This window comes from Lissotriton vulgaris, chromosome 3_1, assembly GCF_964263255.1.
Source record: "Lissotriton vulgaris chromosome 3_1, aLisVul1.2, whole genome shotgun sequence".
In the NCBI taxonomy this organism is placed as follows: Eukaryota; Metazoa; Chordata; class Amphibia; order Caudata; family Salamandridae; genus Lissotriton; species Lissotriton vulgaris.
Window position 1 is genome coordinate 1,496,281,834 of NC_141689.1, and position 144,179 is coordinate 1,496,426,012.

The following is a 144,179-nucleotide window of genomic DNA, read 5'->3' on the forward strand; positions in this document are numbered from 1 at the left end:
ACATTTTAAGGCTGGGTTATAACTCCAAATAGTATTATAACTTCTTAGTGCTAGGCATTAGATTTCTGTTGGTATTCGTCCTGTTGTGAGTGTTCTCTTATAGTGTTTGTTTAACCCAGTCTCAGAGAGATTTCAAAGCACTGGGGGCATATTACCAAGCTTAAGCGAAAAATATCGCTAAGCTTGGTTAGCGGCCAGAATTATATCGCCGAGCTTCGCCTATTTTTATCGTTTAGGAGCCTTGATATTATCAAGGTTTATCTCCTAAGCGATAAAAATCGGCCGAAATGTATAAATATCACTGAAAAGTCAGCGATATTCATGCATTACCGAGCAAATGCTCTTAGCCATGTTATCCACCTACCATTGGATAACATGGCTAAGAACTGCTCTGAGCAGGCATTAGCTTTTGGAGATAATCGAGCTTAGCGCGATTATTTCCAAAAGTTGGCAGTAGGGGATAGTGATGTTGGGGGGGCGTGGCTACGAGCCGAGCATGGCGGACATGATCTGAGCCAGCTCCGACTCATGCCCTAAAAACTAGCTAATTATCCTGTACCCCCGTTCCTGAGGGGCGCCCACCCAGCTGCTAAAAGTGATCGAAAGCGGCGGACTTGCTTTTTTGCGGTGCCGATTGTTCCCTGAAGCGGGTGAGTCTGCCGTGGGCAGGACGCCAGACGCCGCAGACTGTAGTGATCAGAGGAGCCGGGCTGAGAGGGGCTTGCGAGAGGAGCCATCGGCCGAGGCCCGGAGGTGTGCGGCCGGAGCTCACAGGAATACGCAACAACCAGCTGCTCATCTGCCCACACAACACGAGCTGCGGAAGCCAAAATTAACTGCGTGGTGGAGCGGGTGGGACTACGGTGCCGTTTGCGACCCTGACGCCAGTGCGGAGACCCGATAATAGGAACCCCATGGAGACGCGGTGAGAGTACGCGGAGTGGTGCGGAGCGTCTGGGTGGAGAGTCGGTGCGGTGAAGGGTACGAGACTGGCAGCTGTCCCCTGTTCTCCTGCAGTGAGGGGAGACGCCTGATGGACTCCAATGCATGGAAGGGCGACCGCCATTTTATGACCCATGGTGACGACCTGCTGCCCACATGTACCCCGACTGAAGTCCTCACAGGGAGCTGTGCGGAGACTTTCCTGGACTGCCACGGGCAGTGAGGCCCCGCTGATGTAATAACGAGGGGGGGAGGCTGCAGACATAGAGCGCACACCGCAATAGTGACTACCCTGCCCTCCACCAGGCACGGGATCACTGCAAAGCCGGGCCGAACCTAAAAGTCGACGGAGGGTCCCACCTTTATCACCAGTCTGAGTGACAGGGGAAGTGGTGTTGTAAAGCCCTCTGTATCCCTTTATCATCAGATGGGCGGCAGAACTTAGCCGCCACCATGCCATGAAGGAGAGAACACAGAGAGTTGTCTACTACAAGTTTGCAGGCTGTAGAGGGGACGTCCTGCCCCAACCCTGGTACGAGAGATACAGGCTCAATTCAATTCTATGGTGTGAATGCCACTGAGAGCTGTGGCAGTGCAGGAGCACCCACTGAGGCCGCCCCAGGCGCTTTGAACCCTCACACTGCAGCTGGTCAGCTGGCCTCCCCGCCATCACGTGAAAGTGAGTGAATAACGCTACCACCTACGCTCTTCACTATACAGGCCGAGTACATACGCTGAAGCACGGACCGCGATGCCTCTACACCCCACGGCCATGGGGCCGAACAGAATCACGAAACAGCAGGACGCAGGGGCGAACGCAGACCTCCAATCTACTGGTTCTGAAGACCCGCTGGCCTCTTCCAACAACGACATCATACCGCCAACGGGCAGGAACTCGCAGGAGGCTAAATTAGACTTAATTTTAACAGAAATAAGGGCCTCCAGAGAAGTGTTGGAGACGCGGATGGATGCGATGTCGACGGGGCTATCCCTGCTCAAGGCTGACCACAATAAACTGGTTGAGAAGGTCACATAGCACAAACTAGCGCTTGACGACCTGATCCCGCAACAAACAGAACACTCCACGAGATTGGAGGTCATGGAAAGACAGCTTAAGACCTTGAGGGATAGGGTGGATGATGCGGAAGGATGCTCACGCCGCAATAATGTCCGCATACTGGGAGTTCCGGAGCGCAGCGAGGGGAGGAACCCCACACAGTTCGTGGAAGACTGGCTAAAGTCAGTAGTGGGACCTACGGATCTCACTCCATTGTACAGCGTGGAGCGAGCACATAGAATGCCTCCGAAACTGTCCAGGCCGGGAGCCCCGCCGTGTCCTCTAATAGCACGCTTGCTACACTATAAGGATAGAGACACAGTGCTGAGGGTGGCCAAAGAAAAAGCCCCCTTGAAGTACAGAAACAAGACGATATCTATTTACCCGGATTTTACTCCAGCGGTACAGAAAGCTAGATCGACTTTCCTGGGGGTGAAACGCAAGTTACGTGACCGCAATTTGAAGTACGCACTCCTCTTCCCAGCCTGCCTTAAAGTGATGCACGAAAACATATCCTACTTTTTCGAATCACCTGAGGAGGCAGCGGAGTGGATGGAGGTGGCACTGACGCCGCTCAACACACATGAACATGAGGAGGGCACATCACGACAGGGAGAACGGCGGCCAGGAACGAGAGACGAGCTGCGGAGAAGACTGGCACGAAAGGAGGGAAGACGCCGGGCAGCCCGCGCTCGAACCCAGAAGTGATTTTCCTTACGGCAGATGCGTTGGCTGAACATGATGCCAGGGATAAGTCGGACATGGGCAGTAATTCGGACACACGCACTGAAATGTCAGGCTCTGTCACTAGTTTGCAATTGTTCCCAAAAATTTCTGCGCAGATGGTGAACAAATTCTGACAGAAGCTGTTGAAGGCACCGATTGGTAACGTAGGAAGATAATTGTGTGAGGGTGAGGATGGGCTAACAGCGAACGGGGTACATAATGGTAAAGGGTATGGTGCCGTAATCTCCGGCAGATACCTAGTGTGTGCACGTGGGAACCACCCCCCCAGGGCGCAGGCACACTTCAATTCAGTTGTTGCCCACGTTGGGCTCTGATGTTTGGACCTCAGGTTTGCTCAGATGGGGACCTTAAGGTTCTGGGGTTTACTAAAGTTTAGGCACTTATGACACCACACTACATATACTGCTCACGAAGAGTTCTGGGTTTGCCATGTATAATAGAAGTACACAGCCATGGAGACACGTAACACGTATAAGATATGCACCTGGAACGTGCGGGCATGGGTTCAGTACACAAGCGACATAGAATTCTAGCACAGTTGAATCGGCGGCAGGTGGACATAGCATACCTCAAAGAGACCCACCTTAATAGCGCAGAAAGTGTGAAACTACACAGGAAATGGAGGGGCCAGCTATTTGCCACTACCTACTCTGCTTTTTCAAGGGGGGTGGCTATATGGCTCAAAAACTCTGTCCCCTTTAAACTAATTGAGCAAAGGGTGGCCCCGGAGGAGAGATATGTATTTATATGTGGCACGCTGGATGGCTCCCCATAGTGCTTGGCAGTATATACGCGCCACACACGGGTCAGGTGGCGTTCCTTGCAAAGATCAACAGGGCGCTGGCTGAATGTTCGGAGTATGACTGGATAGTGGGAGGGGACTATAATGCAGTCATGGACATTTCCCTTGACAGGTCCCATCCGCCGCTGCAGGCGACAGAGAGTAGGAAACAGGCAGAGGCTTTGACACAATGGGCGGATGGTTGGCATTTGTCTGATATGTGGAGGAGCACACACTTGCTGCACAGGGAATATACATTCTACTCCCCACCTCACAAGCTACACACCAGGATAGATCGCATTTTCTGCTCTAGAACCATACTGGGAACTATGATTATGGCTGAACATATGGGGAAGACTTTTTCCGATCACAACCCTGTGGAGGTCACGGTACGCTGGGGTAGGATCCCGACCCCCATACCGACGTGGCGCCTATCGCCGGAGCTGCTTGAGGACAGTGTCTTCAGATCCGCGATGGCTGATGCTATCCCACATTATTTTGCCGTGAACACGGGCACTGCTAGCTCGAGACAGATCGAATGGGATGCATTTAAAGTGTCCATAAGGGGTGTAGCAATGGGCACGAGAGTGGGTATGAGGTCCACGACTCTAGACAAACTCAAGGAGGTGGAAGGGCGACTGGCAATATTGGAGAATGAGGCAGCGGGAACCAACGCAGGACTTACACAGTTGCAGGAGGCGCACATACAACCCGCCGAATTACTGGAAGAGTTGAGGTTGCTGGACTATAAGGAATATACGCGCAGGCAACACGCACAAGCGGAGAGGTCTGGTCCCTTGTTCGCTCAACTATTACGTAACACACCCATATCCACCCCAATAATGAAAGTAAACGACCAAAGGGGGTCTCCAGTCATGACACAACTGGAACTAAACACTACATTCCAGAAATAATATGGGGCACTATATGGCCGGCATCCGCCCTTATCGGAGGAGTCATATGAAGCTTTTATGACTAACCTCGACATACCACAGCTCGCGGACAACCAGAGGGAGCAGTTAGCACGCCCTATCACGATCGCAGAAATACGACAGGCGATACGTGCACTCCCGCGGAATAAATCCCCCGGGACAGACGGCCTACCGGCTGAGTTTTATGGGGCATATATAGATCTAATTGCCCCGCAATTGCACGTATTGTTTCAGGAGGCGCTGAAATCCGACAGACTCCCATCAACGACCCTGCAGGCGCTGATAGTCTCGCTGCTGAAACCCGGTAGGGATGGGCTCCAGCTCGCGAATTACAAGCCGCTCTCATTACTAAATACAGATTACAAGATCCTGAGCAAGATCTTGGCGACGCAACTGACTCAATATATCCCCCAACTGGTGCACCCTGACCAATACGGTTTTGTGCCCGGTCGGAGTACAGCGATGAACCTGCGGAGGCTTAGCCAGATCATGCTACACGAGGACGCGACAAGAGGTGCGGAAGGATGTCTATCATTAGACCTCAGGCAGGCATTTGATTCCATACGGTGGGATTATATGTTCGCCACTTTCAGCAAATTTAGAGTACCGCCTGAGTTCATCGCATGGGTGACACTGCTATACACGAATCCCACGGCCCGGGTACGCACTAACAAATGTATTTCTGAACCTCTAACAATAGCGAAGGGTACCAGACAGGGATGCCCGCTGTCACCCCTGTTGTTTATCCTAGCCCTGGAACCCCTCTTGCATAAACTTAGGAACTCTGCCCAGCATAGAGGAATACAAAGGACCGCAGTGACACATGTGGTGTCGGCTCATGCGGACGACCTAATACTATATCTGAGGGACATGAGGGGCGGTCTCGGCCCTATACCGGGTATATTCGAGGACTTCAGGGAGATCTTGGGTCTTACCATCAATGACACTAAATCCTATGGGTATTACTTTGCCGCCTCTGGGGAGGATACCCAATTGCGATTCCCCCCTACCGCTTTCAGATAGCGACAACGACATTCCGGTATCTAGGAATCCAAGTATACAGGGAGAAACAGGACATGCTAGATGGGCACCTGGGGAGAGCGATAATATCACTAAAGGCGCAGGTGCAGTTTTGGAACACACTCCCACTGTCGGTGGCTGGTCAAGTGGCCATCTCTAAAATGGGGGTGCTGCCCCGTCTCCTCTATTTCTTTACGAACATGCCGATTTTGACCCCCACTAGCATATTCAAAACGCTCAACACTGTAATTACCAAACTGGTATGGGGGACGGGTAGGCGGCGCATTAGTTTAGCTAAACTGCAGCTACCGACTGATCAGGGTGGTATGGGGGTCCCAGATATGACGGCGTATGGATACGCATGCTAGCTGCAATGGCTAGCCTACTGGCTGGCAGGGCGTAACCTCCACGAACTAAACATGACTGAGACCGATAGAGCCATTGGCACCATACACAAACTGTTACTGCCGAAGGTTAAGGTACCCAGTTCGACACCGGTCCTGCTTAGACTGGCCATTAGCTGCTGGAAGAAAGCGGTGAAGTACACAAATGCTACGTCCTACTATGCACCCACAATACCACTCCTAGGGATTCCCCTCGGTACTGGTACACTGACTGGCCGAGAACTTGCTCTGTGGCATCACGCAGGGGTCCTGCAGGTAGGGGACCTATTTGATGGTGGCAGTGTTATGGTATATGAGGACTTTTGCAGGGCACATCAAACTCCTGGGGGGTTATTCCTTTTACACGCTAGGATCAAACACTACATTACATCGACCTGGGCACCGAACGGCATGGAACCACCCACGAACCCGCTACTCACTATGCAGTATTTAATGGGGTCGGGCAGCCACCTAACGAAATGGATAACGAACGGCATTAGAGTGGGCAAGGCACTCTCCCTCCAGCCCATCCGAGACCGATGGGAGGGTGATTTCGGAAGGGCTTCTAGAGATAAGGAATGGGAAAGAATCTTGAAATTCCCCAAAAAGGTCTCGAAGAATCCAAAATTTAAATGTATTCAATTGATGGTAGTACATAGGGCTTACCTCACGCCGCACAGACTAAGCTCCATGTTCCCCGATGCCGCAGACACATGCCCCCGCTGCGGAGCTGGCGACGCCAAACTGCTACACATGATATGGGAAAGCCCCAAATTAGGGTACTACTGGACGACAATACACGACACACTGGATAGGATAGTACCAGCCAGACCCTACACAGAAGTGACCTATAGTGTGCTGGGCCTAGGCCCTACCGAGAAGAAGAGGAGCGTAGGGACTCGCTTTGCCGACTTGGCCCTTTTTCTGGCAAAGAGAACGATCACGATGAGGTGGAAGTCAGCTAGACCGCCAGACCCCGGGGTTTGGCACGGGGAGATGGTGCGATGCGCTAGAGCAGAGGGTATGGAATTGCAGAGGGAGGAACGTAGAGGTCTACGGAAAACACCTATCCTAATGGAGTGGAATGCAATGTTATTGGACTTGGAAGCTGGTGCTGATACTAATGTGAATCTATCAACTGTGGAGGATTCTGAGGGGAGATACACTCCTAGAGAGCCGGGGGGGGGTCCCCTTTCCCCCCCCCTTCTTCTTTTTCTTTGGTCCTTGCCCTCCCACCCCCCTCTCCCCACCCCTCCCCACCCCCCCCCCGCCTTGGTAGCGGATAACCCCCATCGGCCACTACAAATGCACGCACTGGTGCGGGAAGCAATGTTTTTCTGAGATATGGCAATGCGGGTGTCTCCGGATGGCGGGTTGTAAAGGAAAGTTAACAGTCTGAGCAATGCAAACACAGTACAAATGTGGGGTAAACGATGTTATGTAAGTGCCGGGGGGGGTAGCGGGTGGGGGGAGTTGTCATAAGTAGGAAATAAAACGTAAAAGAAAATTGTTAACAGGCATACTACACTATGGACATGTATGGACCTACATTGACGGAATGGTGTTTGTCGCCAAACTGTATACTGTATTACATGTCCATGCTTCTTCTTGGAAATAAAAATATTTTCAAAAAAATAGGGGATAGCGATGTTAGCGACTGTTTCCAACATCTTGGCACACCTACTTTGCATGTCATTAGCGATAGTTATCGCTGACATGCAAAGTGGCCCCTAAATGCCCGCTATCACCTATTAGCTGTCGCTAACTGGTGTTAGCAACAGCTAGGTAATAGGGCGATTAAATTATCGCCGCTTTAGCGGGAAAAATTCCCGCTAAAGCGGCGATAAGGCCCTTGGTAATATGCCCCTCAGTTTCCTACTTCTTAGCAAGAGCAAAAGTGAATCAAAATTTGGCCAATTGATACCGATGTGTGACACTGGACTCAGCACATGTCCGCAGATACTTCTGAGATATTACAGTTTGAAATAAAAGGAATAATTTCGAAAAATAGAAGAAGGAAAGAATAGAAGATGTCACCCAAAACATGAGGAGCCTAAAGATCCATTACCTAAACAGCTAAGAACCCATCTATCTTGTGCTCCTACTGACCCCTGTGATATTCTGGTGACCAGTGAGCTGACACCAGTGTCTGTTTAGCAACACAGTTCACGATGAACTAGAGTGAGGGACGTTTTAAATATGCAGTTGGTCTCTATGATTTTCAGGCAAATGTTGAAAACTTTTCTTCAGCTGTCTCTGCCTAAAGTATAGATTTCCTCTCGAGCCCTGTTTTTTGAGAGGTACCAATGATTGTCATGATTTTCTGGTGGAGGGGGGTACCCATGTGACTGAGAACACCCACAAAAGTTACTGGTGGCACCAGTCCCACGCAGGAACGGGTCCATTTTAAGGTTACATGACTCTGACTTTGATCAGCAAATATTTTCAGACCACTAAGGGATAGAAAGATGGTTTGGTGCCCTCACCGCCAGCTGGTAAAACCAGGTCTACACTGGGGACATAAATTCAAACTTCCTTCGATTTTCTTTAGGGGTGAAGAATGGACAATGCAGATACTCTTCAATGCACATGATAAATGGAGGAATTTGAAGGCTCAACCTGATATTGTTGACAACAATGCAACAACTCCATGACCTTGAAGCTCTTCTTCCTCCTAGCCATGTTGGGTGACCTTCTGGCTATTGCACAGGCTCTGTTCACCAAACAGTCCTTACAAAGGTCTTCCTCTCAGCTGGGTATTCTTCAAGTTTTCTGAGGGATTAGGTCACTTCTAGAAAACACAGCCCAATTCCTTAGTGGCAAGCATATCTTCCATCTCTCTCCCGACAGTCGCGGCTGCTCCTGTGAAGCAGTAGTGGAGCAGGTAGAGGAAAAAAGGGGGAGAAGGGGGAGAAAAAATAAATTAAAAAAAAGATCCCTTACCTGCTGACTGGCTGTCCGGCTACTGGCCACTGCCTCTGCTTGTTGTCCTGCTGGCTGCAGCTCCCCGACTCTGCGGAAGGAGAGCTGGACTCTGCCTTCCCTCCAAGTGATATCCAAGGACTTTATGGCTTGTCTCGTGTTTCCTAAATTCTCAGGGCACACAAGACTCCTACAATTCATCTGGTGCTGCTGGACTCCGTCTTCTGTGAGTGCTACCCTTGGTTGAGGTGTCCTCTCCACGCTCTGAGCCTCAGAAGTGGGTTCTGTAGCTGTTTTCCTACAAAACCGACGCATTGTCACCTTTGCGCCAATCGGAACCGATGCATCGCCCTTCGACGCCAGCGCAGAGGCTGTTCGATAATAGCGGTTCTATTACCTGAGTGGCCTAAGGCGGCCACTCTGCGCAGCTTGATGATGACGCATTGCCTTTACATCAGCGAAGCTCAATGATAACACAGTGGCCCGACTGCGTGGAAAAGATCAACACGACTTGCCCTCAGCGTTGATGCTTTGCTCCATCCAAGGTACTTTCACAGCATGCCCTGCATGGGTCCAGTATCCGGACTGCCCTCCATCATATTCGGCCTGAACTTTGGATTTACCCTTGCCTAGTGCAACCTCAAGTGACCTTTTAGCTCTATTGACTTCTAAACACTGTTTTTGCATTTAATCTTTAAAAATTCATATCTCAACTTCCACTGATTGTGTTTTTTTTTATCATATTAGTCTTGTTTTGTCATCAACTGTAAGGTTAGGGCTTGTGTTTATGTAATACCAGTAATTAATTGTTCACTACAACTGTGCACAAAGACCATTATGGGTTGTAAATGCTCATGTTATTAACTACTTGGGGCTCTTTGTGTTGTTGCACTTGTGATACCTTGCAAGGGTGTCCATGGATCTCAACTGCCTAGCAAATTACAGTGGGAGGGAGTTCTGCAAGAAGAGCTGGCTGAATGTGGGCAGGAAAGCCTTCAGAGCCAATGAGGTAGTCAGGCAGCTGCAAGCAACAACAGAGGATGAGAACCCTGAGCTGAGAGGAGGGTGCAGGGTATATACAAGGTGCCTGACACATATGGTGTTGGACATCAACAACAATGAGCGCTACAGTAAGGCTGAGTTGTAGAGGTTGTGCAGAGAGAGGGGATGCAGACTCCCAAATGGTGAACCCAAGTTGGAGTACCAGTTCACCCTTGGATCCTGGGAGGACAGCCACAGGATGCAATCTGCACCACCAGAGAGTCTGAAGAGGACTACTTAATCACTTGTGAGAATGTTGTACCTGACCCAAGAGGGCAGTGACCCTGAGAAGGAGTGAGAGGAGCAGAATGATGCTCCACAGAAAAGGAGTCCCGTACTGGATCCTATGCTGGAATCAGTATCTCCTCTCATACCCTGTTGCCTTTGGAGCTCAGGGACAGACAGGCTGAGAGGGGCCTAAAGCAGCAGCTGGCCCAGCTCACTGCAGAGGAGAGAAAAGCAGAGGCTGAGAGAGCCTTGGAAGAGAAACGAGTCTTGTGGGCTCATGAACGGAGTCTCGAGGAGCTAGAAATCAGAGCCCTGGAGATAGGGTCCAACAGCAACAATATTGGTGGAAGCAAAACTACTGTGTCCACTGTTAAAGATACAGTACATATACCCAGACACTTGCTGACCCCAGGAAACTTCCAAAGGAGGCAGACCTCTGGATGAGTACCAGAGTGTCTGAAAAAGCATTTGGGAGTCATACTAAGGGGATCGGCTCAGGATCCCCCCAACTGAGGGCAGGAGAGGATCCCATTAACCCAAACAGGTCCCAAGAATAGTGGGCAGACAAAAGGTCCCATGTCCATTGGACAGGTGGTGGTGGGTGAAGGCCTGGAATGACCTATTTCCAGCCCCAGAGCTTGGAATGTTCCCATGGCGAACACAAGCAGGGGGATGGCCCAGGGGTAGTAGGTGGAAACAGTCCACTGTGGGAGGACCAATGGTCAGGAGCTGCCTGCTATGAGATCAGAGCACCCCAAGACTGACCTTGGTGAGGCCACTTCAGCCCTGGGGGGGGGGGGGGTCTCTATGCGGTGGCACAGGGCCTGAGGGCTGAAGACCTGCACCAGGCAGACTCTTGCACAACACATATAAAATATGTTCCTCTTGGGGGAGTGGTTGTACTCCACTGGAAGTCCTGGCTTGTCAGGCACATGTTCAGCCTAAAGGTACAGATTCTGGGTTGAAGGATTAGGTTCAGGAGATCACCCCAGACCTGGTGGGAGGGAGAGTGGACAATGATGGTCTGAGACCTGGCTTTTGACACTGACAGCTGTCAGTGGCCTCTGTTGGTTGCTGTTTCTGTGGACGGAGTTTTCCTTGGGTTGGGGACAGAAGTCAGACCCAAGAATGTAGAATGGGCCACACCACTTTGTTGGTCTTAGTGGTACTGTCTGCCTACTAAGATGCATCTGTGCACAATTTACGGTTATGTGTTGCACAGATGGGGTCCACAGGTGAGGAGAAGGGTTTCCTATGAATCATCTCAGTGGTCCCTGAGAGAATTGCTAGAGGGATCTAACTGTGTTCAGAGAGGCTTAAAACTAGCAAGTACCCTTGCAGTAGAGGGCCATTGTCCAGGTTCTATTGCCCTAAGCAGGGAAGTCCATCAAGGTATTGATTAGTCCACCCTGACTTTTTGCTGGAGGGGGGGGGGGGTCATGATGGAAATGGTCCTATTTTCCTCCTCCTCTTTTTATGAACTCTTTTTCGTGGCTTTTGGACTCTGAGCACTTTACCACTGCTGACCAGTGCTAAAGTGCATGGGCTCTCTCCTCTAATAATAGTATAATCCTTTACACCTGATTGGCATATTTTATGTATTTATAAGTCCCTTGTAAAGTGGTACACCATTTACCCAGGGCCTGTAATCTAAATGGTACTAGTGGGCATTCAGCACTGGTGGTGCCACTCACGCAATTAGCCTTCCAAAGCTGTCCCAGGCCTGCCATTGCAGGGCCTGTGTTTGCAGTTTATTTCCACTTCTACTTGGCATTAAAAACCACTTGCCAAGCCCTAAACTCCTCTTTTATTACACCAAAGCCATCCCCAAGGTAAGCCCTGGGTAGCCCTCAGGGCAGGTTGCTGTGTCAATAAAAGGTAGGATAGGAATAGGTATATTTTGCATGTCCTGGTGGTGACAAACAGCCTATTTTGTTTTTCACAACTGTGACGCCTACTCCTCTCATAGGCTAACTTTGGGAATTCCTTAATACACTTTTAAGCTGTAATTCCTGATCAGAGAGCAGTAGCTTTTCATGTTTCCTATGCTTGGAATGGTAATTGCAAATCCTCCTTACTGGTGAAGTGGGATTTAACATTACCGTTTTAGAAATGTCACTTTTATAAAGTGGATATTTCTCTGTGCTTATTCCTCTGGGTTGGGTGGCAAGTATACTTTGTGCATTCCTTCTCTCAGCCAGAAGCACAGAAAGGAGAGGCTCATCGGCTTTCTGAGCACTTATTTCCATTCATCTGCATTCTGATGGCTCTTCCTGGGCAGGGCAGATGGGAGTGGCTGACACTTACACTTCAATGAATAGTGTACTGACCAGGCGCAGTGCGTCCATAGGGGCGTGGGGGCGTAGGCCCCCACCCGCAGCCGCCCGCAGCCGCCCGCAGGAGACACCGAGGGAGAACTGACAATGCATGCCAGTCAGCATAACATCGGGAGGCGTCATGCTGATTGACATGATTGTCACCAGGCAGGCAGCAACACGAGTGCGCATGCGTGGGGACGGAGGGTGAATTTTGTACCCGTGCCCACGAATGCGCACTTGTGTTCGTGCTTTTTTGCGCATGCCCATTAGGAGCCCTTCGGTCTCCTAATGGGCGTGCTGTGGGCGTTGAGTAACCTGTGCCCCTGTAGCGCCAGGATTGGCTGCAAGGGGCTGCCAGTGAAATTCGACGACGTGAAGGTGCCAAGGGGTTGAGGAGAAGAGGAGGTGCGGACCCGGACTTGTTGTCATCGTTCTGTGTTACACTGGTACTAATAATGTTGAAACCTACACCTGACTGTGTTAACAAGTGTTAAAATGACAACATAATGCATTAATACTATCACAAAATGACATCCATTATGGCACATAATTTGCCATTTCTTGCTACATAATTTAGTCCTCCCTTGCCGCGTATTTAAAGTCACCCTGGCAATAGTTGTTCCTGTACATAGTCACAAATTTAAAAGTATCTAGAACAATACACAAATGACTGTGACACTCTAGAATATAAGGTCTGAGCTGTACTAATGTGTATTAGGGATTGGAGGACTCAGGTTCGAATTCCAGCTAGATAGATCAGGGAGTAATGTACCTACAGCAGTGATCTTTCTGTAACCTGCAGGTCACATAACTGATGGATGAATGATGTATGGATGCAGGATGGGTGGGTGGGTGGATGAATGGGTGGATGCATGAATGATGTATGGATGGATGCATGGATGCATGCATGATGGGTGGATGCATGATGGATGGATGGGTGGATGCATGAATGAATGATGTATGGAAGCAGGATGGGTGGGTGGGTGGATGGATGGGTGGATGCATGAATGATGTATGGATGGATGCATGCATGATGGGTGGATGCATGATGGATGGATGGGTGGATGCATGAATTAATGATGGATGGATGCAGGATGGGTGAGTGGGTGGATGGATGGGTGGATGCATGAATGATGTATGGATGGATGCAAGGTGGTTCGGGCTCGCTGCATGAATGATGTATGGATGGATGCATGGATGCATGCATGATGGGTGGATGCATGATGGATGGATGGGTGGATGCATGAATGAATGATGTATGGATGCAGGATGTGTGGGTGGGTGGATGCATGAATGATGTATGGATGGATGCATGGATGCATGCATGATGGGTGGATGCATGATGGATGGATGGGTGGATGCATGAATGAAAGATGTATGGATGCAGGATGGGTGGGTGGGTGGATGGATGGGTGGCTGCATGAATGATGTATGGATGGATGCAAGGTGGTTCTGGCTCACTCGCTGCGGTGCAATATGCAAATTAGTTTACGGCTCACCACTTTCAAATGTCACCAGCCGCCCCTGGTCCTGACCACACTAAGCCTTGGCGGAGAGTGATAGATAAATGGCGTTTCCTGTGATTTTCAGCACCTCGTGCTTCTCCGCACCAGGTAATAATTGTTAACAGCACCATGCACAGCGCAAGCGGGCAACGATTACTTTGTGCTGCTCAAGTATATTTCTTACTGGAGCAGCAGCTTTCTCAACACAAATGGACGGTTTCTCAGCACGATCAGTTGCAAGCATAAGCCACCACTCGCAATGAGAAATCCGACCACCTGTGTTGATAAATCTCACCAGGAGCCTGATTTTCCATGCTAGCACTCCCCAACTTGGCATTGACAATCACGAATGACGGAAAAATCTAGCCGGGAGGTGGATTTATCTCGCTCGTGGTTGCCAACTTGGAGTTGACAAACGCGAGTGAGGAAAAAAAACTCCACTCTGCTTTGCATAGCAGAGTTTCCCGAAATCTGCGAGCTCCAAATAATGCGGAGTGGGGAAAATTCCACAAACTCTGCGAGTGGAGCAGAGTTCACTGCCAAGATTTAGTCCAAGCACTGATTTACCCCATACAGATAGCCTGGCAGACAGGACTTGGCTAAAAGGGATCCTTGTGCACTTCAGAGAGCTCTTTTGAAGTCGTGCTCTACATCAAATACACTTTTGGGTATAGGTACTGGGTCTCTGATCCCATCAAATCAGACACTTATGTATCTTGAACTCTGTCAGAAGGACTGTGTGCTGCTTAAAAGACTGGACTGCTTTTCTGGAAGGACTGTTTTTCTGGCTGTTGCCCAGCTGCTCCCTGACTTTGCTGAAAGAGAGCTGGACTCTGCCCTTTCCCTCCAAGTGATCTCCAAGGGCGTGCTGGCTTGCCTCCGGTTTTCTAATATCTCAGGGATACAAAAGACTTCCTACAATTCTACTGGAGATTCTGGACTCTGCCTTCTGTGAGTCCTACCTGTGCTTGAGGTGCCCTTTCCAATGTTCTGGGCTTCAGAAGTGGGTTCTGCAGCTGTTTTGCTGCAAAACGAATACATCGTCACCTTTGCGCTGATTGGAACTGACGCATCGCCCTTCGATGGTGACACAGAGGCTGGTAATTGACAGCTGTTCTACAGCCTGCATGGCCAAATACCGATGTTCTGCATTGATCGACGATGACGCATTGCCTTGACTTCAGTGAAGCTCGATGACGACACAGTGACCCAACTGCATGGAAAAGATCAACGCATAGTGTCCTGAGCATTGACACTTTGCTCCATCGAAGGATTTGTTTGGGTCCTGTAGCCTGCCTGACCTCCCTTGTGGTCTGCCTGAACTTTGGATACATGCCGGTCTAGCAGAACCTCAGGTAACCTTATTGCACTTCTGGCTTGTAAGCACTGTTTTTACATTTAAAGAAATCATACCTCTACTGTAGTTTAAAATTCTCATTAATGATTAAATCTGATTTTAAGTAAAAATTGAAAAACGCCTCTTTTGGAAAGTTGCTGTTTTTGTGCACTAACCCTTTTGTGCCTGCAGCTTATTCCTCAGTCACATGACTAGGTGTAAGTGGCAGTTGGCCTTGTGTATTCCTCCCAGACAGCATCACAATAGAGGGTCTGGATGTTGGCAGGAATGTCCATCTGTAACTTTATATGGGGCGGAGCTGTCACCTACCACACTTGTACTTCACAGGCACCGGCCCAGTTCGGATGTATGTCGTTACAATGCATGCTTTTTCCACACATGCCTTTACAACGCAGGTTTTACAACGCAAGTCGTTACAACGACTTGTGTTGGGGAGCGCTGGATAGTGAATAGTTTAACTTACTATTCCTACTCCAGTCCCCGTAGATAGTAGGGAAGGTTTTGGATAGTCAATTAAACTATTCCCTATCCTATAGCGCCCTCCAGCGCAAGTCGTTGTAGCGACTTGCGTTGTAATTCCTGCGTTGTACAGGTACTGCATGGAAAAAGTTTCGTTGTAAAGGATGTTTCCCCTCAGCTCACAAACAAAGGACTTCACATTAACCTATTGTGCCTCCAGACAAACTGAGACCAGGGCGGATAACCAGGATATTCCAGACACCTCTGTAGGGGGGAAACTCCAGAACCTTGTCCCACTTCAAAGTGGGCACCATGTTTAAGTATTGGGCCTTCAGCCCCACTCTTTAGATGGACCTGCGGAAGTCTCAGATGAAGGACTGCTCTGCCTCTCTACTGCATGAAGGACTGCTCTAGTGCCCTGTGGCCCTGCTGCCCAAGTAAGGAGGACTACACCTTGAGCCCTTGAAGATCACATGAGTGAGTCCAAGGGCAAGTTGTCTGGCCTCCTGCTCGAATACTCAGGGACAGAAAAAGCTCCAACTATCATGAACTCTGCACCTGTAGTTTGCCTGCTGTGAATCCTAACCCCCCAAGTGGAGCCTCTCCAGTCTTGGACTCTTGGATGTGACACGACCAGATACAGCCATTGCAGCCCCTCATCAAAACCGAAGCAGCATGATGCAACTCAATGCAGACCTTGCATTGCAGACCTTTCATCGCAGCCCTCACAGCTCCTCATCAAAGCCAATGCAGCATGATGCAACTTAGTGCAGACCTCACATCACAGCCTCTGCTGCCCCTCATTGGTACTGACAGCATGATACAGCTCAAAGCAAGACCCTGCAGTGCCAATTGAAACTGCTGATGCGAAGCTCAACACTCCTCATCAAGAGCATAACTTACAATTCTCTGGCATCCTAACCAAGTCCCTGTCTCTGGCCCATGCTCCATCGTGGTCAGCCTGAACGTATGATTTTGCACCGGTCTGACACAACCAGATAACCACTTTTATGCACTATTTTGACCTAAATCTTCAAAACTGCATATCTCTTGTTCTACTGAATTTTTTGTATTTTTGGTGTCAAATACTGTATTCAAATGTACTCTATTTTTCTAAATTGGCTTTGGATTTCTCTGGTGTTGTGTTCTTATGTTATTACTGTTTGAGTGTTTCATAAATACTTTACACATCACCTCTAAGTTAAGCCTGATTGCTTTTTTGCCAAGCTCCAAGAGTGTTAAGCACTGGTTAATTAGTGACTTTTGTGTTTCACCCTGACGGGGATTGTGGCTTTTGCTTGATAAGGACTCAGTCACTCCCCTCAATCAACAACACAATTTCTCCCCCCCTCCAAAGTAAATACAATGCCAGCACCTGCTTCACATTTCTTTCCTCAGGACCGGCTGGATTGTCAAGGTCAAAGTAAGTTTGGTCAGTTAGAGATTCACTTGGCATCCTTACCACAAAACTTACAGTTTTGCACCAGAAGGCTATGTTTTGGACTAGTGTGTTAACTGCAGACTCTCAAGTAGTGTTACTGCACTACAAGCATGACCATGTGGCACAGCATTCAAAACTCATCTGGTCCTGTGCAGGTTACCAGTTGTTTAGTTACTGTAACCTTTTCTGTTTATTCTTACTATTTATAGACTTGCATGCTTATTATGTTTAGTAAAGATTCTGTCTGTACCAACGTCAAGGGAATCCACCAAGTAGCACTTCAGAAGTCCTACGTGCTCAGTTTTCATTGCAGGGCATTAGCAGGTATATAATTAGACAGGAAATCCGAAGAGGATTGTGTAAATGTAAGCTGATTCTGATTGAAGTAGTATTTGCTGTATAATCTGTTGACTTTCCAACCATAGCAACCTTATACCCAATACATCATGGGGCCAGAAGTATGAACTTTTTTACAGTCGCAAACAGTAAATCAGCCCATTTGAAACTTCAAAATAGGTTTGCCCGATGTACAAACCCTATTTTTGGGAAAGTAGGTGGTAAGCCACTGGCAAAGGGGAATGGGTCCACAGGGATTGTGACTGGTAGCGTAAAAAAGTTTTAAGACCAATTAGTGGTCCCAAGGACCACTGCCTACTCTTAAAAAATAAAACAGATATGATTATTTTTTCTTTTTTAAATGCATCCAGTTTTCATTTAAGGAAAACGGGCTGCATTTAAAAAGAAATGCTTTATTTAAAAAGCAGTCAAAGACATGGTGGTCTGCTGACCCCAGTAGGCCACCATCTCTGGGAGAGCTAGCCATTCCCAATGGGGTCACAAATTGCACTTGCCTCATGAATATCAATGAGGTAGGAAATTTGAGAACCCATTAGGAATCGCAAATAGTTTTCAAGAAATTGTTTTACATTCCGTTTTCTGAGCTGCAAATTGCGAGTTGCAAAACAACTCAATTTGCATGTCACAAATTGGAAAGGTCATACATCTGGCCCCATATTCAGTACAAAGATTGTGACAAGACTGTGTATACATCTCAACTTGATGGGTGGGGCCAAGCAGGACAAGCGTGCTATTCTTTGTATGTCTTTCTACTTACATATGTAGCTCATCCCATTTGTTGAAACCCTGTGGTGGTAGTTGTAAGGGAGCGAGAGAGGGCGTGGTGGATCCACATGTTGCTCTTGCTGGATCTACAACAACATCCCAAAAAACAAAGGATACATGGACATTATAGTTAGGCTCATATTTCACTCAAACAAAACTATTGAAATTCAGCAGTTATAGTTACCTGCGCTAACTATAACTTACACCCGCAATGCACTGCTTATTACCTCACATATTACATCATTCATGACATGGTCAGTGACATCACTCAATCTCAAATGATGTCCATGATGATCTCACTGATGATATCATCCACTGAGTGTAAGTGTTTCGTAGTGTTTCTAAGACTTAAAGATGCATACTAAGCTACAGCATAAGTTAAATATCCATTCTATCTGTAAAACTAATTAGTCATACTATTTCTAACATATCTCATCTGAATGGCTGTGTGACTGTCTGTATCAATGTGTGAGTGGATGACTGAGTGACTATACGAGTATGCAAGTGTGTCATTGGATGTATGGGTGAGGGAGTGGGTGTGTGAGTGGCTATATAGGTGTATGATTAGGTATGTGTGGCTGTATGGGTGACTGAGTGGCTATGTCAGTTACGGTATGGGTGAGGAGGTAGGTGTGCGAATGGCTGCATGGGTGAATGAGTTGCTGTTTGAGTGTCTGTATAAGTAAGTCAGTGGGTGTGAGTGGGTATATTTGGAAAGTACATGTCTGTGTGAGTGGCTGTAAGGGTTGGTGGGTTGGTGTATGAGTGGTTGTATGGATGCGTGAATGAGTATGTATTTGGTTCTGTGGGTATATGAGTTGGTAAGTGAGTGGTTGTATGGGTGAGTGAGTGGCTATGTCAGTGGCTGCATGGGTAAGTGAACGGGTTTGTGAGTAGCTATATTGGTGGAAGAGTAGCAATGTGAATAACTGTAAGGGTGTTTGTGTGTGAGTACATGTATGGGTGAGTAAGGGGTTGTGTGAGCTTCTGTATGGGTGATTGAGTGGGTGTGTGTGGCTATAAGAGTGTATGAGTGGGCCTGTAAGTGTCTTTTGTCTGTATGACTGGATGTGTGAGTGGCTGTATGAATGAGTAGATGTGTGAGTGGTTCTGTGGATGAATGTTTGGTTCTGTGAGTGCTGGTATGGGTTTGTGAATGGGTATGTAAGGGTTGTGTGGCAGTGGAGTGGGTATATTAGAGGTTGTATGAGGGTGTCAGTGGGTGTCTGAGTGGTTCTGTGGATGATGTCATCAGTGATATCATTTGAGATGTCATGAGTGATGTCACTGATCATGTCACAAGTGATTTAACATGTGAGATCATAAGCAGTTAATTGCGGGGGAATAACTTATAGTTGGTTCAGGTAACTACAACTGCTGAATGTTTATGGTTTTGTATGACTGAAATCTGAGCCTAACTATAATGTCCCTGAAACCTTTGTTTCAAAGGTTTTTTTTTTTTATTCTATTTTCTAACTATCATGTCCCTGTATCCTATGAATTTTTTAGTGAATTTCTGAGGTTTTTTAAACTCTATTTCCTAACTATAAAGTCCCAGTAACCTTTGTTATTTTAATAGGCCGGGGCAGATAGCTTTGGTTGCAGTGTTTGCAGAATTCCACAACTCATGGTTCTGCAGAGAAACCGTAGTTACCAGAAGACTCCGCAATGGAGCTGAATTTATTTGTGCCATAGGCAAGCATGAGCAACCACAGCTGCAACCTGTAGTGCACCAGGAGGCCCCTTTACAGAGTAGTTGAGAAAGGGGGCGGGCCTCTGACAATGTCTCAGCAGTCCAGATGTGAGGAACTTACCTGTCATAACAATAGGGTTCTTGGCCCCCAACCAGATGTATGAAAGGGCCACCCCAAGGGCATTTCTATCGTGCTTGGTGATTTATGAATGCAGGAGGCCACACAGACACCACTTACTCCAGGGACCATCACTTCCCCGGTCTTTTAATGTAAAATTGTTTTTAGGAGGTTGCGCAGCCCCCCTCCCAATCAATATATGGCCCAGTCACCCAATACCTGGGGCCAGACCTTAATTCAATGGGTGAGGTGGGCTGCACAGCACCTCTCCATTGTAAAACTTTGCCCCAGGGAGGTGGTGGTCCCTTGGGACAGAAGACAGTTATTGACCCCCTACATTAATGTATTTCAGCCCCGGGGAGGTGGCACTCCCTGGGGCTCCTGGAAGGGCAGTGCGCCCCCCCTTACATTCAATCAATTGTCCTGGGGTGCTGGTGTCCCCAGGGCTGTAGGGGGACCTTCTGGGCCCCCCATATTAATTGTATATGTTTTGCCCCAAGGAGGTGGCAAACCCTGGGGTACACCCACTGGGCCCTCTGCATATATACCATTTTAAGTGCTCTAATACTGCTAGGGAGCCACGTGGGGCCGCAGCATTAATTTAACTTGATTTGTCCCATGGAGGTGGGGGTGCCCAGGGTGTAGGCAGGCCCAGCAGGCCTGCCCACATAAAAATTTTGAATTGCCCCAGGGAGGTGGCGATCCCTGGGGCTTTCATAAGCCTTAGGAGGGCTGCCCTGTGTGCCCCCCTCCTTTAATAATTGCTCATTCCCCCAGATGCTTCTTTTTCTCTTTTTATTTTTCAGCGGGAGTCATGGCTCATGCATATTTCCCTCCAGAAACCTTTTTTTTGCCTTACAGGGTCCTCAAGAGGCCTAAGGGTCAGGGTATTGCTACACTGCCCCTTCTTTTTTTTATTTTTGGGGTAGAAATTGGCTGAATCTGAGTCCCAAGATAAATGCCAACACCTCCTGGTTGAAGTGTTGGCAGCCAATCGCATTTCAGCACCGGTACTGTCAGATCCTCGGAGGATCTGAGTTGCCTTATATACAAATTTGTATTTCTAAAACTACTAAACGGATTTTTACCAATTTAAATAAAGATCACCTGCTGGACTAAAAGCCACCTTTCTGCAAAATTTGGTGAAATTCCGATCAGAGGTTCGGGCTGTAGATTTGTCTAAAATATCTATGGAATTTAACATGGAGAAAATGCATTTTGGGAACCCCATTTTTCTCAGTCCTTGCTTGCGTGTGTATATATATATATATATATATATATTCAATGAAAAAAACATAGGTTAGTTCGACATTTCTCTCATACAAAACCAGAGAAATTAGGCCATTATAGTTAGTAGAGCTAACTATAACTCGTGCCCCTGCAATGCAAGGCTGATGACTTCACATTTTACATCACTCATGACATGGTCAGTGACATCACTGGTGACATCAATGATGACATCTCAAATGACATCACTGATATCATCCATGTGATGTGATAATCTGATGCACCTCCTCACACCCTAATAAAACCTTTTATACACCCACTCTAAAATACAGACTACCAATATGGAAACCATAGACAGACCAAGAGCAGTTAATAGATACCCGCTCAGTGATTCCTAGGTCTACACATACACATCCACTCATTCACCCATACAGTAACTCATACATACAGTCTGTCATCAATACAGCACTATCATATGCACTCATACACCTATGCATACACTCACACACCGTCACTCATCCATAGACTTACTCACACATCTACTCAGTCATGCAAAGAATCAATCACACCCATTTACTCACCTATACAGTTATACACAGACCACCTCACTTATTTATACAAATACTAACACATACTTATTCTCTTATACAATCACTGTAACACACACACACTCATCCATACAGCCACTCTCACAACCACTCACTCTCACATATAGTCATTTATATACTCCAACACTCACATATACTGCCCTTCACCTATGTAGTTACTCACACATATACCACTGAGACATCTATTCACTCACTAACACACCCATACACACACACTTACCCACCCATACAGCCCTTCACAGATGCACTCTTGAACCCATACACCCAATTAATCACCCACTCACACCTCTATGCACTGAGTCACTCAAACAGACACTCAAGCACCCATACAGATACTCGGACAACCAATCAATAACCCATATAGACAGTCATGTAGCTACTCAACAACCCATGCAGCCACTTATACACCAACTGACAGACGGATACAGACATTTACACAGTTTACTCACTAACTCATGCATTCAGTAAGATACGCTTAATCAGTCAGTTATACAATCAGTCACGCACCTACTAAATCATCCATTCAGACACTTATACACCCTTTCATTCTTCAATCCACCTTGGCATGCATATATGAAACATATTTAAACTTTAAAGGAACACACATTCACTGGGTGATGTCATCAGTGATGTCATTTGTGATGTCATTAGTGATGTCATCAGTGATGTCACTGATCATGTCATGAGTGATGTAATTTGTGACGCCATCAGCAGTACTTTGCAGGGGCGCGAGTTATAAACGGCTCTACTAACGGCCACATTTCTCCGGTTCTGTACAAGTGAAATGTCCAACTAACTGTAACGTCCCTAAAAACCTGTGTTTTTTTCAGTGAATTTCTAAGGTTTTTTAAATGCTAATTTCTAACTATAACGTCGCTGAAACTTATGGTCATTTCAGTTAATTTCTAAGGTTTCTAAATACTAATTTCTAACTATAACGTTCCTAAAACCTTTGGTTTTTTTCAGTGAATTTCTAAGGTTTTTTTAATGCTAAATTCTAGTTATAATGTCCCTAAATCCTCTGGCTTCTTCATAACATCTTCTAAATAACACCCCTATTAAGTCCACTTGAATCCCGAGCGTCCCTAGGGGCCAATTAGCCCACCAGGCACCTCCAGTAAGTGCCACAGAGCTGCATTGCAGAGAGGTGTTCCAAGGCTACACCTCCCTTCCCTTGGCCACTATTGGCCTTGGGACCCCATCTCCCAGGGCCTGGCCTGAGTTATTTATTTATTTTTGTATTTGATGGGAGGGGTCCATGTGGCCCCCCTCCCGGGCCATTTCTGGCCCCAGTGCCACATCCCCTGGGACCCGGCATGACCATTCGGGACCGTGGGGGGAGCCCTAATGCCCCCATGGTCCCACCAGCTCTCTGCCTCCTGCGGGAGCCAGAATTGCTTTTGCACAAGGGGAGCTGCTGACATGCAGCTCCCCTTATGCAAATGCAATCCTGCTTTTGTTTTTGGAAGCGAGAGCAGGTTTCCTGTTCACTCTTCCAAAAGCCAAAGCAGAGTTTTCTATGACAGGGTGGGAGCCGTTCTCCCGCCCTGTCATAGCAAACAGCAATGTCCCGGGGGTGGGCACCCTGGAAAATTGCAGGATCCGGCCCTGGGGGATGGCTGTCCCCAGGGCCATCAAGGGCTCCTGGAGGGGACCACGTGCCCCCCTTACTCAATGTGCATTGCCCTGGGGAAGTAGTGGTCCCTGGGGCTTGGGGGGGCCTATGAGCTATGAGGCCCCCACATCTCTATCTAATCAAAGCCCCGGGGAAGTGGTGGTCCCCAGGGCCTATTAATGAAAGCCCCATGGAGGTGGTGGTCCCCGGGGCTTGGGGGGCGCAGGAGGCCTCCCGTACTCAATTTGGCATGCCCCAAGGAGGTGGAGGTCCCCGGGGCAGCGTGGGGGGCAGGAGCACCCCACACTTTTTTTTAAAACAAAGCCCTGTGGAGGGGGCTGCAGGGGCCCCCACAGGCCCTCGCTTATTAAATAGGCATTGCCCCCTTGACCAGGCCCACATGGGGGTTTAAGAATAACAAAGTGAGTGAGCCCGCATCTTTTTATTTTTTATGTTCTCTGCTGGATTCGCGACCCCAGCGTGAATTCAGCAGATCTTTTACAGAAAAATGTTTTTTTAGGCCTGAGAGTCCTTGTGGGACCCCTGAGCAGGTCTAGGGGGTAAGGGTGTTTGTACTGTGCCCCCTTTCCTTGTTTTTCATCTTTTTATTTACTCTTTTTTTGTGACTCAGTTCTACCGAGTCACAAGATGGCTGCCAACACTTCTGGTTTGGAGGGTTGGCAGTCAATCTTCAGAGTGAAGCTCATGCCCGGGAGAAGTTGCAACTCCTCCTCGGTGCTCAGATATCGAAAGTTTTCTTTTTTTAATTACTCAGGAACTACTGAACAGATTAATACCATTTAAAAAAATGGTGCTTTCTGAACCAAGAGCTTCTTTTTGCCAAGTTTGGAGTAATTCTATTCAGCAGTTCGGGCTGTAGCCTGTTCCAAAAATTCAAATGGAAATTAACGTGGGGTAAATGCTCTTTGGGACCCCCCTTTTTTCTTGGCACCGCTTGACAAATCTCCCTGAAACTTTCTGGACAGGAGCTGACCGGAGCGGGCCAACAGTTTTGAAAGTTTTGTAAAAATTCATCATACGGCACCAAAAGAATTAGCAAAACACTTTTCCTATGGATAATAGGTCCTAACTATAACTACCTTCTGTCGACTGCCAGTAGGATATATATATATATATATATATATATATATAGAACATAAACATTTGATTTATTGTATATACCCACTATTTGTATGGATTTGCCCATCTATGGGCTAAATTGCACAATCTGCCATCATCTCGAGGTTGTACATGTAACACTCTAAGATGGCTCCTAAAGTGACCTAGGTGGGGTTGTCCTCTGTCTATTTTCATGTCAATAGAAAGAGAAAATGTCTTATTTAATCCACTGAAAAAATATGAATTGTTGTTACCCACACTGACGAAGGCAGCACGCCGAAACGCGTCTGTGTAGACCGCCTGCGAAATTAAAATCTGCATGGTAGAAAGTACCCCTCGAGTGCTGTTGTCTTCTTCGGATATGAGGAGGAGTTGGAGCGTTATATATATATATATATATATCTCGTGGTGCTTAAACAACAACTATTTTTCATTTGAAAAGAATGTGTACAGGCAGAAACAGGGGGTGGCCATGGGGGCCTGCTTTTCCCCGAGCTACGCTGGGTTACACGTGGGGTACTGGGAAAGGCAGGTCCTCATGACTAAGCACAGAGCTATATTTGAACATAATGTTATTTCTTGGCTTCGTTATATACACAATGTTTTTGTTATTTGGAAGGGCGACATGCAGAGTGCACAGGATTTTGTTAACTTGTTAAATATCAATGAGTTTAACTTACATTTTACCTCACACATGAGTGCCACCATGTTAGAATTTCTGGATGTACAAGTACAAGTAATTGATGAGAAATTGACAACCACAGCATACAGAAAACCAACTGCTGGAAACGCGATATTACACGCTTCAAGTGCGCACCCGCGTCACTTGATAGCAAGCATACCCTACGGGGAATTGTTACGACTTAAGCGCATTTGTAGCACTTCGGAACAATTCGATGCCTGTAGCCAGTCATGTTTGGACCGTATGCGACATAGGGGGTACAGTGAAGACATCCTTAATAAAGCCATAGCGAAAACTAATGAAAGACCAAGATCTGCCTTGTTACCCAACACCACTGAGCTAGATGTCCACGCAACAGAGGAAAATAGTTTACCTAGATTGATCACCACGTACAGCAAACAGGAACGCAAGATACGCAATATCCTGAACAAAAATTGGCCCATAGTTCTAACTGACCCTATTCTGAAAACCACGTTACCAGAACATCCCAGTGTAACATTTAGAAAGTCTAAAAACATGGCTAATCTCTTATCTAAAGAGATCCCCACTGGGACTACTAATATCCAAACGTGGCTTCCTACAAGTAATGGTTTTCGCAAATGCGCGACTTGTCGGGCATGCAACTTTGGAGCCAATACTACCACATACAGGACCCCTTTTAAAACCAAAGAACAGCCTATTAGGGGTAAATACGACTGCCGCACTGAGTATGGCGTATATATTCTTACCTGTACATGTGGCTTACGTTATGTAGGCAGTACGAGAAATCCTGTACACATGCGTATCCTGCAGCACATCCGTGCCATCATTAATTGCGACCCGGCTTATCCGGTAGCCAGACACTTTAAAATAAGCCACAACAAAGACGTTAACTGTCTTACTTATTTTGTGATTGATCAGGCACCGGTACTTAAGCGAGGTGGAGACAGAGACAAGGCTCTAAGGCAATTAGAGAAAAGATACATTCTTAATCTCAACAGCAAGCATCCTAATGGCCTTAACGATAGAGAGGACATGCACACCTTTCTGTAAACAAACTCACCTTGTCTTGTCCCTACAACCATCTCTCTAAATAGGGTCATAATGACAATATGCACTCCCTGCCAGCAATTGTTGGTAGCCATGTCTGTAAATTCGCGACATCATGAGAAGTGTTTATTGGCATCTTCTCTCACACCTTGAATTTTATCTCTTCCCATAATCACTTTTTTAAACTTCCCTTTTTGTTGCACTATCATCACTCAGCACTTTAAAACTTGGATTACGAACTTGCAACACATGGTTACCTGATCTACCAATGGTGCTCTCCCGGGATCGGGACAGTCAAACTATCCAGGTTAACCATTCCAGCACTAGCACTTTAACTGTTCATAATTGTAACTGCTTATACAGCATGTAACGCCAGGTTTAAGCATAATATTTTAGCGAGGCAGCTTGAGTATGCATTTACATCTATTACATCATGGCAATGTTGATTTCCATTGCGGCAACACATAAGGTTATTTGCACATCTATTTTTAGCATAACATGAATGTGTATATGCAACACTACCATTATTAAATGGCTATTTTTATAAGGGTCTTTTAAATAATCAATTTTAACATATTTATATGGTATTTATTTTGTGCATATAAATCATGATGTAAATATTATTTATTGAATGTATTTATCATATGATGTCATGCTGCTAGCTTATTTTGCACAACCTAACGCATTTATGCGGTTATAAATGTTCCATTGTTACTCTGACTAATGTCAGCATTATGAGTGCTTAATCAGACGCTGTTGAGGATATAAAACGCTGTTTTGCAATGTTACCACTCCAGTGCACATGTAAATACTCCACACTTGGAGTCTATCTTCAGTGTTTATCACTAGAGCACGAGGTGTCATTATGAAAAAAACGAGTGTGTGCCCTATTTAAAGGGACCATTACTGCATGTCCGCCATGTGATCAAGGGCAGTTCCTGCCCGAAACGCGTCATGCCTACCTTAACTGCCAATGGATAATAAACCTTTGATGTGAACACTCTGAAAGCCGTGTGGTGGTCCGTACTTTTCTGCGGTTACAGCCTGGGAAGCAGAAATCAACCCATATATATATATATATATATATATATCTCCAAAGATTCCATCCTTCCACAGCTTTGCACGCTTAGAGACGGAGATGGACCACTTGAATTGTGCCAAAAGAATATATTTATTTGCCTGCTCGGTCCTGACACGTTTCGGCTCGAGGTGAGCCTTGATCACATGCAATTTTTATATATATATATATATATATATATATATATATATATATATATATATATATATATATATATATATATATATTCACTGAAAAAACCTTTACACATCACCTCTAAGTTAAGCCTGATTGCTTTTTTGCCAAGCTCCAAGAGTGTTAAGCACTGGTTAATTAGTGACTTTTGTGTTTCACCCTGACGGGGATTGTGGCTTTTGCTTGATAAGGACTCAGTCACTCCCCTCAATCAACAACACAATTTCTCCCCCCCTCCAAAGTAAATACAATGCCAGCACCTGCTTCACATTTCTTTCCTCAGGACCGGCTGGATTGTCAAGGTCAAAGTAAGTTTGGTCAGTTAGAGATTCACTTGGCATCCTTACCACAAAACTTACAGTTTTGCACCAGAAGGCTATGTTTTGGACTAGTGTGTTAACTGCAGACTCTCAAGTAGTGTTACTGCACTACAAGCATGACCATGTGGCACAGCATTCAAAACTCATCTGGTCCTGTGCAGGTTACCAGTTGTTTAGTTACTGTAACCTTTTCTGTTTATTCTTACTATTTATAGACTTGCATGCTTATTATGTTTAGTAAAGATTCTGTCTGTACCAACGTCAAGGGAATCCACCAAGTAGCACTTCAGAAGTCCTACGTGCTCAGTTTTCATTGCAGGGCATTAGCAGGTATATAATTAGACAGGAAATCCGAAGAGGATTGTGTAAATGTAAGCTGATTCTGGTTGAAGTAGTATTTGCTGTATAATCTGTTGACTTTCCAACCATAGCAACCTTATACCCAATACATCATGGGGCCAGAAGTATGAACTTTTTTACAGTCGCAAACAGTAAATCAGCCCATTTGAAACTTCAAAATAGGTTTGCCCGATGTACAAACCCTATTTTTGGGAAGTAGGTGGTAAGCCACTGGCAAAGGGGAATGGGTCCACAGGGATTGTGACTGGTAGCGTAAAAAAGTTTTAAGACCAATTAGTGGTCCCAAGGACCACTGCCTACTCTTAAAAAATAAAACAGATATGATTATTTTTTCTTTTTTAAATGCATCCAGTTTTCATTTAAGGAAAACGGGCTGCATTTAAAAAGAAATGCTTTATTTAAAAAGCAGTCAAAGACATGGTGGTCTGCTGACCCCAGTAGGCCACCATCTCTGTGAGAGCTAGCCATTCCCAATGGGGTCACAAATTGCACTTGCCTCATGAATATCAATGAGGTAGGAAATTTGAGAACCCATTAGGAATCGCAAATAGTTTTCAAGAAATTGTTTTACATTCCGTTTTCTGAGCTGCAAATTGCGAGTTGCAAAACAACTCAATTTGCATGTCACAAATTGGAAAGGTCATACATCTGGCCCCATATTCAGTACAAAGATTGTGACAAGACTGTGTATACATCTCAACTTGATGGGTGGGGCCAAGCAGGACAAGCGTGCTATTCTTTGTATGTCTTTCTACTTACATATGTAGCTCATCCCATTTGTTGAAACCCTGTGGTGGTAGTTGTAAGGGAGCGAGAGAGGGCGTGGTGGATCCACATGTTGCTCTTGCTGGATCTACAACAACATCCCAAAAAACAAAGGATACATGGACATTATAGTTAGGCTCATATTTCACTCAAACAAAACTATTGAAATTCAGCAGTTATAGTTACCTGCGCTAACTATAACTTACACCCGCAATGCACTGCTTATTACCTCACATATTACATCATTCATGACATGGTCAGTGACATCACTCAATCTCAAATGATGTCCATGATGATCTCACTGATGATATCATCCACTGAGTGTAAGTGTTTCGTAGTGTTTCTAAGACTTAAAGATGCATACTAAGCTACAGCATAAGTTAAATATCCATTCTATCTGTAAAACTAATTAGTCATACTATTTCTAACATATCTCATCTGAATGGCTGTGTGACTGTCTGTATCAATGTGTGAGTGGATGACTGAGTGACTATACGAGTATGCAAGTGTGTCATTGGATGTATGGGTGAGGGAGTGGGTGTGTGAGTGGCTATATAGGTGTATGATTAGGTATGTGTGGCTGTATGGGTGACTGAGTGGCTATGTCAGTTACGGTATGGGTGAGGAGGTAGGTGTGCGAATGGCTGCATGGGTGAATGAGTTGCTGTTTGAGTGTCTGTATAAGTAAGTCAGTGGGTGTGAGTGGGTATATTTGGAAAGTACATGTCTGTGTGAGTGGCTGTAAGGGTTGGTGGGTTGGTGTATGAGTGGTTGTATGGATGCGTGAATGAGTATGTATTTGGTTCTGTGGGTATATGAGTTGGTAAGTGAGTGGTTGTATGGGTGAGTGAGTGGCTATGTCAGTGGCTGCATGGGTAAGTGAACGGGTTTGTGAGTAGCTATATTGGTGGAAGAGTAGCAATGTGAATAACTGTAAGGGTGTTTGTGTGTGAGTACATGTATGGGTGAGTAAGGGGTTGTGTGAGCTTCTGTATGGGTGATTGAGTGGGTGTGTGTGGCTATAAGAGTGTATGAGTGGGCCTGTAAGTGTCTTTTGTCTGTATGACTGGATGTGTGAGTGGCTGTATGAATGAGTAGATGTGTGAGTGGTTCTGTGGATGAATGTTTGGTTCTGTGAGTGCTGGTATGGGTTTGTGAATGGGTATGTAAGGGTTGTGTGGCAGTGGAGTGGGTATATTAGAGGTTGTATGAGGGTGTCAGTGGGTGTCTGAGTGGTTCTGTGGATGATGTCATCAGTGATATCATTTGAGATGTCATGAGTGATGTCACTGATCATGTCACAAGTGATTTAACATGTGAGATCATAAGCAGTTAATTGCGGGGGAATAACTTATAGTTGGTTCAGGTAACTACAACTGCTGAATGTTTATGGTTTTGTATGACTGAAATCTGAGCCTAACTATAATGTCCCTGAAACCTTTGTTTCAAAGGTTTTTTTTTTTTATTCTATTTTCTAACTATCATGTCCCTGTATCCTATGAATTTTTTAGTGAATTTCTGAGGTTTTTTAAACTCTATTTCCTAACTATAAAGTCCCAGTAACCTTTGTTATTTTAATAGGCCGGGGCAGATAGCTTTGGTTGCAGTGTTTGCAGAATTCCACAACTCATGGTTCTGCAGAGAAACCGTAGTTACCAGAAGACTCCGCAATGGAGCTGAATTTATTTGTGCCATAGGCAAGCATGAGCAACCACAGCTGCAACCTGTAGTGCACCAGGAGGCCCCTTTACAGAGTAGTTGAGAAAGGGGGCGGGCCTCTGACAATGTCTCAGCAGTCCAGATGTGAGGAACTTACCTGTCATAACAATAGGGTTCTTGGCCCCCAACCAGATGTATGAAAGGGCCACCCCAAGGGCATTTCTATCGTGCTTGGTGATTTATGAATGCAGGAGGCCACACAGACACCACTTACTCCAGGGACCATCACTTCCCCGGTCTTTTAATGTAAAATTGTTTTTAGGAGGTTGCGCAGCCCCCCTCCCAATCAATATATGGCCCAGTCACCCAATACCTGGGGCCAGACCTTAATTCAATGGGTGAGGTGGGCTGCACAGCACCTCTCCATTGTAAAACTTTGCCCCAGGGAGGTGGTGGTCCCTTGGGACAGAAGACAGTTATTGACCCCCTACATTAATGTATTTCAGCCCCGGGGAGGTGGCACTCCCTGGGGCTCCTGGAAGGGCAGTGCGCCCCCCCTTACATTCAATCAATTGTCCTGGGGTGCTGGTGTCCCCAGGGCTGTAGGGGGACCTTCTGGGCCCCCCATATTAATTGTATATGTTTTGCCCCAAGGAGGTGGCAAACCCTGGGGTACACCCACTGGGCCCTCTGCATATATACCATTTTAAGTGCTCTAATACTGCTAGGGAGCCACGTGGGGCCGCAGCATTAATTTAACTTGATTTGTCCCATGGAGGTGGGGGTGCCCAGGGTGTAGGCAGGCCCAGCAGGCCTGCCCACATAAAAATTTTGAATTGCCCCAGGGAGGTGGCGATCCCTGGGGCTTTCATAAGCCTTAGGAGGGCTGCCCTGTGTGCCCCCCTCCTTTAATAATTGCTCATTCCCCCAGATGCTTCTTTTTCTCTTTTTATTTTTCAGCGGGAGTCATGGCTCATGCATATTTCCCTCCAGAAACCTTTTTTTTGCCTTACAGGGTCCTCAAGAGGCCTAAGGGTCAGGGTATTGCTACACTGCCCCTTCTTTTTTTTATTTTTGGGGTAGAAATTGGCTGAATCTGAGTCCCAAGATAAATGCCAACACCTCCTGGTTGAAGTGTTGGCAGCCAATCGCATTTCAGCACCGGTACTGTCAGATCCTCGGAGGATCTGAGTTGCCTTATATACAAATTTGTATTTCTAAAACTACTAAACGGATTTTTACCAATTTAAATAAAGATCACCTGCTGGACTAAAAGCCACCTTTCTGCAAAATTTGGTGAAATTCCGATCAGAGGTTCGGGCTGTAGATTTGTCTAAAATATCTATGGAATTTAACATGGAGAAAATGCATTTTGGGAACCCCATTTTTCTCAGTCCTTGCTTGCGTGTGTATATATATATATATATATATATTCAATGAAAAAAACATAGGTTAGTTCGACATTTCTCTCATACAAAACCAGAGAAATTAGGCCGTTATAGTTAGTAGAGCTAACTATAACTCGTGCCCCTGCAATGCAAGGCTGATGACTTCACATTTTACATCACTCATGACATGGTCAGTGACATCACTGGTGACATCAATGATGACATCTCAAATGACATCACTGATATCATCCATGTGATGTGATAATCTGATGCACCTCCTCACACCCTAATAAAACCTTTTATACACCCACTCTAAAATACAGACTACCAATATGGAAACCATAGACAGACCAAGAGCAGTTAATAGATACCCGCTCAGTGATTCCTAGGTCTACACATACACATCCACTCATTCACCCATACAGTAACTCATACATACAGTCTGTCATCAATACAGCACTATCATATGCACTCATACACCTATGCATACACTCACACACCGTCACTCATCCATAGACTTACTCACACATCTACTCAGTCATGCAAAGAATCAATCACACCCATTTACTCACCTATACAGTTATACACAGACCACCTCACTTATTTATACAAATACTAACACATACTTATTCTCTTATACAATCACTGTAACACACACACACTCATGCATACAGCCACTCTCACAACCACTCACTCTCACATATAGTCATTTATATACTCCAACACTCACATATACTGCCCTTCACCTATGTAGTTACTCACACATATACCACTGAGACATCTATTCACTCACTAACACACCCATACACACACACTTACCCACCCATACAGCCCTTCACAGATGCACTCTTGAACCCATACACCCAATTAATCACCCACTCACACCTCTATGCACTGAGTCACTCAAACAGACACTCAAGCACCCATACAGATACTCGGACAACCAATCAATAACCCATATAGACAGTCATGTAGCTACTCAACAACCCATGCAGCCACTTATACACCAACTGACAGACGGATACAGACATTTACACAGTTTACTCACTAACTCATGCATTCAGTAAGATAAGGTTAATCAGTCAGTTATACAATCAGTCACGCACCTACTAAATCATCCATTCAGACACTTATACACCCTTTCATTCTTCAATCCACCTTGGCATGCATATATAAAACATATTTAAACTTTAAAGGAACACACATTCACTGGGTGATGTCATCAGTGATGTCATTTGTGATGTCATTAGTGATGTCATCAGTGATGTCACTGATCATGTCATGAGTGATGTAATTTGTGACGCCATCAGCAGTACTTTGCAGGGGCGCGAGTTATAAACGGCTCTACTAACGGCCACATTTCTCCGGTTCTGTACAAGTGAAATGTCCAACTAACTGTAACGTCCCTAAAAACCTGTGTTTTTTTCAGTGAATTTCTAAGGTTTTTTAAATGCTAATTTCTAACTATAACGTCGCTGAAACTTATGGTCATTTCAGTTAATTACTAAGGTTTCTAAATACTAATTTCTAACTATAACGTTCCTAAAACCTTTGGTTTTTTTCAGTGAATTTCTAAGGTTTTTTTAATGCTAAATTCTAGTTATAATGTCCCTAAATCCTCTGGCTTCTTCATAACATCTTCTAAATAACACCCCTATTAAGTCCACTTGAATCCCGAGCGTCCCTAGGGGCCAATTAGCCCACCAGGCACCTCCAGTAAGTGCCACAGAGCTGCATTGCAGAGAGGTGTTCCAAGGCTACACCTCCCTTCCCTTGGCCACTATTGGCCTTGGGACCCCATCTCCCAGGGCCTGGCCTGAGTTATTTATTTATTTTTGTATTTGATGGGAGGGGTCCATGTGGCCCCCCTCCCGGGCCATTTCTGGCCCCAGTGCCACATCCCCCGGGACCCGGCATTACCATTCGGGACCGTGGGGGGAGCCCTAATGCCCCCATGGTCCCACCAGCTCTCTGCCTCCTGCGGGAGCCAGAATTGCTTTTGCACAAGGGGAGCTGCTGACATGCAGCTCCCCTTATGCAAATGCAATCCTGCTTTTGTTTTTGGAAGCGAGAGCAGGTTTCCTGTTCACTCTTCCAAAAGCCAAAGCAGAGTTTTCTATGACAGGGTGGGAGCCGTTCTCCCGCCCTGTCATAGCAAACAGCAATGTCCCGGGGGTGGTCACCCTGGAAAATTGCAGGATCCGGCCCTGGGGGATGGCTGTCCCCAGGGCCATCAAGGGCTCCTGGAGGGGACCACGTGCCCCCCTTACTCAATGTGCATTGCCCTGGGGAAGTAGTGGTCCCTGGGGCTTGGGGGGGCCTATGAGCTATGAGGCCCCCACATCTCTAACTAATCAAAGCCCCGGGGAAGTGGTGGTCCCCAGGGCCTATTAATGAAAGCCCCATGGAGGTGGTGGTCCCCGGGGCTTGGGGGGCGCAGGAGGCCTCCCGTACTCAATTTGGCATGCCCCAAGGAGGTGGAGGTCCCCGGGGCAGCGTGGGGGGCAGGAGCACCCCACACTTTTTTTTAAAACAAAGCCCTGTGGAGGGGGCTGCAGGGGCCCCCACAGGCCCTCGCTTATTAAATAGGCATTGCCCCCTTGACCAGGCCCACATGGGGGTTTAAGAATAACAAAGTGAGTGAGCCCGCATCTTTTTATTTTTTATGTTCTCTGCTGGATTCGCGACCCCAGCGTGAATTCAGCAGATCTTTTACAGAAAAATGTTTTTTTAGGCCTGAGAGTCCTTGTGGGACCCCTGAGCAGGTCTAGGGGGTAAGGGTGTTTGTACTGTGCCCCCTTTCCTTGTTTTTCATCTTTTTATTTACTCTTTTTTTGTGACTCAGTTCTACCGAGTCACAAGATGGCTGCCAACACTTCTGGTTTGGAGGGTTGGCAGTCAATCTTCAGAGTGAAGCTCATGCCCGGGAGAAGTTGCAACTCCTCCTCGGTGCTCAGATATCGAAAGTTTTCTTTTTTTAATTACTCAGGAACTACTGAACAGATTAATACCATTTAAAAAAATGGTGCTTTCTGAACCAAGAGCTTCTTTTTGCCAAGTTTGGAGTAATTCTATTCAGCAGTTCGGGCTGTAGCCTGTTCCAAAAATTCAAATGGAAATTAACGTGGGGTAAATGCTCTTTGGGACCCCCCTTTTTTCTTGGCACCGCTTGACAAATCTCCCTGAAACTTTCTGGACAGGAGCTGACCGGAGCGGGCCAACAGTTTTGAAAGTTTTGTAAAAATTCATCATACGGCACCAAAAGAATTAGCAAAACACTTTTCCTATGGATAATAGGTCCTAACTATAACTACCTTCTGTCGACTGCCAGTAGGATATATATATATATATATATATATATATATATATATATATATAGAACATAAACATTTGATTTATTGTATATACCCACTATTTGTATGGATTTGCCCATCTATGGGCTAAATTGCACAATCTGCCATCATCTCGAGGTTGTACATGTAACACTCTAAGATGGCTCCTAAAGTGACCTAGGTGGGGTTGTCCTCTGTCTATTTTCATGTCAATAGAAAGAGAAAATGTCTTATTTAATCCACTGAAAAAATATGAATTGTTGTTACCCACACTGACGAAGGCAGCACGCCGAAACGCGTCTGTGTAGACCGCCTGCGAAATTAAAATCTGCATGGTAGAAAGTACCCCTCGAGTGCTGTTGTCTTCTTCGGATATGAGGAGGAGTTGGAGCGTTATATATATATATATATCTCGTGGTGCTTAAACAACAACTATTTTTCATTTGAAAAGAATGTGTACAGGCAGAAACAGGGGGTGGCCATGGGGGCCTGCTTTTCCCCGAGCTACGCTGGGTTACACGTGGGGTACTGGGAAAGGCAGGTCCTCATGACTAAGCACAGAGCTATATTTGAACATAATGTTATTTCTTGGCTTCGTTATATACACAATGTTTTTGTTATTTGGAAGGGCGACATGCAGAGTGCACAGGATTTTGTTAACTTGTTAAATATCAATGAGTTTAACTTACATTTTACCTCACACATGAGTGCCACCATGTTAGAATTTCTGGATGTACAAGTACAAGTAATTGATGAGAAATTGACAACCACAGCATACAGAAAACCAACTGCTGGAAACGCGATATTACACGCTTCAAGTGCGCACCCGCGTCACTTGATAGCAAGCATACCCTACGGGGAATTGTTACGACTTAAGCGCATTTGTAGCACTTCGGAACAATTCGATGCCTGTAGCCAGTCATGTTTGGACCGTATGCGACATAGGGGGTACAGTGAAGACATCCTTAATAAAGCCATAGCGAAAACTAATGAAAGACCAAGATCTGCCTTGTTACCCAACACCACTGAGCTAGATGTCCACGCAACAGAGGAAAATAGTTTACCTAGATTGATCACCACGTACAGCAAACACGAACGCAAGATACGCAATATCCTGAACAAAAATTGGCCCATAGTTCTAACTGACCCTATTCTGAAAACCACGTTACCAGAACATCCCAGTGTAACATTTAGAAAGTCTAAAAACATGGCTAATCTCTTATCTAAAGAGATCCCCACTGGGACTACTAATATCCAAACGTGGCTTCCTACAAGTAATGGTTTTCGCAAATGCGCGACTTGTCGGGCATGCAACTTTGGAGCCAATACTACCACATACAGGACCCCTTTTAAAACCAAAGAACAGCCTATTAGGGGTAAATACGACTGCCGCACTGAGTATGCCGTATATATTCTTACCTGTACATGTGGCTTACGTTATGTAGGCAGTACGAGAAATCCTGTACACATGCGTATCCTGCAGCACATCCGTGCCATCATTAATTGCGACCCGGCTTATCCGGTAGCCAGACACTTTAAAATAAGCCACAACAAAGATGTTAACTGTCTTACTTATTTTGTGATTGATCAGGCACCGGTACTTAAGCGAGGTGGAGACAGAGACAAGGCTCTAAGGCAATTAGAGACAAGATACATTCTTAATCTCAACAGCAAGCATCCTAATGGCCTTAACGATAGAGAGGACATGCACACCTTTCTGTAAACAAACTCACCTTGTCTTGTCCCTACAACCATCTCTCTAAATAGGGTCATAATGACAATATGCACTCCCTGCCAGCAATTGTTGGTAGCCATGTCTGTAAATTCGCGACATCATGAGAAGTGTTTATTGGCATCTTCTCTCACACCTTGAATTTTATCTCTTCCCATAATCACTTTTTTAAACTTCCCTTTTTGTTGCACTATCATCACTCAGCACTTTAAAACTTGGATTACGAACTTGCAACACATGGTTACCTGATCTACCAATGGTGCTCTCCCGGGATCGGGACAGTCAAACTATCCAGGTTAACCATTCCAGCACTAGCACTTTAACTGTTCATAATTGTAACTGCTTATACAGCATGTAACGCCAGGTTTAAGCATAATATTTTAGCGAGGCAGCTTGAGTATGCATTTACATCTATTACATCATGGCAATGTTGATTTCCATTGCGGCAACACATAAGGTTATTTGCACATCTATTTTTAGCATAACATGAATGTGTATATGCAACACTACCATTATTAAATGGCTATTTTTATAAGGGTCTTTTAAATAATCAATTTTAACATATTTATATGTTATTTATTTTGTGCATATAAATCATGATGTAAATATTATTTATTGAATGTATTTATCATATGATGTCATGCTGCTAGCTTATTTTGCACAACCTAACGCATTTATGCGGTTATAAATGTTCCATTGTTACTCTGACTAATGTCAGCATTATGAGTGCTTAATCAGACACTGTTGAGGATATAAAACGCTGTTTTGCAATGTTACCACTCCAGTGCACATGTAAATACTCCACACTTGGAGTCTATCTTCAGTGTTTATCACTAGAGCACGAGGTGTCATTATGAAAAAAACGAGTGTGTGCCCTATTTAAAGGGACCATTACTGCATGTCCGCCATGTGATCAAGGGCAGTTCCTGCCCGAAACGCGTCATGCCTACCTTAACTGCCAATGGATAATAAACCTTTGATGTGAACACTCTGAAAGCCGTGTGGTGGTCCGTACTTTTCTGCGGTTACAGCCTGGGAAGCAGAAATCCACCCATATATATATATATATATATATATATATATATATATATATATATATATATATATATATCTCCAAAGATTCCATCCTTCCACAGCTTTGCACGCTTAGAGACGGAGATGGACCACTTGAATTGTGCCAAAAGAATATATTTATTTGCCTGCTCGGTCCTGACACGTTTCGGCTCGAGGTGAGCCTTGATCACATGCAATTTATATATATATATATATATATATATATATATATATATATATATATATATATATATATATTCACTGAAAAAACCATAGGTTATAGACCATATATAGTTAGGAATTCGCATTTACAAAACCTTATTTTACTCACACAAAACCATTGAAATTCCATATATAGTTAGTTGCACTAACTATATATCGCGCACCCGCAATCCACTGCTGATGATGTCACATATTACATCATTCATGACATGGTCAGTGACATCACTGATGACATCACTGATGACATCTCAAATGACATCACTGATGACATCTCAAATGACATCACTGATGACATCACTGATGACATCTCATTTGACATTACTGATCACATCACTGATGATATCATTCATGTGATAATATGATGAACCTCTTCAGACTCTAATATAACCTTAGATACAATCAGTGTAAACAGACACTCACAGACTGTCACACATCCATGGAGTTAGTCATGCAAAGAATCAATCACATCTCCATTTCCTAGACTATACAGTTATACAAACTTTACTTATTCAAACATATACTAACACATATTTACTCTCTTATACAATCCCTGATACAAGTTCACAATGATCCATACAGCCACTCACACATTCACTGGCTCTTATGCACAGTTATTTATATATGTCAACTCTCACATGTACTGTGTTTTACATATGTACTTACTTTGACATGTAGCACTGAGATATCCATTCACTCACCAATACACTCATGCACACAGTCAACCGCCCATACAGCTGTTTCCACATGCACTTTTGAAACCATACATCTAGTGAATCAACTGCTCACACATCTATGCACAGAGTCATACACCTCCCAGCCACCCACACACACACTCAGTCTCCCATACAAATACTTGGGCAACCAATCAATAACCCATATAGTTACACATATAGCTACTTATCAACACATGCAACAGTTTACAGAACAACAGACATAATGATGCACAAATTAAGACAGTTTAGTCACTAACCCATGCACTCAGTGAGACACATTTAATCACTCACTCATACAGTCAGTCATGCACCTACTAAATCCTTCATCCAGACACTTATACATCCACTCATTCTTCAATATGTAAGACATATTTTAACTTTACAGAAACATACAGTCACTGGATGTTGTCATCAGTGATGTCATCAGTGATGTCATTTGAGATGTCATCAGTGATGTCATCAGTGATGTCACTGACCATGTCATGAATGATGTAATATGTGACATCATCAGCAGTGGATTGCGGGTGCGCGATATATAGTTAGTGCAACTAACTATATATGGAATTTCAATGGTTTTGTGTGAGTAAAATAAGGTTTTGTAAATGCGAATTCCTAACTATATATGGTCTATAACCTATGGTTTTTTCAGTGAATTTTCAAGGTTTTGTAAATGCTAATTCCTAACTATATATGGTCTATAACCTATGGTTTTTTCAGTGAATTTTCAAGGTTTTGTAAATGCTAATTCCTAACTATATATGGTCTATAGCCTATGGTTTTATCAGTGAATATATATATATACATACATATATAAACATATATCATCTGTATATCTATATAAATACAAACATAAATGCATGCATACATATACTTATATGCATACAGATGCAAGTTATTTACATGAAAGTTGAAAAAACACTAATAAAAGCAAAGCTAAAAAGCCACCTCATTACAAACAGAATGGCTTTAACTTAAACGAGGGCGAGATCTATTGCATTTTCAATGCTTGTTTACTTTGGTTCCATCAAGAAGGCATTCAGATGTGTCACACATTTGCCATAAATTCTGAATGTTAGCACTCTAGTTGCACACTAGATCACTGTAGTAAAGCTACTGCTCACCAGGGACGTCTGCTGCTGGTATTCAAAGTGCATGTTTCAGTCTGCATGTCAGAATTTTTTTAATGAAATAGAAGAGGATTTGAGAAGTCACTCAAAATGATCCCTAATTTTTCTTTCTGAAGCACTAATCATACTTTCTATGGCAAAATTAACCCCCTCGTGTTGTTCCTTTTTAAATTGAGTGTTTTCAGACTTACCACTTCATTCCAATCAAGATGGCTTCTAGTGTGCCATACTTTTGTCATAAGTAAGACTGTTAGCGCTCTAGTTGTTCTTTAGAACACTCTGGGACATTCTGTCATTGGGCTATACTTGGGGTACATCTGGGTGATATTTGGGCTACATTTAGGCTCTTTTGTCTCTGGTGGCCATCTTGGGAGACTGTATGTCAGAATTTTGTAATGAAATTGAAGAGGGTTTGAGAAGTCACTCAAAATGTGCCCTAATTTTTCTTTCTGCAGCACTAATCATAATTCATATGGTAAAATATACCCCCTCATTTTGTTCCTTTTTAAATTAAATGTTTTAAGAGTTACCACTTTATTCCAATCAAGATGGCTTCAGGTGTGCCATACCTTTGTAATAAGTAGGACTGTTAGGGCTCTAGTTGTTCTTTAGAACACTCTGGGACATTCTGTCATTGGGCTATACTTGGGCTACATCTGGGTTATATTTGGGCTACATTTGGGCTCTTTTGGCTCTGGTGGCCATTTTGGGAGACTGCATGTCAGAATTTTTTAATGAAATAGAAGAGGATTTGAAAAGTCACTCAAAATGTGCCCTAATTTTTCTTTCTGCAGCACTAATAATACCTTCTATTGCATAATATACCCCGTCATTTTGTTCCTTTTTAAATTAAATGTTTTAAGAGTTACCACTTTATTCCCATCACGATGGCTCCAGGTGTGCTATACCTTTGTAATAAGTAGGACTGTTAGCGCTCTAGTTGTTCTTTAGAACACTCTGGGACATTCTGTCATTGGGCTATACTTGGGCTACATCTGGGTGATATTTGGGCTACATTTGGGCTCTTTTGTCTCTGGTGGCCATTTTGGGAGACTGCATGTCAGAATGTTTTAATGAAATAGAAAAGGATTTGAGAAGTCACTCAAAATGTGCCCTAATGTTTCATTCTGCAGCACTAATCATACTTTCTATGGCAAAATATACCCCCTCATGTTGTTTCTTTTTAAATTAAATGTTTTAAGAGTTACCACTTTATTCCAATCAAGATGGCTTCAGGTGTGCCATACCTTTGTAATAAGTAGGACTGTTAGCGCTCTAGTTGTTCTTTAGAACACTCTGGGACATTCTGTCATTGGGCTATACTTGGGCTACATCTGGGTGATATTTGGGCTACATTTGGGCTCTTTTGTCTCTGGTGGCCATTTTGGGAGACTGCATGTCAGAATGTTTTAATGAAATAGAAAAGGATTTGAGAAGTCACTCAAAATGTGCCCTAATTTTTCATTCTGCAGCACTAATCAAACTTTCTATGGCAAAATATACCCCCTCATGTTGTTTCTTTTTAAATTAAATGTTTTAAGAGTTACCACTTTATTCCAATCAAGATGGCTTCAGGTGTGCCATACCTTTGTAATAAGTAGGACTGTTAGCGCTCTAGTTGTTCTTTAGAACACTCTAGGAGGCTGCAGTAGAACACAAAGGAATCAACTGACAGTCTCTGTCCTTGTTGGATGTACATGTTTTACTGAGAATGTCAGACTTCATTTTCACATGACTGAGAAAGATAATGCGAATTTACAGAAAATATGCTTTCAGTTTAGCTTATAGATCCCCTTCCAAACCACTGTGGGAAAATCATGAGATATTAGTTTTCTTTCAAACAATATTCATGATATCACAGCAGAAGGTTTTTTCACATGGTAAAATCACCTTAGAACCCACCACAATTCCTAAAACGAGTATGGTACCATCAACAAATGATTTATAATGTAACTAAAGTCCTAAAACCCTCTATTAACTACAATGCTTTTTAATGAGGTGCTATCATGTATATTGGTCCCAAGATGGCTGCCAACACTTCTTGGATGAAGTGCTGACAGCCAATCAGATCAGATGTGTGGTTAGGCTCCGCCCAGATATATATCTTTTTTTGAACCTAAATTACTCAAAATCCACTGGAGCACATATATTGAGACCTAGCAAAGGCACATCGGGCTAACAGTCCCTACAATTTTGCCAAGTTTCGTGCAAATCCATTCCGTCGTTCGAGCTAAAAGTGAGGCCAACCGCCCTATGGAAATTAACATGGGAAAAACGCGTTTTGGGACCCCCCTTTTTTCTCGGCCCCCCCTTGATGAAACCCCCCCAAATTGTCAGGGGCTGCTCAGAAGCAAAATGTTCCATTTTCCTGAAAATTTCAGCCAATTCCGTCCACAAACGCCAAAGTTATTAGACATAGAATTTTCAAAAATCCCATAGAGAAAAAATCCTAACTATATATACCTACTGGCGACCGCCAGTAGGTAAATATATATATATATATATATATATATATATATATATATATATATATATTCACTGAAAAAACCATAGGTTACAGACCATATATAGTTAGGGATTAGCATTTACAAAACCTTAATTAACTCGCACAAAACCATTGAAATTCGCATATATAGTTAGTTGCACTAACTATATATCGCGCACCCGCAATCCACTGCTGATGATGTCACATATTACATCATTCATGACATTGTCAGTGACATCACTGATGACATCACTGATGACATCTCAAATGACATCACTGATGACATCTCAAATGATATCACTGATGACATCACTGATGACATCTCATGTGACATTACTGATCACATCACTGATGATATCATTCATGTGATAATACGATGAACCTCTTCAGACTCTAATATAACCTTAGATACAATCAGTGTAAACAGACACTCACAGACTGTCACTCATCCATGGAGTTACTCACACACCTAGTCAGTCATGCAAAGAATCAATCACACCTCCATTTCCTCAACTATACAGTTATACACACCTTACTTATTCAAACATATACTAACACTTATTTACTCTCTTATACAATCCCTGATACAAGCTCACAATGATCCATACAGCCACTCACACATTCACTGGCTCTTATGCACAGTTATTTATATATGTCAACTCTCACATGTACTGTGTTTTACATATGTACTTACTTGCACATGTAGCACTGAGATATCCATTCACTCACCAACACACCCAGGCAGACAGTCAACCGCCCATATAGCTGTTTCCACATGCACTCTTGAACTCATACACCTAGTGAATCAACTGCTTACACATCTATGCACAGAGTCACACACCTCCCAGCCACCCACACACACACTCAGCCTCCCATTCAAATACTTGGGCAACCAATCAATAACCCATATAGCCACTCATATAGCTACTGATCAACACATGCAGCAGCTTACACAACAATAGACATACTGATGCACACATTCAGACAGTTTAGTCACTAACCCATGCACTCAGTGAGACACATTTAATCACTCACTCATACAGTCAGTCACGCACCTACTAAATCCTTCATCCAGACACTTATACATCCACTCATTCTTCAATATGTAAGACATATTTTAACTTTACAGAAACATACAGTCACTGGGTGTTGTCATCAGTGATGTCATCAGTGATGTCACTGACCATGTCATGAATGATGTAATATGTGACATCATCAGCAGTGGATTGCGGGTGCACGATATATAGTTAGTGCAACTAACTATATATGCGAATTTCAATGGTTTTGTGCGAGTAAATTAAGGTTTTGTAAATGCTAATCCCTAACTATATATGGTCTATAACCTATGGTTTTTTCAGTGAATTTCAAAGGTTTTTTAATAGCAAATATCAAAAGCTGTAAAATGTCAAGTACGTGGTAGGTAAAAACATTTTCGAATTTATGCACACTGATGTGCTTTGAACGCTGCCCCCCCCTCCTCTTTTCTTTTAGGAATATTCTCCCTTTGCAGATAGTGAAGGGTAGGTAACACATGCCTTTGCCCCCGTTGTAATCCGTCGTGCCTACTTCCCTCTCCATTTGATTGATTGATATCCTAGCATTTATTGTTTTGGAATTGGTTCTCTTTGGTTCATTCTCTATTTACAAACAAGCACAGAGTCCCAATACTCTGTTTAGTCTTTGCAGATAGTGAAAAATCGTTAAAAAACAAAAGGAATCAAGCACAATCAGTAGGCCACTAATGGGATCTCTTTTTGACCTCGCTAAAATAGAAACATTATGAACAACCCCTCATGACAAATACGAAACTAGTGAGAGGAACTGAGCTCGACACCCTGATGGCTGCAAGACAGCTCGGCTCCGCCGCCCACCCCACCCAAAATAACGACAAACAATATGCAAATATTATAAATATATACAACACACCAGCAAAGTAACAGGGTAAAACGTTTTATTAAATAACTATTTACATGGCAGCCTGCTGCAACATCGATCCAAACAAGCCTTTGTATTTTGGGCTCAAAATAAACCATCAATAGTAAGATTTTCATAGGTGAGTGTAGGTTCATCATTTTCCATCCACAGACTAAAAGCCTGGAGTGGGAGTGAAAGAACAATAACTAGGTAAGAAGGAAGGCAGAGGTTTTGGGAAGGACTCTGGATATGGTATGTTGCTTGGTCCCTGAGATGCTTCGATGTCACTGCCTTGCACAAATGGCATTAGTCCTGGATGTTGGGTGCCATAGTTGAGGATTCGGAGCAGCGCTTGTAACACTGTCTGAAGCTTATTTGCATCTGCTGCAGCTTCACTATTCTCAAAGTAAGTGGGGGCTGTTTGTGGACCTGACTGCATTGGAAAACAATGTGATGCGGTGCCTCCCTGAACCACTTGACGGAGGCCCCCGAGATTAATCGCGCCTGCTCCACACCTTGTCCCACAATCCGTTTGACCTGAAGACACGTCCTGCGGTGCCCTGGTCCGACCATCACATATACCTGCGCCAGGAGACGGCATGGGGTGCAGTAGAAGGGAGAGGCGGCGCGAACGAGCCTCCCCCACCTCCCCAGGTGGAGGTTTCTCAGCTACACCCCAGCGCTTCACTCGACCAGCTGACTTGCGCCCGCTCTTGCGACACAGTGCCTCGCTCGGCCAGCTGAATTGCGCCTGCTCTTGCTATTACAACGTCTCACCCGCCATCCAACGGAATTGCACCCAATCTTGCGGTACAGTGACAGGCGGCTGCTACGGAGCTCACAAAATGGCGGTCGGCTCCACAGACTTGGGCCTGGCTTTCAAAGATGGCTCTGGGCAACCGTGGAACTCGGACGCTTGACTGCTAGGGCATGGGCCCCATTCCCAAAAGAGTCCCCTCAGCCTTGAAGATTCTACAACAGTCACCGGGACCCCCGACTCCCGTAGACTTCCGGTGGGGAGCGACTTCCATGATTGCTCACGGAATGGCCATGACGTAGCCACGAGATGGTGGTGCTCTCATGCTGACGCCAGCTTCAGTCTGAAACATCCAGAAACACTGTAGACTACCAATTCGATCAGTTCCGGTGGAGCCCCAACGTGACCCGGTAGAGAAGAACTTGCCCTCCCCTCTTTGACTGATGGTTCTTGTTGCCTGTCCCTTCTCTTGTCATTTAACAGAACGCTTTGGACTGCTGAAAGGGGTTGTGTTCCGACCGCTGGTTGGTGGAGACATTTTGACTATATTCTGGACCTGCGTTGTCGCGTAATGCGTCATATGACGCGCTGCGTTAGCGCACCCGGAAGTGCTCCGGTGCGCGAGGCGCAGCTTCCCGGAAACGATCCAGAGCGCGGCGCGCAGCGCGTAACGTAAGCATAACAGGTCATGTGACTTGTTAATAAAACTTTTCATTGGTTCATTTTACTTTTGTTATTCTAATGATGAAAGGCTTGGTCATATGACCTAAAAATAACACTTTTCATTGCTTTCGAACATTTTTTTTTCCCAAATGATGAAAGCCCCACCTTTTTTTTTCTCACTCTGACTTGTAAAGCAAAGGACCCAGATGCATTTACAGTTTATCACTAACAATGTTCCAGGCTAATGTATTTTCCCGGGAAATTTACAACTGTCCTGCAATTAAAATATTCCTATTTCGAGAAAAAGGGCGTTTCTTCGTCCCATGAGGGAGCCGTTGAACAAAAGAGGCTCGGCCTGCTGTCTTAGTCGCCGATAGGCATGAATATCGGATTCTTATTGATCACTTTATGTTGCAGGAGTGGAAAACACAACAGCCCTTGACCATTTATCTTTACTGCGTTCCTGCGTATTATACCTTTTAACCGTCATGTAATCGGGCTGCTTTATTTCACTTGCCTTTTACTGATTCAAAAACAGTGGCTATTATTCAAAACTTTACCAATCTAGGTACTACTACCATGTTTTGTTTTAAAAACCTTTATTGTGAAAATGTCAGTATACAAATACGGGCCTATAACCACGTGGGCCGGCCACGGAGCAAACTGGAATCGTATATGATGAGGGGACATTTACACTGTAGAAGAACGTAACGGGCGACCCATTAGGTTGCAAGAACTAAGGTGTCTAACAGTTGCGGAATCGGTGGACGTACATTTTATGATTAAAGTACGACAGGGGCAGTTACAATAAAATTATCTAGATATACATTTGCGGGCAAGTACCATGGGTGACGTTAATTCGAACTTTCAATAGTACAGTAATCAATAACACATCTGAACTTAATATCAATAGGGATGTCCAAATGTTCAATCAGTACTCGTCCCCGCCCGCCATGTGCTTCAAAACTGCATGCGTATCTCGTGATATCAAGGTTGGGTAACCAGTACACAACAAGGAGTTACGAGTCCCATTTATACCGGCGCCATTTTGGGCAAGGCCGGGCAGGTCCAGGATATAGTCAAAATGTCTCCACGAACCAGGGGTCGGACCAGAACCCCTTTTGGCAGTCCAAAAAGGTTCCGTTAAATGACAACAGAAGAGATAGGCAACAAGAACAATCAGTCAAAAGAGGGGACGCTTTCGTGAATGGGGCCCATGCCCTAGCAGGCAAGCGTCCGAGTTCCAAGGTGTCCCAGGGCCATTTTAGTGGACCAGGCCCAAATCCAAAGAGCCGGCCACCATTTTGAGAGTCCTGTTGCAGCCGGCTATCCCTGCACCGCAAGAGTGGGTGCAATTCAACTGAATGGTGGGCGAGACGCTGTAGCCGCAAGAGCGGGCGCAACTCAGCTGAATGGCGGATGAGGCACAGTGCAGCAAAAGCGGGTGGTAAACCGCTAAATGGCAACTGAAACGGTAAAGGGGCGCCCCACTGCAGCAGAGGAGCCTCCACCTGGGGTGGCCCGTTCGCGCCACCTCCCCCCCCCGGGGCGCCCCACGCCGTTTTTCGGCGCAGCATTGTAGGATGCCAAGACCAGTGCGGCAACTTACTGGACATCACCTGGGTGCCGTCCGGATCTCAGCGCGTTGTGCTGCCTTCGGCCTATTCGCACAACGGACCGCTTCTGACGCCACCTCACAGCAGTCCATTGTTGCTTTGTTTAAAAAAAAAATTTTTAACGTGTTTCCTTTGTTGGAGCGTTGTATATATTTATAAGTTGTTAAAGTGTTATAATCCTACTACTTTGTTGGAGTGCTATATATTTTTAATGTGACACATAATTGTGAAGACTTTGATGTACAAAAAGGCATCCCTGGAATCTTCCGCTTCAGGCTCGGTCCCACACACCCTCACAGTGAGAATCCCCTCCCCAATCACAATACACTATCGTTATCAGATAGTAGGAACGCGTGTGGTGTGACGGATCTCATGGGGTGGGGGCCTTGATCTACTGTAACTCCTTTGAATAGGGGTGATTCTTTACAGTTGGGGCCATAAACTACATCCACAGGGCTAGGTGATAGCCTGGGACTGGCCTGGACAATCAGACACAGAGGAAGAGGAGTGTCAGAGGGTGCGGTAGTGAATAGGGTGAAAGGGAGGTGTCGGCGGGCACAGGGTGTGATTCTCAGGGAAGAGCAGCGCAGATGGGGGAAGGTTTATGGCCCATGCATAAGAGAGAGAGCGGGGGTGACCAGTGCGTGGGGGAGATGCTTGCGAGGGTGGGGAGCCATGCTGAGGATCGGCGGCGTGCAGAGAGTGGGTCTGGTCAAGGCATCTAAAATGGCTGCCGTGCACGACAAAAGTGTGGCATTGGAAAAAAGGCAAGATGGCGCATACAATGTTTATCAATACGGATTAATTTATAACAATTATTTTTAACAATATATTTACTCGCAGTGTCAAAATGGCGGTCAACACTTCCTGATTTCCTTCGAATCAAACGTTAACAGACGTCACGCAGCAAAAAAAAAAAAAACGCTCACGCGCAGCCGCTGGAAGACATGTATCAACATATATGAGCATCCTCAGCCACCCTCAGAAAACATAGGGGGTCAGGATATGTCTCCCGTACCCCCTTATACCCATTTCTCACATTGGTTTTCCTCCATCTTGTAATTTAATTAAAACGAAACACAAAATGGCGAATTCCCGTTTTGCGACCCGGTTCGCGAACCGGAAAGCGCTTCTACTGCAAAAAATCAATTTTTTTTTATTTGCCCCACGGGACCCTTTAATAACCCCAACCTCATTCCTAGGGGGTCAAGAAGGGTCTGCCTTGCCCCCTTTCATTAAATTCCCCCTTCGTTTTTCTCCTCCTCTTGTCTCTCGATCCTACCGAGAGACAAGATGGCGGCCGTTCCGGACTGTTTAGAATGTTGACAGACACCGGAGAGCCAATCAGCTTCGCTTTGCAAAGTTCCGTTACGCGAAAAGTTTGCGAACCGGAGCGCTACCCGGGACGCTGTCACAGATATATCTGTTTTTTAAAACGCTAATTTCTCAAAATCCACTGGAGCACATATATTGAGACCTAGCAAAGGCACATCGGGCTAACAGTCCCTACAATTTTGCCAAGTTTCGTGCAAATCCATTCAGCCGTTCGAGCTAAAAGTGAGGCCAAACGCCCTATGGAAAAATGAATGGGAAAAACGCGTTTTGGGACCCCCCTTTTTTCTCAGCCCCCCCTTGACGAAACCCCCCAAATTTTCAGGGGCTGCTCAGAAACAAAATGTGCCATTTTTCTGAAAATTTCAGCCGATTCCGTCCACAAACGCCAAAGTTATTAGACATAGAATTTTCAAAAGTCCCATAGAGAAAAAATCCTAACTATATATACCTACTGGCGACCGCCAGTAGGTAATATATATATATATATATATATATATATATATATATATATATATATATATATATATATATATATATATATATATATATATATATATACCTACTGGCGATAGCCAGTAGGTATATATAGTTAGGATTTTTTCCCTATGGGACTTTTGAAAATTCTATGTCTAATAACTTTGGCGTTTGTGGACGGAATCGGCTGAAATTTTCAGGAAAATGGCACATTTTGTTTCTGAGCAGCTCCTGGAAATTTGGGGGGGTTTCGTCAAGGGGGGGCTGAGAAAAAAGGGGGGTCCCAAAACGCGTTTTTAACATTGAGTTTTCCATAGGGCGGTTGGACTCACTTTTAGCTCGAACGGCTGAATGGATTTGCACGAAACTTGGCAAAATTGTAGGGACTGTTAGCCCGATGTGCCTTTGCTAGGTCTCAATATATGTGCTTCAGTGGATTTTGAGAAATTAACGTTTAAATCAAGATATATATCTGTAACAGCGCTCCGGGCAGCGCTCCGGTTCGCGAACTTTTCGCGTATCGGAACTTTGCGAACGAAGCTGATTGGCTCTCCGGTGTCTGTCAACATTCTAAACAGTCCGGTGCGGCCGCCATCTTGTCTCTCGGTAGGATCGAGAGACAAGAGGAGGCCAAAACAAAGGGGGAAATGAAGGAAAGGGGGCAAGGTAGACCCCTTCTGACCCCCTAGGATTGATGAGGGGGATATTATAGAGCCACGCCGGGCCCAAAAAAAAAAAAAAAAAAAATCCGATTTTTTCGCCGTAGAGACGCGTCTTGGTTCGCGAACCGGGCAGCTAACCGGGCAGCTAACCGGGAAGCTAACCGTCAGTGTAACCCCCAAAAAAAAAAAAATCCGATTTTTTCGCCGTAGAGACGCGTCTTGGTTCGCGAACCGGGCAGCTAACCGGGCAGCTAACCGGGAAGCTAACCGTCAGTGTAACCCAAAAAAAAAAAAATAAAATTCCGATTTTTTCGCCGTAGAGACGCGTCTTGGTTCGCGAACCGGGCAGCTAACCGGGCAGCTAACCGGGAAGCTAACCGGCAGTGTAACCCAAAAAAAAAAAAAAAAATCAGATTTTTTCGCCATAGAGACGCGTCTTGGTACGCGAACCGGGCAGCTAACCGGGCAGCTAACCGGGAAGCTAACCGGCAGTGTAACGGGAGTCTGAGGAGTAGCTAATTGGCTGTCAATATTGTAAACAGTCCGGAGCGGCCGCCATATTGTCTCTCGGTAGGATCGAGAGACAAGAGGAGGCCAAAACAAAGGGGGAAATGAAGGAAAGAGGGCAAGGTAGACCCCTTCTGACCCCCTAGGATTGATGAGGGGGATATTATAAAGCCACGTGGGGCCAAAAAAAAACAAACAAAAAAATCCGATTTTTTCGCCGTAGAGACGCGTCTTGGTACGCGAACTGGGCAGCTAACCGGGCAGCTACCGGGAAGCTAATCGGCAGTGTAACGGGAGTCTGAGGAGAAGCTGATTGGCTGTTATCATTGTAAACAGTCTGGAGCGGCCGCCATCTTGTCTCTCTGTGGGATCGAGAGACAAGAGGTGGAAAAAAAAAAGGTGTAAATGAATGAAAGGGGTAAGGCAGACCCCTCCTGAACCCCTAGGATTGATGAGGGGGCTATTAAAGTTCCCTGGGGGGTGAAAAAAAAAAATTTGCGATTTTTCGCGGTAAAGGTGCTTCCTGGTACGTTAACCGGGCAGCTAACCGGCAGCGTAACGGGAGTCCGACATATTGTGTTTTTTGAACGTTTGTGATATGTGCACGTGTGGATTTTGTCTAATTAAGGTTAAAAAAATATATATATATCTTTAAGCGTGTTCTGGCGCGCTTACGTTTTGGGTTTGGTTTGCGCTGCAGAGACGATACGTCACGGTTATGCGATGCATCATGAGGCGTCTCACGGGCTACGTGATACGTCACTTAATAAAGAATATATTTTACAGCTATAGATATTAGCTTTTAAAAAACCAATGAAATTCACAGAAAAAACCGTAGGTTATAGACCATATATAGTTAGGAATTTGCATTTACAAAACCTTGAAAATTCACTGAAAAAACCATAGGTTATAGACCATATATAGTTAGGGATTAGCATTTAAAAAACCTTATTTTATTTGCACAAAACCATTGAAATTCCATATATAGTTAGTTGCACTAACTATATATCGCGGACCCGCAATCCACTGCTAATGATGTCACATATTACATCATTCATGACATGGTCAGTGACATCACTGATGACATCACTGATGACATCTCAAATGACATCACTGATGACATCACTGATGACAACACCCAGTGACTGTATGTTTCTGTAAAGTTAAAATATGTCTTACAAATTGAAGAATGAGTGGATGTATAAGTGTCTGGATGAAGGATTTAGTAGGTGCATGACTGACTGTATGAGAGAATGATTAAATGTGTCTCACTGAGTGCATGGGTTAGTGATTAAAGTGTCTTAATTTGGCAATCAATATTTATGTTCTTATGTAAACTGCTGCATGTTTAAATCAGTAGCTATATCAGTAACTATATGGGTTATTGAATGGTTGCCCAAGTATTTGTATGGGAGACTGAGTGTGTGTGTGGGTGGCTGGGAGGTGTATAACTCTGTGCATAGATGTGTGAGCGGTTGATTCCCTAGGTGTATGGGTTCAAAAGTGCATGTAGAAACAGCTGTATGGACAGTTGACTGTGTGCATGAGTATATTGGCGAGTGAATGGATATCTCAGTTCTACATGTCAAAGTAAGTACATATGTAAAACACACTCCATGTGAGAGTTGACATATATAAATAACTGAACATAAGAGTCAGTGAATGTGAGAGTGGCTGTATGAATCATTGTGAACTTGTATCAAGGATTGTATAAGAGAGTAAATATGTGTTAGTATATGTTTGAACAAGTAAGGTGTGTATAACTGTATAGTTAAGGAAATGGAGATGTGATTGATTCTTTGCATGACTGAATAGGTGTGTGAGTAACTCCATGGATGTGTGACAGTCTGTGAGTGCCTGTTTACACTGAGTGTATCAAAGGTTATATTAGAGTCTGAAGATGTATTATCACATAAATGATATCATCAGTGATGTAATCAGTAATGTCAAATGAGATGTCAGTGATGTCATCAGTGATGTCATTTGAGATGTCATCAGTGATGTCATCAGTGATGTCATTTGAGATGTCATCAGTGATGTCATCAGTGATGTCACTGACCATGTCATGAATGATGTAATATGTGACATCATTAGCAGTGGATTGCGGGTCCGCGATATATAGTTAGTGCAACTAACTATATATGGAATTTCAATGGTTTTGTGCAAATAAAATAAGGTTTTTTAAATGCTAATCCCTAACTATATATGGTCTATAACCTATGGTTTTTTCAGTGAATTTTCAAGGTTTTGTAAATGCAAATTCCTAACTATATATGGTCTATAACCTACGGTTTTTTCTGTGAATATATATATATATATATTGTGCTCCAATTCTTCAGTTTTGCCAAAGAATTACCCACACTCACGGGGTAGATGTTTCCAAGGTTGTTTATTCACAGACAAGACAGACGCCCTCACGTTTCGGCACACAGCCTTTCTCGATGTCGGTGGCCATTAGACATCGGTATGTTTTTAAACAATCCTCACAATAAAGGAAGGACTACTGGCGTACTGACATTCACCAGCGCCATCTTTGAGTGGTATGATATTTACAAAGATGTAATCACCTTATATGCATATTATAATTTAAACATGCATTTTAACCACTCATTGCACAAGTAAATCCGAACTGTGAAATGTACATGAATTATAAACACTCCACTCATACAGTTTTTTGTATATTGAATCGAATTACATTACTTGATCTACAAACAAAAATTGAGCCGTGTATCGGCCATTATCCTCCCTTAGATGTTATTCAGGTCTGTTTTTCAAATCAAATCAACCATAAACATTTCATTATCTATATACATTTTTATATACTATTTTATCCTATATTGATTTCATACTTCATATTTTGTCTCTTATCTTAGTTCATTTAGTCAAATTCATGTTTTGTGGTCTATGGACCCACCAAGGTATATCTCATAACTTCATATCAGATTTCAAAAGTTCACAAATCAGTCATAAACCCAAAAGAAAAAGTAATTCATCCGAAAAAATCCTGGCCCACTAATTCCTATATACATATATACATACATATACATATCTACAGGTAATGGTATGTTAAACACATCCTTGCAATTCCATCGTACGTTGTTACCAATCATTTATGTACCAATATGAACCAACAGGTCTTCGCCACTATTCATACCCCAAGGTGTTTTAGTATGGAGGTCAATAATATACCTCGATTCAAGCCATAGAAGTTTCTTAAGTCTATCCCCCCCTCTGATATTGTCAGGAACCGAATCTAGTCCATAGCACAGTAACTGATTCCGGTAACTTTGAAGTTTTTCTGCAAAGGGTCTCGCGACCGGATAGGCTTGATCCACCTTGTCTATTGCCCTCATGTGCTCTAGTATTTGGATTTTGAATGGATGCACCGTGCTGCCTATACACTGAAGCCCACACGGGCAGACCAGACAGTACACTACATAAGGTGTACCACAAGTGATAAATTTGCTGATTTTTTTTGGCCATACCAGTGTCTTGAATGGTGTATGTAAGCGCTCTTTTGCTATTACAACAAGCTTTACATTTATGACAGGGGAAAAAACCTTTCATGCTCCTTAAGGTGTTAGTTTTAGGAGGTATTTTCTCTAAGTGGCTCCGTATCAGTTGGTCCCGGATGGACCTAGCCTTTTTGAATGGAAAATTGGGGACATCCTCACCTATGACATTATCCGCCTTTAGGATATGCCAGTTTTTTCTCAGCATTTGTTTCAGATGATTAGCCTCCGCTGAGTATGGGGTGATTTTTGTTCCAATAACTTGTCCCTCGTCATGGCTTTTACTTTGCAAAGTGTTTTGTTCAGTGAGATAGGATTATAGCCTCTGACAATGAATCTGGCTACACTCTCAGTAGCTGCCGTATCGAAATCACAATCGCGTGTGCAGTTCCTCCTGAGTTTCCACTAGTTTGGGGGGGTGACTGCTAGTTGCATATAGCATTGAATGTCCAGCAGTGGCTTTCCGATACAATGAGGTTTCAATCTTACCCCCAACAACTTGTACTCTCAGGTCCAAGTAGTCCACAGAAGTTGGGCTAATTGTTCCTGTAAAATGCAAGTTGTGATCATTATCATTCAGGTGTGCGATATAATTACGTGCAGTCTCTTTGGTGCCTTGCCAAATGATAAATAAATCATTGATGTATCGATACCACTTTATCACTGTGCCACTCGATGTGTCGTCCCTGTAGGTTCTGGGCACCCGCTCCTCCCACCAGCCAACGAACAAGTTTGCATAGCTGGGAGCGAAGCAGGTGCCCATCGCCGTACCAGACACTTGTTTGTAGTAATTTTCTTCAAAAAGGAAAATGCTGTTATTCAAACAAAAATGCAGAAACTCAATTAACATGCAGTTGTGTTGTGCATATCTTAGTTGTCTTTTTTTCAAATATACAGTTACCACTTCTATTCCTTTTGAATGTTCAATACAAGTGTAAAGACTTGTTATGTCAAGGACAACAAGTAAGTAGTCAGATTTCCATTGTACATTTTGGATTTTAGTTAAAAAGTCCTTGGTGTCTTTCACGTGGGAAGATAATTTGGTTACCAAGTTTGCCAGAAAAAAGTCAAGAAACTTTGAAACATGTTCCGTCAGTCCCTGAACTGAAGAAAAAATAGGTCTCCCAGGGGGGTGCAAATTGTCTTTATGTAACTTGGGGATGTGGTAGAAAGTGGGGCAAATAGGATTAGAGCTGCGTAAGTATAGATGTTCTTCATTCCCAAGCATTCCTCTCTTATACCACTTATTTATGAGTTCATCATATGCCTGGATACTTTGTTGGTATACTTTAAAAGTGGTTTCCTGATAGCACCTCACATCCGATGGTTGCCTCATTGCCTCACGGTGATATTGTTCCCTTGTTTGCTCCACCACATTTCCCCCTTTGTCTGAGGGCTTTACGATGATGGAATTGTCATTAGCCAAGTTAGTTAAAGCCTTTTCATGCTGTAATGCCAGAAACCGGTCCTAGGAAGCTTGTTTCCGGTCCAGGGAAGGCATGGCTTCGCAGTTCGGGCTGGACTGTTCCCATGAGGCACAGGGTCAGACTGATTTGCATATGGCCATGTCTGAACTGGGGTGGCAGAGTGGGCTAAAGAACGGTGATGGATTAAACCCAGATCTGTTGACTGGGTGTGAGTGTTTGATTGGTTCAGATGCTCCGTCCATCACCACCCCCTTTTGTACCACTTTCTTAGTTTGGGCCTGGAAGCTGAGAGCTGAGTCAACCCAGACACCTAAGTTTTTCACTACCTGTGTGGGGGCAGGTGCAGAACCCAGGGTAGAAGGCCACCAGCGTTCACTCCACAGCTCAGGATCTTTCCCCACCAGCAAGACCTCAGACTTGCTGGGATTGGGCAGTAGGCAGTTGGCAGTCATCCACCCAGCGACAGCAGCAAGATCGCTCCAAAACTTTTGGGCGTCCTGCACACAGTTATTGGAGAGTGCAACTACCAACTGCGTATCTTATGCATATGATACTACTGTGAGCCTTTTACTCCTGGACACCACTGCTAATGGTTGAACATATAGATTGGAAAGCGTTGTGCTCAGAGCTGAGCACTGTGGCACACCCTGTTTAGTAGTGTGACTCATAGAGGTGAAAGGGGGAGCCGTTACCTGGAAGATCCTCTCAGAAAGAAAAGAGGCTGGCCAGTCCAGTGCAATGCCCACTATTTCTGCCTCCTTCAACCTTTGCAGTAAGATCTAGTGGGAGTAAGCTTGGGCGAATTTTGCGAATTCGCGATCCGCGAATTTGCGGATTTGAGAATTCACGATCCGCAAAATTCGTGAATTTGTGCGAATTTGCGGATTTTTGTTTTTTGCGTGTTCGCGGGGTTTTTTGCGTGTTTGCGGGGGTTTTTGCGTCTTCGCGAGCCGCTTGCATAGCGAAGTTACCAATGCAGTCGTTTATGGGAGAGGGAGAGAGAGATAGATAGATAGATAGATAGATAGATAGATAGATAGATAGATAGATAGATAGAGAGAAAGAGAGGGAAAGAGAGAGGGAGAGAGAGAACAAGAGAAAGAAAGAGAGGCCGGATCTCTGAAGGTCCAGATTCCTGAGTTGAACCTACAGAACATACAGCTTTTTATTTTTAGCAAAATGCATATGAAAATTGTGCTGTAAAGGTCTCTTTTAGTTTAACCCCTCCTAACAACTCAAAATGGGTGTATTTGCCATCCTCTCCCTTCTTCCTGTTTTTTATATCTGTAAGTGCTTCTCGATGAGGTTTAATTCCTTGGACAGGTGCCTCGTTGCCTACTTGTAACTATTCTCTGACCCTGCTTCAAGGGTCAGAGCAGGGTCAGAGAATAGTTGCAAGTAGGCAATGAGGCGCCAGGAAGCAATTAGCTGCAGGTATCCAAGTTGAAGTTAATTTGTTTGTAAACCTTTTGTAAAATGTTACAAAGAAATTAGGTTCAACTTTTGCACCTGCTGCTGTAACCCTTCCTTGGCTGAAAATTCGTCCCCGCTGATTCGCGGATTTTACCGCGATTTCGCGAGATTCGCGGAAAATCCGCAAATTCGCCCGCGAAACGGATTTTATGCCCACCCTTAGGTGGGAGACCGTGTCGAACGCTGTACTGAGATCCAATAGGATCAGTGCTGAAGTATGTCCATCACCCAGGGCTGCCCTCAGATGTCCGGTCACTGCAAGGAGGGCAGACTCCGTGCTGTGGCCCAGACAGAAGCCATTCTGAGAGGGGTCAAGTATGTTATTCTCTTCCAAGAAGCCTGTCAAGATGGAGTTTATGTTTGCTTGCATTTTCTTTATAAGTGTAAAGAGGCCATTACCATGCCAAACACGTTTTGGTCCTCCCCACGGACCTTGATCACGGGATGACCAGTTTACAATTTTAAAAAAACACAGTTGATGGACAGAATGTAGAACAATGTCATACATTCACCCCAGTACAAGGATCTGGGCCTAAATCCATCGTTTTTTTGCACTCCACACCACCCTGGGTTAGACACTGGCTATATGCAAATCAGCTCTGACCCTGTTCCTGTGCCTCATGGGTACAGTCCAGTCCGAACTACCAAGCCATGTCTTTCCCAGACCAGAATCAAGCATCCAAGGACCGGTTTCTGGCTATCAGCCTTCATCAGCCTGGATAGCTTGACTCCAGTGGTGTGGAGAGCCTGGGACTCACGTCTGAGTATACCCAGCACACTCGAGGTGAAAATTGCAAAAAACACAGTTGATGGACAGAATGTAGAACAATGTCATACATTCACCCCAGTACAAGGATCTGGGCCTAAATCCATCGTTTTTTTGCACTCCACACCACCCTGGGTTAGACACTGGCTATATGAAAATCAGCTCTGACCCTGTCCCTCATGGGTACAGTCCAGTCCGAACTACCAAGCCATGTCTTTCCCAGACCGGAATCAAGCATCCAGGGACCGGTTTCTGGCTATCAGCCTTCATCAGCCTGGATAGCTTGACTCCAGTGGTGTGGAGAGCCTGGGACTCACGTCTGGGTATACCCAGCACACTCGAGGTGAAAATTGCAAAAAACACAGTTGAAGGACAGAATGTAGAACAATGTCATACATTCACCCCAGTACAAGGATCTGGGCCTAAATCCATCGTTTTTTTGCACTCCACACCACCCTGGGTTAGACACTGGCTATATGCAAATCAGCTCTGTTCCTGTGCCTCATGGGTACAGTCCAGTCCGAACTACCAAGCCATGTCTTTCCCAGACCGGAATCAAGCATCCAAGGACCGGTTTCTGGCTATCAGCCTTCATCAGCCTGGATAGCTTGACTCCAGTGGTGTGGAGAGCCTGGGACTCACGTCTGAGTATAACCAGCACACTCGAGGTGAAAATTGCAAAAAACACAGTTGAAGGACAGAATGTAGAACAATGTCATACATTCACCCCAGTACAAGGATCTGGGCATAAATCCATCGTTTTTTTGCACTCCACACCACCCTGGGTTAGACACTGGCTATATGCAAATCAGCTCTGTTCCTGTGCCTCATGGGTACAGTCCAGTCCGAATTACCAAGCCATGTCTTTCACAGACCGGAATCAAGCATCCAATGACCGGTTTCTGGCTATCAGCCTTCATCAGCCTAGATAGCTTGACTCCAGTGGTGTGGAGAGCCTGGGACTCACTTCTGAGTATACCCAGCACACTCGAGGTGAAAATTGCAAAAAACACAGTTGATGGACAGAATGTAGAACAATGTCATACATTCACCCCAGTACAAGGATCTGGGCCTAAATCCATCGTTTTTTGCACTCCACACCACCCTGGGTTAGACACTGGCTATATGCAAATCAGCTCTGACCCTGTGCCTGTGCCTCATGGGTACAGTCCAGTCCGAACTACCAAGCCATGTCTTTCCCAGACCAGAATCAAGCATCCAAGGACCGGTTTCTGACTATCAGCCTTCATCAGCCTGGATAGCTTGACTCCAGTGGTGTGGAGAGCCTAGGACTCACGTCTGAGTATACCCAGCACACTCGAGGTGAAAATTGCAAAAAACACAGTTGATGGACAGAATGTAGAACAATGTCATACATTCACCCCAGTACAAGGATCTGGGCCTAAATCCATCGTTTTTTTGCACTCCACACCACCCTGGGTTAGACACTGGCTATATGCAAATCAGCTCTGACCCTGTGCCTCATGGGTACAGTCCAGTCCGAACTACCAAGCCATGTCTTTCCCATACCGGAATGAAGCATCCAAGGACCGGTTTCTGGCTATCAGCCTTCATGAGCCTGGATAGCTTGACTCCAGTGGTGTGGAGAGCCTGGGACTCACGTCTGAGTATACCCAGCACACTCGAGGTGAAAATTGCAAAAAACACAGTTGATGGACGGAATGTAGAACAATGTCATACATTCACCCCAGTACAAGGATCTGGGCCTAAATCCATCCTTTTTTTGCACTCCACACCACCCTGGGTTAGACACTGGCTATATGCAAATCAGCTCTGACCCTGTGCCTCATGGGTACAGTCCAGTCCGAACTACCAAGCCATGTCTTTCCCAGACCGGAATTAAGCATCCAAGGACCGGTTTCTGGCTATCAGCCTTCATCAGCCTGGATAGCTTGACTCCAGTGGTGTGGAGAGCCAGAAACCGGTCCCCGGAAGCTTGTTTCCTTCCCAGTGAAAGAATTGGCTTGGTAGTTTGGTTTGCCCTGTTCCCATGATGCACTGGGCCAGGGACAGACTAATTTGCATATAGCCAGGTTCTGAGCTGGGATGGTGCAGTGAGCTAAAAAACGGTGTTGGATTAAGCCCTGATCTCTTGACTGGGTGAGAGCATGCTGCTTAATTCAGAAAATCTGTCCATCACCACCCGCTGTTGTTTAATTATTTTGTCCACCATAAGCGTGGAAGGGTATACTCAGACGTGAGTCCCTTGCTCATTGCACCATCAGGATTCAAGCAAGCCGGGCCGAAGACGGCTGAAATGCCAGACACCGGTCCCCGGAAGCTTGTTTCTTTCCCAGTGAAAGAATTGGCTTGGTTGTTTGGTTTGCCCTGTTCCCATGATGCACTGGGCCAGGGACAGACTAACTTGCATATAGCCAGGTTCTGAGCTGGGATGGTGCAGTGAGCTAAAAAACGGTGTTGGATTAAGCCCTGATCTCTTGACTGGGTGAGAGTATTCTGCTTAATTCAGAAACTCTGTCCATCACCACCCCCTGTTGTTTAATCAGTTTACAATTTTAGGCATTATTTATTTCTACTACACCGATTACTTCCTGTTTCCTGTTACCATTGAATGCTGGTACATGTAGTTGGCACAATAATAAAGTGACAATGTCCTTGATAAAAATCTTAAAGTGCCTAAGTGCTCAATGTGCCAAAAGTACAAAAATGTTTCATTAAAACAATTTCACTTTATACATTTCAGAGGCATTTGTAAAATAAAATCTTATTTACGGTCATTTAAACTACATTTCATAATTTCCTCAAATGGATTAAACTTAATCAGATTCATATTTTTCTATTTCTATAGTCTAGCAATCACAAGTATTTTATCTTTTATCCAAACCATTCACTCTCTATCGAGCTGAGTTATTCACTCTTTTGCTCTCTTGTGAGAATTTAATTACATGTCAAGATTTCCTCCAGTGGATGTACTTAATCAAATAAATGTTTTCAAAATTATTCTGTTTAAGTGATTCAGCTATCCCAGTTACTTTAAATTTATTTTAGATTTTTAGCTATCTCTCTAGTGAGCCCAGTCATTCACTCTTCGTTTATACACATATTTGCTCTCTAGTGAGCCTGATGAATCTCTTATTGTATTAATTTTTGATTGTTTGTTATTGATGTTCTTATATGCTGGACCACTAGAAATATTCTTTTTCATTGTTCCTATAGATGAACATAAAGTTCTTCATCCTGGTTAAGACCTTTCGTATTCGATGTTCTTATAGATACAATATAATTGGATTCGCAAGCGCTTCTCCCAGTTGCCTCCTTTCTCTGAGACGGGTACTTGTTCAATGGCATAGTATAGTAAATCCTCCCATTTGCTGTTATGTAACTTTTCCATATGCTTTGTGATGGAATTACTTCAATATTTATTCTTTGTCGCTCTAACATGTTCCAAGATCCTTTTCTTTATTTCACAAGTTGTACTTCCAACATATTTGAGTTTACAGGGACATTCCATTATGTAGATCACAAATTTGCTCCTACCTGTTGTATGTTGTTTTATTTTCCAGTTTGTACCAATATTTAGTTCCACCTCCTTTTTGTGTACAGCTATTTTGCAAGATCTGCATTGTTTACATGGCCAGAACCCTTCCTCCTTTGTACATGTACTGTGTTGTTTGTCCTGAAAATGACCGTAAATTAACTTGTCCCCTAAGTTTCGGGCTCGCCTGTAAGTGATACTGGTATGGTTTCCAACTATTGCTAGTATAGTTGAAAAAACATTGCACGATCAGCTCATTGTCCATGATTAAGGCCAAAATGAGGGGCCAAAACGTGTCAGGTTAATTAAAGTCCTGCTGTATAATGTATTGGACAAATAAATGGCTCACTGTGAAGTTCCTGAGATCAAGCATGAAGTGTTTTCCTGTTGGAAAGTGAACTTGACGTTTAGCGGGTGTCCGTTTCCCGCACACTGGGGCCTTGTTGGTGTCGGAGGCTTTCTCTGACTGCCAAAAAGTGGAACTGTTTGTGTTTTAAAGGAAGAATGACCCGCCCGCAGTACCCCCAATTTCTAAGAGAATGTAAAGGTATCGAGTTAACTTTAACCACTTATGTAATGGTATTTATTTTTCTAAGCAACGTTCAAAGGAGATAAGTGCGGGCAAAGGTAACTGGGTGAAAATGTGATTTTCTCTTGGATTTCAGAACTACAGAGCAAATGTTTGACTTTGCACTTCCAAACTTTGGAGGTGGGCAACTTGCTAAGAAGTTGTTTAATGAGAAATATAATAATTGCATATTGTGTTTTACTGTAATTAGAATGAGAATGGGAAAAGCACGAATAATGTAATGGAACATTTCTCAGTCTGTAGTAATAAGTTTATTTTATTACAAAAAGCATTGTTTTCTATTTGGAAAAAAGACTGGTCCTATCTAATTGGCGTCTTTTTTTTCTCTGACAGTGTCATCTTTGAAAAACATTTTACGATCAGCTGACTATCCATGATTAAGGCCAAAATGAGGGGCTGAAACGCGCCAGATTAGTTAACGTCCTGCTGTTTATTGTAGTGGACTGTGAAGTTTCACTGTGAAGTTCCTGATATCAGGTGTGAAGTGTTTTCCTGTTGGAAAGTAGACTTTATATATTTATTTATTTTTATATGTTTGAGGGAAGGTACCTCCATCGCAGTGGGGTCCACCCCTCGATCTATATGCAGGTGGACCTTAAGTTTGTCCATGGTGGGGACTACTCCATCTCTGCTGTGGCCAGACTTCTCTGACAACCCTGTAGAGTAAGGTCCATCATGGTAATGGCTACTTGTCCACCTGCCCATTAGGACGGTTAGACATGTATCCATTTTTTACTGTCACGGCCAGGCAAACCCTCGTTGTGAGGGATGGCAAAAACGAAATAATGCTCCCTCCCCATGGGATATGACTCCCATGGTGAGGGGAGCATTATCTTTTTTCTTTACAAAAAGAAAATCCTGTTTTAGGATTTTCTTTTTGTAAATAAAAAAGAAATACCATTTGGCACAGAGCTGCATTCTTCTGCTGAACCCCTGCAGCAAAGAACAAAATGCATTGACAGGACCTGATGTACTGTGGTGGCGGTTCCTGTGAATCTAAACTAATAGAATAAAGAGAGACCCCAAACCTTTGAGGCGGGTAATCTCAGGAACCACAGCACCAATCACAACACCCAATACAGCGTTGGAAATGGCAGTTGCAGCAGAAGGACATAGGCTATGCAGACGCCCACCATATACATTTAAAAGGTAAAAGAACCGTGCCAGCAAAGTAGTCCCTCATGGGCGTGTCTGCGTTGTGCTGTGGGCGTGACAAATGCTGGGGGCGTGTGGTACGTTCTGCCCTTCATGCCATGTCTCATATCGTGTGCTGTGGGCGTGTGCTGGGGGCGTGGGCGAGTGTGGGGCGCGGGATTACGGACAAAAAGGGAGCTTTGTGCCCAATATCTAATTTTTTTTTCTTCCCAGGTTCTGTACATTCCAGCTCCGGGTGTCCACCCTGCTCCCCATAATCATAACCCACCCTTACTCCTTAAAATACCCCAACACCCTTAAACACTAACCCATCTTAAACCTATAAGTATACCCTCTACCCCAAAACCCAAACCTATCCATAAACCCTAAAAATACCCTGTACCCCAAAATCCAAACCTAGCCCTGAACCATATAAATACCCCTGTTCCTCAAAACCCAAACCTACCCCTGAACCCTAAAAATACCCCTGTACCCCAAAACCCAAACCTAGCCCTGAACCCTAAAAATACCCCAAAACCCAAACCTACGCCTGAATCCTAAAATACCCCTGTACCCCAAAACCCAAACCTAGCCCTGAACCCTAAAAATACCCATGTACCCCAAAACCCAAACCTAGCCCTGAACCATAAAAATAACCCTGTACCCCAAAAACATACCTACCCCTGAACCCTAAAACACCCCCGTACCCCAAAACCCAAACATAGCCCTGAACACTAACAATACCCCTGTACCCCAAAACCCAAACCTAGACCTGAACCCATAAAATACCCCTGTACCCCAAAACCCAAACCTACCCCTAAACCCTAAAAATACCCCTATACCCCAAAAACCAAACCTAAACCTGAACCTTAAAAATACCCCTATACCCCAAAACCCATACCTATCCCTAAACCCTAAAACTACCCCCGTACCCCATAATGCAAAAATATATCTGAACCCTTAAAATACCCAAACACCCCAAAACATAAACCTCAGTACCCCAAAACATATACCCCTATACCCCTATACCCATACTTACCTTATCAAACATTAAAAAAAAAACCATGCTTTTACCATTCATGCATTTACAACGAATTTTGTTGTAAATGTATACGTGGCAAAAGCATATAAAATGGAAAGCCATGCGCTATAATAGCATTGCGGAGTCATGGTACTTTCGTAATGAAAGTATGCGGAGTAAATGTAAAAAAAATGTAAATTGATACTTGTATAGTGCACTACTCACCCGCAAGGGTCTCAAGGCGCTTGTACGAATACCGCTGTGGAACCCATCCTGGCTTTCCCTGTGAGGTGTCCACTCCTGGGCACCCCCAAGGTGGAGGCCTGGCATCCTTAGCGTTGTGGGGGCCGTTGTGAAGATTAAGCAAGCTATTGCCCAGAGTTGCAGAGTGGGATTCCATGATTGGAATAGGCACGAGGCGAGAATTATCAGGTCCGTGGAATTTTGAGCCCAAGACCCTCCGAGGCGGGGAATTGAACGCTGGTCCCGGGCTAGACCTCTGCATCAGGGTCTGCCGCTCTAATCATTGAGCCACCCTTCTCCACAGGAGTGATGGTATGCGGAAAGAAAGTTGGGGAATAATGGGTGTTCACCCTCCCCCGGTAAGTACATTGATGGCACGGCGGCCCACATCTCCAGCAATATACTCATATTTTTTCACCACCGATTTGAAAAATGCACAGGTCTCTCTCATTGATGGCCAGCACCGACATACACTTTTAGACACACCTCCCGCACAAGTTCTAGAATTGCGAACTTTAGAGCTGGGGAGCTCCGTTCGAATGTCGGCATCAGCTCAACATCCTGTGATTCCAGGCAAATCGCTTTGTCTCCCCGTGCCTGCCACAAATGAATGTGTTCTTCTATAATGTAAATTGTGCTCATGCCATGTTGTCGAGTTCGCGCTATATAATATTGCAAGGAAAAATAAAGTAGGGAAACTCGAGTTCACACACTACTGAATGCGCACTCTTAAGTGCATCAGCAGTGCACTGTGAATCAGAGCATTTCACAGGTCTGTCACAGATAAGAAATGCTATCAAAATTAAATCGTACAAAACAATATACTACTGGCCAGCAGCAATTCATACCCAGACAACGTCAGGACGGGCTGCTAGTGCTTTTAAAAATTACCATTGATTGCCTGCCATTTACAAATTAGGTGGGCGGTATCTCCATCATGGAGATGGAATATTTTACTCCATTCCCATGGCGGAACGGTGCCTACATTTTTCATTTTGTTCCATTGTAGAAATTTCCGCCTACATATAAATCAACCCCATAGGCACTATACTGACCACAGCTAATGCATTAGCAGAATCCATATTCAGCACCAACCCCATCTTCTCCCTAAAACTTCCAGCCTTGTACAAAATCCACTGACCAAAAGACCAAAATCTTCAAGGATTTGTTAGTGAACAAACTGTAAAATCAAAGCATATGAGTTGAGAAGTACAATTAAGTGCCCGATTCCGATCTCACTCGGAATGGCTCTGAACAGGATCCGTAGCGAGTGTTTCTGATTCGTAGCCCTGATTTCTGAATGACTCGTACCCCTGTATGTGCGAGCAAGTACAAAGTGAATATCGCCTCGCGCTCCGAGTGACTCATACCCGTCAGCAAAGCCCTCCGGACCACTGCAACACGGTCCACTCGTGCAGCGTAATGGGTCCAATTTCCGAGTGACCAAGTCTGATGCACGTGTCGATCAGCCGGACGCCGGGAGCACATTTCGTCCGGAAAGCCCTTCGGATCTGAGCCGTACGGAGGGCTTTCCGGACAGGATCGGGTTTGGGTACTAAGTATACAAACCAGTACTGGATGAAATGTTTGATTCAAACTCAACCACTGGTATTTACTCAGGGCTGCATCATAGTCATCGTTATCTTGCACTCCATGCCACCTCAGTTTAGACCCAGCCACATGCAAATCAGTCTTGATCCTGCTCCAATGGGAAAAGTCCATCCGGAGCTGGCCAGGTTTTCCCTGAACTGGCATACAAGCTGCCCGAGGACGGTTACACCCGAGCTGGGGCTCATCAGCCAAGTATAGCTTGATTCCAGTGACACAGTTTTAATAGGATGGGTACTTTGCTCTGGATTTCAAAATGCATCACTTTCATGAGATGTTCAAATCAAGTTTTTTGTCTTTTATTTTCCGAAGTGGTGAGTACAGTACAGTCTTTAGTAGGGTCAACAGAATCAAAACATTCATGTTACACTGTGTCCTCTTTACAAGTGGCCCAGTGCATTCCGATAACTGAGGGGACTTCTGTCACCACACACACCAAAATTACAAGTAATGTAGAGAAAACAACATGAGGAAATCCCCCTCTCAATTGTATCAACATCAATTTTAAGAGGAGAAACATGCCGAAAATCACCTAGAGGAAAATGTAAGGTAATTACCTGGACATGTAGATGATAACACTAAAATCTGCATGTTAAACGCCATCATTTCTGAGAAACTCGTATTTGGAGACATTTATATAAATATCAATACTGCTTTTCTAGGCCTCTTTACTACTACTATTGGACAATATCTAAAATTGATCTAGAAATATCTTTCTATTGTAGTAGCAGTGGAGTATTCTTCTGCTATGTAACACTGCTTATTTGCAATCATTAGGAATGCTCATTTGTTTACTGCATGATTTACTGTACTATTTGAGTTGTTTAGCTCTTTTAAAATTCCTAATACCTTTTGGTGTAAAGGCGCTTTTTGCGACTATTAAGTTATTTAAGAAATAGTCAATGGGGATTGGTGGGCTTGCTGAGATGGTAAGGGGCAATGTGAGTCAAATCCTCCTTCCCAGATTGGGATAATGCCATAAGCAAAAAAATGGACTTGCCTTGGATAGATTTTTTAGGTCTCAGGATGAATCTTTAGTAGGAAGATTCTGAGTGGTTCTTGGTTTACTCACCTGGGCCCATATATTTATGTATGCATTAAAACAGGTAAACCTACACTCAATCAATTGGGGTTTTTATCACTGATGTCTATAGTCCTAATGGATCAAGGGAGTTAGAGAGAAAATAGATAGCAATAATAACATTTAGCATTTCATAAATGACCACAAACTCGGGAAAGGTTTAAAATCTTTATCTAAGTAAATCTTTGAAAATCTCATAAAAACATGAAACTCAAATTAATTTCTTATTTCTGTTTAGACCACTGCCGATTTTTAAAACATAAACATTTCAAAAAATGATTTGGAGAGAAAATTTAGTTAAACATTTAAACAGAGGGTGGGTAAGAAAAAAAAAGGAAAACAGTACAATGACAAACCCCCACACTTTATAGTTACCTAGAACGGTGTGATGGCCAACCCTGATCATATGTTGAGTCAAAGAATAAGAATTCCAAAGTATAGATGCCAGCAGAAAAGAACAGGTGCAAGCCAGAATCAGGACAGGTTACAGATCAAATTGGATCAGGATAGGACCACCACAGGCTAAGACCAGCACCACAGTTAATGTTCAAAACGCCAATGTTGTAAACCCTCTCTGCTAACAGTCGAACCCAAATGGGTCATCGATCTCCTTCCCAGAACCCCAATTGGGTTATCGAATCTTCTGACAGAGTGCTCCACCAGCAACTCTGCTCTCGATCACCTATTGAATGCGCTGGGTCAGTGACAGGTCAGCTATTCGGACAAGTCGGACAAACTAACTAGCTAAGCCTACCCTAGTTATACTATTTTTCAGGTCAGTGTACCACTCCCAAATGTTGCAAATGTGTGAATCCCACAATTTTATTGGACAAGGACGAGGAGTAACCATCACACCATTTTCTTCTGAAGCAACCTGTCAATCATGTATTCAAATTATTCCCTTGCATAACTTTATCTATCATGTACTTTTATTCCCCCGTAGTGAAATGTAACATTAAACATTTTAAAACAATTTAATCAATTCAGTTTCCATTGGCAAGGCAAGGAGTTCACTCTTCTCTGCCTTCCATGTCCGTCTAGGCCATGATTCAAGGCTACAGCTTCTGTGGCTTCAGGACATTTGTCGCACAGGCGCAGTTTCTCCAAAGATGGAGTTCAGCAAAGCATTTAGGTCCGTTTTTATAGTATGTAAACAGTTTTAGAGACACAGAATAAATGAATGCACTTTATACCACTTCTTTCTACTCTATTATTCCCATTATTATATTTTAACTTTTGTGTTAAATGTTAAGCAAAAACAAACAGCTTAGCAAAGCAGCGATGCAATCTTCTTGCACGTTAGGACACATAACGGCCAGCTTAGTTCTATTGCGCAGAAGCAGAAGTTTTCCCACCAGGCATGTCACGTGGGCATGACAGACGCATGCGCAGTAGAAAATCCTGCGTAGCAGCAGCCATTTTAGGGGAAGCGGATTATAGTTAGTAAAAGCACATTGGCAAGCTTCCCCTAGATGCCTAATATGTCGTGTAATGCAATATTAATAAGACAAAACATGTTAGTTAGTACATTAATATTATTATCGAGAGAGTTGAGTACGAGCAAGTCACTTTACGTGTAAAAGCTTGCTCCATCAATCCCCTCTTTGATGATATTTTATATCATCACTAATTAATGAAACAGATGCCAGCTTTTACACTTCACCCAACTCAACTTCTTCAAACTTTCTGTTAATATTCTTTACATTCTTCATATGGAGGTCTTTCACCTTTTTGTATAAATATCTATTATATTCTTCTAATTCTATTTCATTGATATTTCTTTTCTTTCCCTTTTTATTTTTTGCATCTGCAACAAATTATTATTCCTAAAATCATTAAGGCTATTCCCACCATTGGCATCAGTATTTTCCCTACAAAACGTTTCCCTACATTAGAAAACCAACTACCTGTAGAGAAAAGACCATCTGTTAGTCTCTTCCATGCACTATGAACCTCCAGTGGTTTAAGTTCTTTTTCTAAATATGTAATATTCCTTACATACCCTTTCAGTTCTACACTTTTGTCAGGTGTGTAAGTGCAACAATGTTGTGCTTTTAGCATTCTGCAGACTCCGCCCTCTTTTGCCAGCAAGGTATCAAGAGCAAGTCGATTTTGTAAAACCATTGATCTTCCCGCAACTAGTTCTGTATTAATCATTAAAAGACCTCCAGCAGTGTCTGTCGATAAACGATCTACCACTGTTGATAATTTACAAATTCTTTGGGTATTTAAAACCACTCCCACTGAAGGTATCAATGCACTAAATATGTCACCTACAATTTCTGCTATACTAGCTCTTTTACTACTTATTAGTCCATTAGTATCTTCATTACTTCCAGTGATTCTATTTATATGGTATACTTTTGGGAATACTATTCCAAAATAGCAACTCCCATACCAATGATCAGGGAATTTGTAAAAGCTTTGTTCCCACATATATAATACTTTTCCAGGAAACACCGGTTAAATTCCATCTTTGAAACCCCAACCCCCAATTATTTTATAATTGTGTTCACATTCACTGGAACCAATGAATATATTGCTATAATAACTTGTTCTTTCCCTGTGGAGACAGAGTTTCCCTTTCTTTTCAAAGTCCAGCAACATAGCAGCATGAGTTTTGCCATTCAAGGTGTATACTTTATTTTCTGCCCATTTAGGAATCTTTCATTTCTGTCCTGTAGTTTTTCTTTGGAAATCCTCTCTCCTTTTCTAAATTCAAAAATATCTTCTCTTCTTCATGTAAATTGCATGTTAAATTATTCTTGTGAGCTTCAGCTATATCTATTGTACCTATTGTTTGAAAATATTCCCCCACATAACGAGCTAAGTTACCTTTACTATGTACAGAATTCAGGTTACTATGAATAGGAAGTTCAGAGAAAATCACATCTAAATTAGAATAATAATATTGTAAGGGTCCTTTTTTGTATAATAAACAAGCTAAAATACTGCATGAAATACCATAAGTCATGGGTAAATGATGATAAGTGGCGCCTTCCGCTACAGACAATGTTAGCTTCATACATACGTAGCAATCACTTATTTCCATTGCCTCTACATAGTGTACTACTAGATTTGCGAATACATTCAAATGTGTTCTAATTCTAACTTTATCATAATGCAATCCTTCCTCATCTGATGCTTCTATTTCTATTCTTTGCTGCCTAACATTAGCTATATTCCCATGTGTATCTAATTTTTCAGGTGCATCTACCTTCTCATGAATGTTAGTATCATTCTTTTCACTATTACTCATTAGATAAGGAATAGCTTCTGTCAATCCTAACCATACTATGAGTATTATTTCTACACTACATGTGCATATTCTACAGCATGTTTTTAAGCAATTTCTTTTCGGTTTACCATTAACAGTATGATCAGCCATTTTTTGATTAGGGAGACTTAGCCCCTCTTTGAGACTTTTTCACAGAAATTTCAACCTGTGAAATTTTCAAGTTGGTCTTACTTCTTCGTATGTTGGTTCATCAATTAATTCATCATCATCTTCATCGCTCAGTTCTAATATTTCAAGATCTTCAAGGATGACATAAGTCCATTCAGGGCCTCTGAACTTATTATTCAGCCTTTTCAATCGCTGACTTTTTCTTTTTAGTTGTTCTGCAGGAAATCCAGTTTGACTTTATATTTCATTTACTTGCTCTGGTTCTTCATTTATTGATTTAAGACGAAATGTTAGTTTTTTAACAAAACCAGGCCAATTATCTCCTTATATGAGTCTTTTAGCTGGCACTATGCATTGTTTTTCTTCAATTGTTCTTTTGTTCTCATTCAGTTGTGGCACAATTTGTATATCTTCGTTACCTGTATCCCTCTCTATCTTACTTGGTCCAGGTCTTTCTTCTGTTTCCTCTGCCTGGATACTAATCTGGCCTTGTTCAGGTATGTGCTGCAATTAACTTTGGTTTGGTTTGTTTTCTTCTTCGTGAACACAATTTTCTACATCTGTCTGATCCTGCTCAGGTATCTCGATCTCTTGCTCTTCTTCTTCCTGAGCCTTCACCCTTTTACCTATCTGTCCCTTCACATACTCTGGAACTGTGACATGTATTTGAAATGTCTGAGTATAGTGATCTTTCCTTATCTGTTCCTCTTCAGAATTACTTTTGACTTTGATTTGTGTATTCTGAGTACGTTCTTCTATTCCTGACGTATCCTCACTATCACTCTGTCTATCTAAATAGGTCTGGCTTCTGGTTCTCACAACATCTGCAGGAATGTCAATCACTTGAATCCATTCATCCTGACTGGTGCTCGGTTGTTCATCATCAACTACTTCGGAATCACTTTCTCGAGAGCCCTCAGCCGCACAACCTTCAGCTTCAGTTTCATCAGGTTCAGCCACTCTTTTTGTATGGCTTGCATGGATCCAATTCGGAACTCCTTTACACTTTACTGCTGTAGTGGTAACCAATATCACTTGTGTTGGTTTTCCCCACCTTGGAGCTAGGCAAGATTCTCATGTATGTTCTTTTATTACAACCCAGCCACAAGGAATCAGATCGTGTGCTGGAATTGTTGCCTGGTGATAGCGTCTTCTCCAACCTGGTGAGAGATAGAACACATTAAGTCATCAGATATATTTATCAACTTATGTCCTGGCACCCATGCCTGCCTCATTGCTCTTCCCATGAGTATTTCATGAGGACTCAAGCCTGTTTTTCTGTCTGGAATGCTTCTGAGTCCCATCAGAACATGAGGTAAAGCATCTGGCCATTCTAATCGAGTTGATTCATAAATCTTTCCCAATCTTGATTTGATTGTGCCATTCAGTTGTTCTACCACTCCAGAAGTCTCTGGGCGGTATGCATAGTGCAGCTTTTGCTCAATTTTAAATGCTTCCCAGATTAGACCAATTATCTCATTATTGAAATGTTTTCCTCTGTCTGATTGTTACTGGAAAACCGAAATGTGGCATGAGCTCTCTAAGTAATAGTGTGGCTACTGTGATGCTATCATTCCTACGTGTAGGGTAAGCTTCCACCCATTTTGAAAATAGGCAGACAATGACAAGAACATACTTCATTCCTCTGCAAGGGGGTAACTGAATGAAATCAATCTGAAGTCGAATAAATGGACCTTCTGCCTTTCCAATCTTTCCTGACAATACTACAGTTATTTTCCCAGGATTCATTTTTTGGCACACCAAACACCTATGGCAAAGACTCACTGCAAAGTTCCTGAACTTTGCATTGAACCAAGTTTGTCTGCATAGCCTTATCATAGCGTCTCGTCCTAGATGAGAGTCACCATGATACATCCTAGCCATAGGAGCAAGCATACAGTTTGGCAACACAGGCCTCCCATCAAGGTAAAAAATGACACCATCTTCAACCCTTCTCTGACATCCTATTTTCGCCCACTCTTCCTTCTCTTCCTGTTCTGCATCATTTTGCAAATCTTTCACTTCTTCCCACGTTTTCTCTCTCTCAAGCAACATAAGCTGACAGCTGTTTCTTTCTGATTCAATGTTCGTGTTTATTGCCATTTTATTTTTGGCACAATATTGAGCTAGTTGGTGAGCATATTGGTTACATGCTGTCACTTTGTCATTACCAAATTGGTGAGCAGCACACTTGACCACAGCTACTGTTTCTGGTAATTGAATTGCTTTTAGTAAATCTTTCACAAAATTTCCATTTTTAATCGGAGTACCTGACGAAGTCAGAACTCTCTTTGCATCCAGAGTTGGCCAAAATCATGCGCAACTCCATAGCCATATTGGCTATCAGTAAAAACAGTCACTTTCAGATTTTTCCCAAACTTACAAGCTTTTGTCAATGCAATTAATTCTGCTACCTCTGCAGAATTTACTCCAGGTAAATATGATGCTTCAACTGGACCCCATAAAGTGCAAACTGCATAAGCAGCACTCAAACCTCCTTCCTCATGTCACATACATAAACATCTACAAATAGCTCATGTTCTGAATTTATTAGTGACTCTTCTCTTATGTCTGGGCATGGTTTAGTGCAGTATTCTGGGAGATTAATACAATGATGTTCAATTTCCTTTTTTACTTCTGCAAATTGCGATTCAGGCAACAATGTTGCTGGGTTCAGAATATTACATCTAGCAATTGTCACATTCTCTGCACCCACATGAATTCGTTTATACTTAGTCAGCCAACTAGGTGTTGAATACTGAGTTTTAGTCCTGGTCAATAAAATCACAACTGCATGTGGAACATACACTTTTACTGGATGTCCTATGATAGTGGACTCACTTTGCTCAAGACTAGCATAAGTTGCTGCTACTGCTTTTAGACATCATGGCAATGCTGCTGCCACTGGATCCAGAGTAGAGGAAAAATATGCAGCACGTCGTCTCATCAGATCATGAGCCTGAGTTAGAACTGAAAGTGCACAATTGTCTCGTGTGTCACAAAACAATGCAAAATCTTTTGAGTAGTCAGACATCCCTAATGCTGGAACTGTACACAGACAATCTCGTAACTTTAGAAAAGATGACATGCTTTCATCATCCCAGTCTACTGGGTCTTTAGCTCTTTTCTTTGTCATTTGTATCAAAGGTTTTGCTAGGACTGCAATTCCCATAATCCATTGCCTGCAGTAACCTACAACTCAAAGAAATATTCTGATTTCTTTCTGTGTTTGAGGTAGATTCATGTTTTGAATTAGTCTGATTCTTTCAGCGGTAACCCTTCCAACACACCTCTCTCTCTGGTGCCCCAGATATTTCACTGATGTAGTACAATACTGTAATTTTTCAGGTGATACTTTGTGTCCACCTTTTCCTAAATGATTCAGCAAAGCCATTTCCATTTCAAAACTTTATTCGATTCAATACATAGAATCATAAAAGTAGAAGTACATTTACAAAACACAGTTAAAAATTCATTATGAGAAGACAGTTTTACAGTTTGTGGCACTATAAAATTCATTGGCAGGTAAAGTCACATAACCATATTTTTACATTCAATTAATCATCTCTGGGTGGTGCATAATTCATTTGAGCAAGGGTGTTTTTAAGAACAAGTAAAATAGGTAGTAGAGAAAATCACGATGCAGAAATATAAAGTGTACATATCAAGTGGTCTTATTCTTGGGGCAAAGTTTTAGCAAAGCAATTGTATCAGTAACACAGTCTTTTCGATTCTTAGATGCCACCAGTAGGTCATCTATATACTGCACCAGGACTGATTGTCCGGGCAATATCAAAGATTCAAGACTTTTTTTCAAGATCTGATTAAAGATCGATGGACTTTTTGTGTACCCCTGAGGGTCCCGATTGCAAACATAGATATGGTCATTGAATTTGAACGAGAAAAGATATTTACTATCCGGGTGCAGTGGTATTGAGAAAAATGTGTGGCAAAGGTCAATTACGGTGAACCAGCCTGCTGCCCATGGTATTTGATACAGAATCAAAGCAGGGTTTGGCACAACTGGACAACATGGGACAACAATTTTATTAGGTTTGCGGAGGTCCTGTACGACCCTGCATTTTCTGCTCAGTTTCTTGATGCCAATTATGGGTGAATTACATGGACTGCTCATTATTTCCTGTGAAATTCCTGCTTCTACTAGACGTTTTATTTCTATGGGGACTCCTGCTTTTATTTCTGGGCTCATTTTGTACTGTCGAATATTTGGATAAACTGCACCTTCTTTTACTGTCAATTTTACTGGGTCAACATTTGCCATTAATACTACATCTTTTCCTGTGAAATCCCACACTGTAGGATCTACTGTACGGTGTAATTCTTTTGGCAAGTCTTCTATGGTAAACTTTAGTTTTTCAATTTCTTGTTTTGCTAGCATAATTTTATAAATTACATCTTCATCTGGAATTTGAATTTCAACTCCATTTGGTGTACAAAAGATAGTGCAATTCAGTTTGTACAACAAATCTCTGCCTACTAGATTTACAGGACTGGAGTCTCATACAACAAATTTGTGCATTTCTCTAAAATTGCCTATTTTGACTTCCATTGGTTCCATAACTGGGGTACTAATTTGTTTATTAGAAACGCCCACTACTTGGATCGCTTCTCCCTAGTGGGGTAGGTTTGGAATGTCTGCTGTTCTCACAGTAGAGCGGGTAGCACCAGTATTCAATAGAAAGGTAACATAATTTCCTTCAACCTTTCCCTTAATATATGGACCTGATCTACCTGCAAGGATGCGCCAAGTACGCACTCCTCGTCCTCCCCCCTCAGGCACCGTCAGAAACTATCTTCATCAAAGTATGAGTCACTCACAAGAAATTGGGGTGTCACTGTGTCCTTTTTACCACTTCCTTCCCAACTTGTGGTGTCTATACTGTATGCTGGTTGACACCCAGGGTTTGGCATAGGTGCCAATGGTAACTGGTTTTGTATTATCTGTTTTTGCTGCTTTTTCGATACCTCATTCTGCGTCTGTGGATTCAAGTTATTAATTTTATTTAGCAGAGCCTTACACTCGTTCTTCCGATGCCCCAACTTGCCGCACCCATGACAAGGAAATTTATTTTTAGCCTCCTCTCAATTACATTATCCTCTAGGTTTATTACCATTTCCATCTCCTTGGGTCTGAATGCTTTTCAATTGAAGTTCTTGTTGCTCTGCTAATTTGACCTGTACCCACATTACTTTTTCTTCCAAATTCTTTTGTTTATTATCCAATTCATTTTCATAATATTTTGCATATTTCAGTTTTTCATCTACAGGTTTGGCCTGCCAACAGATTTTATTATCCTTAATCCATTGTGAAATTTCTGGTCTTAGTCCAGACACAAACCGATAGATAAAATGCATCATATCTTTGGTGTCAATATTTTCGAAACCACTATACTGTTTAAAAACTTGTAAAAAGACGTTCATAATATGCATGCACAGATTCAGCTTTATTCTGAGTAGTTCTGTCTATTCTAGACCAGTCTGTTTCTTTTGGAGGTACTTTCCCTTTCAAGTACAGTATAATCCGATTATATTTCCTCATCACCTCGCCTGATGGTGCTCCTGTTTTCGGTTCTCTAGGATATTCATCATTTGGCCAGTTAACTGCAATTTTACATTCTGTCCATAAACCGACAGGAGCAACGATGTAGAATAACACATCTAAATCTTTTAATAATACTTTTGAAACCTTTACAAATCTCTCGATCTGTCTGTACCAATCTACAGTTTTGGAAATTCATTTGTAAATGACAATATATCTTGTCGGGACAATGGAACATGCACATAACCTCCACCTGGTACTTCTCTCATTGGACACAACCTTTCTACTTTTTCTGTTTCTTTCAACATATATTCTGATACAGTGTTTTTCCCTTGCGCTTCTTCCTTTTTCTTTAACCATCTAGCTTTCCATCTGTCTATGTCACCCCATTTTTGCAACAATGATAACAGTTCTTTTATTTTTAATTTACAACCTGACACATTCATATTTCCTAAATCCTTGTCAGAAAATTCAGCTCAATATGGTTTTTGTAACACTTTTGATTTACCAATGTCAATCCCTATTTCACTTGCTAAACTCGTTATTTTTTTATGAAATATTTTTGTATTTCGAGTGATACTTCGACATATAAACAACAATTCATCTTCATTTATTGCATTCAATCAATCTAACCCCACATTTCCAGCAATCATTTCTTCTTATTCAACTCTTAATTTAAAAATATCTAATGTCTTGGACTGTGATTTTGGTTTTTCTATTTCTCGGGACCATCTTTCAATTTCTTCTGGAGTAACTACAGTTGCACTTCTCGTACCTGAAGAGGTTTCGATTTGTACCTCTCTAGTATATACAGGTGTGGTTTTCTTAGCTGATCTACTTACTGGTTCTCTTATAGGTAAATCCATCAAAGAAATTTCTGACCCACATTCACTTGCTTGGTCATCCACTATTAATGTTTCTTTCCTTGGCTGTACAACAGGTGTAGCTAGAACAGGAGGTCTGGGACTAGTCTGTTTTTCTCCATATAAAGGAACAACTGGACCTATAGTCACCCGAATTGTCAAGGCTTCAGGAATGATATTTAACTGTGTAATTTTCTGAATTAAGTAATTCCTTTGCTTAATTATTGCTTCTTGTTCCTTTTCCTGCAGCACTTTTTCTAATGATGCCTCATGTAACACTTGTGGAACTAAAGGTGGCTTTAAAAACGGAGCACTAGCATTTGTCTGATTCTGCCCCTCAATATAAGGTGGCGGATTTTTTATTAATAAAGATCTTCTGGATCAACACTTGTCATTACATTTTTATTTTTCTCAGTACTTTTACTCCCTGTTTGTTCTTCTAATGCTCGGACAGTATATAATCCTTCCACCAGCATAGACTGTCTCCATTGTTTCATGTGCTTATCTCTTGTTTCTTTAGGAAATTTAGGATAAAATGTACTAATACTTTTATCACTTCTGGATCTGTCTTGCTCAAAAGCTTCTGTTTCCCATTCCTACAATGCCTCATATTGGGTTAACCTAGGTCTTGGATCTAATTATATCATGTACGATGCGGGTGTATTCAGTGGTGGAATATTAATCCCTTCTCTAGTTTTAATCGGTTTATCCTTTTTAAAGAAATGTTTAACTTTCTTGACAAATGACACTTTTCTTTTGTCTCCGTACATGATATAAGGTCTCCCTCTTATCATCTGTTCTTTAGGAAAACCTAGATATTTTCTATCTGGTCTATTTCCTATGAATTCTGGATCTAAATGCCACATATATTTTTTGCCACTTTTCTTCGTAATGACACTCAGTTTGTTTACGAAAAACCTCCAATATCAAAACGTTTTTTATTTTCAATGACCAATCAACAATTAGAATTCAAAATATTTAAACCAATGGTTGCGCAGCTTTTCCTGTGAGATGAGTTCTCACAATCCTCTGCTCACCCCTCCTTTACAAAATTACCTAAGCTACACACCTGCTGTATTAACCAATACCAGCACGGCTCTGAGTGACGTCAGCGCAGCTCTGCAACTGACTCCCTCTTTTGCAAGGTAATACGAGAATTTACTTCGATTCACTTTTAAATGTTCGTTTTATTAATCTACAATGTAAAAACATTTGCCACTGTGCCTGCGTAACTAATTTAAAGGAAAGAAACCAATTTACTCACTGCGAGTAACTCTCTTCCGTTTAGTCTTCATTTACTACAAGTGGATCCCTTCCGTCTACCTTTAACTCAAGCATCGGAGAACCTGTTACTCCCTCTGGCTTACCCTTTGTAGGTTATGCAATGCCAAAGTTTCACCAACAAACCCCTTTGCTGTCAATAAAGCTTAGAAGAACCTGCTACTCCTCCAGTGCGACCCTTTCTAGGTGATATCACACATATTGACACGGTGGACCATTCCATCTTGCTTTCACGTGTCAGAGCGGCGGGAATCGGGGGCTCGGCCTTGGTCTGGCTATCTTCCTTCCTGAGAGACCGCACCCAGGCGGTCCGGTTGGGGGATTTCTCGGCCACCCCACTTAAGGTCACATGTGGCGTTCCCCAGGGTTCTTCTCTCTCTCCTCTTTTGTTCAATCTTAATATCTGTCCCCTAATCTTTGCGCCCCAGCAGCTGGAGGTCACTGTTTATAACTATGCGGACGACCTCCAGCTCATCTTTAATTTATCTTCTTCTTCCCATTCTATTTCCAACTTTCAGACTATTATGATTTTTATTAGGGACTGGATGAACCACAACCATCTGAAGTTGAACACGGATAAAACGGAGTTGGTTCTCACGGGTGGTTCTTCCAGTCCCTGGAACTCTTTATTTTGGCCTTCTTCCTTTGGTCCCCCTCCCACTCCCTCTCCCTCAGTCAAGACCTTAGGCATCAAAATTAACAATCATCTTACCCTCCACTCACAAATTAGCTCTGTTGTTTCTTCCTGCTTTCTTACTCTTCGCACTATTCACGCTATTTCTCGTTTCTTTTCTCCCCTGGCACTTAAACTGATCATGTCCGCCTTGGTGATCTCCCGGCTGGATTACGCTAATGCCCTGTACAACGGCATTCCGGCGTACAGCCTACAGAAGCTCCAACTGGTCCAAAACCAGGCGGCTCGATTAGTGTACGGCCTTTCCCGCTCTCACCACTCAACCCTTTTATTGAAGGGGCTCCACTGGCTGCCTGTCAGGGAGCAATCCCTTTTCAAAACAGGTTGTATGGTCTTCCAGGTGCGCCAGGGCTCAGCTCCCGCCTTCATTGCCTCTTTGATAAGGGAGTATATCCCCGCTAGAGAGCTTCGTTCATCATCTCAATCACTTCTGCAGGTACCCCGCTACAAGCGCAAAAAGTGGGGAGGGGCCAACTTTTCTTTTTTGGCACCCTCTTTTTGGAACTCCCTCCCCGACCACCTACGGTTGGCCAAGCACTACCCTCTTTTCCGTAAAGACCTCAAAACTTTCTTATTCAATCAGGCCTTCTCTCTGTAAATTGTCTTCATATTTTTCTTTATTTGCACCAGCACCTACTGCCTCTCCTCTGCTATTTTAGCCTCCATGGTGAATGTAGCGCTTTACAAGTATTTTAAATTCAAATTCAAATTCAAAGTTTTACTAGCGAACTCTTTGCTATCAATTATTCACACATTTATACAGAAGAAACAAAAAATCCCTAAAACAGTGCTTCCAGTTTTACCTAACCATGCACTTACTTCCACCGACAGGTGACCTCACTACAGAATGGTTTCCATTTACCACCTGTTATTCGGCCCCCGGGGTTTCCAGACAAAACATAAAAACAGGTACGAACAGTTTTAGGTAATACATAAAAAATAAAATAAAATAAAATTAATAATCAATCAATAATCAATATTTACTAACTACCTATCTACACTGATCCCTAACCTTGCCTCTGCTACCAACATAACTGATAGAGTGCGGGCTCACCTGCTCAACATACTTACCTGGGCCCATATGTTTATGTATACATTAAAACAGGTAAACCTACACTCAATCAATCGGGGTTTTTACCATTTGGTTTTTATACCATTTATCTTACCAATCCAAGTCACTGATACTTATAGTCCTAAAGTATCAAGGGAGTTAGAGAGAAAATAGATAGCAATAATAACATTTAGCATTTCATAAATGACCACAAACTCGGGAAAGGTTTAAAATCTTTATCTAAGTAAATCTTTAAAAATCTGATAAAAACATGAAACTCAAATTAACTTCTTATTTATGTTTAGACTATTGCAGGTTTTTAAAGCATAAACATTTCAAAAAATGATTTAGGGAGAAATTGTCGTTAAACATTTAAACAGAGGGTCGGTAAGAAAAAAAAAGGAAAACAGTACAATGACAAACCCACACTTTATAGTTACCCAGAACGGTTTGATGACCAACCCTGGTCATATGTTGAGTCAAAGAATAAGAATTCCAAAGTATAGGTGCCAGCAGAAAAGAACAGGTGCAAGCCAGAATCAGGACAGGTTACGGACCAAATTGGATCAGGATAGGACCTCCACAGGCTAAGACCAGCACCACAGTTAAAGTTCAAAACTCCGGTGTTGTAAACCCTCTCTGCAGCTAACAGTCAAACCCTGATTGGGTCATCGATCTCCTTCCAAGAACCCCGATTGGGTTATTGAATCTTCTGACAGAGTGGTCCACCAGCAACTCTGCTCTCGGTCACCTATTGAGTGTATTGGGTCAGTGACAGGTCAACTATTCTGACAAGTCGGACAAACTAACTAGCTAAGCCTACCCTAGTTATACTATTTTTCAGGTCAGTGTACCACCCCCAAATGTTGCAAATGTGTGAATCCATGGAAAAGGTCGAGGAGTAACCATCACACCATTTTCTTCTGAAGCAACTTGTCAATCATGTATTCAAATTATTTCCTCCCATAACTTTATCTACCCATGTACTTTTATTCCGCCCGGTAGTGAAATGTAACAATGAACATTTTAACACAATTTAATCAATTCAGCTTCCTCTGGCAAGGCAAGGAGTTCACTCTTCTACGCCTTCCATGTCCGTCTTGGCCATGATTCAAGGCTACAGCTTCTGTGGCTTCAGGACATTTGTTGCACAGGCGCAGTTTCTCCAAAGATGGAGTTCAGCAAAGCATTTAGGCCCGTTTTTATAACATGTAAAAATAGAAAAGAAACAGTTCTAGAGACACAGAATAAATGAATGCACTGTATACCACTTCTTTCTACTCTATTCCCATTATTATATTTTAACTTTTGCGTTAAATGTTAAGCGAAAACAAACAGCTTAGGAAAGCAGCGATGCAAGATTTTTGCACGTCAGGACACATAACTGCCATCTTAGTTCTATTGTGCAGAAGCAGAAGTTTTCCCACCAACCATGTCACGTGACCATGACAGACGCATGCGCAGTAGAAAATCCGGCGTAGCAGCAGCCATTTTAGTGCAAGCGGATTATAGTTAGTAAAAGCACATTGGCAAGCTTCCCCTAGATGCCTAATATGTCGTGTAATGCTAAATTAATAAGACAAAACATGTTAGTTAGTACATTAATATTATTATCGAGAGGGTTGAGTACGAGCAAGTCACTTTACGTGTAAAACCTTGCTCCATCAGTTTTATGAAGAACAGAGCACTGTCATCTTTTTGCCTTAACAAATAGAACGTTGAAAAGAATTGTGAGCATACTCACAGAATATATAAACATTACCACACATCTTTAAGTTCATAACCTCAATATTATGTACACATGCTCTGGACTCAGTTTTTTGTGAAGTTCATTCCTGGGTGCCGTATCTTTGTGCTAATTTTTCCATTGAAGTATCCTAATATAGAGCATTCTGCCCATATGGTTTTCCAGCACCTTAACTTCTGTGTTGTGTTTTACCGCAGCACAGTTTTGCAGATGTTGTGTATGTCTACTGGGGACTGGACTGATTGCAGGCTTTTGGTTGAACCATTTCATGCAACCTGTGATGTAGAAGGGATTCGGATGATATTGAGTGCTGGTGCTGGACTGAAAACCTGATCCTCCCATGCTTTTAGTTATCATATTTTATTCTTGGAGTTTCAGCATCTGAGAATATCAAGCACAGGAATGCTGGGCAAGCTGTAATCAGGGAGATAATTATCACACCTCCTAGTGACTCGTAATTGGAACCTAAATCACTTTTTAGAAATTCATTTGGTAAAACGTGCTTTAAAATGGCCTCTAGTATTGAAGCAAGACACCATTCCCAATGCAACCACACTCTTTGGTCTGGCCCATTTGCTGCTGTAGCTTTTTTTAGTAACTGCAGGATTTTTCACAAGTCTTATGATCGCAGTCATGGGATGCCCCTAACCAGTTCTCCCACACTCAAAACAGTTCCAGCACCACTTCAAACTTGTGTGGTAAAAAATCCAGGGTGAGTGATCATTTTTGCACAACTCTGAATCCAAAAGTCTATTTGCATCTGGATTTAGAGGCCACCCAGTGCTCAGAATGAGGGCCTTCCAGATTTGTGTGAAAAACCATTGAGTTAGCATTGTAGGAAGGTAATTTGTGACAAAAATTGTGACAAAAGTCACAACTTTTATGAGAATGTGATAAAGCAAACAACTTTGCAAAGTTTCTGTTTTACAAATTCCTCGATGTAATAAAACCTCACAACGTTGTGTGCCCTTATTATTTACAGATTGAAAGCACTTAAGACCCGATTTCTAAACATATTTGCATTCACAAACCCTGCGATTCGTACTGTCACAGTATTTATGAATGAAAAATGTCAATATCCAGTAAACTGAAGTGAGCCAGATAAGCTTTTTCCAACCTATTTTCGGCTGAAAGGGGCGTCCCCGCTCAACTGTGAGCCAATCATATTGTTATGTATCAATGAACTGCAACTATAATTGTTTTCACAAACCATTGATCAGTTACCAACACCTCAAAGGAGATGTTAACTGATTCACAAACAGGAAGGTGTCCCTTGGGTAAGGATGACCTTGGGTCACCTTCTAATTTGAGAATTGTGTTAGGTAACCCAGAGAGAGCAGAAAGAGGCCGAGGGGACCTCTCTCAGCTCCCGCCAATGTTTTCCCAAATAGGAAATGTCTTTTTCAAACACTGCCACGGTCAGGAACATAGACTGTGTTATAAAAAGATAAAGTTCACATTTAGTAATACAAACACAGGGATAGTGGGTTGCTCTTTCTTGCAGGTTAATGTCCTTTTGCAGGGAATCAAAATTTAATATTTTACCACATGACATATTGGCGCATAGGTTGAATCACAAAATCAGCAACAGGTCGTTAAACGTTTGTGCACAATTTGCTACCACTTTTTTCAACCTGTGTCCTAGTACACACAACGGCTAAATTGCGGTATGTAGTGCTATATAAAGCAATTTTCTTTTACTATAATTCAAGCTTGAGGCATAATGTCAGTTAAGGATGATTAAAAACACAAAGGGGCATATGTACAAGCCTCTGTCACCACAGGAATGTCACTTTTTATGACATTCCTGTGGCGATAGGGGCCTTAACTCATATTTCGCTTAACTTAACGTGGCTTAAGGCTGCCTTGTACATAAGGCACCCTTTCACGCCATGTTTAGCGTGAAAGAGGTGTGCAATGGGTGTTGGGGTGGGCGTTCCACGCAACACCCATTGTTTTTGGTGCTGCTCCCTATATATAAGGGTGGCGTACATAGAAGGCCACTGCCAAAATTAATACCAGGAAAACCCTGGTCTTAAGGTGGCGAAACGAGGAGAAATGCATTATTTCTCCACGTTTTTGCTTTTTCCATGTGTGTTGCCTTGTGCAGTACACATGGAAAAAGCTAAATGCCATGGTTTGTTTATGTACAGAAAGGTGTACAGGAAGGTGTCCCTTCCTGTACATAAACAAACTTTTAAAAAAATGCAAATTTTTAACTTTCATGTGTGCTACATGAAGCAGCACACATGAAAGTTACAAAAAGGCATTTGGGATTGGTTATGTGCAGAAAGGGACACCTTCCTACATATAAGCAATCCTCCCCTGCACAAAGACAAAAAGAAAATCCTGTTTTAGGATTTTCTTTTTGTAATAAAAAAGAAATACCATTTGGCACAGAGCTGCATTCTTCTGCTGAACCCCTGCAGCAAAGAACAAAATGCATTGACAGGACCTGATGTACTGTGGTGGCGGTTCCTGTGAATCTAAACTAATAGAATAAAGAGAGACCCCAAACCTTTGAGGCGGGTAATCTCAGGAACCACAGCACCAATCACAACACCCAATACAGCGTTGGAAATGGCAGTTGCAGCAGAAGGACATAGGCTATGCAGACGCCCACCATATACATTTAAAAGGTAAAAGAACCGTGCCAGCAAAGTAGTCCCTCATGGGCGTGTCTGCGTTGTGCTGTGGGCGTGACAAATGCTGGGGGCGTGTGGTACGTTCTGCCCTTCATGCCATGTCTCATATCGTGTGCTGTGGGCGTGTGCTGGGGGCGTGGGCGAGTGTGGGGCGCGGGATTACGGACAAAAAGGGAGCTTTGTGCCCAATATCTAATTTTTTTTTCTTCCCAGGTTCTGTACATTCCAGCTCCGGGTGTCCACCCTGCTCCCCATAATCATAACCCACCCTTACTCCTTAAAATACCCCAACACCCTTAAACACTAACCCATCTTAAACCTATAAGTATACCCTCTACCCCAAAACCCAAACCTATCCATAAACCCTAAAAATACCCTGTACCCCAAAATCCAAACCTAGCCCTGAACCATATAAATACCCCTGTTCCTCAAAACCCAAACCTACCCCTGAACCCTAAAAATACCCCTGTACACCAAAACCCAAACCTAGCCCTGAACCCTAAAAATACCCCAAAACCCAAACCTACGCCTGAATCCTAAAATACCCCTGTACCCCAAAACCCAAACCTAGCCCTGAACCCTAAAAATACCCATGTACCCCAAAACCCAAACCTAGCCCTGAACCATAAAAATAACCCTGTACCCCAAAAACATACCTACCCCTGAACCCTAAAACACCCCCGTACCCCAAAACCCAAACATAGCCCTGAACACTAACAATACCCCTGTACCCCAAAACCCAAACCTAGACCTGAACCCATAAAATACCCCTGTACCCCAAAACCCAAACCTACCCCTAAACCCTAAAAATACCCCTATACCCCAAAAACCAAACCTAAACCTGAACCTTAAAAAGACCCCTATACCCCAAAACCCATACCTATCCCTAAAACCCTAAAACTACCCCCGTACCCCATAATGCAAAAATATATCTGAACCCTTAAAATACCCAAACACCCCAAAACATAAACCTCAGTACCCCAAAACATATACCCCTATACCCCTATACCCATACTTACCTTATCAAACATTAAAAAAAAAACCATGCTTTTACCATTCATGCATTTACAACGAATTTTGTTGTAAATGTATACGTGGCAAAAGCATATAAAATGGAAAGCCATGCGCTATAATAGCATTGCGGAGTCATGGTACTTTCGTAATGAAAGTATGCGGAGTAAATGTAAAAAAAATGTAAATTGATACTTGTATAGTGCACTACTCACCCGCAAGGGTCTCAAGGCGCTTGTACGAATACCGCTGTGGAACCCATCCTGGCTTTCCCTGTGAGGTGTCCACTCCTGGGCACCCCCAAGGTGGAGGCCTGGCATCCTTAGCGTTGTGGGGGCCGTTGTGAAGATTAAGCAAGCTATTGCCCAGAGTTGCAGAGTGGGATTCCATGATTGGAATAGGCACGAGGCGAGAATTATCAGGTCCGTGGAATTTTGAGCCCAAGACCCTCCGAGGCGGGGAATTGAACGCTGGTCCCGGGCTAGACCTCTGCATCAGGGTCTGCCGCTCTAATCATTGAGCCACCCTTCTCCACAGGAGTGATGGTATGCGGAAAGAAAGTTGGGGAATAATGGGTGTTCACCCTCCCCCGGTAAGTACATTGATGGCACGGCGGCCCACATCTCCAGCAATATACTCATATTTTTTCACCACCGATTTGAAAAATGCACAGGTCTCTCTCATTGATGGCCAGCACCGACATACACTTTTAGACACACCTCCCGCACAAGTTCTAGAATTGCGAACTTTAGAGCTGGGGAGCTCCGTTCGAATGTCGGCATCAGCTCAACATCCTGTGATTCCAGGCAAATCGCTTTGTCTCCCCGTGCCTGCCACAAATGAATGTGTTCTTCTATAATGTAAATTGTGCTCATGCCATGTTGTCGAGTTCGCGCTATATAATATTGCAAGGAAAAATAAAGTAGGGAAACTCGAGTTCACACACTACTGAATGCGCACTCTTAAGTGCATCAGCAGTGCACTGTGAATCAGAGCATTTCACAGGTCTGTCACAGATAAGAAATGCTATCAAAATTAAATCGTACAAAACAATATACTACTGGCCAGCAGCAATTCATACCCAGACAACGTCAGGACGGGCTGCTAGTGCTTTTAAAAATTACCATTGATTGCCTGCCATTTACAAATTAGGTGGGCGGTATCTCCATCATGGAGATGGAATATTTTACTCCATTCCCATGGCGGAACGGTGCCTACATTTTTCATTTTGTTCCATTGTAGAAATTTCCGCCTACATATAAATCAACCCCATAGGCACTATACTGACCACAGCTAATGCATTAGCAGAATCCATATTCAGCACCAACCCCATCTTCTCCCTAAAACTTCCAGCCTTGTACAAAATCCACTGACCAAAAGACCAAAATCTTCAAGGATTTGTTAGTGAACAAACTGTAAAATCAAAGCATATGAGTTGAGAAGTACAATTAAGTGCCCGATTCCGATCTCACTCGGAATGGCTCTGAACAGGATCCGTAGCGAGTGTTTCTGATTCGTAGCCCTGATTTCTGAATGACTCGTACCCCTGTATGTGCGAGCAAGTACAAAGTGAATATCGCCTCGCGCTCCGAGTGACTCATACCCGTCAGCAAAGCCCTCCGGACCACTGCAACACGGTCCACTCGTGCAGCGTAATGGGTCCAATTTCCGAGTGACCAAGTCTGATGCACGTGTCGATCAGCCGGACGCCGGGAGCACATTTCGTCCGGAAAGCCCTTCGGATCTGAGCCGTACGGAGGGCTTTCCGGACAGGATCGGGTTTGGGTACTAAGTATACAAACCAGTACTGGATGAAATGTTTGATTCAAACTCAACCACTGGTATTTACTCAGGGCTGCATCATAGTCATCGTTATCTTGCACTCCATGCCACCTCAGTTTAGACCCAGCCACATGCAAATCAGTCTTGATCCTGCTCCAATGGGAAAAGTCCATCCGGAGCTGGCCAGGTTTTCCCTGAACTGGCATACAAGCTGCCCGAGGACGGTTACACCCGAGCTGGGGCTCATCAGCCAAGTATAGCTTGATTCCAGTGACACAGTTTTAATAGGATGGGTACTTTGCTCTGGATTTCAAAATGCATCACTTTCATGAGATGTTCAAATCAAGTTTTTTGTCTTTTATTTTCCGAAGTGGTGAGTACAGTACAGTCTTTAGTAGGGTCAACAGAATCAAAACATTCATGTTACACTGTGTCCTCTTTACAAGTGGCCCAGTGCATTCCGATAACTGAGGGGACTTCTGTCACCACACACACCAAAATTACAAGTAATGTAGAGAAAACAACATGAGGAAATCCCCCTCTCAATTGTATCAACATCAATTTTAAGAGGAGAAACATGCCGAAAATCACCTAGAGGAAAATGTAAGGTAATTACCTGGACATGTAGATGATAACACTAAAATCTGCATGTTAAACGCCATCATTTCTGAGAAACTCGTATTTGGAGACATTTATATAAATATCAATACTGCTTTTCTAGGCCTCTTTACTACTACTATTGGACAATATCTAAAATTGATCTAGAAATATCTTTCTATTGTAGTAGCAGTGGAGTATTCTTCTGCTATGTAACACTGCTTATTTGCAATCATTAGGAATGCTCATTTGTTTACTGCATGATTTACTGTACTATTTGAGTTGTTTAGCTCTTTTAAAATTCCTAATACCTTTTGGTGTAAAGGCGCTTTTTGCGACTATTACGTTATTTAAGAAATAGTCAATGGGGATTGGTGGGCTTGCTGAGATGGTAAGGGGCAATGTGAGTCAAATCCTCCTTCCCAGATTGGGATAATGCCATAAGCAAAAAAATGGACTTGCCTTGGATAGATTTTTTAGGTCTCAGGATGAATCTTTAGTAGGAAGATTCTGAGTGGTTCTTGGTTTACTCACCTGGGCCCATATATTTATGTATGCATTAAAACAGGTAAACCTACACTCAATCAATTGGGGTTTTTATCACTGATGTCTATAGTCCTAATGGATCAAGGGAGTTAGAGAGAAAATAGATAGCAATAATAACATTTAGCATTTCATAAATGACCACAAACTCGGGAAAGGTTTAAAATCTTTATCTAAGTAAATCTTTGAAAATCTCATAAAAACATGAAACTCAAATTAATTTCTTATTTCTGTTTAGACCACTGCCGATTTTTAAAACATAAACATTTCAAAAAATGATTTGGAGAGAAAATTTAGTTAAACATTTAAACAGAGGGTGGGTAAGAAAAAAAAAGGAAAACAGTACAATGACAAACCCCCACACTTTATAGTTACCTAGAACGGTGTGATGGCCAACCCTGATCATATGTTGAGTCAAAGAATAAGAATTCCAAAGTATAGATGCCAGCAGAAAAGAACAGGTGCAAGCCAGAATCAGGACAGGTTACAGATCAAATTGGATCAGGATAGGACCACCACAGGCTAAGACCAGCACCACAGTTAATGTTCAAAACGCCAATGTTGTAAACCCTCTCTGCTAACAGTCGAACCCAAATGGGTCATCGATCTCCTTCCCAGAACCCCAATTGGGTTATCGAATCTTCTGACAGAGTGCTCCACCAGCAACTCTGCTCTCGATCACCTATTGAATGCGCTGGGTCAGTGACAGGTCAGCTATTCGGACAAGTCGGACAAACTAACTAGCTAAGCCTACCCTAGTTATACTATTTTTCAGGTCAGTGTACCACTCCCAAATGTTGCAAATGTGTGAATCCCACAATTTTATTGGACAAGGACGAGGAGTAACCATCACACCATTTTCTTCTGAAGCAACCTGTCAATCATGTATTCAAATTATTCCCTTGCATAACTTTATCTATCATGTACTTTTATTCCCCCGTAGTGAAATGTAACATTAAACATTTTAAAACAATTTAATCAATTCAGTTTCCATTGGCAAGGCAAGGAGTTCACTCTTCTCTGCCTTCCATGTCCGTCTAGGCCATGATTCAAGGCTACAGCTTCTGTGGCTTCAGGACATTTGTCGCACAGGCGCAGTTTCTCCAAAGATGGAGTTCAGCAAAGCATTTAGGTCCGTTTTTATAGTATGTAAACAGTTTTAGAGACACAGAATAAATGAATGCACTTTATACCACTTCTTTCTACTCTATTATTCCCATTATTATATTTTAACTTTTGTGTTAAATGTTAAGCAAAAACAAACAGCTTAGCAAAGCAGCGATGCAATCTTCTTGCACGTTAGGACACATAACGGCCAGCTTAGTTCTATTGCGCAGAAGCAGAAGTTTTCCCACCAGGCATGTCACGTGGGCATGACAGACGCATGCGCAGTAGAAAATCCTGCGTAGCAGCAGCCATTTTAGGGGAAGCGGATTATAGTTAGTAAAAGCACATTGGCAAGCTTCCCCTAGATGCCTAATATGTCGTGTAATGCAATATTAATAAGACAAAACATGTTAGTTAGTACATTAATATTATTATCGAGAGAGTTGAGTACGAGCAAGTCACTTTACGTGTAAAAGCTTGCTCCATCAATCCCCTCTTTGATGATATTTTATATCATCACTAATTAATGAAACAGATGCCAGCTTTTACACTTCACCCAACTCAACTTCTTCAAACTTTCTGTTAATATTCTTTACATTCTTCATATGGAGGTCTTTCACCTTTTTGTATAAATATCTATTATATTCTTCTAATTCTATTTCATTGATATTTCTTTTCTTTCCCTTTTTATTTATTGCATCTGCAACAAATTATTATTCCTAAAATCATTAAGGCTATTCCCACCATTGGCATCAGTATTTTCCCTACAAAACGTTTCCCTACATTAGAAAACCAACTACCTGTAGAGAAAAGACCATCTGTTAGTCTCTTCCATGCACTATGAACCTCCAGTGGTTTAAGTTCTTTTTCTAAATATGTAATATTCCTTACATACCCTTTCAGTTCTACACTTTTGTCAGGTGTGTAAGTGCAACAATGTTGTGCTTTTAGCATTCTGCAGACTCCGCCCTCTTTTGCCAGCAAGGTATCAAGAGCAAGTCGATTTTGTAAAACCATTGATCTTCCCGCAACTAGTTCTGTATTAATCATTAAAAGACCTCCAGCAGTGTCTGTCGATAAACGATCTACCACTGTTGATAATTTACAAATTCTTTGGGTATTTAAAACCACTCCCACTGAAGGTATCAATGCACTAAATATGTCACCTACAATTTCTGCTATACTAGCTCTTTTACTACTTATTAGTCCATTAGTATCTTCATTACTTCCAGTGATTCTATTTATATGGTATACTTTTGGGAATACTATTCCAAAATAGCAACTCCCATACCAATGATCAGGGAATTTGTAAAAGCTTTGTTCCCACATATATAATACTTTTCCAGGAAACACCGGTTAAATTCCATCTTTGAAACCCCAACCCCCAATTATTTTATAATTGTGTTCACATTCACTGGAACCAATGAATATATTGCTATAATAACTTGTTCTTTCCCTGTGGAGACAGAGTTTCCCTTTCTTTTCAAAGTCCAGCAACATAGCAGCATGAGTTTTGCCATTCAAGGTGTATACTTTATTTTCTGCCCATTTAGGAATCTTTCATTTCTGTCCTGTAGTTTTTCTTTGGAAATCCTCTCTCCTTTTCTAAATTCAAAAATATCTTCTCTTCTTCATGTAAATTGCATGTTAAATTATTCTTGTGAGCTTCAGCTATATCTATTGTACCTATTGTTTGAAAATATTCCCCCACATAACGAGCTAAGTTACCTTTACTATGTACAGAATTCAGGTTACTATGAATAGGAAGTTCAGAGAAAATCACATCTAAATTAGAATAATAATATTGTAAGGGTCCTTTTTTGTATAATAAACAAGCTAAAATACTGCATGAAATACCATAAGTCATGGGTAAATGATGATAAGTGGCGCCTTCCGCTACAGACAATGTTAGCTTCATACATACGTAGCAATCACTTATTTCCATTGCCTCTACATAGTGTACTACTAGATTTGCGAATACATTCAAATGTGTTCTAATTCTAACTTTATCATAATGCAATCCTTCCTCATCTGATGCTTCTATTTCTATTCTTTGCTGCCTAACATTAGCTATATTCCCATGTGTATCTAATTTTTCAGGTGCATCTACCTTCTCATGAATGTTAGTATCATTCTTTTCACTATTACTCATTAGATAAGGAATAGCTTCTGTCAATCCTAACCATACTATGAGTATTATTTCTACACTACATGTGCATATTCTACAGCATGTTTTTAAGCAATTTCTTTTCGGTTTACCATTAACAGTATGATCAGCCATTTTTTGATTAGGGAGACTTAGCCCCTCTTTGAGACTTTTTCACAGAAATTTCAACCTGTGAAATTTTCAAGTTGGTCTTACTTCTTCGTATGTTGGTTCATCAATTAATTCATCATCATCTTCATCGCTCAGTTCTAATATTTCAAGATCTTCAAGGATGACATAAGTCCATTCAGGGCCTCTGAACTTATTATTCAGCCTTTTCAATCGCTGACTTTTTCTTTTTAGTTGTTCTGCAGGAAATCCAGTTTGACTTTATATTTCATTTACTTGCTCTGGTTCTTCATTTATTGATTTAAGACGAAATGTTAGTTTTTTAACAAAACCAGGCCAATTATCTCCTTATATGAGTCTTTTAGCTGGCACTATGCATTGTTTTTCTTCAATTGTTCTTTTGTTCTCATTCAGTTGTGGCACAATTTGTATATCTTCGTTACCTGTATCCCTCTCTATCTTACTTGGTCCAGGTCTTTCTTCTGTTTCCTCTGCCTGGATACTAATCTGGCCTTGTTCAGGTATGTGCTGCAATTAACTTTGGTTTGGTTTGTTTTCTTCTTCGTGAACACAATTTTCTACATCTGTCTGATCCTGCTCAGGTATCTCGATCTCTTGCTCTTCTTCTTCCTGAGCCTTCACCCTTTTACCTATCTGTCCCTTCACATACTCTGGAACTGTGACATGTATTTGAAATGTCTGAGTATAGTGATCTTTCCTTATCTGTTCCTCTTCAGAATTACTTTTGACTTTGATTTGTGTATTCTGAGTACGTTCTTCTATTCCTGACGTATCCTCACTATCACTCTGTCTATCTAAATAGGTCTGGCTTCTGGTTCTCACAACATCTGCAGGAATGTCAATCACTTGAATCCATTCATCCTGACTGGTGCTCGGTTGTTCATCATCAACTACTTCGGAATCACTTTCTCGAGAGCCCTCAGCCGCACAACCTTCAGCTTCAGTTTCATCAGGTTCAGCCACTCTTTTTGTATGGCTTGCATGGATCCAATTCGGAACTCCTTTACACTTTACTGCTGTAGTGGTAACCAATATCACTTGTGTTGGTTTTCCCCACCTTGGAGCTAGGCAAGATTCTCATGTATGTTCTTTTATTACAACCCAGCCACAAGGAATCAGATCGTGTGCTGGAATTGTTGCCTGGTGATAGCGTCTTCTCCAACCTGGTGAGAGATAGAACACATTAAGTCATCAGATATATTTATCAACTTATGTCCTGGCACCCATGCCTGCCTCATTGCTCTTCCCATGAGTATTTCATGAGGACTCAAGCCTGTTTTTCTGTCTGGAATGCTTCTGAGTCCCATCAGAACATGAGGTAAAGCATCTGGCCATTCTAATCGAGTTGATTCATAAATCTTTCCCAATCTTGATTTGATTGTGCCATTCAGTTGTTCTACCACTCCAGAAGTCTCTGGGCGGTATGCATAGTGCAGCTTTTGCTCAATTTTAAATGCTTCCCAGATTAGACCAATTATCTCATTATTGAAATGTTTTCCTCTGTCTGATTGTTACTGGAAAACCGAAATGTGGCATGAGCTCTCTAAGTAATAGTGTGGCTACTGTGATGCTATCATTCCTACGTGTAGGGTAAGCTTCCACCCATTTTGAAAATAGGCAGACAATGACAAGAACATACTTCATTCCTCTGCAAGGGGGTAACTGAATGAAATCAATCTGAAGTCGAATAAATGGACCTTCTGCCTTTCCAATCTTTCCTGACAATACTACAGTTATTTTCCCAGGATTCATTTTTTGGCACACCAAACACCTATGGCAAAGACTCACTGCAAAGTTCCTGAACTTTGCATTGAACCAAGTTTGTCTGCATAGCCTTATCATAGCGTCTCGTCCTAGATGAGAGTCACCATGATACATCCTAGCCATAGGAGCAAGCATACAGTTTGGCAACACAGGCCTCCCATCAAGGTAAAAAATGACACCATCTTCAACCCTTCTCTGACATCCTATTTTCGCCCACTCTTCCTTCTCTTCCTGTTCTGCATCATTTTGCAAATCTTTCACTTCTTCCCACGTTTTCTCTCTCTCAAGCAACATAAGCTGACAGCTGTTTCTTTCTGATTCAATGTTCGTGTTTATTGCCATTTTATTTTTGGCACAATATTGAGCTAGTTGGTGAGCATATTGGTTACATGCTGTCACTTTGTCATTACCAAATTGGTGAGCAGCACACTTGACCACAGCTACTGTTTCTGGTAATTGAATTGCTTTTAGTAAATCTTTCACAAAATTTCCATTTTTAATCGGAGTACCTGACGAAGTCAGAACTCTCTTTGCATCCAGAGTTGGCCAAAATCATGCGCAACTCCATAGCCATATTGGCTATCAGTAAAAACAGTCACTTTCAGATTTTTCCCAAACTTACAAGCTTTTGTCAATGCAATTAATTCTGCTACCTCTGCAGAATTTACTCCAGGTAAATATGATGCTTCAACTGGACCCCATAAAGTGCAAACTGCATAAGCAGCACTCAAACCTCCTTCCTCATGTCACATACATAAACATCTACAAATAGCTCATGTTCTGAATTTATTAGTGACTCTTCTCTTATGTCTGGGCATGGTTTAGTGCAGTATTCTGGGAGATTAATACAATGATGTTCAATTTCCTTTTTTACTTCTGCAAATTGCGATTCAGGCAACAATGTTGCTGGGTTCAGAATATTACATCTAGCAATTGTCACATTCTCTGCACCCACATGAATTCGTTTATACTTAGTCAGCCAACTAGGTGTTGAATACTGAGTTTTAGTCCTGGTCAATAAAATCACAACTGCATGTGGAACATACACTTTTACTGGATGTCCTATGATAGTGGACTCACTTTGCTCAAGACTCGCATAAGTTGCTGCTACTGCTTTTAGACATCATGGCAATGCTGCTGCCACTGGATCCAGAGTAGAGGAAAAATATGCAGCACGTCGTCTCATCAGATCATGAGCCTGAGTTAGAACTGAAAGTGCACAATTGTCTCGTGTGTCACAAAACAATGCAAAATCTTTTGAGTAGTCAGACATCCCTAATGCTGGAACTGTACACAGACAATCTCGTAACTTTAGAAAAGATGACATGCTTTCATCATCCCAGTCTACTGGGTCTTTAGCTCTTTTCTTTGTCATTTGTATCAAAGGTTTTGCTAGGACTGCAATTCCCATAATCCATTGCCTGCAGTAACCTACAACTCAAAGAAATATTCTGATTTCTTTCTGTGTTTGAGGTAGATTCATGTTTTGAATTAGTCTGATTCTTTCAGCGGTAACCCTTCCAACACACCTCTCTCTCTGGTGCCCCAGATATTTCACTGATGTAGTACAATACTGTAATTTTTCAGGTGATACTTTGTGTCCACCTTTTCCTAAATGATTCAGCAAAGCCATTTCCATTTCAAAACTTTATTCGATTCAATACATAGAATCATAAAAGTAGAAGTACATTTACAAAACACAGTTAAAAATTCATTATGAGAAGACAGTTTTACAGTTTGTGGCACTATAAAATTCATTGGCAGGTAAAGTCACATAACCATATTTTTACATTCAATTAATCATCTCTGGGTGGTGCATAATTCATTTGAGCAAGGGTGTTTTTAAGAACAAGTAAAATAGGTAGTAGAGAAAATCACGATGCAGAAATATAAAGTGTACATATCAAGTGGTCTTATTCTTGGGGCAAAGTTTTAGCAAAGCAATTGTATCAGTAACACAGTCTTTTCGATTCTTAGATGCCACCAGTAGGTCATCTATATACTGCACCAGGACTGATTGTCCGGGCAATATCAAAGATTCAAGACTTTTTTTCAAGATCTGATTAAAGATCGATGGACTTTTTGTGTACCCCTGAGGGTCCCGATTGCAAACATAGATATGGTCATTGAATTTGAACGAGAAAAGATATTTACTATCCGGGTGCAGTGGTATTGAGAAAAATGTGTGGCAAAGGTCAATTACGGTGAACCAGCCTGCTGCCCATGGTATTTGATACAGAATCAAAGCAGGGTTTGGCACAACTGGACAACATGGGACAACAATTTTATTAGGTTTGCGGAGGTCCTGTACGACCCTGCATTTTCTGCTCAGTTTCTTGATGCCAATTATGGGTGAATTACATGGACTGCTCATTATTTCCTGTGAAATTCCTGCTTCTACTAGACGTTTTATTTCTATGGGGACTCCTGCTTTTATTTCTGGGCTCATTTTGTACTGTCGAATATTTGGATAAACTGCACCTTCTTTTACTGTCAATTTTACTGGGTCAACATTTGCCATTAATACTACATCTTTTCCTGTGAAATCCCACACTGTAGGATCTACTGTACGGTGTAATTCTTTTGGCAAGTCTTCTATGGTAAACTTTAGTTTTTCAATTTCTTGTTTTGCTAGCATAATTTTATAAATTACATCTTCATCTGGAATTTGAATTTCAACTCCATTTGGTGTACAAAAGATAGTGCAATTCAGTTTGTACAACAAATCTCTGCCTACTAGATTTACAGGACTGGAGTCTCATACAACAAATTTGTGCATTTCTCTAAAATTGCCTATTTTGACTTCCATTGGTTCCATAACTGGGGTACTAATTTGTTTATTAGAAACGCCCACTACTTGGATCGCTTCTCCCTAGTGGGGTAGGTTTGGAATGTCTGCTGTTCTCACAGTAGAGCGGGTAGCACCAGTATTCAATAGAAAGGTAACATAATTTCCTTCAACCTTTCCCTTAATATATGGACCTGATCTACCTGCAAGGATGCGCCAAGTACGCACTCCTCGTCCTCCCCCCTCAGGCACCGTCAGAAACTATCTTCATCAAAGTATGAGTCACTCACAAGAAATTGGGGTGTCACTGTGTCCTTTTTACCACTTCCTTCCCAACTTGTGGTGTCTATACTGTATGCTGGTTGACACCCAGGGTTTGGCATAGGTGCCAATGGTAACTGGTTTTGTATTATCTGTTTTTGCTGCTTTTTCGATACCTCATTCTGCGTCTGTGGATTCAAGTTATTAATTTTATTTAGCAGAGCCTTACACTCGTTCTTCCGATGCCCCAACTTGCCGCACCCATGACAAGGAAATTTATTTTTAGCCTCCTCTCAATTACATTATCCTCTAGGTTTATTACCATTTCCATCTCCTTGGGTCTGAATGCTTTTCAATTGAAGTTCTTGTTGCTCTGCTAATTTGACCTGTACCCACATTACTTTTTCTTCCAAATTCTTTTGTTTATTATCCAATTCATTTTCATAATATTTTGCATATTTCAGTTTTTCATCTACAGGTTTGGCCTGCCAACAGATTTTATTATCCTTAATCCATTGTGAAATTTCTGGTCTTAGTCCAGACACAAACCGATAGATAAAATGCATCATATCTTTGGTGTCAATATTTTCGAAACCACTATACTGTTTAAAAACTTGTAAAAAGACGTTCATAATATGCATGCACAGATTCAGCTTTATTCTGAGTAGTTCTGTCTATTCTAGACCAGTCTGTTTCTTTTGGAGGTACTTTCCCTTTCAAGTACAGTATAATCCGATTATATTTCCTCATCACCTCGCCTGATGGTGCTCCTGTTTTCGGTTCTCTAGGATATTCATCATTTGGCCAGTTAACTGCAATTTTACATTCTGTCCATAAACCGACAGGAGCAACGATGTAGAATAACACATCTAAATCTTTTAATAATACATTTGAAACCTTTACAAATCTCTCGATCTGTCTGTACCAATCTACAGTTTTGGAAATTCATTTGTAAATGACAATATATCTTGTCGGGACAATGGAACATGCACATAACCTCCACCTGGTACTTCTCTCATTGGACACAACCTTTCTACTTTTTCTGTTTCTTTCAACATATATTCTGATACAGTGTTTTTCCCTTGCGCTTCTTCCTTTTTCTTTAACCATCTAGCTTTCCATCTGTCTATGTCACCCCATTTTTGCAACAATGATAACAGTTCTTTTATTTTTAATTTACAACCTGACACATTCATATTTCCTAAATCCTTGTCAGAAAATTCAGCTCAATATGGTTTTTGTAACACTTTTGATTTACCAATGTCAATCCCTATTTCACTTGCTAAACTCGTTATTTTTTTATGAAATATTTTTGTATTTCGAGTGATACTTCGACATATAAACAACAATTCATCTTCATTTATTGCATTCAATCAATCTAACCCCACATTTCCAGCAATCATTTCTTCTTATTCAACTCTTAATTTAAAAATATCTAATGTCTTGGACTGTGATTTTGGTTTTTCTATTTCTCGGGACCATCTTTCAATTTCTTCTGGAGTAACTACAGTTGCACTTCTCGTACCTGAAGAGGTTTCGATTTGTACCTCTCTAGTATATACAGGTGTGGTTTTCTTAGCTGATCTACTTACTGGTTCTCTTATAGGTAAATCCATCAAAGAAATTTCTGACCCACATTCACTTGCTTGGTCATCCACTATTAATGTTTCTTTCCTTGGCTGTACAACAGGTGTAGCTAGAACAGGAGGTCTGGGACTAGTCTGTTTTTCTCCATATAAAGGAACAACTGGACCTATAGTCACCCGAATTGTCAAGGCTTCAGGAATGATATTTAACTGTGTAATTTTCTGAATTAAGTAATTCCTTTGCTTAATTATTGCTTCTTGTTCCTTTTCCTGCAGCACTTTTTCTAATGATGCCTCATGTAACACTTGTGGAACTAAAGGTGGCTTTAAAAACGGAGCACTAGCATTTGTCTGATTCTGCCCCTCAATATAAGGTGGCGGATTTTTCATTAATAAAGATCTTCTGGATCAACACTTGTCATTACATTTTTATTTTTCTCAGTACTTTTACTCCCTGTTTGTTCTTCTAATGCTCGGACAGTATATAATCCTTCCACCAGCATAGACTGTCTCCATTGTTTCATGTGCTTATCTCTTGTTTCTTTAGGAAATTTAGGATAAAATGTACTAATACTTTTATCACTTCTGGATCTGTCTTGCTCAAAAGCTTCTGTTTCCCATTCCTACAATGCCTCATATTGGGTTAACCTAGGTCTTGGATCTAATTATATCATGTACGATGCGGGTGTATTCAGTGGTGGAATATTAATCCCTTCTCTAGTTTTAATCGGTTTATCCTTTTTAAAGAAATGTTTAACTTTCTTGACAAATGACACTTTTCTTTTGTCTCCGTACATGATATAAGGTCTCCCTCTTATCATCTGTTCTTTAGGAAAACCTAGATATTTTCTATCTGGTCTATTTCCTATGAATTCTGGATCTAAACGCCACATATATTTTTTGCCACTTTTCTTCGTAATGACACTCAGTTTGTTTACGAAAAACCTCCAATATCAAAACGTTTTTTATTTTCAATGACCAATCAACAATTAGAATTCAAAATATTTAAACCAATGGTTGCGCAGCTTTTCCTGTGAGATGAGTTCTCACAATCCTCTGCTCACCCCTCCTTTACAAAATTACCTAAGCTACACACCTGCTGTATTAACCAATACCAGCACGGCTCTGAGTGACGTCAGCGCAGCTCTGCAACTGACTCCCTCTTTTGCAAGGTAATACGAGAATTTACTTCGATTCACTTTTAAATGTTCGTTTTATTAATCTACAATGTAAAAACATTTGCCACTGTGCCTGCGTAACTAATTTAAAGGAAAGAAACCAATTTACTCACTGCGAGTAACTCTCTTCCGTTTAGTCTTCATTTACTACAAGTGGATCCCTTCCGTCTACCTTTAACTCAAGCATCGGAGAACCTGTTACTCCCTCTGGCTTACCCTTTGTAGGTTATGCAATGCCAAAGTTTCACCAACAAACCCCTTTGCTGTCAATAAAGCTTAGAAGAACCTGCTACTCCTCCAGTGTGACCCTTTCTAGGTGATATCACACATATTGACACGGTGGACCATTCCATCTTGCTTTCACGTGTCAGAGCGGCGGGAATCGGGGGCTCGGCCTTGGTCTGGCTATCTTCCTTCCTGAGAGACCGCACCCAGGCGGTCCGGTTGGGGGATTTCTCGGCCACCCCACTTAAGGTCACATGTGGCGTTCCCCAGGGTTCTTCTCTCTCTCCTCTTTTGTTCAATCTTAATATCTGTCCCCTAATCTTTGCGCCCCAGCAGCTGGAGGTCACTGTTTATAACTATGCGGACGACCTCCAGCTCATCTTTAATTTATCTTCTTCTTCCCATTCTATTTCCAACTTTCAGACTATTATGATTTTTATTAGGGACTGGATGAACCACAACCATCTGAAGTTGAACACGGATAAAACGGAGTTGGTTCTCACGGGTGGTTCTTCCAGTCCCTGGAACTCTTTATTTTGGCCTTCTTCCTTTGGTCCCCCTCCCACTCCCTCTCCCTCAGTCAAGACCTTAGGCATCAAAATTAACAATCATCTTACCCTCCACTCACAAATTAGCTCTGTTGTTTCTTCCTGCTTTCTTACTCTTCGCACTATTCACGCTATTTCTCGTTTCTTTTCTCCCCTGGCACTTAAACTGATCATGTCCACCTTGGTGATCTCCCGGCTGGATTACGCTAATGCCCTGTACAACGGCATTCCGGCGTACAGCCTACAGAAGCTCCAACTGGTCCAAAACCAGGCGGCTCGATTAGTGTACGGCCTTTCCCGCTCTCACCACTCAACCCTTTTATTGAAGGGGCTCCACTGGCTGCCTGTCAGGGAGCAATCCCTTTTCAAAACAGGTTGTATGGTCTTCCAGGTGCGCCAGGGCTCAGCTCCCGCCTTCATTGCCTCTTTGATAAGGGAGTATATCCCCGCTAGAGAGCTTCGTTCATCATCTCAATCACTTCTGCAGGTACCCCGCTACAAGCGCAAAAAGTGGGGAGGGGCCAACTTTTCTTTTTTGGCACCCTCTTTTTGGAACTCCCTCCCCGACCACCTACGGTTGGCCAAGCACTACCCTCTTTTCCGTAAAGACCTCAAAACTTTCTTATTCAATCAGGCCTTCTCTCTGTAAATTGTCTTCATATTTTTCTTTATTTGCACCAGCACCTACTGCCTCTCCTCTGCTATTTTAGCCTCCATGGTGAATGTAGCGCTTTACAAGTATTTTAAATTCAAATTCAAATTCAAAGTTTTACTAGTGAACTCTTTGCTATCAATTATTCACACATTTATACAGAAGAAACAAAAAATCCCTAAAACAGTGCTTCCAGTTTTACCTAACCATGCACTTACTTCCACCGACAGGTGACCTCACTACAGAATGGTTTCCATTTACCACCTGTTATTCGGCCCCCGGGGTTTCCAGACAAAACATAAAAACAGGTACGAACAGTTTTAGGTAATACATAAAAAATAAAATAAAATAAAATTAATAATCAATCAATAATCAATATTTACTAACTACCTATCTACACTGATCCCTAACCTTGCCTCTGCTACCAACATAACTGATAGAGCGCGGGCTCACCTGCTCAACATACTTACCTGGGCCCATATGTTTATGTATACATTAAAACAGGTAAACCTACACTCAATCAATCGGGGTTTTTACCATTTGGTTTTTATACCATTTATCTTACCAATCCAAGTCACTGATACTTATAGTCCTAAAGTATCAAGGGAGTTAGAGAGAAAATAGATAGCAATAATAACATTTAGCATTTCATAAATGACCACAAACTCGGGAAAGGTTTAAAATCTTTATCTAAGTAAATCTTTAAAAATCTGATAAAAACATGAAACTCAAATTAACTTCTTATTTATGTTTAGACTATTGCAGGTTTTTAAAGCATAAACATTTCAAAAAATGATTTAGGGAGAAATTGTCGTTAAACATTTAAACAGAGGGTCGGTAAGAAAAAAAAAGGAAAACAGTACAATGACAAACCCACACTTTATAGTTACCCAGAACGGTTTGATGACCAACCCTGGTCATATGTTGAGTCAAAGAATAAGAATTCCAAAGTATAGGTGCCAGCAGAAAAGAACAGGTGCAAGCCAGAATCAGGACAGGTTACGGACCAAATTGGATCAGGATAGGACCTCCACAGGCTAAGACCAGCACCACAGTTAAAGTTCAAAACTCCGGTGTTGTAAACCCTCTCTGCAGCTAACAGTCAAACCCTGATTGGGTCATCGATCTCCTTCCAAGAACCCCGATTGGGTTATTGAATCTTCTGACAGAGTGGTCCACCAGCAACTCTGCTCTCGGTCACCTATTGAGTGTATTGGGTCAGTGACAGGTCAACTATTCTGACAAGTCGGACAAACTAACTAGCTAAGCCTACCCTAGTTATACTATTTTTCAGGTCAGTGTACCACCCCCAAATGTTGCAAATGTGTGAATCCATGGAAAAGGTCGAGGAGTAACCATCACACCATTTTCTTCTGAAGCAACTGGTCAATCATGTATTCAAATTATTTCCTCCCATAACTTTATCTACCCATGTACTTTTATTCCGCCCGGTAGTGAAATGTAACAATGAACATTTTAACACAATTTAATCAATTCAGCTTCCTCTGGCAAGGCAAGGAGTTCACTCTTCTACGCCTTCCATGTCCGTCTTGGCCATGATTCAAGGCTACAGCTTCTGTGGCTTCAGGACATTTGTTGCACAGGCGCAGTTTCTCCAAAGATGGAGTTCAGCAAAGCATTTAGGCCCGTTTTTATAACATGTAAAAATAGAAAAGAAACAGTTTTAGAGACACAGAATAAATGAATGCACTGTATACCACTTCTTTCTACTCTATTCCCATTATTATATTTTAACTTTTGCGTTAAATGTTAAGCGAAAACAAACAGCTTAGGAAAGCAGCGATGCAAGATTTTTGCACGTCAGGACACATAACTGCCATCTTAGTTCTATTGCGCAGAAGCAGAAGTTTTCCCACCAACCATGTCACGTGACCATGACAGACGCATGCGCAGTAGAAAATCCGGCGTAGCAGCAGCCATTTTAGTGCAAGCGGATTATAGTTAGTAAAAGCACATTGGCAAGCTTCCCCTAGATGCCCAATATGTCGTGTAATGCTAAATTAATAAGACAAAACATGTTAGTTAGTACATTAATATTATTATCGAGAGGGTTGAGTACGAGCAAGTCACTTTACGTGTAAAACCTTGCTCCATCAGTTTTATGAAGAACAGAGCACTGTCATCTTTTTGCCTTAACAAATAGAACGTTGAAAAGAATTGTGAGCATACTCACAGAATATATAAACATTACCACACATCTTTAAGTTCATAACCTCAATATTATGTACACATGCTCTGGACTCAGTTTTTTGTGAAGTTCATTCCTGGGTGCCGTATCTTTGTGCTAATTTTTCCATTGAAGTATCCTAATATAGAGCATTCTGCCCATATGGTTTTCCAGCACCTTAACTTCTGTGTTGTGTTTTACCGCAGCACAGTTTTGCAGATGTTGTGTATGTCTACTGGGGACTGGACTGATTGCAGGCTTTTGGTTGAACCATTTCATGCAACCTGTGATGTAGAAGGGATTCGGATGATATTGAGTGCTGGTGCTGGACTGAAAACCTGATCCTCCCATGCTTTTAGTTATCATATTTTATTCTTGGAGTTTCAGCATCTGAGAATATCAAGCACAGGAATGCTGGGCAAGCTGTAATCAGGGAGATAATTATCACACCTCCTAGTGACTCGTAATTGGAACCTAAATCACTTTTTAGAAATTCATTTGGTAAAACGTGCTTTAAAATGGCCTCTAGTATTGAAGCAAGACACCATTCCCAATGCAACCACACTCTTTGGTCTGGCCCATTTGCTGCTGTAGCTTTTTTTAGTAACTGCAGGATTTTTCACAAGTCTTATGATCGCAGTCATGGGATGCCCCTAACCAGTTCTCCCACACTCAAAACAGTTCCAGCACCACTTCAAACTTGTGTGGTAAAAAATCCAGGGTGAGTGATCATTTTTGCACAACTCTGAATCCAAAAGTCTATTTGCATCTGGATTTAGAGGCCACCCAGTGCTCAGAATGAGGGCCTTCCAGATTTGTGTGAAAAACCATTGAGTTAGCATTGTAGGAAGGTAATTTGTGACAAAAATTGTGACAAAAGTCACAACTTTTATGAGAATGTGATAAAGCAAACAACTTTGCAAAGTTTCTGTTTTACAAATTCCTCGATGTAATAAAACCTCACAACGTTGTGTGCCCTTATTATTTACAGATTGAAAGCACTTAAGACCCGATTTCTAAACATATTTGCATTCACAAACCCTGCGATTCGTACTGTCACAGTATTTATGAATGAAAAATGTCAATATCCAGTAAACTGAAGTGAGCCAGATAAGCTTTTTCCAACCTATTTTCGGCTGAAAGGGGCGTCCCCGCTCAACTGTGAGCCAATCATATTGTTATGTATCAATGAACTGCAACTATAATTGTTTTCACAAACCATTGATCAGTTACCAACACCTCAAAGGAGATGTTAACTGATTCACAAACAGGAAGGTGTCCCTTGGGTAAGGATGACCTTGGGTCACCTTCTAATTTGAGAATTGTGTTAGGTAACCCAGAGAGAGCAGAAAGAGGCCGAGGGGACCTCTCTCAGCCCCCGCCAATGTTTTCCCAAATAGGAAATGTCTTTTTCAAACACTGCCACGGTCAGGAACATAGACTGTGTTATAAAAAGATAAAGTTCACATTTAGTAATACAAACACAGGGATAGTGGGTTGCTCTTTCTTGCAGGTTAATGTCCTTTTGCAGGGAATCAAAATTTAATATTTTACCACATGACATATTGGCGCATAGGTTGAATCACAAAATCAGCAACAGGTCGTTAAACGTTTGTGCACAATTTGCTACCACTTTTTTCAACCTGTGTCCTAGTACACACAACGGCTAAATTGCGGTATGTAGTGCTATATAAAGCAATTTTCTTTTACTATAATTCAAGCTTGAGGCATAATGTCAGTTAAGGATGATTAAAAACACAAAGGGGCATATGTACAAGCCTCTGTCACCACAGGAATGTCACTTTTTGTGACATTCCTGTGGCGATAGGGGCCTTAACTCATATTTCGCTTAACTTAACGTGGCTTAAGGCTGCCTTGTACATAAGGCACCCTTTCACGCCATGTTTAGCGTGAAAGAGGTGTGCAATGGGTGTTGGGGTGGGCGTTCCACGCAACACCCATTGTTTTTGGTGCTGCTCCCTATATATAAGGGTGGCGTACATAGAAGGCCACTGCCAAAATTAATACCAGGAAAACCCTGGTCTTAAGGTGGCGAAACGAGGAGAAATGCATTATTTCTCCACGTTTTTGCTTTTTCCATGTGTGTTGCCTTGTGCAGTACACATGGAAAAAGCTAAATGCCATGGTTTGTTTATGTACAGAAAGGTGTACAGGAAGGTGTCCCTTCCTGTACATAAACAAACTTTTAAAAAAATGCAAATTTTTAACTTTCATGTGTGCTACATGAAGCAGCACACATGAAAGTTACAAAAAGGCATTTGGGATTGGTTATGTGCAGAAAGGGACACCTTCCTACATATAAGCAATCCTCCCCTGCACAAAGACACCCTTGCACTCTGGTGCAAGGGTGCCTACGTACTTAGCGCCATTGTAGGGAGAAACGCAAGGCTATACCACATTCTTGTAAATATGGTGCAGCCTTGAGTTTACGAAGTGGCAGAGCTTGTCGTTAAGCCCAGGAGGCTAACGACACGCTCCGCAACTTCATCATGCATATGGTCCAAAATGTACACCCATCACGTATAGTTAGTACTCATTATGTCTAGAAGGAGAATAACATACTATAAGGTAAGTGGGGAACACATGACTGATGTTTCCATTTAAGGGCTTCATGTGAATACCTTTACGTGAAACCCAAACATTTCTCCAGTTGAAAACTGAGTAGCTATATTCATTTCATGATGACAAACGAAATATGGAATTTTGCATTAACTACATAAAAGTGTCTAAAAACGATATAAAATAAAATGGAAACAAATAAAAACTACTGACACTTGAGATTGATATCATTTCATTAAGCAATGGTCTTCGTTGCTTTGAGTCAATTGATTTCATGAGCGTTTTCTAGTTATTATTAGAAATCAAATATGTTAAAAGTGAGGTTCAAAGACAATTTTGAGCCTTGAAATATATTGGCTGACATTATATGCTCAGAGATATTCAGTGACGCCAAACAAAAGCTCTCTGTACCCAGCAGCTCATTTTCCCTGATCCCACACCACCACAGGCCTTAAATAAACAAACTCAGCCAACCATCACTTAAGCATGCAATACTTCAAACAGAAGGTTCATTGCCCTTTTTCCTACCATGTCTAAGAATGTCTTGGAGCCTTATCACTGTCTCAATCGATACACCAAAAAGCAAATGTCTTATGGTGTTTGTTTTGCAATATTTTATTAAACAGTACAAATGACCTTACTGAAGAGGTCACTGAAGAGGTACATAAATCTAGGAACTACTGTAAGCAAAACTCTGAGAAAAATGAACAGCAGTGAAGGGTTCAGTGAAACAGTTTGTAAGTTTATACTGATGGATTATGCTTGTATTTTGTAAAACAACAATAAAATACTCACTGGGGGTTTTATTAGTGGGATCTGGGGGTTCTTCTTTCATTTCACATAAGGCCCTTGGAGAACATTCTCAACTATTACTGATTAATGCCTTGTAAGAAAACAGAAGATTAATTGCCCTTTGATTGTTCTTAAATAACAGAACTTAATGTATAGTTTACAAATCCACATGGCTCTGTATTGAGCTAATGGACCTAATAAAGGAGCATTGGCAACGCCAAAAGGTGTGTAGTAGTGTGATAACACAAGTATAATACAAGTGTTCAGAAATTAAATATTCCATGTTATTGGACATTAAAGGTAGATCTTTTGATTTTGTCATAGATTGGTACCAGTGGTAGCGGTGAAGGTGGTAGTAGCGGTGGTTATGAGGTAATGGTGGTGTGGTGTTGGTTGTGGTATATTTGGTGTGGAATACTGGCATAGGCGGAGTTCTGATCTTTTATTTGATTTTTAGTAAATGATGGAAATGTAAGTATGGTTTACACTCCTACAAGACCCTGCACTGAGCTCGTAGATTTCATAAAGGCACATTGGCAAAGCAATATGTGTGTGTTACTGTGATAACACATGCAAACATAAGTATTCAGAAATTAAACATTCCATGCTAATAGACAATAAAGGCAGATCTTTTGATTTTGACAACATTTGGTACTGGTGGCATCTGTAATTTTGGTAGTACTGGTTGTTATGTGGTAATGGTGTTGTGGTTTTGGATGTGGTATATTTGGTGTGGAATGCAGGTATTGGCGGAGCTTTAATCATGGTAACAGTGTGGCATTTGTGATGGTGTGATATTGGTGTTATTAGCTGTTGCGGAATTGGTTGTGTTGTAATGTTAGTGGTATGCTAAAGAGAAGTCCAAGTTTGGGCAGGCCACATTTGACAAAATTATTCAAACTATTCATACTATAAACAATATTGCTTCATGTGTACAGTACATACATAAGATGAAAAACAAGAGAAAAAGTGTGATAGCTGAATGTATTTTTCACATATAAAATAGTCTCTCGTTGGGACTGGAATGTACCCTGCCTTGACAAACAGGTATGTGCCTGTACCTAACTGCCCAACTGCTTGTGAAACTGGTATCATGGCTTTTTATTTGGCCTTGGCATCATGTTAACTTTGCTTGTGCACGGAGGCCTAGAGTTCCTGCAATGCAAGATCTAGAACCTGTCCTGTGGCTTGGATTGGTGCTTCAAACGTGCCCTCATGGCAGACATAAGACTAGTGTACCTGCCTGGAGAAAATCACATCGAGCAGTGGTGGAAGTGTTCTGAGTTTGTGAGGCGTAACAATAACTTTTTCTCTGAGTCAAGGATAAGGTAGTCTACTGCCCCCTGTAATGTGAAGTTCTGCTTTATTGTGAAACCGAGATCGTTGTGCACATAGTTTGTGTATGTCAAGATTGTATGTCAGTGTGTAACACATGTATAAAAGTAGGGCCTGAGGGATAAAAATTAGATTTCCCCTACATGAGGAGTATCGGACATATATTATGTTAGCATGATGTATCTATATATCCTCTTTGTTTGGTATATACATAACATAACTCCTATATGTGCCAACTGGAAGGAAAAGGTTTATTCTTTTCCTGTGTTTCTAGTGCTAACAGAGTAGGCCGAGAACCATAGAGACGCCATTTTCTTTGTCTTGACTCAGACACGAGCTGTGATCACGTGTCACTCTCCAGTAGTGGTCAAGCCCCAATTCATCTGAGTTACTGAAAGCAGCTGAAGGTAAACAGTTTTCTCTCTGTCCTGGGAACTCAAGGTCGCATCTGGCTTTGGGTGCAATAAGCACATTCCAGGAGGCGCCGTGCCTACACTCCCGGGCACCAAGACGAAAGGGAGTCACCCCTCCTGACCTCAGTAATAAATAGTAAAGCTTTGAACTAATCATGTGTGCCTTATGTGGTCCTTCCTTGAGACCCGAGGTCCAACTGGTGATTTTCCTTTTACAGTGATTCTATGAGTTAAACTGAAAGTATATAGCCTTCTGTTTGAATGTAAGCCAGCAGTCTTCTCCGCGCACCTGATGGGTGAGGGTTGGAGAGGCTCCTTGTTAGACCTGGGGTTACCAGACTACATAGGGTAGCTTAGCACAGAGCGGGGACAGCTACACTCTAAAGCAAATGTGTTGTGCTTACAATCCTCACTCACAGTAACCCAGCGCTCCTCCACCAAAATAAAAGACGCCACACCAGTTTAGAAAAATACGTTCCACTTTATAAAATCTCTTCGCAGTTTCTCCTTGTTCCCATTGCAGTTCTCAGTTTCTGTTCACTAAATGGCTCCATACAGGGTTGTTAACATATACACATTTACATATAACAGTATTTACTCACCACTTTGTTGCTGGGTTGTGGGTCAGTTTTCTTCAACTATGACATGGGATAATTACTTAGCCTATATTGACACTCTGGAACATTCATTAAGGAATTACTTTCAGGTCCAACTCAGCAGATCATGGAGACCCCAATTTCAATGACTTATCAATTATACTTTTCACTTTCAAAGCAACTATACTCAGTTTGTCTGGCTAGGGGTCACTAAAACTCCATTTCTCATTTAGTCTGTTTAACAGAAGTATACATTAGGACCCTTCAATAACCAAGGAGAAGCCGACTCAGCTAAGTTTCCCAATAAGTTTTCTCAACAGTTGCCTGATTTCGCTTTTAGGCTTCTCCCCTCCCCCTTCTTAATCCCTACACAAGTAATCGGGGTCAGTACTGTCCAATTCGGTGAGAAATTTCCTCTGACCCTGGCTTCCCTGATCCTCGTTATGATCTTGCCAGGTTTAGCCCTAAAACGAAGTCTTAAGTCTATTGGCAGTCCCGCCAGCTCACTCGCGCTGGCTAACACACAGTTCCACCGAGCTCTTCCTCCTCAACTAATCTCCAGGGACCGTGGCGTAGATTCCTGATTCCACGTCCCTTACTAGCCCCCACCGCTCCCTGCTTACTTGTACTCAGGGAGGCCGGGTTCTCCAGTTCACTGTTTCTCTACCAGCACCGGAGTCCCGAGTCCTCTCCCCTCACAGGCCAAACTGCACCACCTCAAAGCTTGCAAGAGAGGGGGGGGGGTCGCACCCTCTGCCGGCGCGCTGGATGTATCTCAATCCCCGGTCTGCACCGAGGCACTGCTACCGGCTTGATGTGGGTCTGCGCGAGCGATTCTGCGCAGTAGATTAGTGTTTTCTTCCGCGGTGCCGCCTCTCTCCTCAGACAACTGACAGGCCCTCCTCCGGACCCGCCCGCCAGTAGCTACTCCGGCCTGTCGCTCCGCCCCCTCTCAAGGAGTAGTGTCTTCCTCACCTCGGGAACTGCGCAAACACAGGCCACTATTCTCGAGCCCCTTCGCTTGTCCCGCGGTCACTACCACCAATTCTCGCTCCACACCCAATACCTCAGGGAGGGGCCGACAATGATGGGGCAACGTTTCCCGACACAGGAGAAAGGTGAGCACTACGGTGGTATCAGTATCGGAAGGCCTTGGATTTGCCGAAAGCTATGAATTCCCTTTTAGTTCCTGGGGCACGTTGTTGATGACGGGACCCTTCAGGAGTTCCTGCCCAGTTCACCAGCAGACTGACATTTCCACCTCAGCGTCAGGTAATGGATTCTAGTAACTCGTGGGGGCTTTGTGTCCCAACAACCGAGTACAATTCAAAAGGCGCCAGATCTATGGTTTGCGGGTCGGTGTCAGCAGTAAGGCAGCAATCCCTAGGGAAGGATGTCAACCCTCTGTGAGTCCTGGCCCCCTAGCGCCACAGCCTGAACTCCCACTGTTTCTAAGGTTACTCCTTCTCATCTAAAATGGCCGCCCTGGTTCTGGCCTTTTATAGTCTGGGTTCTGGCTACCAGAACTAGCCAGAAGGTTCCAGAACCTCTCCATAGGTTCCTATGGCCACTAGTCCTGAGGTAAAAAGATTATGGCAGTTGCAAGCCACCATTTTGTGTCACTATGCTCAATAGTGTTTATGCGAGGGGACTAGGCCTTAAAGAAAAAAAAGAATTGACACTGGGAAAGGTGACACCTAGCCCCAAGACAACGCTAAAAATTCTGGTGAACATGAAAAATGGGAACTCTCTGAGACCAAAGGGGACAAAATAAATAAATACATGGTAGGAAACTCCCAGAAGCAGACAGGTCTAACACGCGTCCCCCCCAGCTGAAAGTGGGGAGAGCTAACCAACCCCTTGGGAGTTCTCATCACTAAGGCGGAAATACCTAGATAGACCGTCCGCATTGGCGTGGTCCACCCCAGGCCGATGTTCCACCCGGAAGTCCATTCCCTGTAGGGAGATAGACCATCTCAACAACTTGGGATTCGCTCCCTTCATTTGCATCAGCCAACCAAGGGGTCGGTGGTCGGTCTGAACCAGGAAGTGCGAGCCAAACAGGTATGGCCGCAACTTCTTCAGAACCCAAACCACCGCAAAAGCTTCCCGCTCAATTGCACTCCACTTCTGTTCCCGGGGAAGCAGTCTTCTTGATAAGAAGACAACTGGTTGATCCAGACCCTCTTCATTGAGTTGCGATAACACTGCCCCAATGCCATGCTCTGATGCATCTGTCTGGACAATGAATTCTTTGGAAAAATCTGGGGCCCTTAGGACCGGTGCTGCACACATTGCTTGTTACAGCTTCTTAAAGGCTTGCTGACAAGCCTCTGTCCAGACTACCCGTCGAGGTTGCATCTTGGATGTGAGCTCAGTGAGGGGTGCCACAATAGTGCCATAACCCTTCGCAAAGCGACTGTAGTATCCTGTGAGGCCCAGGAAGGCTCGGACCTCAGTTTGGGTCTTGGGGGGCTCCCAGGCCATGACAGGCTCAATCTTTGCCTGGAGGGGCTGCACCGCTCCCCTGCCCACCAAGTGGCCTAGGTACACAACCGACCCCTGCCCGATCTGACATTTACTGGCCTTGATTGTCAAGCCAGCCTGTTTCAGGGCCTGGAGAACAGCTTGTAAGTGACACATATGGTCCTCCCAACTGCTGCTGAAGACAGCAATGTCATCCAGATAAGCAGCGGAGAAAGCCTCCATCCCAGAGAGGACCTGGTTCACCAGCCGCTGAAACGTGGCAGGGGCGTTCTTGAGCCCAAAGGGCATTACACAGAACTGGTAGTGGCCTTCAGGTGTGGAGAAGGCTGACCTTTCCTTTGCTCCATCTGTAAGGGAGATCTGCCAGTACCCTCAGGTAAGGTCAAAGGTACTCAAGTATTGGGCAGCTCCCAGCCGGTCAATAAGTTCATCCGCCCTAGTGATCGGATGTGCATCAGTCTTGGTCACTGAATTCAGTCCCCGGTAATCCACACAGAACCTTAGTTCTGGAGTGGTGCCCGGTGGGGCAGATTTTGGTACCAGAACCACCGGACTGGACCAGGGGCTACTAGAAGGTTCAATTACTCCTAGCTCCAGCATCTTGGTGACCTCACTGTGGATGCTGGCCTTCACCTTGTCTGACAGCCGGTAGGTCTTAGACTTCACTGGTGGGCTGTCTCCTGTGTCCACATCATGGGTACACAGGTGGGTCCTTCCTGGGACAAGTGAGAACAACGAGGAATACTGCTCCAGGACCTGGCGGCAGTCCTCTCGCTGCTCAGGAGTTAGGGATGGGGAGAGAGTCACTCCCTCCACCGACCCATCCTTTTCCTGAGACGAAAAAAGATCATGGAGAGGCTCGCTTTCCACTTCCTCTGCTCCATCAGTCACCATCATCAAGATGACCTCGGGCCTCTCATGGTGGGGTTTGAGGCGATTGGCATGCAGCACCCATAGGGGCTGTCGAGGGGTCTTAAGATCCACCAGGTAGGTGGACTTACTCTTCTTTTCCATCACCTCAAAGGGACCTGTCCAACGATCTTGGAGGGCACTTAGCTCTCCAGGTTCCATCACCCACACTTTCTGGGCCAGGCTCCATCTCCACAGGGTGAGCGTTGTGGTCATACCACTCTTTCATCACTGCTTGGCTGGCTTCCAAGTTGTCAGAAGCTTGCTTCGACAACTTTGCCATTTGGCTCCGGAAGGCCAGCATGTAGCTCACCACATCCTGGGGAAGCTTCCTGGGAGACTTTTCCCATCCGTCACTCACCAGGCTGAGAGGTCCACGCACAGGGTGCCCATACAGAAGCTCGAAGGGGCTGAAGCCCACTCCTTTCTGTGGCACTTCCCTGTAGGAAAACAGCAAACAGGGTAGGAGGACATCCCATTTCCTCCGCAGGCTCTCAGGCAGACTTCTTATCATGCTTTTCAAGGTCTTGTTGAACCTTTCCACCAGACCATTGGTCTAGGGGTGATAAGGAGTCGTAAACCGGTAGGTAACTCCACACTCCTTCCACATAGCCCGCATGTACGCTGAAATGAAGTTGGTCCCCCTGTCGGACACAACCTCCTTGGGGAAACCCACTCGGGTAAAGATCCCCATCAGGGCCCTTGCCACTACAGGTGCAGTAATGGTCCTCAGAGGAATTGCCTCTGGGTACCGTGTGGCGTGATCCACCAGAACCAGGATAAACCGGTGACCAGCTGTAGTTGGTGGATCCAGTGGCCCCACAATGTCGATGCCCACCCTCTCAAAGGGGGTGCTAACGACAGGAAGTGGTTCCAGGGGAGCTTTCAGCTTCACCCCTGTCTTCCCACTTGCTTGGCAGGATACACATGTCCGACAGTATGTGTCGGATGCCACTTTCATCTGAGGCCAGTAAAAGTGGGGGACAATCCGGGCAAAGGTCTTGTCCTGTCCTAAGTGTCCTGACAAGGGGATTTCATGAGCCAATTCTAAAAGAAAGGCTCTGTAACGTTGAGGGACAACCAAGGCCCGTGACGAACCGTGCACAGGTGCCTTAGGTTCACTGCAGAGGAGTCCGTCCTCCCAGTAAATTTGGTAGTTTCCAACAACGTTCCCTGCTGCCTGGGCTTCGGCCTGTCGCCTCAGTCCCTCAAGGGCAGGGCACTCCTTCTGGCCCTTACAAAACTCCTCCCTGGTAGGCCCTCCTTCCACATGCCACTCAGCAGGGATAGGTAAGTCCTCCAGGTAGACTACTTCCCCCTCCACGGACTCCGGGTCCACCACCACAGGTGACCGATCTGTCTCATGGGGTGTGGAAGCTGAGGCAGGCTTCTCCTGACCTCGGTTCTTTCCCTTTTTGGCAGCTGGCTGGGCCCTTGTTCCAGGCTCCAACCCAGGCGAACTCCCCCTCCGGGTAGTCGCGGACCTTGTGCTAGCACAGCCCAGTCAGGTGTACCCAGCATCTCCGAATGAGTCCGGTATTCCACCTCCTTCCAAGCATTGTGCTCCATGTCATTTCCCAACAGACAATCAATGGCACGGCAGGGCTTACGGCAACTCGAAGTGAACCTGCAACCCCTTCCCTCTCAAAGGGAACCTCGGCCACAGGGTAGTGACCCAATCTGCTGTCAGCCATCGCGGCGGGGTGGAGTACATGTAGAATCACCTGCTCTGGAGACACTAGTTGACTCCTTACCATAGTCATACTGGCGCCTGTGTCTCTCAGAGCCTCCCCTCTTTGGCCGTTGATGGTGTTCCACTGCCCATACTTAGTAGTATTTGAGGGCACCTGGATCTTAGGAACCATCTCCAGATCTCCCAGGGACACTAAGGTGACACCCGCCCACTTCCCCCCTTATCTAAGGGCAACTCCTCCAGAGCACTACACTAGCTACTCCCGGGGCTTTTCCTCCAGTGGGAGGGGGTGGTCTCTTTGGGCACTTGACATCTCCCTTATTGTGTCCAACGCCACCACACTAAAAGCAGTGGACAACCCTTGGCTGCTGACTTTGGCCAAGATGAGGGTTTCTGGGTAGGTTAGCCTTAGGGGTGAATCCTGTTCCCTTTCCCTGGAAACTGTTTTGGAGGCCTTTTGAGAACTCCCTCTTTTTATCTCCCCCCTCTTTCTTCTGGGGGGCGCCCTGTCCGGCCCGTTGGGAATCCCCTCCAGTCCCCTTTGAGGACACCCGGGTACTAGCCCAGATGTCCGCCTCCTCAGCAAGCTACCGGGGGCTGGTCAGCTTGCTGTCCACCAGGTGTTGTCGCAGCTCGGGAAAACATTTCTCGAGTAGGTGCTTCTTGAGAATAAGGTCATACAACCCCTCATAGTCCCCTACCTCGTTGCCTTGCACTCAACCCTCCAATGCCTTCTTTGCGTAGTCCAAGAAATCCACCCAATTCTGTGTTCCTAGTTTGTGACTACCCCTAAACTTCTGACGGTATTTTTCTGGAGTCAGTCCAAACTTTCTTATTAGCGCCACTTTCATGGTGGGGTAGTGGGTCTGCTCTCCCTGCTCTAGGGCCAAGAGTGTATCCCTCCCTGCCGGAGGCATGTACTTATACAAGCCACCCCCCCAGTGTTTCTCTAGTATCCCATGGGCTCTTAAGGAGACCTCATAGGCAGCCAGCCACTTGGCGATGTCATCCCCTGTGTTGTAGCTGGCGACTACGTCCTTTGGTAGATAAGGTCTGGGTTCCCTGGTCACATCCTTTTGTTTGCTGCCACCATTTGGAGAATTGGAAGTCCCTACTTGCAGGGCCTTAAAGTCTAATTCTCTGAGACTCAACTCAAGAACTAGCCTACTCTCTTCTCTTGCCTTCTCTAATTTCGCCAACTCCCATTTTAACTGTCTTCCCTCCCTCCTGTCCGCTAGTTCGGCTTCAGTCAAACTTCTCACGGGGACACTGCTGCCCCCCTTGAGAGTGTTCTGGGACCTGGCAATAGGTTCTCCCTCTCAGGTTGGTACAACATATCTACCCCGATGACAGTGTCCCGGTCTGCCTCTTCCTCCTCCTCCTTCCCATCTGGGTGAGCTGCCACCCACGCCCTCAAGCTGGTAGGGAGTTCCCCCTTTTTAGCAGAACACTCCCATGTTTTGACAAAATTCCCAGAGTTGAGCCACAGTATAGGTCTCTAACTCTTCCAGAGCAAATTCCATTTTGCCAATAAGAGTCGGGGACAGCCACTTGGAAGGAATTAGTTAAGAAAGTAATTAGAAGCTACCTCCACCCACCACCAGGAGTAAATTTGGAAAAACAAAAATATAATTAGGGAGTCCGCTTGGAGAAAACTCCAGGGGTAGGCCTGTGGTACACACTGCGTTACTATTGAGTGGATGTAAGCACACGCTCTGATCCCACCACTGATCACCAATTATGTTAGACCTGGGGTTACCAGACTACATAGGGTAGCTTAGCACAGAGCGGGGACAGCTACACTCTAAGGCAAATGTGTTGTGCTTACAATCCTCACTCACAGTAACCCAGCGCTCCACCACCAAAATAAAAGACGCAACACCAGTTTAGAAAAATACGTTCCACTTTATAAAATCTCTTCGCAGTTTCTCCTTGTTCCCCTGCAGTTCTCAGTTTCTGTTCACTAAATGGCTCCGTACAGGGTTGTTAACATATACACATTTACATATAACAGTATTTACTCAACACTTTGTTGCTGGGTTGTGGGTCAGTTTTCTTCAACTATGACATGGGATAATTACTTAGCCTATATTGACACTCTGGAACATTCATTAAGGAATTACTTTCAGGTCCAACTCAGCAGATCATGGAGACCCTAATTTCAATGACTTATCAATTATACTTTTCACTTTCAAAGCAACTATACTCAGTTTGTCTGGCTAGGGGTCACTAAAACTCCATTTCTCATTTAGTCAGTTTAGCAGAAGTATACATTAGGACCCTTCAATAACCATGGAGAAGCCGACTCAGCTAAGTTTCCCAATAAGTTTTCTCAACATTTGCCTGATTTCGCTCTTAGGCTTCTCCCCTCCCCCTTCTTAATCCCTACACAGGTAATCAGGGTCAGTACTGTCCAATTCTGTGTGAAATTTCCTCTGACCCTGGCTTCCCTGATCCTCGTTATGATCTTGCCAGGTTCAGCCCTAAAACGAGCCTGAAGTCTTAAGTCTATTGGCAGTCCCGCCAGCTCACTCGTGCTGGCTAACACACAGTTACACCGAGCTCTTCCTCCTCAACTAATCTCCAGGGACCCTGGGGTAGATTCCTGATTCCACGTCCCTTACCAGCCCCCACCGCTCCCTGCTTACTTGTACTCTGGGAGGCCGGTTCCTCCAGTTCACTGTTTCTCTACCAGCGCCAAAGTCCCGGGTCCTCTCCCCTCACAGGCCAAACTGCACCACCTCAAAGCCTGCGAGAGAGGGAGGGGGAAGGTCGCACCCTCTCTCGGCGAGCTGGATGTATCTCAATCCCCGGTCTTCACCGAGGTACTGCTACCAGCTTGATGTGGGTCTGCGCCAGCGATTCTGCGCAGTAGATTAGTGTCTTCCTCCGCTGTGCCACCTTTCTCCTCAGATAACTGAAAGGCCCTCCTCCGGACCCGCCCGCCAGTAGCTACTCCGGCCTGTCGCTCCGCCCCCTCTCGAGGAGTAGTGTCTTCCTCACCTCGGGGACCTGCGCAAACACGGGCCACTATTCTCGAGCCCCTTGCTTGTCCCGCGGTCACTACCACCAATTCTTGCTCCACACCCAATACCTCAGGGATAGGCCGACAATGACGGGGCAACGTTTCCCGACACAGGAGAAAGGTGAGCACCACGGGGGTATCAGGATCGGAAGGCCTTGGATTTGCCGAAAGCTGTGAATTCCCTTTTAGTTCCTGGGGCACGTTGTTGATGACGGGACCCTTCAGGAGTTCCTGCCCAGTTCACCAGCAGACTGACGTTTCCACCTCAGCATCAGGGAATGAATTCTAGTAACTCATGGGGGCTTTGTGTCTCAACAACCGAGTACAATTCAAAAGGGGCCAGATCTATGGTTTGCGGGTCGGTGTCAGCAGTAAGGCAGCAATCCCTAGGGAAGGATGTCAACCCTCTGTGAGTCCTAGCCCCCTAGCGCCACAGCCTGCACTCCCACTGTTTCTAAGGTTACTCCTTCTCATCTAAAAAGGCCGCCCTGGTTCTGGCCTTTTATAGTCTGGGTTCTGGCTACCAGAACTAGCCAGAAGGTTCTAGAACCTCTCCATAGGTTCCAATGGCCACTAGTCCTGAGGTAAAAAGATTATGGCAGTTGCAAGCCACCATTTTGTGTCACTGTGCTCAATAGTGTTTATGAGAGGGGACTAGACCTTAAAAAAAAAACGAATTGACACTGGGAAAGGTGACACCTAGCCCCTAGACAACGTTAAAAATTCTGGTGAACATGAAAAATGGGAACTCTCAGAGACCAAAGGGACAAAATAAATAAATACATGGTAGGAAACTCCCAGAAGCAGACAGGTCTAACACTCCTCTATAGAGTATTTTGCTTAATAAATGATTGAACCTTCTTCACTGCCAACTGGCTGATTATTTGGTAATGGGATTGGGGCTATTGGTGGGTATAGCCCTATAGGTTATTTTTATGGTACTTCAGACCCTGTGTGTGGTGAGAGTATGTGTAATGTGGTCCATTTTAGATGGCCACTGGTTTAGGAGAGCATATGAATGAGAGTGAAAACGGCTTCCCTAGAAAGTGTCTTAAATGCATCCCTAGGCTGTAAAATGGAGACCCAAACATTGAAATGAGGAAAGATGGAAACAGGGCTTCCCTTATAAATTCAATAAGCAACTTGTTATTAAAACGCTGCTGATTTGTTATTCCTGAGCACTGTCATTTCGTAGGTGGTAGGGATGAGGAGTGGGGATGCTGTTTCTGATGTTCAAGGTGTGTCTGTCTCTGATTACTACCTCAAGAAGGCCAATGGCAGCCAGGCGCAGTGATCGCACACTTCATTGTGCTCTGGTATTAGATTTTCCAGCTTGGATTCAGCATCATCGTTACCTGCTGGGAAAGCCATCATTTTGAACAAAGACGTTTTTTGAGAAAACAGAAACCTTAAAGAGAGGACCCAATCCCGGGTACGACATTATGTATAAAAGATTAATCTAAACACTGCTTCATGGTTCTAATTCCAAGTTCTTCATAATCATTTAAGGGAGTGCTCTACAGAACTAGGTTGGTTTGTGTATGATAGGAAGTCTCTTAGAGGATATGGGCCATTACCTAAAGTCTCCACTTCCTGTTTAAATAGCTAAGTGTCTGCCTTGAACCCCAAACCAACCCTGCCTGCTGAGAGAGGGAAGGCTCATGCCTGGGCATGCACGAAGACAGACTGTCCAGGAGAAGAAGCTCAGAATATTCCCACCACGGGGAAGAGCCAGAGAAAGCAAGACACTACAAGGCGGTGAAGCCGAGAGTGACCCAATGTTGGTTCCCCTAGTCTACCCGGTTCTGGTCACGAACCGCAACAAGACTTTTGGAAATATCCATCACTGAGTGAGATCATCATCCCTCCCCCTCCGTAAACAAGAGTCTGGTGCTGCAACTGTCAAAATAGGAATCAGAAAAGTCTACCCACACTGAGTTGGGAGCCATGTGTACGCAGGCTACCACTTCCAAAGAACTGTACAAGATGTTGTTCGACCTGGAGGCTGACACTGCCAGGGTCTTCCCAAAATAACAATTGGCTCATTGACCACATCTGCAGTAACAACCTCCTACTGCAGCCGCTCTATGGCATCTCCAACTGTCAAGGACAAAGAGCGGCCACTGGAGCTGCTGCGCTGAAAAATGCCAAGTCATCATGTTCCAAGCCAATGCAATGCCATGGCCCCGAAAGCTTAAGATTCGCTGAAGGAGCAAGATTGCCACACACAGCCATAATGCGTTGCTCTTCAATACATGTTACTGTGGCGTTTGAGAACTGTGAGAGAACAAAACACCATACCTCAGACTGAGGTCTGTAGAGAAAACTTAAGTCTGTGAGTGAATAATAAACAAGAGGTAAACTCAAACTGAAATGTTCAGAGAAACTACTCCATGGGTATGATTTAAGAACGATGCACCTGTGTCATAAGCAATGCCTTGTCTCACGTTATACAAAAGGGACCATAGATGGTGGCAAGCTCTCTTATGGAATGTAGCGACCTGATTTTTAGACCAAGTTATCAGCTTATCGATTATAGCACACCCTGCCGCCACGTACCACCCCCCTTCCCAGAACCTACAAGCACTATATCTAAATTATTCACCTGGGAATTGGGAATCCACACTATATCCTATATTTACCTCATAGAACTGGCCACATCTCTGATTCTGCAATTGCTATAACGTCTCTCGACGATCTCATTAACGCCCGACCACGGATGATCTCACTAACACCCGACCACAGGTGATCTCATTAACGCCCGACTACGGCCGATCTCACTAACGCCCGACCACAGACGATCTCACTAACACCCGGTCACGGGTGATCTTATTAACGCCCGACCACGGACGATCTCATTAACGCCCAATCACGGACGATCTCTTGGACATCTACCATTTGGGTATCAGATGAGAGCCAATTTCCCTAACACATGGAGTAGGGGCCTGACCTTCCCAAACAGAAACCATTAGTGCCAATCATCCCCACTGAAAGGTATTTCCTATTTAAAACCAACATTTCCTTCCGTCATCAGTTACCTGTAAGAAGGGAATCGCCCATCCTTTTATAGGTCAGCACCTGGCTAAAGAGAAAGGTTAATCCTGTCAAAGAAAACAACGTGCAGTAGTAGTCTCTAATCATCGGGGTCTCTTTATTAAACAATAATAGAATGACAAGACAAAGAAGACATTTGTGATAGCAGTATATCTATATATGAAGTAAAGAATTATTAATGCAAGGGGGAATCTAAACATAACCTAGAAAGCAAAAAGGAGTGAATAGTTATATAATGCAACCTATCTAGGAACACCTCACCATAGTCTCACGCATTCTGCTCTCGGCAGCTGAGCAGGTCCCTCTTTCTCTCGCTTTGATTCTTCCAGGACTCTGCTCTGCACTGGCTGGTACACGTCTGCACCGCTATGCCTCGTCAAAGCTGCTACACCTTCTCACTGTTTGCACCCTCTTTGGTCCCTTCATCTGCATCAGTCTATAATAGCGCTCTGATAGCCACCGCTGCTGACTTCAATCTGCTCCCAAGTCTGGCTGTTTAACAGTCTTCCATCTCGGTGACTAACTAACTTCTCCAATCGTTCCAAGAAACATCTAGCTTCTCCAATTCTCCAAAACCAACTGAACTCTCTGCTCCACTGCTCTCTGATAATATGGAAGGCTCTCTGCTCATGGAAATTTCCAGCAAGCACCCTGCCTCCCAACGAATTCCTGTACCAAGCCCCTCGCTCCCTGCGCTCCCACAGTGGCCAGCTGTAGTTGCGTCTAGAGCCCGGGAAGTAAGCACATTCGTTCGATAAGGGCCAGTCCTCACCGGTTCCTAACTAGTGAATAACAAGCTGAAACTAAATATTGCCTTTAACCTACAAGCGCCTCGGACAACTGAGGCAAGAAGACAAGATGGCTGCTCTCTAGTTTAGGCCTCTAGGCCCGAAAGAGGCAAAAGAGACATAGAATCATGCCAAAGCCAATAGGCAAACCCTGCAAATAGGTAGAATAAAGTCAGAAATAAAGGCCAATCATCATAAACGGAGAGGGCGGTGGACAATGGTCACCACCAGTCTAAATGGTACAAAATACCCTGTTGCTACATGGAGGTAAGTATATCGAAGGGTGTAGCACCATAAGTAAGATCACAAACAGGACTAGCCTGTCTCTGATTCTTCTAAATGAGCTGTGAAGTAGTATTTTATGCTGATTGATTATCAGCCCTTTATTTTAAATGAAAATTACCCAGTTGGTTGGACAACATATTGCTGTGTCTGTTTGTTGTCTTTTGAGTTCTGAGCTCTTGTCCTTCATAATACCTTCTTGCGAAGCCTTTGACTGTGCACCTACGCTATTAAGAGAGTCGAGTGCATACAGATGTACTTGCCTATTTTACAGGGCTATAGTAGGAAGGGCCTTGATTGGCAAGCAACCTCAGGCACCAATGTTGCAGCCCAATAACCCCTTTCTGTCTTATGCACACCCTTTTCCCCAAACAGGGTCTGACATTATACACTCATGCACTGTAATTTAGATTCCCCATAGGCAGCAAAGTGAAAGCCCAAACAGCCAATTGCCTGTATGTGAGTAGTACTCCAAATGGCTGATTTAAGATTTAATTACCTCAAGCCATTGGCTGAATGAGGCCCATGCAAATAAATCAATGGTTAAAGGTTGATGTCACCCTAGACATAAATTCTGACATAGTAAGCATTTGAAAGGTTCTGCATATTTCAACCTATAACGTAAACGTCAGCCAACCTTCTTTAACCTGGCTTCATTGTCATTGGCAGGTTTTAGACAGAACCAGCTAACTGAGAACACTAAAATGAAGGAACTGCACTCAGAATGTCATTTCTAGATGACTTATGCCATTTTAGTTAGAAAAGTCCAATATGTCTTCATATTGATGCACAAGGGACACCCAATATTTTAAGTTAACAATAGCAGGGATATGAAAGTAGACTGAGTTTTTTGCAACGTCCTTCACAGGCATACATGGACCAAATTTTCAGAACAAGCTTTTGTGAAATAAACACACAGTAGAGCATTTTGAAGTATAACATTGAGACTCAGTCAGATAAGAGAATGACAGCAGCAGATCTGTATTCTTGCTGTCAAGGTTCAACCTTGGAAATATGCATAGTTTATTGACAAGATTTGTTGGCTGGAGAGGGTAATTGTCTTAAAACATGACCGGTGAGGAGGACACAGTGATTCTAGCTGTAATTTTGCTACCTTTGATTTGGCATCTGCAGAAGACAGTCGCCTATCCAAGAAGTGCCACCTGATTTTCAAGACAAATGTTACAGAAAATAAGTTAAATCAGCTTATAGTTATATTTTGGACCTGTTTCCCTCATATTTGATCACAGAACAATGTAAACATAAAGCATACCCTGGAGGTATAGGTATTTTTTTAAACTTGAAATTACATAATTATATGGTTTTGAAGAATGACTAATATTGTGTTTTAGTTATGCTGCATTTTCACGTGAGACACCATCTCATTAAAATGGAAGCAGTTTCTAGTGTTCTGATCATCTTACTCTTGTTCATTCCCCCTCCCAATCAGGGACTCACTGCAAGTCTTCTCTCCCATAATTTTCACAGACCACAGAGTGCTATAACATAGAAGGCAAATCTGCGTAGAAAGCATGCATTGTGAATGAAATTTGCCACTATGTATCACTTTGAAGAACATCTACTGGAAGTTCAGATGTAGACCTGCCGAAGAACATTTTGTATGAATCCTTGTTTGAGAAATGTTTCATACTGTATTCTACATCTCCGGAGAGCCATTTCAGAGGACACAAGTGGAAGATTTCTCTTACCTTAAGAAATGGGTTGATGTTAAGGTTTTTTGTTATTATGAATTTGCTTTTGATTTGTCCATTATGAACTAACTATGACCATCGGAAACACAACAAGATATTGGACGGAGTCCTGAAACTTTTCAACCACTCACCCCAGTCACCCCAGTCCATCGTTCTTTTGCTCACTATGCCACCCTAGTTTGGACCCAGCCACATGAGAATCAGTCTTGGCCCTGTTCCTCATGGGAATAGTCCAGTCTGAAATACCAGGCCAGGTCCTCCTTGGACTGCAAACAAGCATCCTGGGCTTGGTTTCTAAGAATTACCACTGATCAGCCAGGCTAGTTCTAATCCAGTGGCACAGCGACCAAGGGACTCACATCCGAGCATACCCATGCCCCTTAGGGCGAACATAGCAAATACAACAAGATGTTGAACGGAGTGCTGAAACTTTTCAACCACTCACCCCAGTCACTGATCTGGGTTTAAGCCATTGTTCTTTTTCTCTCTCTGCCACCCCAGTTTTGACCCAGCCATATGCAAATCAGTCTTGACCCTGTTTCTCATGGGAACAACCAGCCCGAACTGCCAGTCCCGGTCTTCCCTAGACCAGAAACATGCATCCTCGGACTGGATTCAGGATGTTACCCCATATCAGCCAGGCCAGCTTGTATCGATTGGCACACCCGGCAAGGGAGCCACGTCCGTGCATACCCGTGTCCACTTAGTATAAACATAGCAAACACCAAAAGATGATGGACAGAGTGCTGAAACTTTTCAACCACTCACCCGCAGTCACGGTTCTGGGTTTAATCCATCGTTCTTTTGCTCACTATGCCGCCCCAGTTTGAACCCAGCCATATGCAAATCAATCTTGACCGGAAACTCGTATCCTGGGACTGGTTTTGGGGTATTACCTCTCTTCAGCCAGGCTAGCTTGAATCCAGCGAGCAAGTGACCCTCATCTGGGCATACCCTTGGCCACTCAAGGTGAACATAGCAAACACAACAAGATGATGGTGTTACCTCGAAATTGGTCCCAGGATGCTTGTTTGTGGTCCAGGGAAGACCTGGCTTGGCAGTTCGGGCTGGACAGTTCTCATGAGGAATAGGTTTAAGACTGATTTGCATATGGCTGGGTCTGAACTGGAGTGGTGAAGTGAGCTAAAGAACGATGATGGATTCAACCCAGATCTAAAAGTGGCTGGGGGTGAGTATCTGAAAGTGGTCCATCCATCATCTCTTTGTGTTTGCTAACTATGATCATGTCATGCAGAATCTGCAGTTATGCTATTTGTTTATGCATAAAATGTATATAAACATTTTTTTTTAACATTCGGGGGCAACTTCTCATTTTCCTCTCCAGACTCTGTACGATTCTCTGATGAGACTTTATTTCCACCTGTGATAATTCTGTCAGTGCTCTCTATGAGTTTGACTCTTAGATTCTGGCATGGTGCCCGGTCCTGACACCCTGATAAAGTCCCAGGAGACCTATGCTGCTTGGAACCTAGTGCGTGGGGTCCTTACATTAATGCTATCTTATTGAGATACTGGAAGTGGATAGCATATCCCCTTATGGTTATCTGTAGAAAGAATTCCCATTTTCAAGAAAGGTAACAAACCATCTTCATGCAACTACAGACCAATCAGTCTCATTGATAACTTACAAAAGGTTTTTCCCATCAGATCTTATCTAGACTTTATGTTTAGTTGGATGAGAGGATGATGCTGTTCCCCTGTCAACTGGGGTTTTGTGTAAAAGTGAGCACCACTGATGGAAGCATTTGGCTCTCTCTTAAGACCATATTTACATTGCTTTCATCAACTTGAGGGCCACTTTTGACCTTGTCCCAATATGTTAACTGTGGACCACTCTGTCCAGATTGGGCGTTTAGATTAAATGAAAGGACTTAGGCCCAAGTGAGGTGGGGTAACAGTGGGGAGCTTACAGAATACATACCTATTGAACACAGAGTTTGTCAAGGTTGCATACTTGCCGGACCCTGTTCTTGCTCTACATTATTGACCTGTTGGATCATTTACTAAACTGTCTACATGACTTCCCTAGATTAGGGGAACAGTAAACACCCATTTTACTATTCCAGGATGATACTCTGCTACTTTCCCACACACCCAGGGGGCTAGAGAACCTTCTGAATAACTTTGTAGAGTACTGTGACACTAGAGGCTTCGAAGTCAATACTTCCAAAACCAAGATTATGCCCCTAAATCGCAATAAACCATATAATAAGGGTTCTATATGTGGAGGACAAAACACCAGCAGGTAGACCTGATTGACTACCTGGGGGTGTGATTCCTGAAATCCTCCAAATGGAAGGACCAAATTCTAAAGTCAAACTTCTCATTGCTTCACAGTGCAACATCAGTCATCAAGTGCTATAAAGTCACTACGCCAAAATCAGTGTCCCCTGTTATAGAAATTTACTGTGCCAAGATTAAGTCTACTGTCTTATATGGAGCAGAGGTATGAGAGATGGAGAATCTCAATGGGCTGATCTCTAAGTAAAACTGCCTTATAAAATCTTTGTTCAACCTTCCGAGAAGCACCCTGACAGTCGCCCTGTTCTTTGTCACAGGTCTCAGGATAGGAGACATAGCAAAGCTGTGACCATTATTCTTTTGGGTCAGATTGTGGTCTACCCCAGAACTGGCCAGGAACAGATTAGCCCTTGAGGTGGCAGCCAGCTTTGGGGACAATATTTCCATCCCATGGTTTAGCTACATCAAAACCCATTTGAATCTTTTGAGCCTGGGTATTTACTGGTCCTATCCATCCCAAATCAACTCTAATTCCAAGCTAATTGTTATGGAGAAATTCAAGGCCTATATGATTGATTCTTACCATCGCAATGTAGACAGGTTGACTGACAGATGGGCTTATGGCCTTCAAAACTGTACCAACATTTGAGCCATATGTGGACGCTGTCGTATGACCGCTAGCCCGCATCATGTTAAAAAGCATTTAGGCTTGGTACTTCGCTAGTGAAAAAATGTGCGCAAGGTTGTTCATGCAGAAGTAGTAGTGCATTTTAATATATCAATCAAATGTCCATGATTCATCTATTGTGAAGGATTCCACATGTCCGACCGCGTTGCTGTATCTCCTTAGGCACTGATTCTGGTGCCTTATTTGGGATTTAATTGATACCCCTTAATAAATTAATTTATTACACGTGGAATCCTTTGTGATCGATGAATCATGGATATTTGATTGATATATTGACATGCACTATTACTTCTGCATGAACAACTCCTACCCAGGACACAATAGAAATAGAGCCCGGGGCCTTTCATTGCGCTATGAAAATTGGTCTACCATATTGATAGATAATACTAAGCTATACTCTGACACGTTTTACTTGCCCTGAAGAAGTCCACTGTGTTGGACGAAACGCGTTGGCTGTCTTACAAACTTGAGGTCTTTGAAATAAGAAAATAAATAAAGAGAAGATTGGAATATGAATTGGAAATTCGTCGACTTTGGACTCTGGATTCTGTTTTAGAAATGTTGTATGGTGCCCCTTATTGTATATTTATGCTTATTTAGCCCCCTTTTGGACTACACCTAGACAGCTACTGTGTGCACATTCCCAATATGTATTCATGATAGACACTAGGGGATATACAGTAAAGGTACTTCTTGTTTGGGGTCCACTGTCATATATAGGGTAAGAATGTATGCTTTGTTTATCAAATTGAATTGAGTTGATTATCGGATAAGTCGTAACCCAAGATCTCGAGATATTGATTAGTTTTTCTGTCTTTGCTGTGTGTAGAGCAAGGAGCCATCTATACATTGGCAGGGATTCTGTAATAACACATTTTCTTTTCTAGGTCATGTGCTTGATTTTGGTTAATGTAACCTGCCCAGGAGTACACAGAGCAGTAACACTGGCCAAGGTAGACGACTTCTGGATGGGCGTCTACTTGGTGTGGGAAGTGGTTTAAATAGAATTGTGGTTTCTCATCTCTTGTTTTAGCACTAAATTGATGTACTTGGTTTTTCTTTCCTTCCGAGGGTGAACAGACAAGGGGTTACTTTGTTATTTGGTTTTTATAAAAAAGGTGTGCAACAATTTTCCTGTTTTACAGATAAGTTGTGCTGTGATTGTTTACACACCAGGGAGCCATGCTAGGTTTGGTGATGCATCATTACAAAGCAGTGCTCCGATTGGTTGATTGCTGATGAAGCCGTATAGTGCTAAGTTGATCTTTGACAGAGCCTTAATGCAACTGTTTGTTGTGATTCTGAAGTGATTTTTTAGTTTATAGTGTGTTTGTTTTGAGAAGAAAAAATTAGAAGTTTGTCAGCAAAGCTTAAAGTTAATGAGATGCCTAGAGAGGGTCAGAAAATGCCAACAGAGGGAGTGCCAGCTTATGAAATAATGAAGCAGGGTTAGGTACTATGGGCCTCATTTATGGGGTTTTGCCGTAAGGCAGTTCAGTAGGCCTTGCTGCTGCGCTGCCCTACTGCAAAAGAAAAGGGCAGGAATGTGCCTTATCTGTTAGATACGGAGCATTCCTGTCCTTTTCCCTTGAGCACAATGGGCTGCCATGCGCCAATGCAGCCACCTTTGCACCATTGTGCAAGGGTGCCTGTGTTGCTGGGATGATTATTTTTGTGAAGGAAGGGAATCCTTCCTGCACAAAAACAATCACAAGATGCTTTTACCTCTTTCTATGTGTGCTGCAGAATGCAGCACACATATAAGCAGAAGTATGAGGAGAAATAAAGATATTTCTCCTCGTTGAGCCTCCCTTACGCCTCCCCTGGGGAGGCATTTTGGTGCTGCCTCAGACTTACAATTTCTTGTAAATCTCGGGCAGTATCTTTCTGCACCTTTCTTCCACTTTCTGTACCTCTCTTCCCTCTTTCTGCACTTCTCTTTCTTCTTCCTCCACTTTCTTCCTCTTACTGTACATATCCTACCTATGTAGGCATAGTTAGAAATTATCATTTAAAAAACCTTAGAAATTCACTGAAAAAAACATAGGTTTCAGGGATGTTATAGTTAGTATTAGCATTTAAAAATCCTTAGAAATCCACTGAAAAAAAACACAGGCTTCAGGGACGTTATAGTTAACCCTGGGTGAAGGACTTCACTACGCCCACGTAGTGGGCGTAGTGTTGCCTACTTCGCCCTTTGCAAAGTAGGCATAGCAGGCAACACTACGCCCACTCTGTGGGCGTAGCGAAGTTGCCCACCACCTGCCTCCCTCCCGCCCTCCCCAACATACCTAATTTTTGCAAATACTAAAAGAAAAGTAAATAAAAGGCACTTACCTTGTCCGTTGCGTCCCGGGGCTCCCTCTTCTCGTTCGCTCCGCCCTCTTGGATACCAATGCGCATGCGCGGCCGCCCGCGCATGCGCATTTTTCTCATGAGAAATGCGCATGCGCGGGTGGTCGCGCATGCGCATTGGTATCCAAGACGGCGGCGCGAACGAGAAGAGGGAGCCCCGGGACACAGCGGACAAGGTAAGTGCTTTTTATTTACTTTTCTTTTAGTATTTGCTAAGGCTGGGCGTAGTAGGCGTAGTGGGGCTACGCGAAGCTATGCGAAGTGGGACAGAAACTACGTCCTCCCACGTACTTCGCGTAGCCCCACTACGCGCCACCCGCCTCCCTCCCGCCCTCACTAAATACTACCCGCCCTCCCTAAATACTTAAATAATGCTTTTAAAAGGAATAAACACCACTTACCTTGTCGGCTGCGTCTCCAGGGCTGCCTCTGGTAACCGCGCCGCCATGTTGGATACTAATGCGCATGCGTGGCCGCCCGCGCATGCACATTAGTATCCAACATGGCGGCGCGGTTACCAGAGGGAGCCCCGGAGACGCAGCCAACAAGGTAAGTGGTATTTATTCCTTTTCAAAACATTATTTAAGTATTTAGGGAGGGCGGGAGGGAGGCGGGTGGCGGGCAACTTCGCAAATGGCGAAGTAGGCAACACTACGTCCACTCTGTGGGCATAGCGAAGTACTACGCCCAGGCTTAGTATTTACACAAATAAGGTATGATGGGGAGGGGGCAGGTGGCGCGTAGAGGGGCTACGCAAAGTGCGTAGGTGGGTGTAGTTTCTCACCCACTTTGCGTAGTTTTGCGTAGCCCCACTACGCATACTACGCCCACCCTTAGTTATAATTAGGAATTAGCATTTAAAAACCTTAGATATTCCCTGAAAAAACACAGGTTTCAGGGACGCTTTATTGTTAGGCTGACATTTAACTTGTACAAAAGCAGAGAAATTCAGCCGTTATAGTTAGCTGAGCTCAGTGATGTCATCAGTGATGTCATTTGAGATGTCATCAGCGATGTCACTGACTATGTCATGAGTGATGTCATATGTGATGTTATCAACAGTGCATTGCAGGGTGTGAGTTACAGTTAGCTCAGCTAACTATAATGTCTAAATTTCTCTGCTTTTATATGAGTGAAATGTCAGCCTAATTATAACCCTGATACCTGTGGTTATGAGACATGGCATGAAGGGCGGAACGTACCATACGCCCCCAGTGCTTGTCACGCCCCCAGAACATGCCCACAGCACAACGCAGACACGCCCACAAGGGACTACTTTGCTGGCACGGTTCATTTACCTTTTAAATGTATATGGTGGGCGTCTTCATAGCCTATGTCCCTCTGCTGCAACTGCCCTTTCCAACGCTGTATTTGGTGTTGTGATTGGTGCTGTGGTTCCTGAGATTACCCGCCTCAAAAGTTTGGGCTCTCTCTTTATTATATTAGTATATATATATATATATATATATATATATATATATATATATATATATATATATATATATATATATATGAACACCAAAGAGTCGCCACTCATCAGAATGCCACACACGGAGGATAACTGCACACAACACCACAGGTAGCGTAGTTTCGCAGCAGGTAGCAGCCCACCAATTGCGCCATATGCGTTTCGAGCTTCACGATCTTGGTCACTGGCTGGCTAAATGAAGTAGAGGAAGGTATGAAGAACTCATTTTATTTTCAATATTGGTCCCGCCCTGATAGGCGTCTGTGGCATTCTGGGAGTCGCAGTTTTGAATATGCCACATAGACTCGTGCAGTTCACTTCCCTAGTGGGCTCCGCCACCTTCATTTGAAATGTTCAATCCTGTTCGGTGGGGGGCTTGCAGTCCTTTTGCAAAGCTACACAATTCCTTCCCCGTAGTGCAGGCAACTTCCGTTTCCGAAGTGCTCTCGTCTCCGAGCACCTCAGACCTGCTCTGTCAGGCAGTGGGGCTTTCTCGCAACCGGACCAGCCACTAAACATGAACACCAAAGAGTCGCCCCTCATGAGAACCCCACACACGGAGGATAACTGCACACAACACCACAGGTAGCGTAGTTTCGCAGCAGGTAGCAGCCCACAAATTGCGCCTTACGCGTTTCGAGCTTCACGCTCTTGGTCACTGGCTGGCTAAATGAAGGAGAGGCAGGTATGAAGAACTCATTTTATTTTCAATATTGGTCCCGCCCTGATAGGCGTCTGTGGCATTCTGGGAGTCGCAGTTTTGAATAGGCCACATAGACTCGTGCAGTTCACTTCCCTAGTGGGCTCCGCCACCTACATTTGAAATAAACAGGATTGAACATTTCAAATGAAGGTGGCAGAGCCCACTAGGGAAGTGAACTGCACGAGTCTATGTGGCATATTCAAAACTGCGACTCCCAGAATGCCACAGACGCCTATCAGGACGGGACCAATATTGAAAATAAAATGAGTTCTTCATACCTGCCTCTCCTTCATTTAGCCAGCCAGTGACCAAGAGCGTGAAGCTCGAAACGCGTATGGCGCAATTGGTGGGCTGCTACCTGCTGCGGAAGTACGCTACCTGTGGTGTTGTGTGCAGTTATCCTCCGTGTGTGGTGTTCTCATGAGGGGCGACTCTTTGGTGTTTTTGTTTAGCGGCTGGTCCGACCGCGAGAAAGCCCCACTGCCTGACAGAGCAGGTCTGAGGTGCTCGGAAACGAGAGCACTTCGGAAACGGAGGTTGCCTGCACTACAGGGAAGGAATTGTGTAGCTTTGCAAAAGGACTGCAAGCCCCCCACTGAACAGGATTGAACATTTCAAATGAAGGTGGCGGAGCCCACTAGGGAAGTGAACTGCACGAGTCTATGTGGCATATTCAAAACTGTGACTCCCAGAATGCCACATACGCCTATCAGGGCGGGACCAATATTGAAAATAAAATGAGTTCTTCATACCTGCCTCTCCTTCATTTAGCCAGCCAGTGACCAAGAGCGTGAAGCTCGAAACGCGTATGGCGCAATTGGTGGGCTGCAACCTGCTGCGAAACTACGCTACCTGTGGTGTTGTGTGCAGTTATCCTCCGTGTGTGGCGTTCTCATGAGGGACGACTCTTTGGTGTTCATGTTTAGCGGCTGGTCCGGCCACGAGAAAGCCCCACTGCCTGACAGAGCAGGTCTGAGGTGCTCGGAGACGAGAGCACTTCTGAAACGGAGGTTGCCTGCACTACAGGAAAGAATGGTGTAGCTTTGCAAAAGGACTGCAAGCCCCCCACCGAACAGGATTGAACATTTCAAATGAAGGTGGCGGAGCCCACCAGGGAAGTGAACTGCACGAGTCTATGTGGCATATTCTAACTGCGACTCCCAGAATGCCACAGACGCCTATCAGGGCGGGACCAAAATTGAAAATAAAATGAGTTCTTCATACCTGCCTCTCCTTCATTTAGCCAGCCAGTGACCAAGAGCGTGAAGCTCGAAACGCGTATGGCGCAATTGGTGGGCTGCTACCTGCTGCGAAACTACGCTACCTGTGGTGTTGTGTGCAGTTATCCTCCGTGTGTGGCGTTCTCATGAGGGGCGACACTTTGGTGTTCATGTTTAGCTGCTGGTCCGGCCGCGAGAAAGCCCCACTGCCTCACAGAGCAGGTCTGAGGTGCTTGGAGACGAGAGCACTTCGGAAACGGAGGTTGCCTGCACTACGGGGAAGGAATTGTGTAGCTTTGCAAAAGGACTGCAAGCCCCCCACCGAACAGAATTGAACATTTCAAATGAAGGTGGCGGAGCCCACTAGGGAAGTGAACTGCACGAGTCTATGTGGCATATTCAAAACTGCGACTCCCAGAATGCCACAGACGCCTATCAGGGCGGGACCAATATTGAAAATAAAATGAGTTCTTCATACCTGCCTCTCCTTCATTTAGCCAGCCAGTGACCAAGAGCGTGAAGCTCGAAACGCGTATGGCGCAATTGGCGGGTGCTACCTGCTGCGAAACTACGCTACCTGTGGTGTTGTGTGCAGTTATCCTCCATGTGTGGTGTTCTCATGAGGGGCGACTCTTTGGTGTTCATGTTTAGCGGCTGGTCCGACCGCGACAAAAGCCCCATTGCCTGACAGAGCAGGTCTGAGGTGCTCGGAGACGAGAGCACTTCGGAAACGGAGGTTGCCTGCACTACGGGGAAGGAATTGTGTAGCTTTGCAAAAGGACTGCAAGCCCCCCACCGAACAGGATTGAACATTTCAAATGAAGGTGGCGGAGCCCACTACGGAAGTGAACTGCTAGAGTCTATGTGGCATATTCAAAACTGCGACTCCCAGAATGCCACAGACGCCTATCAGGGCGGGACCAATATTGAAAATAAAATGAGTTCTTCATACCTGCCTCTCCTTCATTTAGCCAGCCAGTGACGAAGAGCGTGAAGCTCAAAACGCGTATGGCGCAATTGGTGGGTGCTACCTGCTGCGAAACTACGCTACCTGTGGTGTTGTGTGCAGTTATCCTCCATGTGTGGTGTTCTCATGAGGGGCGACTCTTTGGTGTTCATGTTTAGCGGCTGGTCCGGCCGCGACAAAAGCCCCACTGCCTGACAGAGCAGGTCTGAGGTGCTCGGAGACGAGAGCACTTCGGAAACGGAGGTTGCCTGCACTACGGGGAAGGAATTGTGTAGCTTTGCAAAAGGACTGCAAGCCCCCCACCGAACAGGATTGAACATTTCAAATGAAGGTGGCGGAGCCCACTAGGGAAGTGAACTGCAAGAGTCTATGTGGCATATTCAAATCTGCGACTCCCAGAATGCCACAGACGCCTATCAGGGCGGGACCAATATTGAAAATAAAATGAGTTCTTCATACCTGCCTCTCCTTCATTTATCCAGCCAGTGTCCAAGAGCGTGAAGCTCGAAACGCGTATGGCGCAATTGGTGGGTTGCTACCTGCTGCGAAACTACGCTACCTGTGGTGTTGTGTGCAGTTATCCTCCGTGTGTGGCGTTCTCAAGAGGGGCGACTCTTTGGTGTTCATGTTTAGCGGCTGGTCCGGCCGCGAGAAAGCCCCACTGCCTGACAGAGCAGGTCTGAGGTGCTCGGCGGAGACGAGAGCACTTCGGAAACGGAGGTTGCCTGCACTACAGGAAAGAATTGTGTAGCTTTGCAAAAGGACTGCAAGCCCCCCACTGAACAGGATTGAACATTTCAAATGAAGGTGGCGGAGCCCACCAGGGAAGTGAACTGCACGAGTCTATGTGGCATATTCAAAACTGCGACTCCCAGAATGCCACAGACGCCTATCAGGGCGGGACCAATATTGAAAATAAAATGAGTTCTTCATACCTGCCTCTCCTTCATTTAGCCAGCCAGTGACCAAGAGCGTGAACAAGCTCGAAACGTGTATGGCGCAATTGGTGGGCTGCTACCTGCTGCGAAACTACGCTACCTGTGGTGTTGTGTGCAGTTATCCTCCGTGTGTGGCGTTCTCATGAGGGGCGACTCTTTGGTGTTCATGTTTAGCGGCTGGTCCGGCCGCGAGAAAGCCCCACTGCCTGACAGAGCAGGTCTGAGGTGCTCGGAGACGAGAGCCCTTCGGAAACGGAGGTTGCCTGCACTACAGGGAAGGAATTGTGTAGCTTTCCAAAAGGACTGCAAGCCCCCCACCGAACAGGATTGAACATTTCAAATGAAAGTGGCGGAGCCCACTAGGGAAGTGAACTGCACGAGTCTATGTGGCATATTCAAAACTGCGACTCCCAGAATGCCACAGACGCCTATCAGGGCCGGACCAATATTGAAAATAAAATGAGTTCTTCATACCTGCCTCTCCTTCATTTAGCCAGCCAGTGACCAAGAGCGTGAAGCTCGAAACACGTATGGGCAATTGGTGGGCTGCTACCTGCTGCGATACTACGCTACCTGTTGTGTTGTGTGCAGTTATCCTCCGTGTGTGGCGTTCTCATGAGGGGCGACTCTTTGGTGTTCATGTTTAGCGGCTGGTCCGGCCGCGAGAAAGCCCCACTGCCTGACAGAGCAGGTCTGAGGTGCTCGGAGACGAGAGCACTTCGGAAACGGAGGTTGCCTGCACTACGGGGAAGGAATTGTGTAGCTTTGCAAAAGGACTGCAAGCACCCCACCGAACAGGATTGAACATTTCAAATGAAGGTGGCGGAGCCCACTAGGGAAGTGTACTGCACGAGTCTATGTGGCATATTCAAAACTGCGACTCCCAGAATGCCACAGACGCCTACCAGGGTGGGACCAATATTGAAAATAAAATGAGTTCTTCATACCTGCCTCTCCTTCATTTAGCCTGCCAGTGACCAAGAGCGTGAAGCTCGAAACGCATATGGCGCAATTGGTGTGCTGCTACCTGCTGCAAAACTACGCTACCTGTGGTGTTGTGTGCAGGTATCCTCAGTGTGTGGTGTTCTCATGGGGGGCGACTCTTTGGTGTTCATGTTTAGCGGCTGGTCCGGCCGCGAGAAAGCCCCACTGCCTGACAGAGCAGGTCTGAGGTGCTCGGAGACGAGAGCACTTCGGAAACGAAGGTTGCCTGCACTACGGGGAAGGAATTGTGTAGCTTTGCAAAAGGACTGCAAAACCCCCACAGAACAGGATTGAACATTTCAAAGGAAGGTGGCGGAGCCCACTAGGGAAGTGAACTGCACGAGTCTATGTGGCATATTCAAAACTGCGACTCCCAGAATGCCACAGACGCCTATCAGGCGGGACCAATATTGAAAATAAAATGAGTTCTTCATACCTGCCTCTCCTTCATTTAGCCAGCCAGTGACCAAGAGCCTGAAGCTCGAAACGCGTATGGCGCAATTGGTGGGCTGCTACCTGCTGCGAAACTACGCTACCTGTGGTGTTGTGTGCAGTTAACCTCCGTGTGTGGCGTTCTCATGAGGGGCGACTCATTGGTGTTCATGTTTAGCGGCTGGTCCGGCCGCGAGAAAGCCCCACTGCCTGACAGAGAAGGTCTGAGGTGCTCGGAGACGAGAGCACTTCGGAAACGGAGGTTGCCTACACTACGGGGAAGGAATTGTGTAGCTTTGCAAAAGAACTGCAAGCCCCCCACCGAACAGGATTGAACATTTCAAATGAAGGTGGCGGAGCCCACTAGGGAAGTGAACTGCACGGGTCTATGTGGCATATTCAAAACTGCGACTCCCAGAATGCCACAGACGCCTATCAGGGCGGGACCAATATTGAAAATAAAATGAGTTCTTCATACCTGCCTCTCCTTCATTTAGCCAGCCAGTGACCAAGAGCGTGAAGCTCAAAACGCGTATGGCGCAATTGGTGGGCTGCTACCTGCTGCGAAACTACGCTACCTGTGGTGTTGTGTGCAGTTATCCTCCGTGTGTGGCGTTCTCATGAGGGGCGACTCTTTGGTGTTCATGTTTAGCGTCTGGTCCGGCCGCGAGAAAGCCCCACTGCCTGACAGAGCAGGTCTGAGGTGCTCGGAGACGAGAGCACTTCGGAAACGGAGGTTGCCTGCACTACGGGGAAGGAATTGTGTAGCTTTGCAAAAGGACTGCAAGCCCCCCACCGAACAGGATTGAACATTTCAAATGAAGGTGTCGGAGCCCACTAGGGAAGTGAACTGCACAGGTCTATGTGGCATATTCAAAACTGCGACTCTCAGAATGCCACAGACGCCTATCAGGGCGGGACCAATATTGAAAATAAAATGAGTTTGTCATACCTGCCTCTCCTTCATTTAGCCAGCCAGTGACCAAGTGCGTGAAGCTCGAAACGCGTATGGCGCAATTGGTGGGCTGCTACCTGCTGGGAAACTACGCTACCTGTGGTGTTGTGTGCAGTTATCCTCCGTGTGTGGCGTTCTCATGAGGGGTGACTCTTTGGTGTTCATGTTTAGCGGCTGGTCCGGCCGCGAGAAAGCCCCACTGCCTGATAGAGCAGGTCTGAGGTGCTCGTAGACGAGAGCACTTCGGAAACGGAGGTTGCCTGCACTACGGGGAAGGAATTGTGTAGCTTTGCAAAAGGACTGCAAGCCCCCCACCGAACAGGATTGAACATTTCAAATGAAGGTGGCGGAGCCCACTAGGGAAGTGAACTGCACGAGTCTATGTGGCATATTCAAAACTGCTACTCCCAGAATGCCACAGAGGCCTATCAGGGCGGAACCAATATTGAAAATAAAATGAGTTCTTCATACCGGCCTCTCCTTCATTTAGCCAGCCAGTGACCAAGAGCGTGAAGCTCGAAACGCGTATGTCGCAATTGGTGGGCTGCTACCTGCTGCAAAACTACGCTACCTGTGGTGTTGTGTGCAGTTATCCTCCATGTGTGGCGTTCTCATGAGCGGCGACTCTTTGGTGTTCATGTTTAGAGGCTGGTCCGGCTGCGAGAAAGCCCCACTGCCTGACAGAGCAGGTCTGAGGTGCTCGGAGAGGAGAGCACTTCGGAAACGGAGTTTGCCTGCACTACGGGGAAGGAATTGTGTAGCTTTGCAAAAGGACTGCAAGCCCCCCACCGAACAGGATTGAACATTTCAAATGAAGGTGGCGGAGCCCACTAGGGAAGTGAACTGCACGAGTCTATGTGGCATATTCTAAACTGCGACTCCCAGAATGCCACAGACGCCTATCAGGGCGGGACCAATATTGAAAATAAAATGAGTTCTTCATACCTGCCTCTCCTTCATTTAGCCAGCCAGTGACCAAGAGCGTGAAGCTCAAAACGCGTATGGCGCAATTGGTGGGCTGCTACCTGCTGCCAAACTACGCTACCTGTGGTGTTGTGTGCAGTTAATTAAGTATGGGCGGAAAATCCGTTCCGCTCGCGGATTTTGCGGATTTTCGGTAAATTTGCAATCCGCGAGATTCGCGAATTTCCCGCAAAATCCGCAAATCCGCGAGCAGCGGATTTTATGGCTTGCTCGCACTGTTCGCGTGAGTTCGCGGCTTCCCAGTTCAACTTCGCGCCCCGCGAATAAGCGCTAAATTGCAGAATACGATCTTAGCAAAACTGAAACTACTTACCAGGTTCAAAAGTTCAAGCTCATCATTAGTAGCCATTTCCTGTAGTGCTTCCTGAGGGGCCCCTCCAGAGTTCAGTTGCCTACTTGCAACTATTATGTGACCCTGCTCTGACCCTCAGAATAGTTACACATATGCCACAAAGGTCCTGAATTACAGCTAAGGGAGACAAGCAGGAGCCAGGCTGGAAGTTCAAATCCAGTGACACATTAATCAGCCCCTAATTCATTATTGTCAGTTGGGGCAGGGCAGGTGTTGTAACTAATTTTGAAACAATGAAAGCACTTAGCAAGTGCAAAAGATCACTAATCAGGAAGCACTAAGGAAGCAGGTGCCAGCTAAAAAAATATTCTGTGACACATTAATCAGCCCCAAATTAATTCAGGTCACTTGAGGCAGGGAAGGTGTGCTTTGCTTTGCCACAATAATGTACACTGGACAACCAGAGGGTGCTGTGATGAAACAGAGGGTGGCATGGGTGAGCCAGAGGGTGGCATGTGGTGACAGAGGGTGGCAGTGATGAAGAAGAGTGTCCCAAACAGGCTGGACACGTAGAAACAACAAGTTCCCAAAACTTGCGACCCGACAGGTAAGTTCGCATATGCGAAATTGTACAAAAACCCTCGCGACCTGGCAGAAACCCGCACGAACACAAAAAAAAATCCGCAAGTTCGCGAGAATTCGCGGATTTTGCGGATTGCGAGTTCGCAAATCCGCAAAATTCGCGTACGCCAGATTCGCAAAATTCGCCCATGCCTAGCAGTTATCCTCCGTGTGTGACGTTCTCATGAGGGGCGACTCTTTGGTGTTCATGTTTAGCGGCTGGTCCGGCCGCGAGAAAGCCCCACTGCCTGACAGAGCAGGTCTGAGGTGCTCGGAGACGAGAGCACTTCGGAAACGGAGGTTGCCTGCACTACAGGGAAGGAATTGTGTAGCTTTGCAAAAGGACTGCAAGCCCCCCACCGAACAGGATTGAACATTTCAAATGAAGGTGGCGGAGCCCACTAGGTAAGTGAACTGCACGAGTCTATGTGGCATATTCAAAACTGCTACTCCCAGAATGCCACAGACGCCTATCAGGGCGGAACCAATATTGAAAATAAAATGAGTTCTTCATACCTGCCTCTCCTTCATTTAGCCAGCCAGTGACCAAGAGCGTGAAGTTTGAAACGCGTATGTCGCAATTGGTGGGCTGCTACCTGCTGCAAAACTACGCTACCTGTGGTGTTGTGTGCAGTTATCCTCCATGTGTGGCGTTCTCATGAGCGGCGAATCTTTGGTGTTCATGTTTAGAGGCTGGTCCGGCCGCGAGAAAGCCCCACTGCCTGACAGAGCAGGTCTGAGGTGCTCGGAGACGAGAGCACTTCGGAAACGGAGGTTGCCTGCACTACGGGGAAGGAATTGTGTAGCTTTGCAAAAGGACTGCAAGCCCCCCACCGAACAGGATTGAACATTTCAAATGAAGGTGGCGGAGCCCACTAGGGAAGTGAACTGCACGAATCTATGTGGCATATTCAAAACTGCGACTCCCAGAATGCCATAGACGCCTATCAGGGCGGGACCAATATTGAAAATAAAATGAGTTCTTCATACCTGCCTCTCCTTCATTTAGCCAGCCAGTGACCAAGAGCGTGAAGCTCAAAACGCGTATGGCGCAATTGGTGGGCTGCTACCTGCTGCCAAACTACGCTACCTGTGGTGTTGTGTGCAGTTATCCTCCGTGTGTGACGTTCTCATGAGGGGCGACTCTTTGGTGTTCATGTTTAGCGGCTGGTCCGGCCGCGAGAAAGCCCCACTGCCTGACAGAGCAGGTCTGAGGTGCTCGGAGACGAGAGCACTTCGGAAACGGAGGTTGCCTGCACTACGGGGAAGGAATTGTGTAGCTTTGCAAAAGGACTGCAAGCCCCCCACCGAACAGGATTGAACATTTCAAATGAAGGTGGCGGAGCCCACTAGGGAAGTGAACTGCACGAGTCTATGTGGCATATTCAAAACTGCGACTCCCAGAATGCAACAGACGCCTATCAGGGCGGGACCAATATTGAAAATAAAATGAGTTCTTCATACCTGCCTCTCCTTCATTTAGCCAGCCAGTGACCAAGAGCGTGAAGCTCGAAACGCGTATGGCGCAATTGGTGGGCTGCTACCTGCTGCGAAACTACGCTACCTGTGGTGTTGTGTGCAGTTATCCTCCGTGTGTGTGGCGTTCTCATGAGGAGCGACTCTTTGGTGTATATATATATATATATATATATATATATATATATATATATATATCCCGCTCATTTGTCACCGTCTGGAAACAAGAAAGGCACTCACAGGGCTTACTGTAATTAGGGTTTATTTTTCAAAGTCCGTGGACGCAAACATGAAAAGACGCGTTTCGCCTATGGCTTAGTCTGATATTTAATACGAGCCGCCATTACAACTTTCACTTTTAAACCATTGGTTGTTCCACAAGTCACATGATGTTAGTGTGTCAACAAAGTCAAGGAGGGACTACGGCGTATCTTATTTGGCCGCCATCTTATCACTGTAAAAAAACAGCCTGAACACAGTTTAACAGTTCACCAGGTATACATTACTAATGTTGATGCTAGTAATTACTAGATCACATTATCAAGTAACAGTTATTATGCCATGTATCGGCAAAGTTTGAAAAACTATCATTCAGCCGTGTATCGGCATAGCCCTCCTCATTGACATTTCTCTCTCCTTTGGTGAAAAGTTTACCGGCTTATGTAAGAGACTGTTAAACTGTGTTCAGGCTGGTTTTTTACAGTGATAAGATGGCGGCCAAATAAGATACGCCGTAGTCCCTCCTTGACTTTGTTGACACACTAACATCATGTGACTTGTGGAACAACCAATGGTTTAAAATAACCCTGGGCGTAGTGGGCGTAGTGGGGCTTCGCGGAGCTACGTGAAGTGGGCGAGAAACTACGCCCACCTCCGCACTCCGCGTAGCCCCACTACGCACCGCAGGCCTCCCTCCCGCCCTCCCTAAATACTTTAAATTAAACGTGTAAAAGAATTAAAAGGCACTTACCTTGCCCGCCGCTGCCCGCCGCGTCCCCGGGGCTCGCTCTCTTCATTGCTGCCGTCTTGTGTACTAATGCGCATGCGCAGGCTGCCGCGCATGCGCATTAGTACACAAGACGGCAGCAATGAAGAGAGCGAGCCCCGGGGACGCGGCGGGCAGCGGCGGGCAAGGTAAGTGCCTTTTAATTCTTTTACACGTTTAATTTAAAGTATTTAGGGAGGGCGGGAGGGAGGCGGGTGGCGGCTAGCTGCGCTCCGTCTGCGGAGCGTGCGTAGTGCCGAATTCTACGCCTGCTACGCAAAATGCGTAGAAGCCGGCACTACGCACACTCCGTGCACGGAGCGTAGCTGCCCGCCCACCCTTAGTTTAAAAGTGAAAGTTGTAATGGCGGCTCGTATGAAATATCAGACTAAGCCATAGGCGAAACGCGTCTTTTCATGTTTGCGTCCACGGACTTTGAAAAATAAACCCTAATTGCAGTAAGCCCTGTTAGTGCCTTTCTTGTTTCCAGACGGTGACAAATGAGCGGGATATGTTCGCGGCTGCACCGCCGCGTTTGAGGCACCCGATCTTCAAGTGTGCCGTGAGGAGGTGCAAGCGGAGCGTTAATATATTTATATATATATATTACCTACTGGCGGTCGCCAGTAGGAATATATAGTTAGGATTTTTTCTCTATGGAACTTTTGAAAATTCTATGTCTAATAACTTTGGCGTTTGCGGACGGAATCGGCTGACATTTTCAGGAAAATGGCACATTTTGTTTCTGAGCAGACCCTGAAAATGTGGGGGGGTTCCGTCAAGGGGGGGCTGAGAAAAAAGGGGGGTCCCAAAACGCGTTTTTCCCATTCATTTTTCCATAGGGCGTTTGGCCTCACTTTTAGCTCGAACGGCTGAATGGATTTGCACGAAACTTGGCAAAATTGTAGGGACTGTTAGCCCGATGTGCCTTTGCTGGGTCTCAATATATGTGCTCCAGTGGATTTTGAGAAATTAACGTTTAAAAAAACAGATATATCTGTGACAGCGTCCCGGATAGCGAACCGGTTCGCGTACTTTTCGCGTAACGGAGCTTTGCGAAGCGAAGCTGATTGGCTCTCCGGTGTCTGTCAACATTCTAAACAGTCCGGAGCGGCCGCCATCTTGTCTCTCGGTAGGATCGAGAAACAAGAGGAGGCCAAAACGAAGGGGGAAATGAAGGAAAGGGGGCAAGGTAGACCCCTTCTGACCCCCTAGGATTGATGAGGGGGATATTAAAGTGCCCCGCGGGGCCAAAAAAAAACATTTGTGATTTTTTGTCGTAGAGGCGCAAATCGGTACGTGAACCGGGCAGCTAACCGGGCAGCTAACCGGCAGCATAACGGGAGTCTGAGGAGAAGCTGATTGGCTGTCAACATTGTAAACAGTCCGGAGCGGCCGCCATCTTGTCTCTTGGTAGGATCGAGAGACAAGAGGTGGAGAAAAACGAAGGGGGAAATGAAGGAAAGGGGGCAAGGTAGACCCCTCCTGACCTTCTAGGATTGATGAGGGGGATATTAAAGTGCCCCGCAAGGCAAAAGGAAAAAAGAAAAAAAAAATTGCGATTTTTCGCGGTAGAGGCGCTTCCCGGTACGCCAACCGGGCAGCTAAACGGTAGCATAACGGGAGTCCGACATCTTGTGTTTTTGGAGTGTCCGGTTTGCGTACCGGGTAGCGTTCCGGTAAGCGTAACAAGGGGTAAACCAAGAGAAACAGTAAAATAAAATTTAAAAGAATAGATTTCCACCAAACTTGGCAAAATTGTAGGGACTGTTTGTTTGATGTGCCTTTGCAAGGCTTCAAGATATGTGCACGTGTGGATTTTGTCTAATTAAGGTTAAAAAAAATATATATATATCTGTAAGCGTGCTCTGGCGCGCTTACGTTACGGGTTTTGTTTGCGCTGCAGAGACGATACGTCACGTTTATGTGACGCGCCATGAGGCGCCTCACGTGGCTACGTGATACGTCACGTAATAAAGAATATATTTTACAGCTATAGATATTAGCTTTTAAAAAACCAATGAAATTCACTGAAATAACCATAGGTTATAGACCATATATAGTTAGGAATTTGCATTTACAAAACCTTGAAAATTCACTGAAAAAACCATTGGTTATAGACCATATATAGTTAGGGATTAGCATTTTCAAAACCTTAATTTACTCGCACAAAACCATAGAAATTCGCAAATATAGTTAGTTGCAATAACTATATATCGCGCACCCGCAATCCACTGCTGATGATGTCACATATTACATCATTCATGACATGGTCAGTGAAATCACTGATGACATTACTGATGACATCTCAAATGACATCACTGATGACATCTCAAATGACATCACTGATGACATCTCAAATGACATCACTGATGAAATCACTGATAACATCTCATTTGACATTACTGATCACATCACTGATGATATCATTCATGTGATAATACGATGAACCTCTTCAGACTCTAATATAACCTTAGATACAATCAGTGTAAACAGACACTCACAGACTGTCACTCATCCATGGAGTTACTCACACACCTAGTCAGTCATGCAAAGAATCAATCACACCTCCATTTCCTCAACTATACAGTTATACACACCTTACTTAATCAAACATATACTAACACATATTTACTCTCTTATACAATCACTGATACAAGTTCACAATGATCCATACAGCCACTCACACATTCACTGGCTCTTATGCACAGTTATTTATATATGTCAACTCTTACATGTACTGTGTTTTACATATGTACTTTGACATGTAGCACTGAGAAATCCAATCACTCACCAATACACTCATGGAGACAGTCAACCGCCCATACAGCTGTTTCCACATGCACTTTTGAACCCATACATCTAGTGAATCAACTGCTCACACATCTATGCACAGAGTCACACTCCTCCCAGCCACCCCCACACACACACTCACTCTCCCATACAAATACTTGGGCAACCAATCAATAACCCATATAGTTACTCATATAGCTACTGATCAACACATGCAGCAGTTTACAGAACAACAGATATTATGATGCACAAATTAAGACAGTTTAGTCACTAACCCATGCACTCAGTGAGACACATTTAATCACTCACTCATACAGTCAGTCATGCACCTACTAAATCCTTCATCCAGACACTTATACATCCACTCATTCTTAAATATGTAAGACATATTTTAACTTTACAGAAACATACAGTCACTGGATGTTGTCATCAGTGATGTCATCAGTGATGTCATTTGAGATGTCATCAGTGATGTCATTTGAGATGTCATCAGTGATGTCATCAGTGATGTCACTGACCATGTCATGAATGATGTAATATGTGACATCATCAGCAGTGGATTGCGGGTGCGCGATATATAGTTATTGCAACTAACTATATATGCGAATTTCTATGGTTTTGTGCGAGTAAATTAAGGTTTTGAAAAAGCTAATCCCTAACTATATATGGTCTATAACCAATGGTTTTTTCAGTGAATTTTCAAGGTTTTGTAAATGCAAATTCCTAAGTTACTCACACACCTAGTCAGTCATGCAAAGAATCAATCACACCTCCATTTCCTCAACTATACAGTTATACACACCTTACTTAATCAAACATATACTAACACATATTTACTCTCTTATACAATCACTGATACAAGTTCACAATGATCCATACAGCCACTCACACATTCACTGGCTCTTATGCACAGTTATTTATATATGTAAACTCTTACATGTACTGTGTTTTACATATGTACTTTGACATGTAGCACTGAGAAATCCAATCACTCACCAATACACTCATGGAGACAGTCAACCGCCCACGCAAATTAAGGTTTTGAAAATGCTAATCCCTAACTATATATGGTCTATAACCAATGGTTTTTTCAGTGAATTTTCAAGGTTTTGTAAATGCAAATTCCTAACTATATATGGTCTATAACCTATGGTTTTTTCAGTGAATATATATATATATATATCCTGTGCTATAAACTCCATAATGATGCTCCCAATCTTCGGGGTGTCGCGAGTCCGGTGGAGAGACCGGTTATGTTATGTTATGTTATGTTATTTATTCTTTTGTGTAGCGCACGGCTACTCAAAAAGAGTGTCCCGGCGCTTTATTGGAAAAGGAAGGCTGCAACATAATAACATAACACCGATAAAAGAAAGAACAGAGTGCCAAACAAGTACATACAAAAAAACAGGCTACTGAGTAAACAACCCGGTTTTAAGGCCTTTTCTAAAAGCCAGCAGGCTAGTAGCTCCCCGCAGAGCAAGCGGCACAGAGTTCCACAACTGTGGCGCCAGCAATCCAAAAGAGCGGCCTCCAAGGCGCGCTCTCTTTACACGCGAAACAA